Raw genomic sequence first — 109,998 nt, 5'->3', positions numbered from 1 at the left:
TTCCATCCTCGGGCGGCTGTCTGTGTGAAGTTTGCACATTCTTCGCATGGGTTTCCTCCCACAATCCAAAGATGTGCAGGTTAGGTGAATTGGCCATACTAAATTGCCCATTGTGTTCAGGGATGTGTAGTTTAGGTACATTAGTAAGGTGGGGTGTGGGTCTGGATAGGTTGCTCTTCGGCGGGTCGGTGTGGACTTGTTGGGCCGAAGGGCCTGTTTCCACACTGTGGGGATTCTATAATTCAAGTCTGTCCTCTGCCCATTTCACCATATCCTTTGTTTTCCTCTTCAGTTGTTTATACAGCCTCCTATTTTCAAATTCAACAAGGAATGAAAAAATTCTGGATTAGTGGTGCTGGAAGTGCCCGGCAGTTCAGGCAGCATCCGAGGAGCAGTGAAATCGACGTTTCGGGCAAAAGCCCTTCATTAGGAATGAAAAAAGCCTAGGGAAATAAGAACAGCCGGACCTGCTGAGGATATCCAATATCTTCTGTTTTCTTTTTAAGTGTAAATTTCACCATCCATTGTGCTGTGTTGAATCCTTGATAACTACGGGCTTGACTACCATCCTGCTTGTAATTGTAGACGCGTTGCGTTAAACCCATGTGACCTCCTCCGTGTAAGTTTGGGGCTGAGTTTTGTTGGAGGACTTGGTCGCTTTTTTTGGTTTCGAATTTGGCGCCTAAAGCAATGTTTCTCAGAGGCGTGCGGCTCTCGCGTTGTCGGATCCCGGCTCATATGACGGCGGTGGCGGCAGCAGCAGCAGCAGCAGAGACAGGGGAGGAGCGCAGCGTGAGTTTGGAATGTGGTGGTGGAGGAGGAAACAGCAGCAGCAGCGACAATGTAGCGGCTGGGAGCAGGGTTGAACTCGGATTGTATCCCTTAGGGCGTGAGAGCGGAGAGCCCGTACTCGACCAGACCCTAGCCCCTGCCGGAAAGCCGCCGCCGAGTCCTCGACCCAACCCCAAAACTCAGCAGCCGGAGGAAGAGGAGCGCCTTACAACGCTTCTAAAATGTGATAAAATGACACAGGAGAAAAAGAAAAGAACGAGCCGCCCTGTCATGCTAACCAAAAATATCATGAGAGATCCGAGTGCAGTAAGTCACCTAGATTTTGTTTCAAAAACCGATTGCGCAGTGCTGTTTTCTAATAATGCCGAAACAAAGACAAGGTTGGCTAGTTCACCTACTGCGGCCTGCTGCAGACAAGTTTTTTTTCGCGTAGTCTTTTCGGGAAATGAAGTATCTTGCAACAATTTCTGTTTCTTTAATGGCTGACGGGATGTCTCGCTTCAGTTTTCCCCATGCTCACCATTTGTTTGGCATTTCATTGCGAAAAATTGGCACAGTGAAGTATTCATATAGTGGATTATTTCTTTTAAGTTTTAGCGACTCGACATAGACGTTTCATTTTAAGAAAACGAAAACGAATTGCGTTTTATTTCGGCTGGATGTTTACAGGTTGTACCAGTATCCACTGGCTGTGCATCTATTTTACTACCATTTGAAGTACTTGTATAACAACAACTCTTGTGTGTACTCAAGATCTGTTATCTAATGGGAAACATTACTGTCATGTTACAATCAATATTTCGAAAATATATCGCTTCATTTTCAATGTACCTGTTGTCTGTCTATCGATTTTGGATTTTCGGGCAATTTTTGAAAACGCCAAGACAAATACAAGTAGACGATGTGTGGGATGAGGTTGGCAGCATCGTTTTACTTCAATAACAGACACCTATAAATGAAACCACTCGTGTTGTAATGTCCGGTGAAGCTGCCATCTTTTAAAGCGCACTGGACGTTTTGATGCTGATTTGTCTGCACTCGCAAATTATAAAGATAAAATGTGGTTAAATAAAAGTGCAACGAAGTTAGACCGTCTCTTGGATGTATTTTCGAATTAAGTTTCTTAATGATTCTTTAACTGATCAGCCATGATTTTGTTGAATGGCGGAGTGGGCTCGAAGGGCCAGATGGCCTACTCCTATTCCTTATGTTCTTCATAATGTTGAGGGAACTGTGCACTTCCATTACCGTGAGTTCAGGTTGTTTGTGGTTTTCTAAAAAGTTCCTTATTTTCCATGATTTCTGTAGTAGAGGTTTTTGGGCGTGGAGAGGGGAAATCTCCCGCTCCATGGGTAACTAACTGTTGTTTCTCAAAAATCTTGAAAGTGAGAAGAAAGTCGTATAACTCACTGATGATACAAATGATAACGTAGAAGGGGTGTGGTTTGTGAAACTGGAACAAACACTAGGAGGAGATTTTGGAGGTGTCTAATGGAACTACAGTTTTATTTTATTAACACTATCCTTATAGTGGACTGTTTATTAATTATAATACCATAAGATATAGAAGCAGAATTAGGCCATTCAGCCCATTGAGTCTGCTCTGCCATTTGATCATGGCTGATATATTTGTCAACCTCATTCTCCTCCCTTCTCCCTGTAGCCCTTAATCCCCATACCAATCAGGAACCTATTTATCTGTCTCTCTCAAATGACTTGGGCTTCACTGCTCTCTGCAACAATTCTGTCTATAGAGACATCCTGTGGCTGAAGAAATTCCTCCTCACTTCATCTCCTTTCTGAAAGGTCATCCCTTCACCTGAGCTGTGCCCCAGGTCCTGGTGTCTCCTCCGAGTGGAAACATCTTCTCCTCCTCCACTCAATCCAGGTCTCAATATGCTGTAAGTTTCAATCAAATTCACCCTCATCCTTGTAAACACCATTGTGTACAGGCCCAATGTCATCACTGCTGCTCATGTGACAAGCTCTTCATTCCTGTCATCATTCTTGAAAACCTTCCCCAGCACATTCTTCCTTTTGATACGCAGCCCAAAACTGCACACAGAAAGCAGTTTGACCAGAGCATTGTTCAGCCTCAGTAGTTCATGTGCTCTTATTTTCTATCTCCCTTGAAATAAATGCCAACATTGCTTTCAATTTCCCAATTGCCAACTGAATCTGCAACCTTAAGAGAATCCTGAACCAGGAGTTGCAAGCCCCTTTGTGTTTCAGATTTCTAATTCCTTTCCCCATTTAAGGAATAGTCTGCCATCTCTTCTTGCTAAAATATATACCTCACACTTTTCTACGTTGGGTTCCACTTGCCACTTTGCCCACTCACCCAGCATGTCCCAGTCCTTCTGCAGCCTTGCTGCTTCCTTAATGCTAACTACTGCTATTTTTGTGTCATCTGTAAACTTAGCAACAATGCCCTCAGTTCCTTCATCCATATTGTTAATGTGTAATGTGGTTGCAACACTGACCGTTGTGAAATTCCCCTAGTCACCGGCTGCCATCCTGAAATAGTCCTTCTAGCCCCCCCTTTTGCCAGTCAGCCAATCCTCTATCCATGCCAATTACCTTGTCCTTGAAGACCTCTATCTTATTTCAGAGCCTCCTGTGTGTCACCTTGTCAAAAGCCATTTGGAAAACTGATTAGATAACATACACTGGCTCTCCTTTGCCTAATTTGCCCATTACCACCCCAAAGAATTCTAACAGATTTGTCAAACATGACCTCTCCTTGATGAAGCCATGCTGACTCCATGTTACTTCATTATACGCTTCCAAGTTCACTGCAATCTAATCCTTAATAATGGACTCTCAAATCCTGTCAACAACCATGATCTGACTAACCAGGCTATTATTTTGTCTTCTGCACTTTTAAATAGTGGTGTTACAGTAGCCATTTCCCACTTGTCTGTGACCCTTTCTGATTCCAGTGAATCCTGAAAGATCACCATCAATGCCTCCATAAATCTCCTCAGCTATCTCCTTGAAAACTCTGGTGTGTAGTTCATCCAATCTGTGATTTGTCCACCTTCTGACTTTTCATCTTGCCTAACACCACCATCTTCGTGATGAGCTCTACAGTCACTGCAGCTGTTGACTCTTCATTGTAAAAACTGATGCAAAGTACCTGTTCAGTTTCACTGACATTTCTTTATTCTCTATTACGACTGTAGCCCCATTTTTTTAGTAGCCCGATGTCCACTCTTGCACCTCTTACTTTTTTTTTAGATATCCTTTCAACAACATCTGTGATACCCACAAAATCATACTCACAAATTTTAATCTGAGCTAGAAGCTCATTTACCTTGTTTTGTACACTGTGTACATTTTAAGTATGACCTCTTTAGTACTGCAATGATTGACCCCCCTTCTCACATCTGTCCTATTATCTGCTGTTCCTGATGTTAGATTCCTGAAGCTTTTCCATAATTTTCCTTGCAACTGAACCCACCATCCCAAAAAAAACTAAGGTGTTTTTGAATTGCAAATAATATTTTGGAATTTTTTTTAATTGCAAAGTAACAGCAACATGGCTAGTGTAATTTATTGAACGGAGTAAGACGAACTTGCTGACATTCTGCTTTGTTTTTAATTGTATTACAGAATGTTTACATGTTGTTACCAAGTTATAACTTGTGTAAAATTCCAAAGCCAGCATAATTTTGTATTTCTTTGAAAAGGCAGATGATTATTTTTTTTAGAAAAAGGACATTTCTTTCCAGGTGATTTAATTTCTGGGTTCAGATAATGCTGCAAGTTTCAGTATTGTAATTTAGCATCCAAATATTTTCCACGGTTATAATTATATTAAACCCCAAAATACCATCATTCTCTTTGTACTTAGTGCAACTGTGAACACACAACCCACCTGAGTCACTTTTTTAAAAAAAATAATTTTTACTGTTTAAATATAAAAGTTGTTACTGAAGTAGCAAGTCATAAATTGAGCCCATTATTCCAGTTGTGGTATCAAATGTTTTTAACGTACCTTAGTCTACCTGACTTTGAGACCATGGTTGATAGAAAACATAGACCAGGTGTCATACAGCATATAAATAGACCCTTCAGTCCAACCAGTCCATGCCAAACATGATCTCAAACTAAACTAGGAAGAGAAAGTGAGGACTGCAGATGCTGGAGATCAGAGCTGAAAATGTGTTGCTGGAAAAGCGCAGCAGGTCAGGCAGCATCCAATGATTCCTGAAGAAGGGCTTATGCCTGAAATGTCGATTCTCCTGCTCCTTGGATGCTGCCTGACCTGCTGCGCTTTTCCAGCAACACATTTTCAGCTCAAACTAAACTAGCCCCACCTGCCTACTCCTGGCCCATATCCCTCCAAGCCTTTGCTATTCATATACTTATTCAAATGTCCTTTAAACATTGGGAGAAAATGAGGACTGCAGATGCTGGAGATCAGAGTTGAGCGTGTAGTGCTGGAAAAGCACAGCAGGTCTGGCAGCATCCAAGAAGCAGGAGGATGAAGGGCTTATGCCCTAAACATAGGTTTTCCTGCTCCTCAGATGCTGCCTGACCTGCTGTGCTTTTCCAGCACCTCACACTCGGTTTTTAAACCTTGTAATTCTACCCAACACCACCACTTCCTCAGGAAGTTCGTTCCATACGTAAACCACATTCTGTCCAAAAGTAATTGCCCCTCTCATTTTTAAATCTCTCTCCTTTCACCTTTAAAAAATATGCCCCCAGTCTTGAAATCTCTGTCGGAAAAGACAATGACTAATACCTCCATCTGTGCCCCTCTTTATTTTATTAGCTTCTACCAGCTTGCCTCTCAATCTCCTGCGCTCTAGGGAAAAAAAGTCTCAGCCCATCCAGCCTTTCTTTATAACTCAAGCCTTCATATCCGTCACATCTTGGTAAATCTCTTCTGAACCTTTTCCAGCTTAATAATATCCTTCCTATAATTGGACAAGGGAATCGGTTCAGCTCTGTTGGCTGGATTGTTGGTTTACAGAGCAGTATGATGCCAACAGTGTGGGTTCAATTTCCATGACCAGTTTGAAGTCACCATGAAGGATTCTCAACCTCTTCCCTCGCCTGGTGGCCTTCAGGTTAAATCACCACCTGTCACTTCTCTCTGAGAGAGCAGCCCCTTTGGTCTGGTAAGACTATAGCGACACTCAAATATTGGGCAACCAGATTGGACACAATATTACAGAAGGGGCCTCACCAATGACCTGAAAGATCTCAACGTCACTTCCCAACTGTGATATTGAAAGAACAGCACTGAAGGCAAGCGCGCCAAACTCCTTTTTCACTACCCTGTCTGTATGTGACACAATTATGTACCTGAACTCCTAGGTCCCTCTATTCTACAACATTATCCAAGGCCCTACCATTAATTATATAAGTCCTGCCCGCTTTGTTGCACCAAGATACAATACCTTGTATTTATCCAGATTGAACTCTGCCATTTTTCAGCCCATTGACACATTTGATTAAGATCCTTTTGTAAATTTAATATAGAGTTAAGGCTTTCTATGCCACCAATTTTGGTGTCACCCATAAGCTTACTAACATGCTTTCTGTATTCATCCAAATCTTTGATTCAAATGACAAACAAAGAGGACACCAAACCGACCCCTATAGAACACCACTGATAACAGGACTCAAGTCCGAAAAACAGCCCTTCACGTTGTATCCTGCGGTTAAGCCAATTTTGTATCCAATTGACAAGGTCGCCCTGAATCCCATGTGACCTGTCTTTGCTAATTAGTCTACCACGTGGAACCTTTTCAAAGGCTTTACTAACAGCTAAGTAAACAATGTCTATTGCTCTGCCCTCATCAATCTTTTTGGTAACTTCCTCAAAAACTGAGTCAAGTTTGTGAGACATGATTTTCCTCTCAAAACCTCACTAACTATTCCTAATTAAATTTTGCTTCCCTAAATGCCCATAAATCCTTTCTTTTATAATCAGCTCCAACACCTTTACGAGAATAGTTGCAAGGACAGAAGAACCTCAATTATCCGAATTTCAGATTATCAGGAAAAGATCACACAGTCCCGATACTTGGCTAAACTGCATTATCTGAACAAAGGTTCTTTTGTAAACAGATATAAACTACTGGCAAATAACACTACTAACTAAAACTACAATTCTCTTATAAACCTCTCCTTATACACACAGACAAATACACAGTCAAAATAATTTATTAGTAGATGTAGGCAAATTGGAAAGTCAGTTCTGTGATCTTTGCTTCCTACTTTCAATGTTGAGCTGGTACTACGCGAGCCAGGTCTTTGGTGTTCAGTTGTCTTTCACAAAAGCTTTCTCTCATTTGTTAGAGGTGTAGAACAACTGACTCGGTCAGAAAATGTCTCTGACTTATTAATTCAACAATCACAGCTCACAGCATCTGAAGTAGATGAAATTAGTTTTCTTCAAATTTTGTTTTTTTTTTATTGCTGCAAACATGCAGCTTCTGGGGCAAACAGTAGCAAATCCTGTGCCATTTTTTTGTGTCTCTAACTTCCATTTCAACCTGCACAGTTAGCTGAGAACCAATCAACTTCACTTGAAAACAGCTTCTGATCAGCTTCACATCGCAGGAACCCTTAGGCACAATAGGTGTCAAATAACTTGCTGCAAAATTGCTGACTTCATGGTAAATTACTGTTTTTTGAAGTTATTTCTCCTTGCAGTCCAGCTTTTAAAGATATAATGAAAAAACATTATTGTGAAATACATTGATAAAATTTTATGCAATTGTAATAAATGTTTTTAAACAAATTACTTGTTATTGATTGCACATATTTTGTATATAATCTCATCAGTATGTCAACCTCCAGTTCAGCTCGGCAAAAGTTTGCATTATATCATGCAGCTTTTTGTATTGCAATGTGTTTTTTTTAAATTGCCCCAGCAATGCTCAAGTAATTGGAGTACAACAGTGTTAAAATGATGTACCTTTTCACTATGGGCTACCAAGTTGAGTATACAATTGCTGCTCTAGCTATATTCATATTTAGAGTAATAGAGATGTACAACATGGAAACAGACCCTTTTGTTCCAAACTGTCCATGCCGACTAGATATCCCAACCCAATTTACTCCCACCTGCCAGCATCCAGACCATATCCATCCAAATCCTTCCTATTCATATACCCATTCAAATGCCTCTTAAATATTGTAATTGTACCAGCCTCCACCACTTCCTCTGGCAGCTCATTCCATGCATGTATCACCCTTTGCGTGAAAAAGTTGCCTCTTAGATCCCTTTTATTTCTTTCTCCTCTCACCCTAAACCTATGCCCTCTAGTTCTGGACTCCCCAACCCCAGAGAAAAGACTTTGCCTATTTACCCTATCCATGCTCCTCATAATTTTGCAAACTTCTATAAAGTCTCCCCTCAACCTCCGCTCCATGGAAAACCGCCTCTGCCTGTTCAGCCTCTCCCTGTAGCTCAAATCTTCCGACCATGGCAACATCCTTATAAATCTTTTCTGAACCCTTTCAAGTTTCACAACATCTTTCCGATAGGAAAGAGACCAGAATTGCACGCAATATTCTAACAGTGGCCTAACCAATGTCCTGTACAGCTGCAACATGACGTCCCAACTCCTGTGCACTCAGTATTCTGACCAATAAAAGAAAGTATACCAAACGCCGCCTTCACTATCCTATCTACCTGCGACTGCACTTTCAAGGAGCTATGAACTTGTGCTCTAAAGTCTCTTAGTTCATCAACACTCCCTTGGACCTCACCATTAAGTGTCTAAGTCCTGCTACGATTTGTTTTCCCAAAATGCAGCACCGCGCATTTATCTGAATTAAACTCCATCTGCCACTTCTCTGCCCATTGTTCCATCTGATCAAGATCCTGTTGTAAGATTCTCTTCACTGTCCACAACACCTCCAATTTTGGTGTCATCTGCAAATTTACTAACTGTACCTCTTATGCTTGCATCCAAATCATTTATGTAAATGACAAAATGTAGAGGACCCAGCACCGATCCATATGGCACTCCACTGATCACAGGCCTCCAGTCTGAAAAGCAACCCTCCTCCACCACCACCCTCTGTCTTCTACCTTTGAGCCAGTTCTATATCCAAATGGTGTGTTCTCCCTGTATTCTGTGAGATCTAACCTTATTAACCAGTCTCCTGTGGGGAACCTTGTCGAACGCTTTACTGAAGTCCACATAGATCACATCTACCGCTCTGCCCTTATCAATCCTCTTTGTTACTTCTTCAAAAACCTCAATCAAGTTTGTGAGACATGATTTCTCATGCACAAAGCCATGTTGACTATCCCTAATCAGTCCTTGCCTTTCCAAACACGTGTACAACCTGACACTCAGAATTCCCTCCAACAATTTGCCCACCACCGACGTCAGGCTCACTGGTCTGTAGTTCCCTGGCTTGTCCTTACCACTCTTCTTAAACAGTGGCACCACGTTACCAACCTTCAGTCTTCCAGCACCTCATCTGTGACTATCGATGATACAAATATCTCAGCAAGAGGCCCAGCAATCACTTCTCTAGCTTCCCACAGAGATCTAGGGTACATCTAATTAGCTCCTTGGGATTTATCCACCTTTTATGTGTTTCAAGACATCCAGCACTTCCTCCGCTGTAATATGACATTTTACAAGTTGTCACCATCTATTTTGCTACTTTCTATATCTTCCATATACTTTCCATAGTAAATACTGATGCAAAATACTCGTTTGGTATCTTCCCCCATTTTCTACGGCTCCACACAAAGGCCGCCTTGCTGATCTTTGAGGGGCCCTATTCTCTCCCGAGTTGGCCTTTAATGTATTTGTAAAAAGCCTTTGGATTCTCCTTAACTCAATTTGCCAAAGCTATTTCATGTCCCCTTTTTGCCCTCCTGATTTCCCTCTTAAGTATACTCCTACTGCCTTTATACTCTTCGAAGGATTCACTCGATTTATCATGTCTATACCTTACATATGCTTCGTTCTTATTCTTAACCAAACCCTCAATTTCTTTAGTCATCCAGCATTCCCTATACCTACCAACCTTGCCTTTTCCTTTCCCCTAACAGGAATATACTTTCTCTGGATTCTCATTATCTCATTTCCAAAGGCTTCCCATTTTTCAGCTGTCCTTTGACCTATGACCATCTGGCCCCAATTAGCTTTTGCAAGTTCTTGCCTAATATCATCAAAATTGGCCTTTCTCCAATTTAGAACTTCAAATTTGGATCTGGTCTATCCTTTTCCATCACTTTTTAAAATCTAATAGAATTATGGTCGCTGGCCCCAAAGTGCTCCCTCACTGACACCCCAGTCACCTGCCCTGCCTTATTTCCCAACAGTAGATCAGGTTTTGCACCTTTTCTAGTAGGTACATCCGCACACTGAATCAGAAAATTTTCTTGTACACATTTAACAAATTCCACTCAATCATCACCCTTAATACAATTGCAGTCCCAGTCTGTTTGGAAAGTTAAAATCCCCTACCATAACCACCCTATTATTCTTACAGATAGCTGAGATCTCCTTACAAACTTGTTTCTCAATTTCCCTCTGACATTAGGGAGTCTATAATATAGTCCCTAGAAGGTGGTCATCCGTTTTTATTTCTCAGTTCCACCCAAATAACTTCCCTGGATGTATTTCCTCTAAGCTATCCCTTTTCAAAAATGCCACTCCCCCTCCCCTCTCGCCTCCCTTTCTATCCTCCCTGTAGCATTTGTATCCTGGAACATTAAGCTGCTAATCCTGCCCATCCCTGAGCCATGTCTCTCTAATTGCTATGATATCCCAAACCCATGTTCCTAACCATGCCCTGAGTTCATCTGCCTTCCCTGTTAGGTCCCTTGCATTGAAATAAATGCAGTTTAATTTATTAGTCTTACCTTGTCCCTGCCTGCCCTGACTATTTTTGACTCATTTCTGTTCTCAACTGTACCAGTTTCAGATTGATCTCTTTCCTCACTATCTCCCTGGGTCCCACCCCCCACCTTACGAGTTTAAATCCTCCTGAGCAGCTCTCGCAAATCTCCCTGGCAGTACATTTAGTCCCCTTTCAGTTTAGGTGCAATCCGTCCTTCTTGTACCGTTCACTTGTACCCCAAAAGAGATTCCAATAATCCAAAAATGTGAATCCTTCTTCCATACACCAGCTCCTCAGCCATGCATTCATCTGCTCTATCCTCCTATTCCTCCCCTCACTAGCTCGTAGCACTGGGAGTAATCCAGATATTACTACTCTCAAGGACCTCATTTTAAAATTTCTGCCTAACTCTCTCTAATCTCCCTTCACAATCTGAATCTTTTCCCTTCCTATGTCACTGGTTCCAATATGGACAATTACCTCTTGCTGGCCGCTCTTCCCCCTTGAAAAAATTCTGCACCTTGTCTGAGACATCCTTGATGCTGACACCAGGGAAGCAACACACCATTCTGCTTTTTCACTACTGGCCACAGAAATGTCGGTGTATTTCGGACTGGAGAATACCCTAACACAATTATCTCTTGGAACCCGACATATGGGCGGCACAGTGGTTAGCACTGCTGCCTCGCAGCGCCTGAGACCCGGGTTCAATTCCCGCCTCAGGCGACTGACTGTGTGGAGTTTGCACGTTCTCCCCGTGTCTGCGTGGGTTTCCTCCGGGTGCTCCGGTTTCCTCCCACAGTCCAAAGATGTGCAGGCCAGGTGAATTGGCCATGCTAAATTGCCCATAGTGTTAGGTAAGGGGTAAATGTAGATGTAGGGGTATGGGTGGGTTACGCTTCGGCGGGGCGGTGTGGACTTGTTGGGCCGAAGGGCCTGTTTCCACACTGTAAGTAATCTAATCTAATCTAATCTAATACCCCTCGTTGCATTAGAGCCAGTCTCATTACCAGAAACCTAACTCTTAGTGCTACATTCCCCTGAGAGTCCATCACCCCTTACATTATCCAAAACAGCATACTTGTTTGAAATGGGTATAGCCACAGAAGGCTCCTGCACCAGTTGCCTTACCTCTCTTACCTTTCCTGGAGTTATCCCATCTCTGTGACAGTATCTGAGACACACCCCTCCCCCTCTTTCCCCCATCCATCACTTACTGTTGCTGTTGCAAATTCCTCATTGCTTCTAACTGTCTCCAACCGATGCATTCGATCTGACCAGATTCGCAACCATCAGCATTTATTGCAGATATAATCCACAGTAACCCTTAAACTCTTTATACTCCCACATCTGACAAGAAGTATTTATCACTCTATTAAAGGCCATTTTTGCTCCTTCACAATCTACAGACCCAGAAAATAATACCGTCTTATTTCTCTTCAAAACACTGGCCCAGGTCAAATGAATAGTTATGGCTTATAGTTTAAGTTTAATCGAGACATATCTCAAAAAACATTTAATCAAGTAAGAACCCACTCTACTCACTACTGCAGACTTTCTGTAGGTTACACTTAAAAACAATACACTAATCTGCTTCTTTGCTGTGAACTTCACCTAAGCAGTTCCTCCAAGATCAGTTGTGAATATCCCTCTTAATTTTCCGAGGCACACTCCGATGTCCAGCGATATATGAATTCAAACAGCAAAGGCAGTAACTGTGCCGGTTTGTTGCTGTGGCACTCTTTCCCCCTTGCCCCTCCCGCACCTCACCATGTGCTTCCTTTGTGCTTCTCCCTTTTTAAAACTGCTGTTTTGACTTTTTTTTTCCAAAGTTCCAAAACAATGCAACAGCATATAAAACAGTCATTGCTGCTCCTGGAATTCGAGGAAATCCCCTCCAATGCCTAAAATACGTCAATAAAGGAGCAGCTATTATAGCCAGAAATTTTTCTTGTCCTCCACCTGGGAGGGGAGGGAACATGAAGTGAAAGGCATTTTTAGGTTAGGAGTGGTGAATTGGTTCTTTCTAGTTGTCCATGAGAGAGATTTGAGTACTTTTAGCAGAAGTACACTCTCTCTCTGGTTAAAATGTATTTATGTTCTGTAAGAAGCCAATTATCAAGCTTGAGTGAAAGAGCTGTTTTTATTGTCTGTTAACTCTGAAAAATAGTAAACCATGACTAAGCATTTATAAGCACAGGTACAAAGTTGAAAAGTTTAAAATAAAATGGATGATGACAAATAAACTGTTTACACTTCAGTTATACCTGATTGACATTAATATTTTAACCTGAGACCATGGTTGTTTAATTGGTTATTTTATTCAGGTTTTTAGAAGCAAATATTTTGTTTGCTGTTTGAGTTTTGATGTTTCTTTTAAATCTGATCTGTTACTAGTCACTTCTTTCTTGAGAGGCTTTTCATAGCCCGTTTCAGCTCTGTCGTCAAAAATCCAGCTCTCTGATCTGCCAATAGCAGACTGTCGATATTCAAGCTTATTTTTTGTTTTGATGTCTGAGTTAGTTGTTTTCAAGGTTGTTAATTATAGCTGTTTCATCTTCAATATTTGAAACTTATTGTAAAAGTGTAAATCAAAATGTGAAATTAGGGCTTTTGCTAGGCAAGATGACTGGTTCTAATGACCTCGACCTCTGATTTTAAAAAAAAGTTAATTTCAGTTCAGATAATTTTGTTCCATGTTGATTTTGTGAAGGTTGGCTACCCAATGTGGTCAGGTATTTGCTGTAGCCATTTTAAGTTTGTGCTTTTGATCCTCTAAAACCTGTTTGGCGCCTGAAAGTCCTATGCATTAAAAATTAAAAATTGAACTTGAAAAGTAGTAGTCCATACTTTATCATAGTCATGGCATTTGTACATATTGGTATGCACAGTGAACCTTATTTTAACCTTTTGAGCTATCAATTTTCTTTGTCCTCTATTTAGTATTTGAAGGAATGGAATGCAATTTACTGCTAACACTTGTGTACTACTTGCTCATAATACCTCGCCATTTATGCTACATAATTTATGTTTAACTTTAATTGTGCTGTGTGAATATTGTAAATGTACTTCAGTTTCCCATGCCAATAATACTATAACATTTGTGAAAAGAGATTACTCTTGTTTTTCTTACAAAACTTGTCCAAGAGCAGCTATTATTGAGTTCATTTCTTTCTCTCTTGTGCATTCATTCACAATCTTTTATCTGTAGTTTATCAGTAATCAGGAACTCATGGGAGATTGTGTGTGAAATGTGTTCTTGATTTTCTCATACAACTTGTTTACAATAATGTGAACTTTGAAGCAAAAATTTAAATTCTGCAAGTCTGGCAGCAACTGTGGAGTGAAAACAGAATTAACAGGGTGTGAGGTATGGAGGGAGGGGAGGTTGTGGGGTTTTGGGAGGGGAGAGCAGGAGTAGCTAAACCAGTGGAGACAGAGCCTAGAGAGAGACGAAGATGGGCAGAGAAAGGAACGGATAATGGTAAATACAGGAGAAGGAAAAGCTGATAATCGGGACCATAAGCAGGTGAAAATGGATTACCATTGCTGAGAATGACCCTTTGTCATGACAGGAGTGTGGGAATGGGTAAAAGACAGAGGAAGGTGTTCACGTTCTAAAATTATCAATCTTGATATTAGGTCCTGAATACTGGGAAATGAGGTGCTGTTCTTCCAGCTTGTGCAGAATCTCACTGGAGCACTGCAGTAGGCCTGCGCTATTAAGTCATAGAGATGTACTGCATGGAAATTGACCCTTTGGTCCAACTTGTGCATGTTGACCAGATATCCTAAATTAATCAATCTAATCCCATTTGCCTGCACTTGGCCCACATCCCTCTAGTGAAGTGAATGGGCTGACGTCACATTTCTTGCGATTGCAGGGCAATGTTCTTTAGGGGTGAGAGAAGGTGTTAGGACTAGAAGATCAGTGTGTCCAGGAGGGAACAGTCTCTGCAAAATGCTGAAAAGAGAGGGAAGGACAATATGTCTGATGATGACATCCTGCTTGAGGTGACGGAAATGGCATTTTATTATTCTTTTGGATGTGGATGCTGGGATGGAAGATGAGAACCAGGGAGATCCTATTGGTGTGAGGGCAGAATTGCAGAAATGGTTGGACATAGCTGAGGGGCATGTGAACAATTGTGGCAGAGAATCCTCTATTGTGGCCCCTACAGAAGGTGGCATCCACAGAATGGATGTGATGGTGCTAGAGAAACTGAAAATGGAATGAAATCTTGACAGGAAGCAGGGTGAGAGGATGTTAATAACCCCAGTAACTGTGGGAGGTAATGAGATTGTAATGATATCATTGGCCAGCCTATCCGTAGAAATGCAAACACCAATGTTTAGGAAGGTAAGGGAGGAGACAGATGCACTGGCTGAACATGAGGCTAGTGGAAATTAGAATTGAAGAGATTAACTTTCAAGTCCAAATGAGAGAGGGAAGAAGGACCCAAAATGTTATCCATGTATCCATGAAAGGGTTTTGGGGAGAGACTAAATAGTACTGGAAAAAGGAATGTTCCTCACTCCCCACAAAGATGTGGCATAACTGGTGCCCACATGAGTAACTGGCCATGTCTTTGATCTGAACAAAACAAGGTGAGTTAAAGGAGAAGTTGTTCTAAGTGAGGACAAGTTCAGCCAGATGGAGGAGGGTGGTGGTGGATCGGGATGGTTCAGGCCTTCTTTCCATAAAGAAAAGAGCCCTGAGGCCATCCTGATGGGAGATGGCTGTATAAAGGGATTGTCCATCCATGGTGAAGAGGAGGTGGCTGGTGCTGTGAGCTGGGAATTCTGAAATGGATGTAAAGCATCCAAAGAATCACAAAGCTTTGAAAACACTTCCTTCTATTTTGTGGTTACATGTACATGACCATCATGCAAGATACGTCCATCTCTCAAGTATTGCCTTTTTTGTTTGGAAGCAAGGAAATAAAGTGAAAACACTAAAAGAAACAAAAAGAATGTTGGAGGAACTCAGCAGATTTGACAGCTTCTGTGGAGAAGGAAACAGTTAATATTTCAAGTCCGGTATGATTTTTCAGAATTCTGAAGTCTGATCTAAAGATCTGAAGACTCTAATTCAGAAGAATCATCATACTGGACTGTAAACATTAGCTCTGTTTCTGTGTCCACAGATGCTGCCATATTTGCTGAGTTTCTTCAACATTCCGCGTATGTTTAAGTTTTTAGCATCCGCAACAATTTATCTTTAGTCAACTGAAAAGCATTGACGTTCAATTTGCATAACTACTCGTAGCAGTGTGCTTTCCCTTACAGAGTTACATAGTGATTGTTGTGGAAGTAGTACCATAGCTTTCCATCTGGTGAAGTGAATCTGCCAAATTTTGCAGGAGGCTGACTAAGGTTTCTTAAAAATGCTTCTGAATTAGGTTCTGTTTGGAAGGGAGTGCTTACAAAATTGGGTTGCGAGTGCCAACCTAAGCATCTAATTGTAGTTTTTTGCTGAGTTCCAAATTTTAAGGATTGAACTTTTCATCCAAGTCGAACCACTTTGATAGAAAGTTTGTTTCTCGTACTTTAGAGCTGAGAGTTACAAAGGTCTTTGACAAATCAACATAGGTTTTCAGGTTTACAGTGTTTGGAGCAGCTGCATTTCGGGGGTAAAGATGGTTTGCTTGTAAAAGCTGCTTGGAATTATTTTATCTTTTTTTAAGTTTTTCCTTTTTAAATGTTGCTTTGAATTTATAGGTCGTTTTCCTATAACCTCGTAATTGCATTCCAGTGAAACCTTGCTTAATAGAAAGTAGCTTAATTGGAGTAATGGGGCGTGTGGGAAAAGTGGAGTCGGGGTAGACCAAAACATATCACTTATGAACACTCAAAGATCACCCAAAAGTCTTAAGGCACAGCCTGAACGAATGAATCAAAAGTAAATTTAACACAATGCAATTAACAAATGTAATAAAGCTGCTGTCTGTGCAGTATCTCTCATAGAAAGCTGCACTGCCAGCAGCAGACACCATGCATGTGCAGAATGGCATGGATACCAGCATTGCAGTCGTGCAAGCACAGAGCATCACAGACATCAGCATATATGCCAAGCGAAGCACGCAAACTGATCCTGCTGGCATTGCACTTTTGGGACTGGAGGGCAGTGTTCTTGAAAATGCATCGCTGAAGAATTAGGGAATGGGAAAAGCCAAATTGCACTGCTGAAATGCATGTTATCCCAGAACTACCTGTATTTAAAGTATTGTGGCTCTACTCTCCTCAGTTTAGGAAGGATCTATTTACTGTCAGACGTGCAGTGCAAATTTAACAGAATAAACTGTGAATTAAAGGAGTCCTGTTTGCAAGGGCATGTCTCACAAATTAGGCTTGTACTCCTTTTACTGTAGGAGATTTGAGGTGACCTAATTGAGATATTTGATAGGTTTGATAGCTCAGTTAAAATAGAATTGTTCCCTCCAATGGATAGTGCAGAACAATGGGAGTTAGATCTTTAAAAATTATATTTAATCTTATACTGTAAATATTTTTAACATGGGAGCATCTCCTTAGAATTTGAGCTTGGCCTTTCAAGGAAAAATCAGGAAGTACTTCATGTAAAAAGTGATTTTTTAAAAAAAAAATGTTTGCTCTTGCATTTTTCCTGTTTTCCCAAAGATATTAAGGGTACGTACATTGAAAATTTAAAGACTGAGATTGATCGTAATTTGTCAAGCAAAGTGAGAACTGTGGAGCCTTAAGATACAAATCAACTTTGGTCTAAACTAGTGACTGAGGATTCACGGAGGCTGAATATTTGTCTGAATTTTGTGTTGTACTTGTTTTGCTTCCAGTCAGCATACAACATGGTTTATGAAGTATCTCCTATTCTTTCAAATCAATATGCGTCACCAGAGAGAGGGACCTTGTTGATAGTGAGAATGCCATCGACCAGGTTTGAACAAACAAAGGAAGGGGATGTGCAGGAAATTCTGGGAAGCATCAAGTTAGATAAGTCCTGAGGGCCAGACCAGATACATCCAAGGGTATTACAGGAAGCAAGGAAAGAGAGATTGCTGCGCCTCTGGCATCCTCACTCTCCACAGGGTTAGTACCAGATGACTAGAGAGAGACTAATGTTGTTCCTCTGTTAAAGAAAGGGATTAGGGAAATCCCTGGACCTTGTATACGAGTCAGTTTTATATCTGGCATAGAGTAGATAGCCAGAGACTCTGCCCCAGGGCAGAAATGGCAGTTCCGAGGGGTATTAATTTTAAGGTGATTTGAGGAAGGTTTAGGGGAGATATCAGAGGTAGGTCCTTTGCATAGAGTGTGGTGGGTGTGTGAAATGCACTGCCAGTGGTGGTAGCAGAGTCAGACACTAGGGAAATTTAAGCAACTGCTGGACAAGCATATGGATTGCAGTAAATTGAGGGGTGTGTAGGTTAGGTTGATTTTAGATCAAGATAAATGCTTGACACAACATCGTGGGCTGAAGGCCCTGGACTGTATTGTTCTATGTTCTGTCCCCAGATTCAGTGAAGTAATTAACCATTGCCCATGAAAGGCCATATGTTCCTCCCTTTGTCTCTCTCTCTCTTCAACAAACACAAGTGGTTATCTTGCTTTTGGAGCATCAATCTGCATCAACTGCACAACTGGTATGAAGATTGAACCCCCTCCATTAGTGTGCCATGCATGAGCTATGTAGCTGACCTAGCTAACTGACTGACTGACTCTGGGCTCAATGTCAGTGAACTATTCCATTTGTGGCGACAGTCTGCTCAGTCTTACAGAATGCATGGCAACAATTTGTAAAGCTTATTTTCAGAGAATCATGGGATAGAAGGATGCCATTTGACTCATTGTGCCTGAACTGGTTCCAAAAAGAGCTACCTAGCTAGTCCCATTCTGCAGCCCTATTTCTGTAGCTCTCAATCTCACTTTCAAAATATATCCAGCAAAATATATCCTATGGAGTTCACCACCACCACTCTCCTAGGCAGTGTATTTCAAATTCTGACACATCTGAGTAAAGAAGTTTCTCTATCTCACTCTTAGCTCTCTTGCTGACAGTTTTGAAGTGGGACCCCCTACTTAGTGACATATGAACTAGTGTCATAGAGTCAGAGATGTACAGCATGAAAACAGACCCTTTGATCCAACTCATCCATGCCAACATCCCAACCCAATCTAGTCCCACCTGCCAGCACCTGGCCCATATCCCTCCAAACCCTTCCTATTCATATACCCATCCAGATGCCTTTTAAATGTTACAATTCTACTAGCCTCCACCACTTCCTCTGGTAGCTCATTCCATGCACGTACCACCCTCTGCATGAAAAAGTTGCCCCTTAGGTCTCTTGTATATCTTTCCCCTCTCACCCTAAACCTTTGCCCTCGAGTTCTGGACTCCCCGACCCCAAGGGAAAAGACCTTGTCTATGTATCCTATCCATGTCCCTCATGATCTTATAAACCTCTATAATGTCACCCCTCAGTCTTCAATGCTCCAGGGAAAACAGCCTGAGCCTATTCAGCCTCTCACTATAACTCAAATCCTCCAACCCTGGCAACATCCTTGTAAATCTTTTCTGGACCTTTGCAAATTTCACCTCTTTCCAATAGGAAGGAGACCAGATTTGCATGCAATATTCCAACAGTGGCCGAACCAATGACCTGTACAGCCGCAACATGACCTCCCTACTCTGATCAATAAAGGAAAGCATACTATCCTATCTGCCTGCGGCACCACTTTCAAGGAGCTATGAACCTGCACTCCAAGGTCTCTTTGTTCAGCAACACTCCCTAGGACCTTACCATTAAGTGTATAAGTCCTGCTAAGATTTGCTTTCCCAAAATGCAGCACCTCACATTTATCTGAATTAAACTCCATCTGCCACTTCTCAGCCCATTGGCCCATCTGATCAAGATCCTGTTGTAATCTGAGGTAACCTCCTTTGCTGTCCACTACACCTCCAACTTGGTGTTATCTGCAAACTTACTAACTATACCTTGTATGCTCGCATCCAAATCGTGTATATAAATGATGAAAACAGTGGATCCAGCACCGATCCTTGTGGCACTCCAGTGGTCACAGGCCTCCCGTCTGAAAAACAACCCCCTTTGTCGTCTTCCTTTTGAGCCAGTTCTGTATTCAAATGGCAAGTTCTCCAAATGGGAGGATTTGACCGCAATGTAACTGTAATATTTTAACCGTTATTTTTTTGTGAAGTCTAATTGTTTACACAGCCTGCTTGCGAGCTCGTCAGTTTGTTTCTAAGATTGCTAATCTTATCGCACACCTACTGGGTACCTGCATGAATGAATTAAGACTTGGCTCATGGAAACATTCTATTTTATTCCTGCACTGCAAGTATAAGATCTGAAATTTTCAAATATCCAAGGATCAATTTAAAATGCTACCACACTAAATGTTTCTCCACCTGTAAAGTTAGAATTCTAGTCCAAAATGTTGGAAATTCTCATTGTATGTGATTGCTTATGCCTAGAAAGATAGGAAAGTTGAACTGATGAATAATATTAATGTAGACACATTTAAGTGAGCAAAGAAATGAGCTTTTGTGATAGTTGTGGGCTGCAGAATACAGGGAAGAAAAGAGCTACATTTTTTCTAATCGGTGTTCAGAGATGCTATGGACCCAGGTGTCCTCGCTCAGAGTTTGGGACACTGGCACAAGAATTTTACGAGTCTGCATCTACCGACTGTGCGTGCAACAGTTGTAAACTCGGAAAGTTGAGATTAGGGATATTTTGTCAGCAGGGTGGAGTGCAAATCTCAAGAGGTGGAAATGAGTCTGCATAAAGTATTGTGTACTGTCCTGGTGCAATAATACTGTACAATACTATCCAGATAATCTTAGCTACAAGGAGCAATAGGTGATTTTTGGATTCTTTATTTTGGGGGAAGGAGATGATCAGAGGACTGATTTTGTTCCATGATTTATGATTCTCAAACATGTGGATACATTTTATGTTCCAGTAGGCCACAGCTATTAGACATAAGGACTTGGGTGTTTGGGTTGAGTGTCACTGGCAAGGCCAATTTTCATTGATCATACTGAATTGCTCTTTACCAGATGGTGGTGTGATGCCTTCTTAAATCATGGCAGTCCATATTGTTAGGTACGTTCAGAGTGTTATTAGGGAGAGAATTCTAGGGTTTTAATGACAGTGGATGGATCGCAATCTTGTTCCAGGCTAGGACAGTGTGCGAGTGGAAGAGGGATACACAGATGATGGTTCATCTATGCATCTATTCTCTGACCTTCTGGGTGGCAATATTTGCAAATTTGGAAGGGGCCGTCGAAGGATCAGGCAAGTTGCTGCACTTACATCTTTGAAGGTGGTACAAATAAGAAGCTGCTTTGTCTTGGCTGATGTTGGACTACTTAGAGTCAGAGACGTACAGCACAGAAGCAAACCCTTCATTCCAACTTGTCCATGCTGACCAGATATCCTAAATAAATCTAGTCCCATTTGCCAGCATTTGGACAGAGCTGCACTTGACCAGGCTAAATGGAGAATTTTTCCATTGCCAATCTAAATTTTGAGCATTGTTAATGATCAGTGGTCAGGTAAGTTAATCATTGCAAAGCCCAACCTCTGTCCTACTCTTTTAGCCATTATTTATATACAGGGCCAGTTCTGTTTTTGGTCATTGGTAATCCTCAGGTTCATATTGTAATTTTGGTGATTGCAATGTCATTGCATATCAAGGGGAGATGTTTAGATTCTTTCTTGTTAGAGGTAGTCATTGCACGCCACTTGGTGATGATCATTCACATTACACATTTTTTAGTCCAAGCCTGACTGTTGTCTAGGTCTTGCTGCATGTTGGTACTACTTAATATTCATTCCCAGAATGTGGATGTTGCTGACTAGACTTTGATTAATAAATTCACATTCAACTATCAGCCATCGTGTGTTTTGAACCTTGGTGTCTCCATAAATGGGAGAAAGTGAGGACTGCAGATGCTGGAGATCAGACCTTAAAAATGTGTTGCTAGAAAAGTGCAGTAGGTCAGGCAGCAAAGGAACAGGAGAATTGACGTTTTGGGCATAAGCCCTTCCTGAAGAAGGGCTTATGCCCAAAATGTTGATTCTCCTGTTCCTTTGCTGCCTGATCTGCTGCGCTTTTCCAGCAACATATTTTTAAGCTTTGGGTCCATAAATGATCCCACACTAATACCACTAGGCCTCTTCCAAAGGTGAAATTGTCATAGTCCTGGAGAACAAGAGATAGCTGGTGGTGATGACACCTCAGGTGAGGGGAGTGGTTGAGAAGGAGAGCCCTTTGTGATCCCAAACAGAGCAGGAATTGAACCCTCACTGTTGACACCACTCTGCATCAGAAACCAGTTTCCAGCATCTGCAGTCATTGTTTTTACCATCAGAAACCAGCTGTCCAGCCAGCAGCTGCTGGATTGTTTCAGTACCTGTTTAGTTTTGAATGGTATACTTCTGGCCTTTATAATAGTGAAGTTCAGACTCCTGTTTGAATGTAAAAATGTTCATCCAATTTAGATAGTTTAATTTTTACAAAAAGGTGATAAATGTGAGAAATTAACTCTGGAAAACGGTGGATAACTTAGAAAATTAGATGGGTGCTTAAGTGTGTGGATGATTGACTTTTATTGGTTTTAATGCCTGCTGAGTTTAAATTCTCGTCTACTTCCCTAGTCTTCCAAAAATTATGGGTGCATGCCTCAATTATTAAATGCTATGCTTCTCTTGTACACCTCTTGTGTGTAGTCGACTTCTGTCACGGGTAAGCTGTTATGAGCATGAAATTATCTCTATTTGAGAGAGCATAGACTACATAGTTTTAACACAATTATTTAGGGTATTTTGAAGGGTATTTTTGGTTTAACTCTAGTTCCTGGGATAGCTTCTGCACAGCTAATTGCGATGGCAGATTTATGCTGCTATCAGTGCCTCTGCTGTTGTAGATAATGGAGTTGCTGCAGAACCAGCCTTTGTAGATCAGGAAATTTGTAAAAATATATTCAAGCCACATGTTCAGTGACCGAATCAACTTGATCATGTTTCTTGGTTGTAAAAAAGGAACACTAGTAAGATGCATAATAATCAAGGACTGGCTGTGATCAATATGTACTGAAGATAAGACTATGTAAATCCTATTACAGAGGAACCTCGATTATTTGAACGAGATGGGCGGGCACTATTTCATTTGGATAATTGATTATTCAGTTAATTGATTTCCTCTGGTGTTCTGAGTTTTCTGTGAAGTCCGTTCCCCGTTCAAGAGAGTAGGCAGCAGTACACTGCGTGCGATTTCCCCCACCCCATAACCCGGTTCTCCCCAACCCCATACGTTCCCACCTCCGACCCCAATTTTGAAGTGCACTTGCTAAAGCTGAAAATTTGACAAATTGTACTAAACAAAAATTCAACCTGGTACTCAAAAAAAAACAAATCAAAGCCAAAATTAGAATCAACTCACCCAGTAAACCTGTTTGGGAGCGGTCACCGCACAGAAATGGATAAGTAGATAGCTTTAAGTATAGCTTCACTATAAATTTACAGTTGAGTAGAGTGGGTTCTTTCTTTATATGTTTATATTGGGATTTGTCTCTTGGTTAAATTTGATAAACATAAGCCGTAAGTATTAGCCTGGAACGCTGTTTTGCAGACCAATAAGATGGCGCTATTTTCTGGTCTGGAAAGTGGAAGGAGCAAAATGGCCTTTAGTAGAGTGATATGCTACTCTTGTCGGATGTGGGAGTTTCGGGAGAAATTAAGGGTTACTGAGGATTACATCTGCAAAAAAAGGTCGGTTGCAAATCTGGTCAGACTGAATGGATCGGTTGGAGCGACAGTTAGAGGCCGTGAGGAATTTATAAGAGGTGGGGGTGTGATGGATGGCTGTTATAGGAAGGGAGAAAAGTCGCAGGCACAGTCAGGAAGATGGGTTAACTTAAAGGTAAGAGAGTTAGGCAGGTAGTACAGATGTCTTCTATTCCTATTGCAAACAAGTATGCTGTTTTGGAAAATGGAATGTAGCATGAACAGCCAAGTTTCTGGTACTGAGACTGGCTGTAAGGTAATGAGGGGTATGTTGTGTTCCAGGGCAGGTGATCGATTGTGTTCGGGGACTCTCTCTAGTCAGAGGCACAGACAGACGTTTCTGCGGCCAACAGCAAAAAAGCAGAATGGTGCGTTGCCTCTCTGGTGCCAGGATCAAGGATGTCTGAGGGTGCAGAATGTTCTCAAAAGGGAGGGACCAGCAGGAGGTCACTGTACACATTGGAACAAATGACATAGGAAGGCAAAAGGATGAGATTCTGAAGGGAGCATATTGAAAGTTATGCAGGCATTTAAAAAGGAGGTCCTAGAGGGTAGTAATATCGAGATTATTCCTGGTGCTATGTGCAAGTGAGGGGAGGAATAGGAGGATAGAACGGATGAATGTGTAGCTGAAGAGCTGGTGTGGGAGAAGGATTCACATTTTTGGATCATTTGAATCTCTCCTGAGGGAGAAGTGACCTGTATAAGAAGGATGGATTGCACTTGAATTTGAAGTGGGCTAATATACTGGCAAGGAGATTTGCCAGAGCTACTGGAGAGGATTTATACTAGTAAGGAGGGGGAGTGGGACCCATGGAGACAGTGAAGAAAGACTGGTACAGTTGAGAAAAGAAGCGAGTCAAACCGTCAGGGCAGGCAGGAACAAAGCAGAGAACGAAGTAGGACTGATAAATTAACCTGCATTTACTTCAATGCAAGAGGCCTAACAGGGAAGGCAGATGAATTCAGGGCATGCTAAGGAACATGGGACTGGGATATCACAGCAATTACAGAAACATGGCTCAGGGATGGATAGGACTGGTAGCTTAATATTCCAGCATCCAAATGCTACAGGAAGAATAGAAAGGGAAGCAAGAGAGGAGGGGGCTGTACTTAGGGAGAATATCCTGGGGAATATGTCCAGAGAAGTTATTTAGATGGAACTCACAAATAATAAAGGGATGATCACCTTATTGGAATTGTACTAAAAGTCCACCACAATAGTCAGAGGGAAATTTGAGAAACAAATTTGTAAGGAGATGTCAGTTAACTGTAATAACAATAGGGTGGTTATGGTAGGAGATCTTAACTTTCCAAGCATAGACTGGTACTGCCATAGTGTTAAGGGTTTAGATGGAGAGGAATTTCGTAAGTGTGTACAAGACCATTTTCTGAGTCAGTATGTGGATGTACCTACTAGAGAAGGTGCAAAACTTGACCTACTCTTGGGAAATAAGGCAGGGCAGATGACTGCGGTGTCAGTGGGGGAGCACTTTGGGGCCAGCAACCATAATTCTATTCGTTTTAAAATAGTGATGGAAAAGGTTAGACCAGATCTAAAAGTTGAATTTTGACAGTATTAAGCAAGAACTTTCAGAAGCTGATCGGTGGCAGATATTCGTAGGTAAAGGGACGGCTGGAAAATGTAAAGCCTTCAAGAATGAGATAACGAGAATCCAGAGAAAGTATATTCCTGTTAGTGAAAGGAAAGGCTGGTAGGTATAGGGAATGTTGAATGACTAAAGAAGTTGAGGGTTTGGTTAAGAAAAAGAAGAAAGCAAATGTCAGGTACAGACGGGAGAAATCAAGTGAATCCTTAGAGTATAAAGGCAGTAGGAATATACTTGAGGGAAGTCAGAAGGGTAAAAAGGGGATAAGAGATTAGCTTTGGCAAATTGGGTTAAGGAGATTCCAAAGTGTTTTTACAAATACATTTAAGGACAAAAGGGTAACGAGGGAGAGAATAGGGCCCCTCAAAGATCAGCAAGGCAACCTTTGTGTTGAACCACAGGGGATGCGGGAAATATTAAATGAGTATTTTGCATCGGCATTTAATGTGGAAAATGAAATGGAAGATATAAAATGTGTGGAAATAGGCGGTGACATCTTGAAAAATGTCCATATGACAGAGGAGGAAGTGCGGGCTATCTTGAAACACATAAGTGGATAAATCCCCAGGACCTGATCAGGTGTACCCTAGATCTGTGGGAAGCTAGGGAAGTGATGGCTGGACCCCTTGCTGAGATACTTGTATCATCGATTGTCACAGATGAGGTGCTGGAAGACAGGAGGTTGGCTAATGTGGTGCCACTGTTTAAGGAAGGTGGCAAGGACAAGACTGGGAACTATAGACTGATAAGGTGGTGGGCAGGTTGTTGGAGGGAATCCTGAGGGACTGGTTTTACACTTAATTGGAAAGGCAAGAACTGATTAGGAATAGTCAACATGGCTTTGTGCGTGGGAAATCCTGTCTCTCGAACTTAGTTGAATTTTTTTGAAATAGTAACAAAAAGGATTAATGAGGGCAGAGTGGTGGACGTGATCGATTTATAAGCTTCAGTAAGGCCATGGGAGACTGATTAGCAATGTTAAATCTCATGGAATGCAGGGAGAACTAGTCATTTGGATACAGAACTGGCTCAAAGGAAGAAGACAGAGGGTGGTGGTGGAGGGTTGTTTTTCAGACTGGATGCCTGTGATCAGTGGAGTGCCACAAGGATTGGTGCTGGGTCCACTTTTATATAAATGATTTGGATGTGAGCATAAGAGGTATAGTTAGTAAGTTTGCAGATGACACCAAAATTGGAGGTGTAGTTGACAGCGAAGAAGATTATCTCCGATTACAATGGGATCTTGATCAGATGGGCCAATGGGCTGAGAAGTGGCAGATGGAGTTTAATTCAGATAAATGTGAGGTGCTGCCTTTTGGGAAAGTAAATCTTGGCAGGACTTGTACACTTAATGGTAAGGTCCTAGGGAGTGTTGCTGAGCAAAGAGACCTTGGAGTGCAGGTTCATAGCTCCTTGAAAGTGGAGTCGCAGGTAGATAGAATAGTGAAGGAGGTGTTTGGTATGCTTTCCTTTATTGATCAGAGCATTGAGTATAGGAGTTGTGGGGTCATGTTGCGGCGATACAGGACACTGGTTTGGCCACTTTTTGAATATTACATGCAATTCTGGTCTCCTTCCTATTGAAAGGATGTTGTGAAACTTTGAAAGGGCTCAGAAAAAATTTACAAGGATATTGCCAGGATTTGAGCTATAGGGAGAGGCTGAATAGGCTGGGGTTATTTTCCCTGGAGCATCGGATGCTGAGGGGTAACCTTTATAGAGGCTTACAAAATCATGAGGGGAAGGGATCGGATAAAGACACAGTCTTTTCCCTGGGGTGGAGGAGTCCAGAACTAGAGGGGATAGGTTTAGGGTGAGAGGGGAAAGATATAAGAGACCTAAGGGGCTACTTTTTCACTCAGATGGTGGTACGTATATGGAATGAGCTACCAGAGGAAGTGGTGGAGGCTAGTACAGTTGCAGCAATTAAGGCATTCTGGGTGGGTAGATGCATAGGAAAGGTTTAGAGGGATATGGTTAAGTGCTGGCAAGTGGGTCTAGACGAGTTTGGGATATCTGTTTGGCATGGGCGTGTTGGATCAAAGGATCCGTTTCCACACTGTACATCTCTGACTCCAGAGTAATTGAGAGTGTGTGGAGCTTGGGGGTCAGTTGTATTACTGAACTAGTCAATTTGAAAGCATTCAAGTTGACCTAGAGATGACTATGGTGTGTATTTATTTTATCAAAAGATTATTAAAACATAATGGATAAAACTATCAAAAAATGGAAAAAATGTACCACACTCATTGAGTCCAAAACAAAACTGAATTTCTTTGGCAGACTTTCTGTTGGTAGCATCATAGATCATAGAATCCCTACAGTGTGGAAGCAGGCCATTTTACAGTATTAAAGTGGAGCAGAAATGTTTGTTTAGAAATCTAATTACAAGAGTTTTTTTTAAACTTGAGATGCAGCATGCTAATTTACAGAATTGGCTGATATTTACAGCTGTAACCATTCTTTGCTCTTGAAGCACACAGTCTAATTAAGAATTGAGTAGAGTTGCATCTGAAAATAAACATGGTTTATTGACATGTAAGGAAATAGATTGAATGAATAACATTGGTTTAAATTCTCAGAAATTTAAATGTTCATTAAGTGTTTTGGGCCTACTAGTTGTAAAATGTAAGGTCCTAAGAACATTGTTCTATGAATTTGCAGAATATGGATACCTCAGCAAGACCAGCCTTAATTGCCCTTGAGAAGGTGGTAGTGAGAACAGTTGTAGTCCATGTTATGGAACTAATCCTGCAGTGCTCAAATGTAAAGATTTAAATTTAAAATTGATGAAGGAGTAGCAATAGGTTTTCAAGTTAGTGGTCTATTGTTTGGAAGGGATCTTGCCTGACCAACCGCTATGCAGACGACAAAAGATTCTCAAGTGGTTTAATCAGGAACCGGAAAATAAGTACCTATTGTAAACAACCTTACTCCTTAACAAATAGCAAAGAAAAATAGAGTATGAGTATAATTTAAACCAAATAACAGATTAAATATCTAACCTCTTACACATGAATTCACAAAACAGATGTTTTGACAAAACTGTTATGGGCGGAAGAAAAGGATGGAAGAGTATTTTTAAAGTCATAAGTCCATTCATAAGATAGTGTTATTTTGTATAGTTCTTCTACTAATTGTAGCAATGATGGCACAACGGTGTCTAAAAAATGATAGTCGTTTCTTCGATTCAGAAGTTGTTCAAGTGGACTTGCGTCTTTTGAAAGTTCTGGGCTTTTTTTGTCCATTCACACACACACACTGAGAGAAGTGAAAGAGAATTTCCTCTGTTTGCTGCCCTCTACGTTGCTACCTATATTGTACTCTAGTTAAAGCGATTTGCTTTTTAAGAAGTGCATTAAAGAAGGAAAAAGCAAATTCAGAGTAGTTCCATCTTTCTTGGAACTCTTTGTTTGTATCTTGCCAATTACATTCTGCCTTGTTACATACTGATATGACACTTCAGGTGTCGCTAATAACTTTTCTAAGGGATTGCAATGAAGGTCCCCTTTCCCTCTAAATCCTCCTTTTGATCTTGTGGGCAACCATGTCATTGAAGACAGTGGTTCTGTTTTATCTATGTTTATCTACTATAAGAAGCTTTTTAGGTTTTTAAAAAAATCACTTTTACAACAAAAGGAGAGTGGCCAGTTCTCCCAGCTCAGCTTTTTTCTTGGGTTTGGCTTGGGTTGATCAGCCTGGCTGTTCAGAGCTGCTGGTCAGTTGTTAGATGGAAATCCAAAAGAAACAGTTACATGGAAAAAGGCGGATCTCTCTGTCATCTTTTTTTCTCTCTCCTGTAAGATTTTGGATTTGATTTTGCCTTTTTGCCATGGGGTATTTATGGGGGTTTGTTGCAGGAATTTAGAACATCATTAAATTGGGATAGACTGTTGGGTTTTTGGATAAATTGTTATTTTGTATTCTGTTTTCTTTCGTTTGTTTCATTCGGTAATCTTACAAATAAATTCTGTTTTGTTTTAAACAAGTGATTGTGTGATATTAAAGAGGTAACTTGCTCTGCTGACCTGCAGGAAATCTGATGTCCCGAGGCTAGAGTGGGATGCCTCTGATTTACAGATTGTAAGAAATTTACATTATTCAGAGCCATTTATGGCCATTTTCTTGCCATTCAGAGCTATTTACATTTTTATCCCCTATTCAGAAATCAATAAGGACATAATAGTTGGAATTCTGATGACTCCCTGTAATTAAAAAAAACACAATTCATACCAGATCTGGCCATTAAGGGATGATTTGTATTGCATTGTTTCTGAAGAAGACGTGGTCACTGCATTGTGTCTTGAGTGGCATGTGACTAGGCTGGCAATGGCTGGGGGGTTATCTTGTGGGCATCACTAACTATGATGTAAAGATTTTATATAAAGGAAGGACTGTTTCCTTTGTTCGGAGAGAGCTTTTGCCACGACTCCTTAAGTCCTGAGAGGTATGTGTTAAAGGTTCCTCCAGAAAGTTTGTGCTGTACTGTGCTGAATAAAATTTGGTTGTTGTTCATAGAAGTTGGTGTGTTGCAGTTACATTGTGTGTGAGCACCTCCGGATAAAGAAGTTAACAGTTGGGCCAGCTGCATCACTCCTGGAATATCCACTTCACACTTGCTTAAAACAATTGGCAAATGTTAGAATCCAGGCGACTTTCTTGAATTTTTTGAGGGAGTCTGGCATGGTCTATAACAACATTGATTTCTATAATGGTTTTTTGGAGAAAACCTCAAGGCATGTTTACGTTTTAGATTAAATAAAAATATTCCACTGTTTAAAATTGTGCTCACCTTTAATTTTACATTGGATTCCATTTTGAATGATTAGCATTCCACTGGAATGTAGCAGTGCTTTTTAATTCATATTTCTTTTAAAATAAATAATTTGGTTGCTGTGCATCATTTAGTCAAACAATCAGAAACTGCCAATTAAATTCTTCAATCTCTCTGACTTGTGTACCTCTAACATGGTAGTTAGAGTTTACTATTTTGGAAGTTATGGTATCCTCCATTTGAAAATCACTAGGTTGTGCACATGTGTGTTACATTCCTCTGTCTGAAGTTAGTTTCCGTTCAGGACTTGAGTGCTACTATATAAGCCATTGCATTGTATTGTTAAATGTGTACTGTGGATGAGCTATCATACTGAAATGCCCTCTATGTAAACATACTTGACATTGATCCTGGGTACAAAGTGGCTGCTACATTTACTGAAACATAGCTACCGTTGCAATTTACAGCCAATAGTATTTCATTGGAATGTAAAACATATAAATGCACATCTTTTAAATGTATATGTTGGCTGTCTTTTAAACACACCACTTCCCTATTTAAATTGCATGGGGCAGGAAGCATAAAGCTGTGTATGATCCTATCTCTTAAACGTTGCAATGGACTTTCTGGACTGATGATGTTAACAACATTAGAGTACTCTCTTCTACTGCAAGATGTGCAATGTGTAGTTTATGGAACATTATAGGAAATTATTTAAGAGTCAAATGACAAATGTGTTTTCACAAGTTAAAAGGAACTTCAGGAGTTGAATTCTTTGTGTCAATGACCAAGCAAAGAGCCGAACAAAACTAAATAAAATTTGTTTGATTTGACACTTGATGGAACAAGAGACTGGTGGGGGGGGGGAGAAAGAGTGGTAGCCTCAATTTTTGTTCCAAATTTTAAAAATTTATGCATAGAGGGCAGATGAGAGGAAGTTATGAATTTTTCAATGTAAAATGACTATACATCTCTTCAGGCACATGATGGAAATACAGAGCTATGATGCTAAAGTTCAGGATGCTGATTAAGACTGGGCATTGACCAGAAGACACTGGAGAAAAAGTAAACCATTTATTGGAATGGTGATAATCCTCAACTCTACTTTCCTGTCTTTTCACCATAACCCTTGATTCCCTGATTTTGAAAAAGAAATCTCTGCCTCATCCTTGAGTATGTTTAATGACTTGGCCTCTGCAACCATCTGTGGTTAAATACTCCACAAATTCACTACCATCTGAGAGGAAATTTCTCCTCATCTTTGACTTAAATGTCCAACCCGTTGTTCTGAGGTTATGCTGTCTAGTCTCAGACTGTCCTATGGGGGGAAAGAACATTTTCACATCTACTCTGATAAGTACGCAAGCATCTCTGTTCCAATAAGGTCACCTTTCATTCTTCTAAATCCAGAGAGGGAGAGGGTTCCCAACCTACTCAACTTGTCTTCTTAAGACAACCCCTTCATTTTCAGGATCAGCCTCGTGAACTTTCTCTGAGCTACCTCATATGCCAGTCTTTCTTACCTTTAGATAAAGGGCTGAAAATTGTCCAGTGTTCCAGCTGTCGTCTGACAAGTGCCTTGTATAATTTTAGCAAGACCTCCTTACTTTATACTCCATTCCATTTGAAGTAAAAACTCATAGTGCATTTGGCTTCCCAATTACCTGCTGACCTTGAGTGTTAACTTTTTTTGTAATTTTTGCTGAGAATTCCAAATTCCCCGATACTGTAGCTTTTTGCAGTCTTTCTCCATTTTGAGTAATGCTCAGCTCTTTTCTTTCTGTTTGCCAAAAGGCATAACCTCGTGTTTTCTTACATTGTATTCCAAGTTTTTGCTAACTTGTTTAACCTGTCTTTGCCCCACTGCAGACTGTTTGTTTGTGTTAACCTCAGTACTTGGATATGCTATGTGTGAGGAAAGTGAATAAGTGACCCAAGCACTGATGCCACTAGTCACAGGTTGCCATCCTGAAAATGCACTCCTTTATCTCAAATGTGCCAACTATTAGTTAGCGAGTTCTGGGTCTAATATTTCCAAAACCATGACACTCTCGGAAAAAGTGAATAGCCAAATGTATGATACCTTACCAAATGCCCTCTGCAAATCAACATCTTTTTCTTTCCCTTTTTTACTATCTGGCTGTTACATCCAAAAAGAATTTTAATAAATTTATTCAGCACAATTTCCCATTCAGGAAACCATGCTATCTCTGCTTGATCATATTAAACATTTCTAAATGCTTTACTATTACAGAGCTTATAATAGACTCTTACATTTTACCAGTAATATGTTAAGCTAATTGGTTTAAAGATACTTTTTTTTGTCTCCCTGGGATTCTTACTACTAGCGCATCATAATCTGTACAGCTATTTCTTTTACTGTCTAAGATGCATCTCATTAGGTCCAACTAATCAGGTTGATTAGTTACCATAGTTGTTTTTTTCTCTCCTCCTTTTACACCTTGAATATGTATCATTTTTGGAATGTGATGAGTGTCTTCTAATTGCAAGGACTCATGCGAAGTATTATTCAACTCTCCTGTCGTTTCCTGGTTCCCAATTATTTTCTTCCCTAAGGGACATATGCTCATTTTGACACTTCTAATCTCTTTCATATATTTAAACTCGTGCTGTCTATCTTGATATTACGTGCAGGTTTACCCTCAAAGTTTATCTTCTCCTTCTAAGTTTTTATTTCTCCATCTTTTGTTGGTTTTGAAAATTTTCCTGATGCTTTCATTATCACTAATCTTTGCCTCATTGTATTTTTTTTCTTCTTGCATGTGGGTGCTATCCTTAACTTCCCTGGTAAACCATGATTGGCTTAACCCCTTTCTTGCATTCTTTTTCACTGGCATAGATCTTTGTTTTAAACTGTAAGCTATTTTCATAAATGTCTGTCATTGTCCCTCAACTGTTCTTGTTGCTAAGCTTCTTTCACAGTCCACTCCAGCTAGCTTTGCCCTCGTTAAGTTTAATACTGTGGTTTCCAACCCAAGTTCCTCCCACTCAAACTGGATGCTAAATTCGAACATGTTGTGGTCACTGTTTCCTAGGGGATTTTTTTTATAGTCTGGCATCATTTCTTAAATCTGCCTCATTACACATCACGTGATTCCTAGCTGGATTTGCAGCGTTGTTCCGAGAAACTGTCCTGAATACACACTGAAGTCTTTCTCATGACGACCTGTACCAAACTGACTGTTGTTAGAAATGTGAAGATTAGAGTCAGCAATGATTAACCTTGGTTATATGACCGCATATCTCATTTATTCTGTGTTCCACCATGTAGCTGTTGTTAAGAGACCTACAGTCTCTTTTTCCTGGTTTCTTATGTTTGTGTGTGGATTCTACGTCATCTGATCCAAAATAATTTCCATATTTATTTCATTCTGTACTTGCTTGTCATCTTGCCTGTTATTTTGAAAAGTCCCATGCCTTTAAATATTTTAATTCCCAGTCATGGTTTCCTTGTAAATGTACCTCCAGAATGACCGTAAAGGGCTGCTCTCTCATTAGAGAGAGACAACTGCTCGTGGTTTCACACGAGGGCGAGGTTAGAGGTTGAGAAAGGGAATTCTTCATGATGACCTCAGCCGGTATGGGAATTGATGCTGTTGACATCACTCTGCATTGCAAACCAGCTGTCCAGCCTACCAAATTAACCAACTGTGTGCAGTATGATCATGCCCATTAAGCTGTATTTATGCAGTTAATTTGCTCTGAATACTATATACATTCAAGTAAAGAACCATTGATTGCCACTTTACAATTTTTTTTCTCTCTTTGACTCTATCAATTTGTTTTTCAATTAGTTTAAAGCCCTCTCTTTGACCCTAGTTTTCCAATTCACCAGTACATTGGTCCAAGAATAGTGCCCTCCAAATGAAACCCCTTTCACACACACTAGTTATTGAGCCAAGCATTACATAAAGTTAGTGTCATACAACATGGAAACAGACCCTTCAGTCCATGCTGAACATAATCCCAAACTAAACTGGTCCCACCTACGCATTCTTGGCCCATATCCCTCCGAACCTTTCCTATTTGTGTACTTATGTAAATGTCTTTTTAAATGTTGTAATTATGCCCTTATACTCTGCTTCCTCAGGAAGCTCATTCCACATTGAATTACCCTCTGTAAAATAAAAATTTTTAAATGTCCCCTTTATCCCTTTTTTAAATCTCTATCCTATCACCTTAAAAATATCCCCCCTAGTTTTGAAATCCTCCATACTAAAGAAAAGCCGCCTACTTTTATTTACTCTATGCCTGTGGCTTATTTTGTCATCCAGAGACTATTAGAGGTTCTGCTTTTTAATTTGGCTGCAACTGTTTAAAATCTCTCAGCAGAACTCCCTTTCTAGTCCTAATAATGTTGGTTGTACCAACGTGATTGATCACAAGTGAATATCTTCCCTCAGGTCCTTCAACCTAAGGAGAAGTTCTTAATCTTAGCACCTGGCAGGCAAAACGAGCCTCTGGGCCTGCTGACCAAGGCTGCAAAGAATGGTATCTAACTTGTACTTGTACTGCCCACTATCACCACTACATTCCCTGAATTGAATGACTCCCTATACCAAGATGGTGTGATCAATTTGCTCATCCTCCCAGCAGTCCCCATTATTGGCCTCACAGCTTGCAAGAACATAACCTTTTCGACCACTTTGTAGTCTGAGGCTCCTTGATTGTAATCCCCTGAGTCTTCAGTCCTGCTTCACTTGCAGTCACACCTCCTATCCCTGTTCACAGACCAGTTCTGAATTATCTAGCCTGAAGGGTTGTTAGGTTCTTTATCTTGAGATTCTTACTGACTTGATACAAATTCAGTAAGCAACTTCTGTGAACAGTCAAAATTTATTAAGCATGTACAAGCTTTAGAGGAACCTTTTAACACTCTTCACAATGCACCCTGAGCTGTGTTGCGATCTCTGAACAAGGGACCAGTTCTTCATTTATACAAAATTCACTGTCAGTAATGCCCACAAGACAACCCTCAGTCACTTCCCCCATAGTCACCTGCCACTCAAGGCACAATGCAGTGACTTGACCACTTCCAGAAACAATGTAATTTAGATCATTCCTTAATGGCAAGATCTGGTATAAATCATTTTTTCTTTACTGCGGGGTGTAGTCAGAATTTTAATTGTAATGTTCTTATTGATTCTGAATAGGTGGTGATAACGTAAATTGACTCTGAATACAGGGGAACCTTGATTATTTAAAGTGATTATCATTTCGGATAATCGATTATTCGATTAATTGATTAAATGCCTTTCCTCTGGGGCTCGGAGTTTTTAAAGTCTGTTCCCCATTCAGGAGACTACAGCAGCACACAGTGCGCGAGGCCCTGCCCCCAACACTGCTCACGCACCCCCCCCCCCCCCCCCCCCCCCCCCACCCCAAGCCCATCTACGTCCAGCACTGCCCCCACCCCTCTCCGGGGCAGCCGGACTGGACACCAACAATAAGGCTGCTGTCGCCACCGCCTTTGTGGGGTAAGTCTCCAAACAGCGCACGTGCACACACTGTTTACTACAACGTTTTGACAGGTTTCACCTCTGCTCTGTACAGGACAATGTTGGTCAGATTATCTGGGGAAGGGGGTGGGTGTGGGTTTAGGGTGCACTTCTTTCTAGAACACCATGGAAAGTGTGGGGTGAGAGAGGGCGGGAGGCCACTCATTTGAAGATTGTGTCTGTTTAATCACTGTAGACAAAAGACTCGATCACTGTTAGAAACGTGTCTTTGATGTTTCTATCGGAACCTCGAGTTCCCCTTCGGATGATCTGTTTTTCGGATAATTGGTATTCAGATAATTGAGATTCAACTGTAGATGACGGTGTAATTTTTTTTACATTCTACCTGCAAGACAGAGAAACATGCCACCCTAAACCCCCCCAGGGCATCCAATTTCTTACAGGTCAGCAGAGCAAATTAACCCATAACATATCCACGTGTGACTGCCTCTGGCTCAAAGCTTTGGGTAACTTTCCTTTCCTTGATGTGGTGCAGTGTCTGCAGCTCCTTAGCTTGGATGTGAAATTCCTTGAGCCACAAACATTTGTGACATGTTCACTCTGGATCATGTTTGTACTCAGCAGCTTCTACATAATGTAGCAACAACATCATCCTTCCTTCCTGCTGTCACTATCCTATTTGATTTAATTACGCAAGATTTCCTGCTGTTTACATTTTACAGTAATGATGCTTTGTTTGTCATTTTAAAGTAAAAAATCCTATTTTTTTTAAAAGCTAGAACAACAGCACTGGAGACCTAATCACAAACTGAATACCTTTTTCTTTTGCTTTAAGGACTAGAAATATTCACTGTTCTAACTCATCAACTTCTCTCCTTGCACTTGCATCAAGCTGTGGCTCATGACATCACTGTACAACTATTCTTAGCATTAGATAAGTTACAAAAATTATAAAAGCTTGGGTGAAAAATGTGACCTTCAAATTGACCATGGTAATTGTAGAATATCTGAGTTACTTTGAATCTTCTCTTAGTCTGTGCTGTGTATAAAATGTGGTCTGAGAATTATTGATAGTGCTTATCTTGTAACTATTGCAGTTACTTCAGGCAGCATTATGATCACTGCCCTCCTTTTTTTTCAAAACTTTTGAATGAACAAAGTTACAGTTGGATGAATATATGCTAGGAAAACCTGAATTTGATCAATATCATATTTTGTATATTTTTTGTAATAATTTAAAATTGGAAGAATTAAGTTCTTGTTTTAATAAGATAAGGAAAGTGTTCTAGAGTACAGCATCAAAATTAATTGTTCAAAAATAGTAATTGAACCTCAGCATGTAACAAAATGTTGTCTCTCTGGTATGTGAACGTTTGAGCTTTTAATTTAACATCTAAGTATACTGTCTCATTTCTGATCATAAAGTTTGCATAACAGTAAAGTAATTAGAATACAGAAATGAGAGTCCTTACCTTCATCTAATAAATGCTGTCAATCCTGAAATAAGAAATACATAATACAAGTTGTACTGGAATTGAACCTGGATTTTTAAAAATGCTTTTAGTACAATTAGGAACCTGGACTGGGGGTGTAATTTTTCTATAATGGCTCAGATTCCAGACCTCAGGCCATCTATTTCGACAATCTAAAAGATGGTGTGCTCATCCATCTGCGTTGGTCTTTAGGAGGATGATCCAATGCATGGAATGATGGGCCCTACCATTTTTGATAGTTGAAAACTTAATCAAAGCTCTGAAATAAAATTGGAGTGCTTCGTACGTTATACTTGATTGATGAAATGGTTTTTGGGGTATGCAAATTAATGCAGAAACGAGAATGCTGCATAGGATCTATTTGTATAGAAATGTAAAAGTTCAGGTGCTGCGAGATGTTAGATGCTGTAAATGTTTGATCCTTTTTATAACCCGGAAGGTGAGATGCGATTTTCTATTCTAATGGATAATTATTATTTGGTGATAATCAGTACAATATTCAATGGAACTTCAAGTATTTTGCTTTTTAAGGGCAACTTAAAAACTCTCCTTGCAATTTTAATACATTTCACACTGGACACTAATTGAATATAGTACTACAATGCTGAAAAAACAGGAAGACCAATGGAGGAAGTATGCAAAACCTTGTAAATTGTACCGAACCTTTTCAAGTCAAAAGCTTTTTTGTATTTTGAATATTTTTTGTTTTTTTTTCTTGTCTACAGTGTTTTGCTCCTGTAGACAGATAGTTAAAGACAAAGACAGGCAGCATTAGGCAATATAATTGCAGCTAGGAAATGTGATTTATCCTGGGATAGGAGGTGGGCTAGAGGAAATTGAGTAGGAATTTTGAAAGAGATAGCCATGGATACAAGAAACAAACTGAGCATAAAAGGAAGATGGGACAGCAGTCAGAAAACTGAAATAACAGAATATGTTTAAATGAAAGAATTCTAATTGCAAGAATCAGCTTCATAGCTGGATGTAGTGTCAGGTGTATGTATGTCATAATTCTTCATCTCCATTTCACATTTTACAGTATATTAGTTTGAGAATTGGAGAAATATTAAATACCATTGCTTTGAATGTTTAGTGTACTGAAAATGCTGAACTTTTATTGAATATTTAAAATAAATTACCTGTGAAACATTTGGTTGCTTTGTAAGTTGTTATAATTGATTTTGCTTTTATGTTAAACTGTCACTTTGTTTTTCAGCAACAAGGAATTGGTCGGCCTAGCGTTTATCATGCAGTAGTTGTCATCTTCTTAGAATTCTTTGCCTGGGGACTATTAACTACTCCAATGTTAACTGTAAGTACGGCCTGTTTCATGATCCATTTCTACAAATTCTTGCTCAGCTTAAACAGGCCTTTTTAGTTGTTAGAGTTTACTGTTCCACAAAGGGTATCCCATTGATCTACATTTTCAGTATAAGTTATATTTTCAGTATAACTTTTTTGGTTTTGAATATTGGAAGCCAATGCTATCAGTGTTTGTCATTAAACTTCATTAAGTTATGCATTATTTAAGAGACATGTTCCTGTTAGCTCATCCTTGTGAGGTGGAGACTGCACAGTTATCCTCATCCTGAATTCTAAGGGAGGCCAGCACATGAGTGTAAAAGGTAAAGTGGAAGCAATTGAAACAGTCTTCAGCTAGAAGTAGTGAGTGGATAATCCATTTTGGCCTCTTGAGGTCACTAGCATTACAGATGCTAGTTTTCAATAATTTCCTTTAATCTACATGATATCCAGAAATGGCTGAAGGCACTAGAAGATGCAAAGGGCTATTTCTTCTGACATTTCCCAGAAATAATGCTGAAGATTTGTGCTCTCGAACTAGCTGTGTCCATAGTCAAACTGTTTCAGTATAGCAGTACACTTGCATCTAGCTAACGATGTAGAAAATTGCCTGTTCATTCTGCACATAAAAAGCTGGACACTAGTTAGCTAGTTGTTATCCTTTCAGACTCTATCAGTGAAGTGATGGCAGTAGTTATTGACAATACTATCAAGCGGAACTTGCAAAGAAATCACTTGCTTACTGATGCTCAATTTGGGGCCTATCAGGGCCTCGTTAAGCCCTGTTCAATTGTGGACAAAAGGATTCCAGAGGGGAATTAAGGATGAATAAACAGTGCTGGGTCCACTATTTTTTGTCATTTTTATATAAATGATTTGAATGTGAATGTAGGCGGTATGGTTAGTAAGTTTGCAGATGACCCCAAAATTGTTGATATAGTGGACAGAAAAGAGGGTTCCCTTGGAGTGCACCAGAGACTTGATCAGATGGGCATATGGGCTGATGAGTGGCAGATAGAGCTTAATTTAAACAAATGTAAGGTGCTTTATTTTGGTAGGGTAAATTAGGGCAGGATTTGTACACTTAATGGTAAGCTCCTGGAGAGTGTTGCCAAACAAAGACACATTGGAGTGCAGGTTCATAGTTCCTTGATAGGATAGTGAAGAAGGCATTTGGTATGCTTGCCTTTTATTGGTCAGTGCATTGAGTAGAGGAGTTGGGAGATCATGTCCTGTACAACTGCAACATTGCTTAGTTTTCCAAATGTGGTCTATGTGCAATTCTGATCTCCATCTTATAGGAAGTATGGTGTGGAATTTGAAAAGGTTCAGAAAAGATTTGCAAGAATATTGCCAGGGTTCGAGAGTTTGAACTTTTGGGAGAGGTTGAATAGGCTGGGGCAATTTTCCCTGGAGCATCAGAGGCAGTGGGGTGACCTTCAAGAAGTTTAATAAAATCATGCAGGGCCTGGATAGGGTGAGTAGACAAGTTTTTTTTTCCCCAGGGTGAGGGAGTCCAAAACTAGAGGGGATAGATTTAAGGTGAGAGGGCTAAGATTTAAAAGGGATTTAAGGGGCAACTTTTTCATGTGGAGAGTGGTGCATGTAAGGAATGAGCTGCCAGAGGAAGTGGTGGAGGTGGTTACAACTATAATATTTAAAAGGTGTCTGAATGGGTATATGAATAGGAGAGGTTTAGAATGATATGGACCACATGCTAGTCAATTTAGGATATCTGGTCGGCATGGATGAGTTGGACCAATGGGTCTGTTTTTGTGCTGTACATCTCTCTGACTCTGACTGTCCTTGCACCGTGACAGCATTTAACACTCAAAACTGGAGTCAGTAGGAATTGAGGGTAACTCCTGGCCAGAATCCTACTTGGTACCAAAGAAGATGGTTGTATCTCCGTTGGAGATCCGTCATCTTTGCTTCATGATATTACTATGGAAGCTCCATAGTATAATGTCCTAGGCCCACACATCTTCAGCTTACCTCTATCATTGGGTCAGAAGTCAGGATATTCACTGATTGCACAATATTCTATATTTGCAACTCTGCTGATACTAAATCAGCCCAATCCACATGTGGCAAGGCCTGAGAACATCTCATCATGATAAGTGGCAAACTTTCCATGGCATTACCACCATGAATCCCCAACCATCATCATCATGCAAGGTACTAAGAATCTAGAAACTGAACTGGATTAGCCATAGCTGTAGGAGCAGGTTCAAAGTTAGATATTCTCTAAAAGTTGAAGTTCTAAATTGGAGAAAGGCCAATTTTGATGGTATTAGGCAAGAACTTTCAAAAGCTGATTGGAGGCAGATGTTCACAGGTAAAGGGATGGCTGGAAAATTGGAAGCCTTCAGAAACAAGATAACAAGAATCCAGAGAAAGTATATTCCTGTCAGGGAGAAAGGAAAGGCTGGTAGGTGTAGGGAATGCTGGATGACTAAAGAAATTGAGGGTTTGGTTAAGAAAAAGAAGGAAGCATATGTCAAGTATGTACAGGATAGATAGTGAATCCTTAGAGTATAAAGAAAGTAGGAGTATTCTTAAGAGGGAAATCTGGAGGGCAAAAAGGGGACATGAGATAGCTTTGGCAAACAGAATTAAGGAGAATCCAAAGGGTTTTAACAAATATATTAAGGGCAAAAGGGTAACTAGGGAGAGAATAGGGCCCCTCAAAGATCAGAAAGATGGCCTTTGTGTGTGGAACCACAGAAAATGGGGGAGATACTAAATGAATATTTTGCATCAGTATTTACTGTGGAAAAGGATATGGAAGATACAGACTGTAGGGAAATAGATGGTGACATCTTGCAAAATGTCCAGATTGCAGAGGAGGAAGTGCTGGATCTCTTGAAACAGTTAAAGGTGGATAAATCCCCAGGACCTGATCAGGTGTACCCAAGAACTCTGTGGGAAGACAAAGAAGTGATTGTTGGGCCTCTCGCTGAGATATTTGTATCATCGTTAGTCACAGGTGAGGTGCCAGAAGACTGGAGGTTGGCAAACATGATGCCACTGTTTAAGAAGGCCGGTAAAGATAAGCCAGGGAACTATAGACCGGTGAGCCTGTCCTCGGTGGTGGGCAAGTTGTTGGAGGGAATCCTGAGGGACAGGATGTACATGTATTTGGAAAGGCAAGGACTGATTAGGGATAGTCAACATGGCTTTGTGCGTGGGAAATCATGTCTCACCAACTTGATTGAATTTTTTGAAGAAGTAACAAAGATGATTGAGGGCAGAGCAGTAGGTGTGATCTATATGGACTTCAGTAAGGCGTTCGACAAGGTTCCCCATGAGAGACTGATTAGCAAGGTTAGATCTCATGGAATACCAGGAGAACTAGCCATTTGCATACAGAACTGGCTAAAAGGTAGAAGACAGAGGGTGGTGGTGGAGGGTTGTTTTCAGACTGGAGCCTGTGACCAGTGGAGTGCCACAAGGATCGGTGCTGGGCCCTCTATTTTTTGTCATTGACATAAATTTATTTTGATGCGAACATAAGAGGTATAGTTAGTAAGTTTGCAGATGACACCAAAATTGGAAGTGTAGTGGACAACAAAGAGGGTTACCTCAGATTACAACAGGATCTGGGCCAGATGGGCCAATGGGCTGAGAAGTGGCAGATGGAGTTTAATTCAGATAAATGGGAGGTGCTGCATTTTGGGAAAGCAAATCTTAGCAGGACTTATACACTTAATGGTAGGGTCCTAGGGAGTGTTGCTGAACAAAGAGACCTTGGAATGCAGGTTCATAGCTCCTTGAAAGTGGAGTCGCAGGTAGATAGGATAGTGAAGAAGGCGTTTGGTATGCTTTCCTTTATTGGTCAGAGTATTGAGTACCGGAATTGGGAGGTCATGTGGCTGTACAGGACATTGGTTAGGCCACTGTTGGACTATTGCATGCAGTTCTGGTCTCCTTCCTATTGGAAGGACGTTGTGAAACTTGAAAGGGTTCAGAGAAGATTTCCAAGGATGTTGCCAGGATTGGAGGATTTGAGCTACAGGGAGAGGCTGAACAGGCTGGGGCTGTTTTCCCTGGAGCGTTGGAGGCTGAGGGGTGACCTTACAGAGGTTTACAAAATTGAAGGGCATGGATAGGATAAATAGGCAAAGTCTTTTCCCTGGAGTCGGAAGTCTAGAACAAGAGGGCATAGATTTAGGGTGAGAGGGGAAAGATATAAAAGAGACCTAAGGGGCAACTTTTTCACGCAGAGGGTGGTACGTGTATGGAAGGAGCTGCCAGAGGATGTGGTGGAGGCTGGTACAATTGCAACATTTAAGAGGCATTTGGATAGGTATATGAATAGGAAGGGTTTGGAGGGATATGGGCTGGGTGCTGGCAGGTGGGACTAAATTGGGTTGGGATGTCTGGTCGGCATGGACAGGTTGGACTGAAGGGTCTGTTTCCATGCTGTACATCTCTATGACTTTAAGTAACTCCTTTCCTGTCTCCATAATGTCTGTTCACTATCTACAAGTCAGATATGTAAAAGAATACTCTCCGATGGCCTGGATGGGTGTGGCTGCATAAAATCTCAAGAAGCTCAACACCAAGCTGAAACATACAAAAAATATGCTTGCATAAAAACTGCAGGGTTGTAGAATAAATCCCAGTTGTTTATTCACAGTTTATAAATAGCCTTCATGTCAGAGAACCTGTCACTCCTTTCTTGTCTGACGTATATAGAATGACTCTCATGTCTCATTGTTATTTAAAACCTGTGAATGACAAAAGGAGTAAAATCATATTTTAAACTAAGGCTATGATGGTGTTTCTTGTTTTCTTAGTTTTGTTGAAGACTTGAATTGTCACCTGTGGTTCAGTGGCATTCTTGCCTCCACATGTTGTGTGTTCAAGTAACATTCTTGGACTTTAAGCCCAAAGCTCAAGGTTAAGTTTGTTGCTGCACTATTGAAGTTGTTTTCTTTTGGAAGAGTGGCTCTGTCTGTGCCTTCAGATGCAAGTGAAAGATCCCTTGGCACTACTTCAGAAAAGAGTGGGACTTATCCTAGTGTTTTAAAAAAACTTGATCCTTTTTATTGACGTCACAAAAATCGATTGTTGCCTTTTTATAGGAACTTGTTGTTTGAAAATTGGCTGCATGGATCTTAGATTGCAACTGAATGCATTTCATTTGAACTCCATTGACTCAACAGAACTTTGGGGGAGTTCTGAAGTCATGGAAAAATATAATGCAAAAATATGTAATAGGACTACGTATTTAAATAAATGACCTTTTGGGCTACAAAGGAAATAGAGCAGTTATTGACTTGTAAAATTTCTCAGCAAAACTAATTTAGTATTTTCAAACATTGTTAGAAATTTTGGTAAAAACATGGGTGCTGCCTAAGTAAGTTACAGTACCAAAATTTTGAAATTGCTGATAATTTTTTTTGGAAGTCTAAGTATTATTTGAGTTCTAATGATTGCATATCTAACATTTTTTTTTGGACAGGTTCTGCATGAAACCTTTCCCAAACATACATTTTTAATGAACGGCCTTATTCAGGGTGTGAAGGTAAGAATTGTGTATTTCAGTTTTTAGTTTCGCAGAATCAGTTAATGTCCAATTTAATTCTCAAAGTGAGAGATAGTAAGGAAGAATGTAGCAAATGATTTTGTAGTGTCAAAGCTTTTAAGATCACTACAATTGTCATATTTTAGTTAAAAATTTCGATCCGTATGCACAAGCTAGAAAAGTCTATCGGGTTGGCAGCACCTATTGAGAGAAACAGTTAATATTTCATCAGGTTTTATGTGCCTTGAGAGTTATATTTTTGCCTACTGTTTTCTGGAACCATTTTATGAAAAATCCCAATTGAATGGCAGAATATTAACCCTTTTTTAAAACTACAACTGTAGTCACTATCTCTGTAGTTGATACTTGTCGTTAATTCCCAGTAACTGTCCCATTTACTTCAGAATTTGGTTAAGCTGTATTTTGTTATTGCACTGCTGAGTGCATTCTACAATGATTTAGGCTCCCTTACGTTACACACTCTCAACCACTGGACAAGCTGTAAGGAAGGCCTGTATCTTTCCAGTTTACTCTGTACCTCCATACACTCTCCATCACTAACACCCAGGTTAGTAAGATAAATGAGCTGCTGAGAGATCCAACCAATAAGAAGAGGTTGCCAGCTGATTATTGGTGACAGGCTAAGCAAATGTGTGCAAAAATAAACCAACCTCTTTCCCTCCTCCCTCCCCCCCCCCCCCCCCCCCACCGCCCAACAAAATAATTTGGAGTGATGCGTTATTCAGGATATAGCCATGCCTATTGTATTTTAAAATTGCAGTGGTGGCTGACTTGCGATACAAGACTGCAAGTTCCATTGTACAATATTAGATTCTTTTCGCTTTAAGAAATGCAAGCAGAAGGAAAACAAAATTTCCTTGGCAATTAATTGTACAATCCTGTACTCTGTGTTCTGTCCTGGTGTGTTTGCCTTTGCAATTGGCAAGGACTATCACTTTCAAATAAATCATACTGTTCTAACAATCCAAATTTTCAGCAATTCTTGTACTGATCAATAAAGTCACTCTCAAATTATTAATGTAGGCACTGAAACAATGCAGCTTGTTAGTACACTGACATAGTTGGTAATCAAAACACATCAATGCAGACATTTTTAAGAATGTATGTTACATGTTCAAACTCACTTACAGAATTCAATAGACTTTTTTCACAGACTGAAAAAGGAACCTTGTGCATAAATCAAACCTACTGAGGTTTGCTATGTCTTCTGGTTCCGACAAATTTGCAGTATTCTAATTTGAAATTTGCACTTTGAAACTCTAGAATTTGATTTCTTTGCAACACTCCATGTGGTTGATAGGCTGATTCATCGCGACTCAGTACATGATTGCATTGCAGCAATAAAATGTGGCACCCCGAACCTGTATTCTCAACAATTCGCTCTGATTTACAAATAAAATAACAATATAATTTGATACGTGAGAAGTTTGGAAATGAATTTTGATTAGCACAGCTATTGCAATGGAGAATGCACTAGTTAGACAATGGAACAAAAAATAGTAGGTTAGCTATCTTCCGTCAAAGGCACATTTCTCATGGGATCTAACAGAAGTGGAGTTTACAGGTTATCCCCTGACAAATATATTTGGCATACTTGTTATTAATAGTCACTGTTTCCAAATGTAGGTGAAGCTGCATTTCCAAAATTTCCTTCTCGCCTTCATAAACTCCATCCTGGACTCCAATTTACTTTTAAATTGGAGCAGTTAAATGAGCTCCCTTTGATATCGTGGTTGGAAATAAATCAAATGGGCATTCTGTTACTGCAAGCCTACCTTTTTATGGTCAGTATGGGTGTTGGGAATCCTACAGTTCCACATGAGAGAAGATTCGGCAAATCGGCAGCATTGTCAATTAGGCAGAAAGAACATGTACCCTCTGTCAGTTTCAATTTGACAAAATATGTGGCTGCTGGACTTGAGGCATTGGTCCATTCCGGAGGATAATCAGTGTCAATATGCCCCAGGTAAATTTAAACAAAATGTGGAAGTTCCTATCAGGCATCCTTTTAATTGATATTCTAATGCAACAAGTAGAACAATTGCACTTGTCAACCAATCAGCACTGTCTTCCGTTCAATTTAATTTGATATTCTTGTGAATGTTCTGAAGGTTGCAAGAAGAAAGCTTTTCATGAAAGCTTAATTTTTTTTCTCATTATATAAATAGGAAGGATTAAGAAGGATAAAGGCCAAATGCTGGCAAATGGAACTAGGTTAGGATAGGATATCTGGTCAGCATGGATGAGTTCGACCGAAGGGTCTGTTTCTGTGCTGTACATCTGATTCGATATTTGACCTTTGAAATAAATAAATCAAGCACCTTATTCACTTTATTTTCTTTTCTAAATATATTGGCCAGGATTTTCCAGTGGCCAGATTATATTTTCTGATGCATAGATGGAAGTTGCATATGGGAACCCTGTGGAATCCCCAGTGCACCAAATCCCAAAGGAGCTGCCTAGGAATTTGTGTATTCCACTGGGTAGTTCCTCACCACCTGGAGCTTTCAAAAGTTATCGATTTAAATCGGAGTCTGGAGAGTTCTGAAGTGAAGTAAGTAGTTACTTAGTTTTTCAGGAAATACACTACATTAGACTATTGAACTGACCTCCAGCTACTTCCAAAAAACCTCTTAACACTGCTTCCATGTGCTTTCACATGCATCCTGACTCTGCAGCGTATGTAGATCTCTTATTTATTTTCATGATTTTATATAATAGTTTAAGGTGTGAATTGTAATCCTGCTTTGTCTACAAATTTATGCTATTGCTGGTCATCGGAGTTGGTACTAAATTTTAAGAAAATCTACACTTTGGATCTCATTAAGTCATTGTGAAAATCTTTTCTCTGTCAGTACTGACTCCATTCCTTCTGCACTGACCACAGAGTTATGGCTTTTTCAGATATAGTACTCAGCTAAATGGGGTGCTGCATTCAGTTTAAGCTTTGTGCTGAGTTAGGTAATGGCAGTAGGGTCATTTTTTGTAACATTAAAACTATCCGATGCTGCATTCTTCAGTTTTAAATGTGATGAAATGGATGTAAACGCCACTTAGGTTCCCTTCAGTGTCCATCTTTGAAAATTTACTTCCAGCGCTTAAAATTTAAGAATTTTAATTTGTTTTTCAGCCAGGATTGAAGGCTTTATCATATCTGATGCTGATATCAACCTAATACCTGCATTTATTTAAGTAATGCAGTTTAATTTTGTTTCTTTTTTTTCCTTTTTAGGGTTTTTTATCATTTATGAGTGCTCCACTGATTGGTGCTTTGTCTGATGTGTGGGGGAGGAGATCGTTTCTTTTACTGACAGTGTTTTTCACATGTGTCCCAATTCCTTTAATGAGGATAAGTCCATGGTAAGGATTGTTTGTTAGAATGATGGAATCAGAGTTTTCACATGTGTTCAGATGGCACTTGAGAGATAATGGTGTGAAAAAGTGCATTTTCTCAATACATTTTGACGACCTTTCCATGTGCTTAAAAAAGGGGGATGGTAATGGGTTTTTAACCATCCTGGAAGTGGACTACATCTCTAGACACTTTGCATTTTGTTATAGATTGCCTTGTAACAAAATGTAATGAGTAGCAGATGATAATTCAGTGGTGAGATTTTTTTTTTAAGATGAAACTAGAATTTGTGGTCAAATTGAAGATAGGACTGTATAAAAGCTTAGAGCTCAGCTTTTAAATAGCTTTTAACTTTTCCCTCAAATAAAATATAATACAGTCCACTTGGACATTTTCTTTCCTTTGTAGAATGTCATAACCCCAAAATATAAGCCTTCATTTGCTCCTTCCGAAATTGTTCAGAAAGTAATCAACACACTCTCTTCTGTCTCTGAAAAATTTATGCTTAAAAAAAGTACATCCTCAGTTGCAACATTAGTGCCTCATATGCACTGAATTGCTGTACTTTCAAAATATTGTATGATTCCTGTATGAAAGGAAAAACCAAAAGGACTGTAGAATTTTTATTTTGCTTCTTAATGGGTTGAGGGCAGCACTGTCTAGGTCTGCATTTCTTGCCCATCTGTAAATGCCCAAAAAGCAGTTAGGAGTCAGCCATATTGTTATGGGTCTGGAGTGACATCCAGACCAGATGAGAATGGCAGATTTCTTTCCCTAGAAGGATAGTCATGAACCAGATGGATTTTTGCAACAGTCAACAATTTTGACACTCTTTCCATTCGTGTCATTCTAAGTTTTGATTTGGTTCAAATTTCAGAGTCTGATTTGAACCCACTTTGCAGGAGCATTAACTTGGGCCTTTTACTGGTTCACTGGCACGACCACTATGCTACCATATCCCCTTGTGAATATCTCCAGTTTCTGGGCTCAATTCTAATCTTCAAATTTGTTTTTCAAGAGTGAAATTTCGATTTGAACCTTTTTAATGTCAAAAGTCTCACTTGCAAATATAAGTATTCATGTTTAAAATAAAATATAAATTTTAATTAATTTAGAAGCTAATTTCTTGTGCTCCTTATCTTACTCTTGCCTGTACTTCTTTTATAGGTGGTATTTTGCCGTTATCTCAGTGTCTGGTGTTTTTGCAGTCACTTTTTCAGTAATATTTGCATATGTAGCTGACATTACTCAAGAACACGAGAGAAGTACAGCATATGGGCTGGTAGGATATACTTTTTATACTTTTTGCAAGTAAAACTTTGGTTCTGCATTTTTTTTTCGCATTTCCTTTTAAGTCATTTTTATTGTTGCCATCCTGTCTTCACTGTTTTTCGATTCCTGACCCCAATCCTGGTTAAGAATCTGAGTTGTAACTATCTGTGACTAAGTGTCTAGGTGGTACACTATAACACGGCTGAGATAGATTTTCATCTTTTCCCATGACGGTCCCACCTGAGCATGTAATCTTGTCCCTCTGGAAGATTAACAGCAGACACTTGATTCTAAAACGCATCTCAAGTTGTGCGGCTCAGTGCATGTAACTTTCTCACCTGACTCAAAAGGCAGCGAATTATAGTGTAGGCTAATATATTAGTGTTGTACTGAGAGTCGTACGCTGTCAAGAGACAACATATTTTATATAACTTTGCAACTGAGTGTAACAGACTCTGCACACTCTTGAATAGGAGAGTTTTTTTCCCCAATGACATGGTCAATATTTATTCTTCGGTCAACACTAAAACAGATTCTGTGGTTGTCATATTGTTAGGACACTACTTATTACATTTTCTACAGCATTAACAGTGGCTATACTTGAAAAGGCAGCAAAGCACCTCGGAATATCTTCAGGTTGCGAAAGCTGCCCTATGAATGTGAGTCCTTTTCTTCATCAGTCAAGTTTTTTTTTCTTCAGACCCACATTTAAGTATAAACAAGTATGATATATGGTTTAAACAAATTGGGATTTTACTGCTATTTCATTCTTGTACCTTCACTAAAGTGTTTCCATTTTAAATGGTTGCAAATATTGCAGGAATATATGTACATTTCATGCAGTTGTACAGCAGGATGCAGTGTTTCTTTTCCCTGCAATGTTTTATTCTAGATAATCACGCTTTGGACTGGTGGTGAAAAGAACAGGAGTTCTTACTATTGTATCCATAATGTTGATAATCTGAAAACACATTGCTGTGTTTGACATTGAGAAATTTCAAAGTTTTCACATGAAAAAGAATCCAAACATGCCCAATCACATTTGAGCAGTCACAGTTAGTGAAACTATGCTGTTCTTGGGAATATTGCACTCGGCAGAAGCGTAGTTCCATTTTATAGATGTACTCTATTATGCTCAATCCAAAGGGTAATTTCCACTTGGTGGTTCTTCTAGAAATATGACCTGCACTAGGTATCTGGGAGCAGTGTGCAACCTACCCCAAATTACTGCTGCATGTACTAGCACTGGAACATTTTTGAAGACAATGAATGTCTGCTTTTTCCTGGGTTTATCAGGAAATAAACATAATTAAAGGTAAACAATATTTGGCCTCTGACAAAACAAAAATAATAATCTAAGTACTCTACAGTTGTTACATTTTCTTGGGGAAAACACTTAGAATTGAGAACATCTTTGCCTCATTGCCATACAGTTGTCGGGAAGTAGTGATTATTTTACCAAAAATAATTGCTTTCTTACTTTTCCTTTGTCTCAGTTCAGCATTCAAAGAAAGTTTAGGCATCTAAGGCCATAAAATATATGAGCAGTATTTTATGTTTATAAATTGGAGATTTAAAATCAAGGAGCAAAAAATGGCAACAGGTTGGTAGAAAATATTGTTGGGTCACAAAACTGTATAACATTTTGGATGAATCATTATAGAAAGAACTTCTAAACCTATAGAGTTTCTCTAGAATATTGCAAGGGATTCCGTGGAACTATAGATTCTGGAACAGTTTCCAATATGCAGAGTTTCATTGATTTTAAATTGAGAGTAGTTTAGGTACCTGAAGAAATCTGTCGTGTTTTGCTAATCACAACCATAGACTGGAATACATGCATGCCATTGTTCTATGGGAGGCAATGGCCTAGTGCTATTATCACTTGATTATTAATCCAGAGACCCAGGTAATGTTCTAGGGGTATGCATTCAACTTGCATGTGACTTGTACATTCAACTTGGTCTGACCCTCCCTATGACTCCAGATGAATAGCAATATTGCTGACTCCCAACTGCTCTCTGGGCAGTTAAAGATGGGCATTAAATGCCAGCCTCACAAGTAATGCTCTCACCCTGTGGATTGATTTTAAAAAAACAAATTAAGTGTCAGTGCTTAAGAGGGAGGGAAGTAGCTGAAGAGGAAATGACAACTACACAGAGGTCAGTGGCAAGGGCAGTGACATTCATTTCATTTATTTGTTCTAAACAACAAGAAACTAAATAAAGTTTCTTGGCTGGGGATAGTTGTTGGGGCATGGAACCGAGTGATTGAGAGAAACCATTAAATACTCAAAGGAAAAAAATGCATGTTTAATGCACACATGCTTGAAGCAGAAGAAGGTACTCTGAAGGATCAAGGGCAGCTTAGTGTTGATTTATTGTAGCAAATGACCAGCATAAGAGCCTGTTCAGCTTTCAGTAGGATCGTGGATGATCTGATTTGTGGCCTTAAATCCACTTTTGGATTCCAATAACCTTCTACTGTAAATTGATATCAATTCCACATAAAACTGTCCATTTATAAATGTTTCAAAGTTACCTATAAACTGCAGACAATTCTTGAAAATATCTTCACCTGTGAAATAAGACAACTTCACAACTGAGAAATGAAGATCATGGACCATGTGTATTCAATTAATTTTTCCGTGATTCAGTATTAGCTGCATTTAACATCTAGATGAAATTTGCATCTTGACATCCATTAAGTTTCTACAGGTGAGTTGCCCTCCCATATTAGATGAAGTCTTATTGCACATTCATTGAGGTAAACTATTCCCAGAAATCGATCAAGTGACCCGTAAGCTGACCACAACAAATTTCAAGGAATCTTAGAATCGGTAGAGAATGTAAGGAGACCACTTGGGCTGTCACGTTCATGTTTGTTGTGTGCAAAAGTAAATCGTGTGTTCAACTCTAATCCTTTCTGCCTAGCCTTGAATTTTTTTACTTAGCCAGTTCACTTTCAAAAGTTACAGTTGAATCTGCATCCACCATATACTCTATCATTATGATGCCTTCAATTCTTTTTACCATTTACTTAAGTAGGTGTCTTGTGCTGCTTGAGCCTTACACCAATGGCCACCTCTTGGTGTCCTCCCTCTACTGGTGATTCAGTTCTTCTGTGTGAATTAAAACTTGACGAACAAACACCAAAAGTAGATCAGCGGAAGGGTATACTCTCGAGGTGGGAGGGTCCTTTTAATGCTTGTTAGCATTGTTACTGACCAAACTGATCTTGTGAAGAGGTTATTGCCAAATTGAATTTGCGAAAGGTGGTGTGAGAACCAACAAAAGGGGCAAACCTACTTCATTTTTGTCAATCTACATGTCTCGGGTGTTACTGCTTGTGGAGTCCTCAAGTCCTGTTGTCTTGATTAGGATCCCCTCCATTGTGTTGTGGGCACTACCATGACACTAAACTGTATTGATTGAAAAACTGGACCGCCATAAATTTTATTCTGCCACATTCCAAGCTAGTAGTCAAATATGTTTCTCATTTTAATTAGTCTAGGAGAACAACAGTTGGTGTGAAATGCACCTGAAAATGAACACCATTCTGATGAAGCGACAATATAGAACTGCATGCTGTAGAGTTTAGCAATCAGGGCTAACATCAGACTGCCATATCCAATTGTAATTAGTGATGGGCAATTAAACGACTTACAGGAGACTCCATGGACATATCTGACTTCTGGTGGATCCCTGCACTTGATTACAAAAGACACAGTTGAATCTTTTGGCAACTATTTTCACTCTGAAGTACTGACTGGATGACCCAATTCAGCCTCTTAGCTTTGAACCCAGTATCACAGATTCTATTATCCATCTCGTTGAGAACATTCTACATGATTCTGAGAAATGGCTGAGTGCTTTGCTTACAATCAAGGCTTGTAAATTTCAGGCAGTACTGCCTACTGAACTTCTGGGCAAATAGTTCCAGTAACACTGGCATATACCTGTCAATGTGGAAAATTTTGCATGTCATAATAGTTTTAAATATATGGCAGTATTGGTTTAATAATATTTATAAAATTGTTAGCACTAAATAAGTTAACACATTAAGTAAAATTCAAAGAGGTTGTTCCACATGCTCCCAATTTTGCATCAGTTTCATTTCATGCTAGTGCTATGACTTTTTGCTCTGAAGCAGAATTGGATTCTGTTGAAAAGACGCATTTTGTTGAAGCTTTTCATACAGTTATAGAGATGTACAGCAGGGAAACAGACCCTTTGGTCCAACTCGTCCGTACTGACCAGGTATCCTAAATAAATCTAGTCCCATTTGCCAGCACTAGGCCCAGAACTATCTAGACCTGTTCTATTGATATACCCATTCAGATGCCTTTTAAATCTTGTAAGTGTACCAGCCTCCTCCACTTCCTCTGGCAGCTCATTCCATACTCTTATCATCCTCTGTGTGAAAAGAATGTCCGTTGGGTCCCTTTTTAAACTTTTTCCCCCCTCCCTCTTATTTTGGATCTCCCCACCCATCCCAGGGAAAATACCTTGTCTGTTTAACCTATCCATGCCCCTCATGATTTTATAAACCTCAACGTCGCCTCAGCTTCTGATAGGGCTATTTTCGCTGGAGCAATCTAGTCAGCCTCTCCCTATAGTTCAAACCCTGCAACCCTGACAACATTCTTGTAAACTTTTACTGAACCCTTTCAAGTTTCACAATATCCTTCCAATAGAGGAAGACCAGAATTGCATGCAATGTCCTGTACAGTTGCAACATGACCTACTAACTCTTGTACTCAGTGTACTGACCAAATGCTGCCTTGACTATCCTGTCTACTACTTTCAAGGAGCTATGAACCTGCACTCCAATGTCTGATTGTTCAGCAACACTCTCCAGGACCTTACCATTAAGTGTAAACGTCCTGCCCTGATTTGCCTTTCCAAAATGCGACACCTTGCATTTATCTAAATGTAAGCTCCATCTGCCACTCCTTAGCCCATTGGCCCATCTGATCATGATTCAGTTGTACTGAGGTAACCTCCTTCACTGTCTGCCCCCAATTTTGATGTCATCTGCAAGCTTACTAGCTATACCTCATATGTTCACATCCAAATCTTTTTTGGAAATGACTAAATGTAGTGTACTTAGTACCGATCCTTGTGACACACTGCTGGTCACAGGCCTCCAGTCTGAAAAGCAACTCTTCACTTCTATCCTGTGTCTTCTATCTTTGAGCCAGTTATGTGTCCAAGTGGATAGTTCTCCCTGTATTCCATGTGATCCACCCTTGCTAACCAGTCTACCATGAAGAACCTTGTTGTACTGCCTTACTGAAGTCCGTATAAATCATGTTCACTGCTCTGCCCTCATCAATTCTCTTCGTTACCACTTCAGAAGACTCCATTAAGTTAGTGTGACATGATTTCCCACACACAAAGCCATGTTGACAATCCCTAGGTCCTTCCCTTCCAAGTGCATGTGAATCCTGTCCCTCATGATCCCCTCTAACATGCCCACCACCAATGGCTGGCTCACTGGCCAAGATTGCCAATGAATTCCAAGAAGCTTGGCACTCATCCATGGACTCCATCAACAAACACATTGACCTAGACCCAATATATTAACCACAGCAATGAACAACCGAAAGCAATGGCAGTGAAACCAAATAAATTCCAACCAACACAGTGCAGCGGCTCATCACAGGAGGTTCCACAGCACTAAGGATGTCACATAGAAATGGCATGAATCGTCTCCAAACCAAATTCACAGTTCGACGAACATGCCCACAACAACTGCAATCGGTCTATAGTTCTCCAGCTTTTCCTTACCACCCTTCATAAATATTAGCACCACATTAGCCAACCTCCACTCTTCTGGCACCTTCCCTGTTAACAAATTGTTACAAATAACTCAGCAAGATGTCCAACAATCACTTCCCTAAATTCCCAAACAGTTCTAGGGTACTCCTGATTAGATCCTTCAGATTTGTCCACCTTAATGCATTTTAAGCCATCCAGCAGAAATATGGACATTTTTCAAGATGTCACTATTTATTTCTTCGCCTTCTAATATTTCTTATTCTTCACACTAAACGCTAATGCACAATACTTGTATAGTATCTCCCCCATGTCCTGCAGTTCCACACATAGGTAACCTTGCTGATCTTTAAGGGGTCCTATTCTCTCCCTAGTTATTCTTTTGTCCTTGGGGTTAAGGAGAATCCAAAGGGATTCTACAAATACACTATTTATCAAAGCTATCTCCATCCCTCCTGATCTCCCCCCTTTATATTTTTCAGTCGATCTGTACTGTCTATACCTGACATGTGCATCCTCCTTTTTCTTGACTAAAACCTCAGTTTCTCTATAGTTGTCCAGTATTCCCTACCAGCATTGTCCTTCACCCTAACAGGAACATTTGTCTCTGGACTCTCCTCTCATTTTGAGGGCTTCCAGCAGTCCCGTTACCTGCAAACATCCTCCACCAGTCAACTTTTGAAAGTTCTTGCCTAATACTGTCAAAATTGGCCTTCCTCCAGTTTAGAACTTCAACTTTTAGATCCAGTCTATCCTTTTCCATGATTACTTTAAAATTACAGTCTGTTCTGATATAACTGACAGTTCTGTTCCCATGCGATCCTACTTTATAAGAAAATCGCACAAAAGCAGGACCATTTAAACAAATTGCCCTGGAATCAGGTTATAGCCAATATAGGTAAGGGAAGTTTCCATTCTATAAATTCTTCATTCGTGTTATAGACAATTGGCATTAAAGAAACACTAGTTATAACCGACTGTACTAGAATTATGGCCACTGGTCCCAAAGTACTCTCTATCGACACCTCAGTTACCTGCCCTACCTTCCCAAGTGTAGATCTTCAGTTAGATTTTATGGTTTTACGGACCCTAACTTAATTGTACATTAAAGATAAATGTCGGTCTGTGTTCCAGATGTAATTTCAGTGGTCAAACTACTTGACATTAGGCAAATCACTGTAGTTAAAATATAACAGAAGAAAAAAGAATTTGGAGTAACTTACCTCTGTTGGAAAAATAATAGAATAATAGATTATTTTACTACTAAACATTAACTATTCCAATGTCATAACATCCCATTTAAAAATACCCTTGGCAAAAGGCAAGTTCATAAAAAAACATGTCGTCACATGCAGTTCTCCGATCCAGGAGGTGAAAACCTTAAAAGGCAAATCTGAGAGAGTGGGTTAGCAGTTAGGAGAGGTTCACTGCCTTCTAACCCTGCTGAGACCCCAGCAACGACTACTAAAAGCAATTAAAGATCTTGGATCTGTAAGAGCTTAATCACACCTATTCAGGCTGCTTCTATTGTTCCAAGTTTTTCTAAAAAGCCCCAAGGCTTCACAATTTGTTTAGCTTCTCAGACTGCTCAGCGCCTGTTCCTCAATCTCACTCTAAAAGAAACCAGGTCAAAACATACACCTTAAATTCACAGTGGATGAATCTGTGTTGCTCCATGAGATAGTTTTTTCTGTTCAGTACCGGCTGTTGTATTTTAAACAGAAACTTATTTAAGTATATGACAGATAAACAAATGCAAATAAGCAATGTTTAAGATCTGACATTCAATTCCTATTAATTGACGGTTTTATTGCATAATTAGATGATTTATCAATGATGTGTAGAAGAGTGATGATTCAACTTTGATACTAAGTATGATACAAATTCTGCTGAGCATCATTTATCCATAAAATAAATAGAACTTCTGTTCACTAAATATGGACCTAAACCTGGTGTGTGATGCTGGCAACCCAACAAATGATGTGGATTCGACAAGTGCAGATTTACGTAATATAATAAATTCTGATCACTACAAGCAGCAGACTGTTGCCAGTTGATTGAATGCTGCTGCTTGTGGGGAAAAAGGAGTCGATGCAAACTCCCGGCCTTGCGCTCTCATTGGCTGCTCAATGTACCATTCCTAAAGGATTTGGAAGCATGTGCCCACATGTTGACCAGATTAAGGTGATTACTGATGAAAAGCAGTGAGTTAGAGGGGTTGTCTACCCAGTTAAGGACAGTTTAAGGAATGTATCCTACTTTTTTAATCCATGAATGCTTCACTTGCGTTCATGTGACTTCTTTCTTTTGCCTTTAAAGTACAAAGAAAATTACAGCCCAGAACAGACAGTCTGCCCCTCCAAACCTGCACCGACCCAGATCCTCTATGCAAACTTGTCACCTATTTTCTAAAGATCTGAATCCCTCTGCTTCCTGCCCATTCATGTATCATCTTAAATGACACTATTGCTTCCGCCCCTACCACATCAGCTGGCACCGTGACCCAGGCACCCACCACCCTCTGCGTAAAGAGCTTTCTCTCTCAAACTCACCCCACCTTGAACTCATGACCCCTAGAAATTGAGTCCTCCACTTTGGGGGAGAAAAACATTCTTGCTGTCAATCTTTTCAAACTTGTCATGATTTTGTAGACCTCAACCACCACCTTTCTAATGAAAATAATCTTAATCTATTCAACCTGTCTTCATAGCTAGTGCCCTCCATACCAGGCAACATTCTGGTTAACGTCCTCTGTACCCTCTTGAAAGAATCCAAATCTTTTTGGTAATGTGGCAACCAGAACTGTTACGCAGTACTCTAAATGTATCTGAACCAAAGTCCTACACAACTGTAACATGACCTCCCAACTCTTGTACTCCATACCCATCCAATGAAGGAAAGCATGCCGTATGTCTTTTTGATCCTGCTATTGACGTGCATTGCCACCTTCAGGGTACAATGGAACTGAAGACCCAGATCTCCTTTACATCAGTTTTCTCCAGGGCTTTTCCTTTAATGTATAGTTCACTCTTGAATTGGATCTTCCAAAATGCATCACCTTGCATTTGCCCAGATTGAACTCCACCTGCCATTTCTCTGCCCAACTTTCCCATCTATCTATATTCTGCTGCATTCTGTGATAGTCCTCTTCACTATCTGCTACTCCACCAATCTTAAGGTCATCTGCAAACTTACTAATCAGACCACCTATGCTGCCTTCCAGACCATTTATGTACATCACAAACAACAGTGGACCCAGCCTAGATCCTTGTGGAATACCACTGGTCTCCATTTTGAGAAACTCCCTTCCACTACTACACTGTCTCCTGTTGCCCAGCCAGTTCTTTATCCATCTAGCCAGTACACCCTGGACCCCATGCGACTTCACTTTCTTCTTCAGCCTACTATGGAGAACCTTATGAAATGCCTTATTGAAGTCCATGTATGTGACATCTCCAGCACTTCCCTTTATCAATCAACTTTGTCACTTCCTGAAAAGATTCTATTAAGTTGCTAAGACATGACCTTCCCTGCACAAAACCATGCTGCCTATCACTGATAAGCCCATTTTCTTCCAAATGTAAATAGTTACTATCCCTCAGTATCTTCTCCAACAGCTTCCTGACCACTAACATCAGGCTCACTGGTCTATAATTAGCTGGATTATCCTTGCTACCCTACTTAAGCAAGGGGACAAGATTGGCAATTCTCCAGTCCTCCGGCACTTCACCCGTGTTCAAGGAAGATGCAAAGATATCAGTTAAGGCCTCAGCTATTTCCTCTATCACTTCCCTCAGTAACCTGGGATGGATCCCATCTGGACCTGGGACTTCTCCACCTTTAATGCCTTTTACAATACCCAACACTTCCTTTCTCCTTATGCTGACTTGACCTAGAGTAATCAAACATCTATCCCTAACCTCCACATCCATCATGTCACTCTCCTCAGTGAATACCGATGCAAAGTACTCATTATGAATCTCACCCATTTTCTCTGACTCCATGCCTAACTTCCCTCCTTTGTCCTTGAGTGGGCCAACCCTTTCTCTAGTTACCATCGTGCTCTTTTTATCCGAATAAAAGGCTTTGGGATTCTCCTTCACCCTGTTTGCTAAAGATATTTTGTGACCCCTTTTAGCCATCTTAATTTCTAATTTCAGATTGGTCCTACTTTCCTGATATTCTTCCAAAGCTTTGTCTGTTTTCAGTTGCCTACACATTATGTATGCGCTCTTTTTTTTTCCTCCTGGGCTAGTCTCTCAATTTCACCTGTCATCAATGGCTCCCTAATCTTGCCATTTCTATCCCTAATTTTCTCAGGGACATGTCTATCCTGCACTCTAACAACATGTTTGAAAGCCTCCCACATATCAAATGTAGATTTACCCTCAAACAGCTGCTCCCAATCTACATTGCTCAGTTCCTGCTGAATTTTGCTACAGTTAGACTTGCCCCAATTTAGCGCACTCATCTTTGTCCATGAGTATTCTAATACTTGTGGAATTGTGATTGCTATTTCCAAAGTAATCTCCTACTAAAACTTAAACTCATTTTCCCAACACCAGATCCAGTATGGCCCCTTCCCGAATTGGACTGTTTACATACTGCTCTATAAACCCCTCCTGGATGCTCCTTGCTCCCCCTCCCCCTCTCTCTTTCCCCCCCTCTCTTTTTTTTTCTCTGTCTGTCTCTCTCGCGCGCTCTCTTCCTTCCCCCCCCTCCCTCCCCCCACGCATGCAGTCTGTCTGTCTCTCTTGTATATGCACACACAAGTACAAGTCTATGGGGTGAATTTGCATTGCAGAATTATCTTTGCTGATACATCCTATTTTGCTCAAAAACTGCATGACCTGCAGGCAGTCAATCCCTGTAATATTTTATAAGTTCCATGTTGGAAATAGAATCAGTCTGACTCAAAATTGGGATACAAGCATGCATTGTCTGAGCTGAGATGTCATTTATTTTATATAAAACCTTAAGCTATCTCAAGAATGTGACTTAAAAGTTCTGGGGTTTCTTGTTAGTGAGCCAAGACCTGCGACCCATTATAAAAGATGAAAGACTTAAACAGCAATCTAGGTTTCTTCAATATAGCATTTCAGTTGTGTAACACTAATCTTTTGCTATAAATTCTGTGTCTGAAGGAGCAGCGCTCAGAAAGCTCCTGCTTCCAAATAAACCTGTTGGACTGTAATCTGGTGTTACGAATTTTTAAGTTTGTCCACCCCAGTCCCACACCGCCGCCTCTACATAATGTTCCCTTGGTGAGCCATTCCCCCAACAGTATCCAAAAGAGTATACTTGTTTTGGAGGGAGATGACCACAGGGGACACCTGCACTGCCTTCCTACTCTTTCTCTGCCTTTTGGACACCCAATCCCTTTCTCCCTCAGCAATCCTAATCTGCAATGTAACCAATTCAGTAAACGTACTATCCATGGCATCACAGATGCTCCAAAGTCAACCCACCCACAGATCGAGAGCCATCATGCAGTCTAACAACACACCAGAGTTGTCTTTTTGTTTTGTTTAGATGGGTGGGGTGGGTGAGAGATACTCATTTGCTCATTAGTTTGCTCATTATTTGGAGGCACTGGATTAATCAACCTTGTCAAGAAATATTTCTGCTTCCTGATAAGATCCAAAACAAATTAAACAAGGGAAAAGGACCATCTGATGTGTTCAGCCCGTTCTGTCTTGTGTATGTACTGGTCTCCTGTGTGACAAAAGGTCAGAAACCTGTTTCTGCCTCCACAGATGCTGTCAGGCTGGTTAAGTGTGTGCAGCACTTTACCTCCAATTTCCAGTGTGTATTTTTTTTTTTGTTTTTATGTTAACCTACTCATATTTACAATTTCCTATGGGAAACCCAAGTGAATTAATCGACTAAAACCAAACAGAAGCTCAACACCACAAGGACATCTATGAATGGATAATAAATGATGGACTATGGAATTGCTTGGGTACAGTGCAGATAATAACACCAAACCAGAAAGTGCACATTGCTTTTAAGAATGCCTGGCTATTTTTCCATCATTTTTATTCCGGGTAGGAAAATTGGACGGGTTAGTGCATGTCTGCACTGAACAGATCACAAGAAACATTGCTTTGTTGCAGTGCTGTTTACAGCATGTGCTTTCTTAGAACATAGAACAATACAGCACAGAACAGGCCCTTCGGCCCACGATGTTGTGCCGAACATTTGTCCTAAAGCACCCATCCATGTACCTATCCAATTGCCGCTTAAAGGTCACCAATGATTCTGACTCTGCCACTCCCACAGGCAGCGCATTCCATGCCCCCACCACACTCATCAGATGCCTTACTAAATTCTTCTATTTGCAATTCATGATGTAAATGTAACTAAAATTGAACTTGGAAATTCTTCTTTGAAGTAAAGTCTAGTTGCCACTGAGACATATTTTACTCCTTTTTGCAGTTTCTTAGGTGGATGAGTTTGAAGTAACTTTGCTTTTCCCCATTTGACTCTATTAGTTTGCAAAACAATTTCCAAATAGGGGAGAAGATAGCCAAGCTCATCTGCTTTGAAATAGAACTGTAATTTGTTAAAATTTAATTGCAGACAATTCCTGATGAAGCCAGATTAATTCTGGATTACATTAGTTTTAATATGTAAAAGTTTAATTTTGTAGCTCAAAAATGCAACCTAATAAGGCCATACTGTTCCAAAAAAATTGTAACTGCCAAATTTGATGGGAAAAAGTGAAGATTACTGATATTCAAAAAAGTCTATATTTAATATTTTTACACCTTTGGTACTAATACTGTTAGAATAAGCTAATGTCTGACAAAAAAAAGCAAGTTGTGTTTTGTTTCATTGTGAAGTAATTAGCAGATGACAGCTTTCCTTCCTGTTGCTGTTGGTTTTACGACAGACATACTAAATGGTGCATGTATAGAACCATCAGTCTGAAGAGAAAAAGTGATTGTTTGTGCATTCCCAGAATACTACTGCTAACTATGATCATCTAAAGAGTCATCACTAAGTTTAGTGGCAATAAATGATGTATTGATTTTGTTCTAAATGATATTGATCTGTCAGAGTTGAGTTAGTTAAACAAGGTAAGTAACAATCCCTTTATCTGTTCACTGTCTGTGTTTTGTTAGCTGCTGCTTTTTAAGCTATTTAATTGAGACAACCGTGTTTTCTCTCAATAAGGGACCTTGATCAGATGAGCTGATGGGCCGAGTTTGGCAGATGGAGTTTAATTTAGATAATTGAGGTGCTGCATTTTGGAAAGGCAAATCAGGGCAGGATTAATGGTAAGGTCTTGAGAGTTGCTGAACAAAGAGACTTGAGTACAGCTCCATAGTCCCTTGAAAGTGGAGTCTTGAGTAGATAGGATAGTGAAGAAGGCATTTGGTATGCTTGCCTTTCTTGGTCACTGCGTTGTGTAGGAGTTGGGAGGTCGTATTGCGGCTGTACAGGATGGTGGTTAGGCGGATTTTGGAATACTGCATGCAATTCTAGTCATCTTGCTATAAGGAAGGATGTTGTGAAATTTGAAAAGGTTCAGAAAAGATTTACAACGATGTTGCCAGGGTTGGAGAGCTTGAGCTATAGGGAGAGGCTGAGTAGGTTGGGGCTTTTTTCCCTCCAGCATCAGAGGCTGAGAAGTTGATAAAGTCATGAGTAATATCTGGCGAATAGCCAAGGTCTCTTCTCCAGGATGGGGGAGTCTAAAACTAGAGGGCGTAGGTTTAAAGTGAGAGGGGAAAGATTTAGTAAGGAGCTAAGCGCCAACTTCTTCATGGAGTGTGATGTGTGTATAGAATGAAATGCCAGAGGAAGTGGAGCTGGCACAATTACAGCATTTAAAAGGCATCTGGGTGGGTATATGGATAGGAAGGGTTTAGAGGGATATGGGCCAAATGCTAACAAATGGGATTAGATTAATTTAGGATATTTGATTGTAAAGAAGAGTTGAATTGAAGGATCTGTTTCCATGCTTTACAGCTTTGACTCTAAATGAAAATCTCCATTTGGTATCTGTGGTGTCAGCAAATTTTTATTGTATCTATGAATTCTTAGAGATACTGCTTTTCATTGCAAGTCTGGCAGTGCATTTGCTGAATTGTTTTCACTGTACTATCGTTAAACTTTGACTTTTGTTTCAATCCTCTCTTCCTCCAGTGCCAGAGAAATGAAATTGGTCAAGGTTTTAGATTGGTTTCACTTTTCTGTTAGAATACCATACATGAGTTAGTTAGAATTCCTGTAACGACCAGACACTTTTTACTGGTCAATATACTATAGTGGGTTGGATGACACATTTGTATGTGCAATGGTGTTCCTTATTACATGTGGGTTCTTCTCTTCTGCCCCTCCAGTGAAATAACTGAAGGACAATACTTCAGAAGCTCAAAAATACCATGGATGGGAAAATTGGTCTATGCTAGTAATGTGGTAGCTGGTAGTAGATTAGACTGTAATAATGTACCTGATTTTCGTAAAAACCGGAAGAACTGCGGAAGCTATAAATCAGAAACTAAAACAGAAATTGCTGGAAAAGCACAGCAGGTCTGGCTGCATCTGTGGAGAGAAATCAGTTCTAAGGAAGGGTCTCGCACATGCCGCCAGACCTGCTGAGCTTTACCAGCAATTTCTGTTTTTGTACCTTTTTTTTTTGTCTATTGAAGTTTGTTGAAAAGAAATATGCATAAATAGATTTCATCCCCACTATGCGTTATCCCAAGTTGTGTTTTATTTTGAGATGTTCACGTTTCAGTTGCACCTTAATGATCCTGCAAGTAAAACCTTTCTTGGCTTCTTCTCTAGGTATCAGCAACTTTTGCAGCAAGCTTGGTAACCAGTCCTGCCATTGGTGCTTATCTTTCAAATAAATATGGTGATAACCTTGTGGTACTCGTAGCGACTGTGATTGCTGCATTGGACATTTGCTTTATCTTGGTAGCTGTCCCTGAATCTCTCCCTGAGAAGATTCGATCAGCTTCACGGGGATCACCTTTCTCATGGGACCAAGCAGACCCTTTTTCTGTAAGTATTTGATTATCTTTGTATGAGCTAAACTTCTCCATCTATAGAACCCTATGAGCTATCTGAATTTCTCCAATTCTGGCATCTTGAGCATTCCCAATTCTTACTGATCCATTAATGTTTGCTGTGTCTTCAGCTGCGAAGGCCCGAAGCTCAGGAACTCCACCAAATCTACTTGCCTCTTTCAAGATGTCCTTTAAAACCTGTCTTTGACCAAGATTTTGGTCGTTGTCCTAATACCTTCTTTGGTATGGCTGTCATTTTTTTTTGTTTTATCATGCTCCTGTGAAGTACTTCAGGATGTTTTAGCGTCAAAGGCACTATATGAATGCAAATTATTCTTGTTTTGATATCTATTTTTATTTTCTTAAAGTGCACCGACATAGTTTCACAATCTTGTACGCTGGCTGATGTCTGCATTAAGTTACTTTGAGGCAGAACTTCATTGTTCATTTATGCATGAATTCATTTCACAATATGGGTTTGACTTTTCCAGAATATCTCAAATTTTTGACAACATCAGTATTTTAGCAGATTTATAGAACTTAAAACTGTAAGCAGTATTGTTTTAAAAAAAAATTCTTAAACTGCTGCTTGTTGAAGCTCATCATGAAAGCACTTGATTAAAAATGACATTTTTCATACAAAAAGATAATCTCTGGATTGCTACCTGAGCCACAAGCAAATTAGCACAGCATTAACAAGATTAAAGAGGTAAACACGTGGCTCAAAGATTTGCTATGGGAGAAACTAGTTCAAATTGATTCAACATTGACACCTGTACTGGAGAAGGACGGAGCTGTTCCAACCTATCAGGTTCCATCTGAATCAAAACCAGTGCCAGAGTCCTTGTGGCCCACGTAACTAAGGCCGTGAATAGCGGATTTTAACCAAAATAGTGGGGAGGTGGGTTCAGTTGCTTGGAAAAAAGGTAAAGTTAAGGAGAGCTCAAAGAGGTTATTAAAGTTTGCTGAACACCTAATAAGACAGAATATATAGAGAGTCAGGAAATTTAACTTCAGGCAAAATAGATAAGGGGCCATCTATGACAAGGGGAGCAGTCAACACAGGACTCTTGAGGGTGTCGTACTTAAATGCATACAGTAGATAAAACGGGGTAAATGAACTTGTAATCCAGATTGAAATTGGCAAGTACGATGTTGTGCTTCTCAGAAGGACTTGACTTCAAGGTGATCAGTGCTGGGGACTAAACATCCAACAATATTATTGAAAGAGTTGGTAGAAGGAGTGGGGTTGTCTTGCTAAGAAATTAGATTAAATCCATAACAAGAAGTGTTACAGAGTCAAAAGGCTTAGAATTTGTGGGTGGAGTTGAGGAACCACAAAGGATAAAGACCTTGATAGGAGTTATATACAGGCTATTAACAGTAGTCAGAATGTGAGGAAGAAAATAGATCGAAAGATAGAAAAGGCATGTGAGAGAATCACTATAACAGTAATAGTAGGGACTGCAGTATGCAAATAGACTGAAAAAAAAATCAGGTTGGTAGTAATCTCCTAAAAGGGAAATCATGTAATGGCTACTAGGTTTTATTGGGAGCTGATTGTGATACAGCTCATGAATGAACAGGCAATTCTGGATTTAACGAGGTAAAAACTGCAGATGCTGGAAACCAGATTCTGGATTAGTGGTGCTGGAAGAGCACAGCAGTTCAGGCAGCATCCAAAGAGCAACAAAATTGACGTTTCGGCCAAAAGCCCTTCATCAGGAATAAAGGCAGTGAGCCTGAAGCGTGGAGAGATAAGCTAGAGGAGGGTGGGGGTGGGGAGAAAGTAGCATAGAGTACAGTGGGTGAGTGTGGGACGGGATGAAGGTGATAGGTCAGGGCGGAGAGGGTGGAGTGGATAGGTGGAAAAGGAGATAGGCAGGTAGGACAAGTCATGGGGACACTGCTGAGCTGGAAGTTTAGAACTAGGGTGAGGTGGGGGAAGGGGAAATGAGGAAACTGTTGAAGTCCACATTGATGCCCTGGGGTTGAAGTGTTCCAACGAGGAAGATGAGGTGTTCTTCCTCCAGGCGTCTGGTGAGGGAGCGGTGGTGAAGGAGGCCCAGGACCTCCATGTCCTCGGCAGAGTGGGAGGGGGAATTGAAATGTTGGGCCATGGGGTGGTGTGGTTGATTGGTGTGGGTGTCCTGGAGATGTTCCCTAAAGCGCTCTGCTAGGAGGCGCCCAGTCTCCCCAACGTAGAGGAGACCGCATCGGGAGCAATGGATACAATAAATGATATTAGTGGATGTGCAAGTAAAATTTTAGATGTGGAAGGCTCCTTTAGGGCCTTGGATAGAGGTGAGGGAGGAGGTGTGGGTGCAGGTTTTACAGTTGCTGCAGTGGCAGGGGAAAGTGCCAGGATGGGAGAGTGGGTTGTAGGGGGACGTGGACCTGACCAGGTAGTCACGGAGGGAACGGTCTTTGCGGAAGGCGGAAAGGGGTGGGGAGGGAAATATATCCCTGGTGGTGGGGTCTTTTTGGAGGTGGCGGAAATGTTGGAGGATGATTTAGTGTATGCGAAGGTTGGTAGGGTGGAAGGTGAGCACCAAGGGCGTTCTGTCCTTGTTACGGTTGGGGGGGGGGGGGGGGGGGGGCGGGGGGAGGTTCTGAGAGCGGAGGTGCAGGATGTGGACGCGATGCGTTGGAGGGCATCTTTAACCACGTGGGAAGGGAAATTGTGGTCTCTAAAGAAGGAGGCCGTCTGGTGTGTTCTGTGGTGGAACTGATCCTCCTGGGAGCAGATCCCCATGACTTGTCCGGACTTGTCCTACCTGCCTATCTCCTTTTCCACCTATCCACTCCACCCTCTCCTCCCTGACCTATCACCTTCATCCCCTCCCCCACTCACCCATTGTACTCTATGCTACTTTCTCCCCACCCCCACCCTCCTCTAGCTTATCTTTCCACGCTTCAGGCTCATTGCCTTTATTCCTGGTGAAGGGCTTTTGCCCGAAACATCGATTTTGCTGCTCTTTGGATGCTGCCTGAACTGCTGTGCTCTTCTAGCACCATTAATCCAGAATTCTGGATTTAGTAATATGTAATGAAGTAGACTGAATTAGGAAGCCTAAGATGAAGGAACCCCAAGGGTACAGTGATCATAATGTGGTAGAATTCATCCTGCGGTTTGAGGGAAAAGTTGTAAACAGGTGTAATAGTATAATAATTGAGTAAACATAACCACAAAGACATGAGGGAGAAACTGGCCAGACTTGATTTGGAAGGGGGAGCCTAACAGGGGAGATGGTAGAGCAGCAATGGTAGGAGTTTCTGGGGATAATTTGAGAAGTACCGCAGAAACTCATCCCAAGGAAGAAGTAACATACCAAGGGGAGAATGAGGCAATTATGGTTCACAAGGGAGATCGGGGACAGCATAAAAGCAAATGAAAAAGCACACAATATGATGCAGGTTAGTAGGAAGTTAGAGGGTTGAGAAGCCTTTAAAACAAGGGATAGCATTTTGTTTAAAAAAAGCAGTGGCGTGGAGGTGGAAAGGGGCATTTATAGATCGTGGTGATAATGGGGTCTTTTTCAGAATGACAGCCAGTAACTAGTGGAGTTCCACAGGAGTCAGTTTTGGGACCACAATTATACATGTCATACATTAATGATCTAACAAAGGAACAGGGAGAACTGTTGCTAAGTTTACAGATGAGACAAAGATTTGTGGTGGGACAGGTAGTGTTGAGCAATTGAGGCTACAGAAGGACATAAACAGGCTGGGAGAGTGGGCAAATAAGTGTCCGGTAGAATGCAATATGGAGTAAGTGTGATGTTATGCACTTTGGTACGAAGAATAGAGGCTTGGACTATTTCTAAATGGCGAAAGACTTCAGAAATCTGAAGCCCAGACGGGCTTGGGAGCCCTGTTCAGGATCGTCGTAAGGTTAAAATGGAGGTGCGATTGGCAATTAGGAAGGCAAGTGTAATGTAAGGATTCAGTTCTGGAGGGTGAGAATATAAGAGGAGAGATGTACTGTTGAAGCTGTATCAGGCTCTGGTCAGATTGAATTTGGAACATAGTGAGCAGTTTTGGGCCCCATACCTCAGGAAAGATGTGCCAGCATTTGAGGGGCTCCAAAGGATGTGTAAAAGAATGATTTCTGAGATAAAGAGTTTGTCTTGTGAGGAGCCATTGAGGTCTATAGTTCTGTACTGATGGAGTTTAGAAGGATGAGGGGGATCTGATTGAAACACAGTACAGAGAGGCTTGGATAGAGCGGACACAGAAGATATTTCCACTGCAGGAGGGAAACAAGGACCCAAGGGCACAGCCTCAGAGTGAAGAGACGACTCTTTAGAACTGAGATGAGGGGGAATTTCTTCATCCAGAGGGTGGTTAATCTGTGGAACTCATTACCGCAGACAGCAGTGCCGGACAGATCATTGAGAGTCTTTGACATACGTAGGCAGGATTGGTAAGGGAATCAAGGATTATGGGGAATAGGAAGAATCCTATCAGCTGTGATCTACTGATGAAGCATATTTTGTCATAGAGGTGGCCAGCACAGAAACAGACCCTTCAGTATAACTCATCCACATTGACCAGATATCCTAAATTAATATAGTCCGATTTGTCAGCGTTTGGCCCGTATCCCTCTAAATCTTTCTATTCCTATATCTTTTAAATGTTGTAATTCTACCAGCCTGCACCACTTCCTCGGGCAGCTTATTGCGCACATGCACCACACTGTGAAAAAGTTGCCTCTTGTGTTCTTTTTTAAATCTTGCCCCTCTCACCTTTTAAACCTATGCCCTCTAGTTTTGGATTCCCCTACCCTTGGCTACTCACTCTGTCCATGCCCTTCTTGATTTTATAAACTTCTATAAATTCATCCCTCAGCCTCCACTCAAGGGAAAATAGCCCCAGCCTATTCAGCCTCTCCCTATGGCCCAAACCCTCCAACCCTGGCAGCATCCTTGTAAATCTTTTCTGAACACTTCGAAGTTTCAGAACTCCCTTCCTGTTGCAGGGAGACCAGAATTGAATGCAGTATTCCAAAAGTTGCCTAACCAATATGCTGTGCAGTTACAACATGACCTCCCAACTCCTATGTTCAATGCACTGACCAATAAAGGCAAGCATACCAACGCTCACCTTCACTATCCTATCTACCTGTGACTCTGAATTCATATGAACCTGCACTCCAAGATCTTTGTTCAGCAACATTCCCAAGGACCTTATCATTAAGTGTATAAGTTTCCCCTGATTTGCCTTCCTAAAATGCAGCACCTCTCATTTATTTAAATTAAACTCCATCTGCCACCCCTTGGCCCATCTGATCAAGATCCAGTTGTATTCTGAGGTAGCCACCTTTTGTTGTCCATTACACCTCCAATTTGTGTCACCTGCAAATTTACTGACTACACCTCCTTTGTTCACATCCAAGTCATTTAGTTAAATGATGAAAAACAGTGGACCCAGCACCGATCCTTGTGGTACACTGCTGGTCACAAGGCTTCAGTCTAAAATGCAACTTTCCACCACCACACACTCTTCTGCCTTTGACCCAGTTGTATATCCAAATGGCTGATTCTCCCAGTATTCTATATGATCTAACCCTTGCTAACCAGTCTACCATGAGGAACCTTATCAAACACTTTACTGAAGTCCACGCGGATCACGTCCACTGCTCTGTCCTCATCAACCTTCTCAAAAAAAATCAATCAAGTTAATGAGACACTGTTTCCCCCGCACAAAGCTATGTTGACAATCCCTAATCAGTCCTTGCCTTTCCAAATACATGTAAATCCTGTCCCTCATGATTCCTTCCAACAACTTGCCCATCCCCGTGTCAGTCTCACTGATCTATAGTTCCTTGGCTTTTCCTTACCACCTTGCGTAAATATTGGCACCACGTTAGCCAACCTCCAGTCTTCTCAGACCTTGCCTATGGCAATCGATGATAGAAATATCTCAGCAAAGGGCCCAGCAATCACTTCCCTAGCTTTCCACAGAGTTGTAGAGTACACTCATTCAGGGACTTATTCACGTTTATGCATTTTAAGCTGTCCACCGCCTCTGTAATATGGACGTTGTTCAAGATTTGGTATTTATTTCCCCACGTTATATATCTTTCATATCCTTCTTACCGTAAACACTGATGCAAAATACTTGTTTAGTAAACCCCCCACCAATCTCCTGCAGTTGCACACAGTCAGCCTTGCTGATCTTTTAAGGGGACCTCTGCTCTTTTTTAAAAAAAATCACTGTTTCAGGCTAACTAGGTACCTATGTTTGATATCTTTAAATTTTAATCTAGAGGCTGATCTCAAAGCATATAATAAAACACAAGTCCACGCTACTCACTATTATAGATTTACAAAAGCAAAACAGTAAGGTTATGCTTTAAAAAGCCATTTAGCTGCTCCTGTACTATGAGCTCTCCCACACAAACTTCTCCCAAGGTCAGCTGGAAATTTTGCTGTTAATTTTTTCTTAGATGAACTCCAATTTCCAGGGATACTTAAAATCAAACAGCAGAACGGTCAGCTGTGCAGGTTCACTGCTGGGTTAGACAGGCAGTGCAGGGTTATTTCTCCATTTGATTAGTTTCCCCGTGGTCACTGCCTTTGTCTTCCTCCCTTTTAAAGTGCTTATTTGATTTTTTTTTCCCCAAATCTGAAACAATGCAACTGCTTATAAATCAGTAATTACTGCTCCTGGGATTTGAGGAAATCAGCTCCACACTGAATATACCTCCTAAAAAGAGCAGATCTTATAGCCATAATTTTTTTCCATCCTCCATCTTTGATTACCCAGCATCCTTGATGGACAGAACAGCATAATTTTGCTCCTATATCTTATGGTTGTCTTGTCTTAATTGGATATTTAAGTCAGTTATATAAGATCTTTTAAAAAGTACATATTTCTTTATTAGGGGCAGCATGGTGGCTCAGTGTTTACCACTGCTGCCTCTCAGCGCGAGGGACCCGAGTTCGATTCCTGCCTTGGGTGACTGTGTGGAGTTTGCATGTTCTCCCCGTGTCCATGTAGGATTCCTCCCAGTGCTTTGATTTCCTCCCACAATCCAAAGATGTGCAAGTCGGGTGAATTGGCCATGCTAGATTGCCCTTATTATTAGTCAGGGGTAAATATAGGGTAGGGGAATGGGTCTAAGTAGGTTACTGTTCAGAGGGTCGGTGTGGACTTGTTGGGCCGAAAGGCCTGTTTCCATACTGTAAGGAATCTAATCTAACATTCCATTCTGTTCATTCTTTACAAACACTCCATTTCTGGCGCTTATTGAAACTGGAATTTGGTAACTTGGCTCAGGAATTGGCTTGAAGCTTTAAATATACTAATATCACAGTTTAGTGGTCTGCCAAATGGTGTACAAAGAAAATTTACATCCCAGGAACAGGCCCTTCGGCCTTCCAAGCCTGAGTCGAATCAAATCTACTGTCTAAACCTGTCTCCCAATTCCTAACCATCTGTATCCCTCTGCTCCCCAACTACTCATGCATCTGTCCAGAAACATCTTAAATGAATCTACCATGCTTGTCTCTACTCGCTCTGCTGGCAACGCGTTCCAGGCACCTACCGCCCCCTGTGAAGTTCTTGCCGAGTGTATCCCCCTTAAACATTTCACCTCCCATTTATTTGAAAGAGTGACCATTCATTATTGAATCTTTCACCCTGGGATAAAGCTTATCTCTATCCATCCTGTCTATACCCTTCATGATTTTGTAAACCTTTTATCAAGTTCCCCCTCCATCTCCTTTTGTCTAACGAAAACAATCCTAACCTACTCAACCTCTCTTCATAGCTAGCACCTTCCATGCCAGGCAACATCCTCGTAAACCTTCTCTGCACCCTCTCCAAAGCGACCAGAACTGTACACAGTATTCTAAATGCGGCCGAACCAATGTCGTGTACAATTTTAACATGACTTGCCAGCTCTTATACACAATACCCCGTCCGATGAAGGCAAGCATAGTCTCTGCCTTCTTGACCACTCTATCCACCTGTGCAGCAACCTTCAGGGTACAATGGACCTGCACTCCCAGATCTCTCTGCTGATCAACTTTTCCCAAGGCTTTTCCATTCAATGTATAATTCGCTCTAGAATTAGTCTTGCCCAAATGCATTACCTCACATTTGTCTGGATTGAACTCCATCTGCCACTTTCCACCCAACTCTCCAGTATATCTATATCCTCCTGTAATCTTTGACAGTCCCTTATGCTTTCTGCTACTCCACCAAATGGTGTATACTCCATTCCTGTTCATGTTTAGGAATTTCTAGTTAACTGTTACTCCCGGTCTTTTTTAGTATTTTTCCATCAATTCTGTTACTTCCTTAACAGCTGTATTACTTTCCACTTATGGTGTTCTGTGCAGTGCTATTAAATTTCAGGGTGGTGGACCAAGAATTTTAACATGTATGTTTATGATCAGTTTTCCAGTATAATGTAAACAAGTAGTTTAAAGATGACAGAATTGTTTAAGGTAGCATCCTTTTCTTTGTTACAGTCCTTGAGGAAGGTTGGAAAAGACATCACTGTGCTGCTCATCTGCATAACTGTATTTCTCTCATACCTGCCTGAGGCTGGACAGTACTCTAGTTTTTTTCTTTACCTTAAACAGGTGAGTCTCATGCATTTTTCATTGCATTTATTGCTGTCGTGTGCATTCTCACAGTTGCTATTCAGTTCACCTTCAGTGTGCTGAAGCTGTTAAACTTAGGATATAGGCTGAAACACTTATTTTATCAAGCACGTTGTCACCTCCTTGCGATGTTTTTTTTAAATGATAGAAGTCTAGTAATTATGTAATTGAATCCTTTTAGCTAAACTTGATGTTTAGAAGGACTTTTTCCCATATGTCCACTTCCTAACTGCAGTTCCTTCATTGAAGCTGTTTATCATTTTCAGGGATGTGGTTTCAGTTGCTCACTGATATTTTGCCTAAGTAACCCATTAATATTATATGAAGCTTAGTGAAGGTGGTGTTTGGTATGCATTCCATTATTGGTCAGAGTACGGAGTACAGGAATTAGGAGGTCATGTTGTGCTGTACAAGACTTTTGGAATATTGTGTGCAAATCTGGTCTCCTTCCTATCAGAAGGATGTTGTGAAACTTGAAAGGGTTCAGAAAAGATTTACAAGGATGTTGTCAGGGCTGGAGGATTTGAGTTATAGGGAGAGGTTGAATAGGCTGGGGATGTTTTTCCTGGAGTGTCGGAGGCTGAGGGGTGACCTTATAGAGGTTTATAAAATTGAGGGGCATGGATAGAATAAATAGATGACAAAGTATTTTCCCTGAGGTGGGGGAGTTCCGAACTAGAGGGCATAGGTTTAGGGTGAGAGGGAAAAGATATAAAAGAGACCTAAGGGGCAATGTTTTCATACAGAGGGTGGTATGTGTATGGAATGAGCTGCCAGAGGAAGTGGTGGAGGTTAGTACGATTGCAACATTTAAAAGGCATTTGGATGGGTATATGAATAGGAGGGGTTTGGGGGGGATATGGGCCAGGTGCTGGCAGGTGGGACGAGACTGGTTTGGGATATCTGGTCGGCATGGATAGGTTGGACTGAAGGTTCTAATTCTGTGCTGTACATCTATGTGACTCTGACTTTGGATCAGGGTTACATTTTCAGTATTACTGTAGAATCGTAGAAAATAGGAGCAAGAGTAGATTACTCAGTACTTTTAAGCCTGCTGTGCCATTTAGTATAACCATGGTTGATCATCCAATTCAGTACCCTGTTCCTGCGTTCTTCCTATACTCTTTGATCCCTTCACACCCCTGAAAGGACAACATTCAATGTTTTCATCTCGACTGCTTTCAGTGGCAGAGTGTTCTATTTGCCCGCCATTCATTGAGTGAAGAAATTTCTCATCTCAGTCATAAATGGCCTATCACATTTCCTTAATTCATGGACCCATGGTTCTGAACTCCCTAGTCATCAGGAACATCCTTCCTGCGTTTGTGCTGTCTAACTCTGTTAGAATTTTAGGTCTCTGTGAGATCCCTCCTCATTCATCTAACCGATGTAGACTCTCTTCCATACCTCAGTTATACTATACTAGCAATCAGTCTGGTAAACCTTGGTTGCACTCACTCCACGCCAACACACTCATTCAATTGGCGAAACTGGTCTTCACCCTCAACAGCTTCTCCTTCAAATCCTCCTTCAGACCAAAGTAGTCATGGGCCTCCACGTGGGCCCCAGCTATGCTTTTTGTAGGATACATGGAACTGTCCAACTTCTGCAGTTACGCTGGTCGTCTTCTGCTACATTAATGACTCTATTGACACCACCTCGTGCTCCCACATGGAGGTTGAATAATTCATCACTGACATCTTCAGGCCTTAGATTCACCTGTATCGTCACAGTCACCTCCCTCCCCTTCCTGGACCTCTCCATCTCTGTCAACCGACTCAATACGGACATTTATTTCAAACGCACCGACTCCCACAGTTACTTGGACTACACCTCCCACCCCCACCCCTCCTGTAAAAACACAGCCCCTTACTCCCAATTTCTCTGCCTCTGCTGTATCTGTTCCCAGGAGGAGCAGTTCCACTCCAGGACATCCCAGATGGCCTCCTATTTCCCGGACTGCAATTTCCACTCCCACAACTCTTCCATTTCCTGCACCTCTTCCCTTGAATCCCACCCCTCCAACTGTAGCAAGGATAGAACCCCCCCCCCCCCCCCGACCCCACCACCAGAGACTTATTTCCCTCCCCACCCCTATCAGCATTCTGCAGAGACCATTACCTCCCTGACTCCCACATTAGGTCCGCATTCACCCACCAACCTACTGTTCGCACCAGGCACCTTCCCTTCCCACTGCAAGAGATGTAAAACCTGTACTCGCACCTTCCCCACCACATCCATTCAAGGTCTCAAAGGATCTTTTCACATCTGTTAAAGATCTTTCTGTGCATTCAGTCATCTCATCTGCTATGTCTGTTGCTCCCGATGTAGTTCCTCTACATCGGGGAGACAGGGCACCAACTTGTGGAGCATTTCAGGGAGTATCTCTGGGATGTATACTTCCAACAACCCCACCACCCTGTGGCCGACCACTTCAACTCTTGTCTCTCTAACCCCCCCCCCCCCCCCCCCCCCCCCCCCCCCCCACCTCTCCAACTCCACCAAGGACATGCATTGGCCACCTCCAAATCCAAGCTATCTGACAGCTGGAGGAAGAACATCTCATTGTCTGCATTGGAACTCTTCAACCACGTGCACCAACATCAACTTCACTAGTTTTCAAACCTCCCCTTTCCCCATCTCCTCCCAGATCCAACTGCCCCTTTGACTTATCCTACCTGCCCATTTTCCTTCACACCTATCCACTCCACCCTCCCCACTGACACTAACAACAAGACTGCTGCTACTTTTGTGGGGTAAATCACACCCACATCGCCACAGCCACACAACTTGTTACTGCAACGTTTTGACAGGTTCTACCTCTGCCCTGTACAGGGCAATGTTGGTCAGATTATCTGGGGAAGGGGGGGTGGTTTACAGTACACACTTCTGTAGAACTCCAGGGCAAGTGTGGGGAGAGAGAGGGTGCCAATTTGGAGACACTGTCTGTTTAATCACTGTAAGCAAAAGACGCGATCACTGTTGGACACTCATCTTTGATGATTCTATCCGGCCTGAAGATCTCCTTTGGATAATCCAATTTTTGGATAATTGATATTCGGATAATTGAGGTTCCTCTGTATTCCTCCTTTCATAGGTCATCGACTTTTCTTCTGGCAATCTGGCTGCCTTTATAGCTGTCGTGGGAATCCTCTCTATAATAGCACAGGTGGGTGTTGAGTAATTTGGTTCTTCTACCTGCATTATCACCGGATATGTTTTGACTGTTTTAGAACAAGGGAATTATAAGCATTTAATGGTTTAAAAGCTACAAATTCAGGTTCTAAATGAATCTATTTGTAATCCCTCTTCAATGGAATGGTATCAATGACATCAAAGATACTTTTGAACAAAAATTTCTGAAAGAATGTTGAAACAACATTGAAGTAGTGAAGGTAATTCAGGACATGACAGTGACATTATGGTGCTGCCACTGGGTTTCAACTTAGGGCCATGCAAAATGTGATACTCTGTTTGGTTCACTGACATTCTTATGGAAGGTAAACTGATAACGTTACGTGGTTTGGCCTGCATGTGACTCCAGATCCACAGAATTGTGGTTGACTCTTCGCTGCCCTCTGAAATCGCTTTGGAAGTCACTCAGTTCAAGGACCGTTGTTAATGGGCAATGAGTGCTGAACTTGCCAGTGATGCTCAAGTCACAAGAAAAGCTAAATCTTGATTTTAAAAAAATTACAATGAAAAGCAAACTTTGTGTTCTATCACATAATGAACACAATTTTTTTATTAATGATTGTATTGAATTTTTTCTTGCTGGTCTACATGGACAGCACAGTGATTAGCACTGCTGCGGTTTGGTGCCAGGAACCAGAGTTCAATTCCAGACTCTGTGGAGTTTACACATTCTCCCTGTTTGTGTGGATTTCTGATGGGTGTTCCATTTTCCTCCCAAAAGATGTGCAAGTTAGTTAGATTGGCCACAATAAATTATGCTGTTGTGTCCAGGGGTATGCGAGATAGGTGGATTAGCCCTGGTAGATGTGAGGTTAGGTGTGGGTGGAATGCCCTTCAAAAATGGTCAGCATACTCAATGGGTTAAATGGCCTCTATTCTACACTATAGGAATTCTATGTTGGTTACTGTTATGACTCCAGCCTATTACTGGACAAGTCAGATCCTAGTCTGAAATCTGACTGAATTGATCATATTATTTTTGTTTTTTGTTTTCGTTCATGCACCTAAGTTTTAAGCTGAGAAAGTTTAAACTCAATTTACTCTCTCCGTCACTTGTAAGCAATGGTAGCAATGTGCACCATCTGTATTGCAGTACTTTGCCTTCAATTGTATTTTCTAAATATGCAGTCTCTACCACTGGAAGAACAAAGGCAACAGACGCATGAGAACACCACTGGTAGTTCCTGACAAATTGCACACCATCCCTATCTTTGAACTATTATCATTGTTCCTCACTGGCACTAGGATAAAACCTTGGAACTCTCTCCAACACCACGTGAACTGTGCCAGTTAAAGAAGGTGGTTCACCATCAGTTTCTCAAAAACAGTTAGCAAAGGCAGAAAATGATGACTCTGCACTGTTTTCATTTGAGGAATAGATTTCTTTTCTGAAAGATTGTTAATCTAGAAATCCAGATACTGTTCTGGGTACCGGAGTTTGAATGGGCCATAGCAGATGGGGGTATTTAAATTCACTAAATATCTGCAATTAAGAATCTAATGATGACCATGAATTCATTGTCAATTGTCAGAAAAACCAATCTGGTTCACTAATGTCATTTTAGGGAGGGAAACTGCCATCCTTCCCTTGTCTGGCCTACATGTGACTCCAGACCCACAGCAATGTGGTTGACACTTAACTGCCCTCTTGGGGATGGGCAATAAATGCCCATGAATAAAGAAAACAAATATACTCGAGACTTCGTATCAAATGCAACTGTGTTGGAATTCAATTTTTTTTTGTATTTATTTCCTTCAAATTAGATCCATTATTTTTACTGCCAATTATTTTGGCAGGAGTAATTTCAATGCCTGATGCTTTTAACATTCATTATCAGACCAACATGATGATCTTTTTATTTCTACTCTAATTACAGTAAGCAAAGTCTGCATTTAGCATAACCATTTTTTAGAAATTACTGTTCAGAATGTGAAGAAAGTTGATAACTTAAGCAAAACATTCACTGTAGCATTAATTCTTATATTTTTTTTACTGTAGAAGTTGTCCTGGCTGCTTTATATCACTGACAATGATCTTAATTTATTAACATTCATGTAGTGCATATCCAATTTCGGCCCTCCTGTCTCAAATCTCCATCAGTTCCATATGTGTCAACAATGTAAAACAAAACCCTACAACCCTTTTCAACAATTGGTTTTTCAGTTTGTAGTTAATTTGTTGAAGAGGAAAGCTTATTTCTGAATTCACATTTGTACGTTACATACCTCACCTTTTTAATGTTTGCAGATGAATTGGACATGAAAGGTGTCACAACATACCTAGTGCCTTTTCCCAACACTCTAGTTTTAGTAAGGTTAAATGAATGCTCACCATGAGTGCAAGTCATGATGTTTTTTCTTGTTCTCTTCTCTTTCATCTCTCATCCTCAGTCTGAGGCAAATTGTAAACAAACTGAGAACAGCTGACTCTGGAATGTTCTGATTTATGATTTAATCTCAGTTGATATGAGCATTTATTCATTGAACCTTAAATGTGAATTTTCCTTATTGTTAGTGGTTTGCAATTTCTTAGTAAGAAATTGCAGTAAATTTGAATTGTATTTGTAAATCTGTTATTACGCAATAGAATTGAACATCTATCCAAGAAATTATGAAGAAGGATTGCTATTAAAAATTGGAACCAATTAAAGTTTGATCTGAACAGTAGGTTTTAAGTAACGATATTGCTGCTTTTCAGAATGTTCAGATATCCGTTAATGTATCATTTAAAATATTGACATTTTTCCTGCAGGAATGTAGCATTTCAGCCCACTCAATCAGTCCATTCATATTTGTTAATAGTCAGAGATACACTAATTTTTTTTGTCTATAATTTGTTTTCACAGACTGTATTTCTTAGTATCCTAATGAGATCCATAGGTAATAAGAACACTGTTCTCCTTGGCCTTGGATTTCAGATGTTACAGCTGACTTGGTATGGATTTGGATCCCAGCCCTGGTGAGCATGCATGCATCATTGAGTCACCGGAATGTATTCTGTAAAATGCAGTTCTGCAAATTCAGTGATTGAAGCAGTGGTTCAAATTCTCTGTCCTCTTCATTCACCCCAATGTTCAGTCTTGTTTTTTGAGAATGAGATATTTTGAAGTAAGTGTGCTAGTACACTTTTTTAATTTGCTATTTGTTTTCTTAGGATGATGTGGGCAGCTGGAGCTGTGGCAGCAATGTCTAGTATTACTTTTCCAGCAGTCAGTGCTCTGGTTTCAAAAAATGCGGATTCTGATCAACAAGGTGAGCAACTTAGCACCTCAATTTTTGTTGCAATTAAACCACTTTCATAGTTTGTCAGTATTCAACTTGCAATCGCTCTCTTGTTCTCACTCGACTCCACAATTTGCAGTGTACATACACTACCTCTACATTTGGGACCACGTCAACTGGAATGGTTAAGATGCTTCTCTAGTTCCAATATGACTAATTCTGTAAGGTTTTAATAACTTAATTGGCCTGCTGAATCAGGAGGTTATCGGCTCAACTTGCATTGGAATAGGATATCTTAGCTGACATTTCAATGCAGTTTGGCTTGAAAGGATATTGGAGCAGGAGGGAGAGGATCCAGTTGTTATGGTCCATGTTGACACTAATAACATCGGCAAGACTAGGAAGGAGGAATATCAAGCACTAGGAAGGAAATTGAAGGACAGGTCCTTGAGGTCATAATCTCTGGATTACTGCCCGAGCCATGTGCTAATTGGCATGGGGATAAGAAAATTCGGGAAGTAAACACATGGCTAAGAGATTGGTGTGGGAAAGAGGGATTCCATTTCATGGGACATTGGCATCAGTTTTGGAACCGGGGCGATCTGTACCGATGGGACGGTCTGGAACCAGTGTTCTGGTGAAAAGGAAAGATAGGGTGGTCACTAGGATTTTAAACTTGAGTCAGGAGGAAGGGAAAGGAAAAGCACCAGGGAGTATGGCGTCAAGTAGAAAGGTAAGCAGCAGGATAGCATGTGTGCAGGGTTTAGGTTCAAGGCAGACTAGGAATGAAGCAAAAAAGGAAGGCTAACTTAGGACATATTACTAGAGATGTTGGAAATCATGAGGATAAGAAAATTAGCATTAAGGTGCTTTACCTCAATGTTCGTAGTATTCGTAACAAAAAGTAGATGAATTAACAGCACAAATCATCATGAATGATTATGATGTGGTAGGCATCTCAGACGTGGTTGCAGGGGGTTCAGGACTGGCAGTTAAATAATTTATTGAAAAGACAGGGAGATGGGCAGAGGGGACAGGGTTGCCTTGTTAGTTAAGAATGAAATTAAATCTATGGCACTCCACAGATGATGTGCAGTCTGTGTGGGTGGAGTTGAGGAACCACAAAGGCAAAAAAAAATAATGGGAGTTACGTAAAGACCTCCCAACAGTGATCAGGACCAGGGGCACAACATGTACCAGGAAATAGGGCATGTCAGAAAGGTAAGGTCACGGTGATCATGGAGGGCTTCAATATGCAAATGGACTAGGTGAATAATGTTGCCAGTGGATCCAAAGAAAGGGAATTCTTGGAATGCTTAGAGGATGGCTTTTTGGTACAGGTTGTGATGGAGCCCACAAGGGAGCAGGCTATTCTGGACTTAGTGCAATGTAATGAGCCAGACTTTATATAAGTTCTTAAAGTAAGGGAAGGCTTAGGAGGCAACGATCATAATATGGTAGAGTTCAGTCTGCAGTTTGAAAGTGAAGGCAAAATCTGATGTAATGGTGTTACAGTTAAATAAAGGTAATTACAGGGGCATGAGAGAGGAACTGACAAAAATCGACTGGAAGCAGAGCCTAGTTGGGAAGAGCAACAATGGCAAGAACTTCTGCGTGTAATTGAGGGGACAGTACAGAAGTTCATCCTAAAGAAAAGAAAGATTATCAGGGGTGAGGATTAGGCAGCCATGGCTGACAAAGGAGGTCAGGAAATGTATCGCAGAAAAAGAGCGCCTATAAAGTGGCCAAGAGCACTGGGAAATCAGAAGATTGGGAAGACTTCGAGAACAAACAGAGGATAACAAAGAAAAATAAGGAAGGAGAGGATCAAATATTACTGGCTAGCTTACCTTAACATTAGAAATGATAATAAAAGTTTCTTTCAATACATAAGAAACAAACGAGGGCCAAAAGTAGAAATTGGGCCGCTCAATTGATGCAGAAAGGTTAGTGATGGAAGATAAGAAAATAGCTGAAGAACTTAATAAGTACTTTGTGTCAGTCTTTACAGTGGAAGACATGAGTAATATCCCAGCAATTAAGGAGAGTCGGGGGCAGTGTTGAGTATGGTAGCCATTATGAAAGAGAGAGTGCTAAAAAGCTAAAAGATCTAAAAACTTTATAAATCTCCTGGCCCCGATGGGCTGCATCCTGGAGTTCTGAGGGAAGTGGCTGAGGAAATAGCGGAGGCATTGGTTGTGATCTTTCAAAAATCACTGGAGTTAGGGAAAGTCCCAGATGATTGGAAAATCGCTGTTGTAACCCCCTTGTTAAAGAGAGGATCAAGACTAAAGATGGAAAATTATAGGCCGATTAACCTGACCTCGGTTATAGGTAAAATTCTAGAATCCATGTTAAGGACGAGATTTCTAAATTCTTGGACGTGCAGGGTCGGATTCAAACAAGTCCGCATGGATTTAGTAAGGAGCGGTCATGCCTGACAAACCTGTTAGAATTCTTTGAAGAGGTAACTAGTAGGTTAGATCAGGGGAGCCCTGTGGATATTATCTATCCAGACTTCCAAAAGGCCTTTGATAAGGTGCCCCATGAGAGGCTGCTGAGTAAGGTGAGGGCCCATGGTGTTCGTGGTGAGCTACTGGCATGGATTAAGGATTGGCTGTTTGACAGAAGGCAGAGAGTTGGGATAAAAAGTTCTTTTTCAGAATGGCAGCTGGTGACAAGTGGTGCCCCGCAGGGTTCACTTTATATGTTAACAATCTGGATGAAGGGACTGGGGCATTCTGGCGCAGTTCTGGGATCTGGGTGTGCTAGTCCAGGATTCTCTAAAGGTTGATTTCCTTGATTAAGAAAGCAAATGTAATGTCCTCATTTATGTTGAGGGTTGGAATACAAAAGCAGCGATGTGCTTTTGAGACTTTTTAAAATCTCTAGTTCAGCCCCATTTAGAATACTGTGTCCAATTTTGGGCCCCACACCTCAGGAAGGACATATTGGCACTGGAGCCTGTCCAATGGAGATTCCCACAGATGATCCCTGGAATTTTAGGCCTAACATACGATGAATGGCTAAGGATCCTGGGATTGTATTCATTAGAGTTTAGAAGGTCAAGGGGAATTCTAATAGAAGCTTACAAGATAATGCATGACTTAAAAAGGGTGGACCATGGGAATTTGTTTCCATTAGATGGGGAGACTAGGACCTGTAGGCACAGCTGTAGAATTAGAGGGGGTCAATTTAGAATGGAAATGAGGAGATGTTTCACTGAGACTGGTGGGCCTATGGAATTCATTGCCACGGAGCACAGTGGAGGCCGGAATGTTAATGTCTTCAAGGCAGAGGTTGATAAATTCTTGATCGTGCAAGGAATTAGGGGCTGCTGGAAAAGCGTGGGTAAATGGAGTTGAAATGCCCATCAGCCATGGCGAAGTGAACTCGATAGGCCGAATGGCCTTACATCCATTCCTATATCTTGTGTTCTAACAATTCATTGTTGCTGTAAAGACTTAGGGGAGATATTAAACTGAGATCCAGCCTAGCCTAGCCTCCCAGGTGAATGCAAAAGACTGTTTGAAGAGATGGGGAATTCCTTCTGATGTAGCTGATATCTGTTCCTCAATTGACATCACACGTTTGGGCTGTAGTCCTATTTCTTTATGGTATTCTATATGTGTATTTAGGCTATTTCTCTATAGTGTAACTTCGTGATATTTGTGGAGTGACCGTTCTTGCTCATCCTTTTGAGGTGCATATGATCTGGTTGGTAGGGCCTCAATGGTTATGTAAGTGACTACCAAGGCTAATATGATCAGTGAAGGTTCTGCAACTGACAGTTTATCCCAGATTGTATTTTGAACAAGTGGCTGGCTTTTTCCTTGTTTTTTTTTTCTCTCTCCCTTTTGATATGTGCTTTTGAGTGAATCTGGCCCATTTCTTCTTTGATTGCACTAGATGTAGTGCTCCTTGTTGAACTACTTCCTGGATTTGATGCCCCTGTCACATTGTCCTTGTAATGCTCTCTTTGAACTTCATGAGGACATAGGCTAGAGTGAAGCTCAGCATAAAAGATTCTGTTTTTGATAAGTGTTAGAAATTCTGGCTACATGATCAACCCAAGTCAGTTGTGAATCAGCTGAATTCATTGACTGTAAACTGCTTTGGGGCAGTTTTAAAATTGTGAAAGATACCAGGTACATAAGCTAAGAATGTGAAAAACAGGAATAGACCAAACAATCCCTCAAGTGTGTTATGCCATTTAGTCGATCAAGTTTGATCTCCTCTCCCCTTCATTGTCAGATTCCCATATTATTGATTCCCTCAGACACCAAATACCTGCCTGTCAATAAAAGCCAAAAACTGCGAATGCTAGAAGTTGGAAATGAAAATAGAAATGCTGGAAAAACTCAGCCGGTCTTGCAAATCTGTGCAGAGAAATCTGTTATTGTTTTGGGTCTGGTGACCCTTCCTCAGAATGATTGTCTATCTCAGTCTGAAATATATTTAACAGTGGAGTATCCACAACTCTGTGGCCGTGATTGTTGAGGATTTGCATTATTTTTATGTGCATTTTTTCCCCCTTGTCAATTTTAGGTGATCTGCTCCTGTGTTCTAGATTCTAGGAGCTAATAGTAACACAGTCTATGGAGTGAAGCCCTTTCAGAATCCTTGTTTTTGAGATCACCACTTATTCTCTTAAATTCCAGGGAATGTAGGTCCAATTTATTTGCATGATGATGACCAAATATTTCAACCCAGGAAGCAGTCTAGTGAATCCTCACTAATGTAAAGTATTATCAGTATGTTGATGCAATATGTTTCCAATGTAAATCTATCCTTAAATATGGAAACCAAAGTATTGTTGAGTATTCTGTGTGGTGTCATTAAAGGCCTTTGCAAGTGTAGCAAATCTTGTACCTTAACTACCTTGCCAGAAAAGTGTACCTGCTGTACAAATACAGCTACCCAAGTCTCCCAGAATATTTACATTTACAAGTTTTATACCTTTAAAAACATTCTCCTTTTTATTTTTATGGCCATGATAAATAAGGTCACAATTCCAACATTATACTTCTCCCAACTTGTTGCCCATACACTCAACCTATCTATATTTCTTGTAGTCTTTTCGTGTGCTCCTCACAACTTGCATTGCCGTCTAGCCTTAAGTCTGAAATTGCCCACAGAAGATTGTGTCCTGTCACCAAGTCACCCTTTAATTTACACCTGGAGAATGTTGACACTGAGCCAGTGCTGAGTGACAGGATGTCTGACACTCCTGTTCTTATCTGCCAGTCAGGGCTCCCTGATTGGGGCTGTTAATCTGGTCCAATTAGGGAGCTCATTCTATGAGATCTACCTGGCTGGCCTAGTTACCATCATTGAGGTAAAAACAATGACTGCAGATGCTGGAAAGCAAATACTGGATTAGTGGTGCTGGAAGAGCACAGCAGTTCAGGCAGCATCCAACGAGCAGCGAAATCGACGTTTCGGGCACATCACTACAGATTCATCAGCGAACATCAATGTGTAATTCTGTCTCTTTGTCTATATTAAATACAGATTAATAAATATTCAACACTGACTATTGTGGCATTTTTAAATGGCATCTAGTGGAATGCCATATCTATTCTTACTGTGTGCTTCCTGTCAATTAGTCACTTTTTAAAAAATATTCTTTAGTGTGTTGCTGGCAAGGCCAGCATTTGTTGCCTATCGCAAATTGAAAAGGTGGTGGTGAGCTGCCTTCTTGAAATGATGCCGTCTATGGTAATTAGTTGCGGCTCAACTCTCTTAGCCTTCATCTTGTGTGGTACCTTTATGAGCAACATCAGCCATCAATAAAGAAAAAACATATGAAAATACAGTCTGAAATAGATATGTTTGTGCACCCAGCACCTTTCATAGCTAAATGGTGACAAATGATATCTTGCTGAATTGAAGTCCAAGAATACCATATTTGCTGGCTATTTATCAACCCTATCAGTTACATCTTTAGAATTCTAATAAATTTGTAAATCTGTCTCCTTTTTGTAAAATTCATTTGATTTTGTTTGATGATTATTATTTTCGAAGTGGTTTGTGTCTTGGAATACAGGCATCCTCTGTAGATTCCTCTTTATTTCTACTGCCAGTGCTGAGCTGACCGGCCTTCGATTCCCAGTTTCCTTTTCCCTCCTTTCTTGATGTATATAACAATGGCAATTAGCAAATCTTCCAGGTCAATTCTAAAATCTAAGGTTTATTTGAAAATCAGAACCTCCAACATATTCAACATTCCTGAGTCTGTTCTTTCTAAACCAACAATCCAAAGCTGCTTGCCTTAGCTACTCCTGAAACATAAACAGATTATTTTTCAGAAGGAGATGATTTACATTTAACTGAAATATTTTGTCATCTTCCAAATTGTCTGTTTTTTTTATCATTGGTGCGATTTATATTTAAGATTTGGTGATGCATTTTAAAGTGTAACTGCACAATTCCATCCATATTCATTAAAATTCACATTGACTAATGGAAAATAGATCATAATGAAAAGATACAAGATTCACAGGCAAAGGTGTTGACATTTTGCAAGGTTGAAATCCCTATGGTTTTTAGACTTTGCAACTCTAATTTTGAGAGTGAGGATTTGTTAGTTTTCCTTTGTCTATCAATACATTTCCTTTGTGATCTTTGAGGTAACAGAGTAATCTTATTTGGGTAATACATTATTGGAAAACATTGATACTTTGGCTGTTCTTAACATTTATTGGTTTTGGAAAGATATTCTGAGGAATTTGACCATGACTTGTGTCACTTTTCAGGAGTTAGGGTCAATCCATCTGTCCTGGTCTAAATAGCTTTTGTGTGCTACTGAGTAACAAAAGTATACCAAAGCAAGATAGATTTGGTCTCGCACTTAAAAATAGCTTCACTAACAGCTACTGCTTTTTAATTGTGATATTAGAACCCAGTAGTTATCTTACTGTTGATAAAGTATTGTTGTTGTCTATTGGTGAGTCGATTTTTGGTTTGCTTTTTGATTGTCTAAACTTCTGTTTTCGTTTCCTGTCATTGAAAGTTAAATTCTTTTGTAGTTTCTTCGCCTCCACTCAGTGGTGACTGAAAGAAACCTAAAATAGGGCCTATGAGGTCAGAAGTAGCTATCATTTTTCTGCTTTATCAATATGTATTGGAGTTCTTAACTTTAACATTTCTCTGAGTGAGTTTAGTAGAATAGTTTCATTAAAAAAAGTTGTTAATTATGTCTCTACTTTATGCATATACTACATTGGAGATAAATCATTTTGCGTTGACTATTTTGTCAAAATTGAAACTGAAATAGACTACTTTTTTTCCAACAAAAACTTCCACATATTGATTAATTTTGTGCCTTGTCCCATTTTGCCAAAGTAGATGTCCTGACAATTTTTAAATTCTGCTTGATTCATTCAATCGTCAAATGACGCAGTACTTGTCTGAAATCCTCCTAGAACAGAAGTCTATGAACGATGACTGCCAACTTCTCAATGGCACAACTAGTTGACTGCAAATGTTTCTGTAACTCATCAGAGTGTGAAGTCTCAGGTTTTAACATTCCACAGAAAATCTGGATCGAGCACAATTACCTGAGCATTAACTAGAGAAAGGCATGTCCACTTGCACACAGGTGGAACATGTGGGAGTCAATATCATGGTAATTTCACTGGATTAGTAATCCAGAGCTTGAGGCTAACATTCTGGGAGCATGGGTTTGAGTCCCACTATATGGTGAAATTTCAATTCTTTAGAATTTGGAATTTAATTCTAGCCTAATGGTGACCACATGAAAACTGTTGATCTATAAAAATCCATCTATTTCACAAGCCTACTTTCAGGAAGGAAATCTGCACGTCAACTCTTAACTGCTCTGTGGGGATATTAGGGATGGGCTACATCACCTGAACAATTTTTTTTTAAAAAGGATAGCTCAGGATGTGACTGCAGCCAATACATTGTGAACTTCCATTTGGAGAGATCTATTCCTGGTGGCATAGCAATCATCCGAACTCTCAGCTGAAAACATTGAGGGGATTGTTAATGTACATCCAAACTACAGCTGCTTCCCTGGTCAGGTGATTAAAAGGAATTACAGAAGAAGACTATTTGACCTATCTTTGTTAGAACTGTCCAGTCAGTCTCATTGCCCTGATTTGTATTGTCCTGTGATTATCTGCTTCTCTTTGGAATGTTATCATTCAATTAGCCTCTACTATCTATTTTTGTGTACTGCATCTGGATCGCAAAAATTTGGTGCATTTCTTTTTAAACCATTGGTTGCCTCTGGTTGTTCTAATTATTTTGGAGCTGTCTGTTCTGGTTTCTGATGTTCTACCATTGAAACAGTAAATGAAGAAAAGCTCTGAATACAATTCAGGATTTTTATCACCTCTATCAAATCTCTTGATTGCTGTCTGCTTAAGGAGAGTAATACCAGTATAACCGCATATCTGACATTTCTTGTCTCTGGAACCATTGTAATACATCTCTTCTGCACCCTCTAAGGCCTTGAAGTATAATAGCTAGAATTGGACACAATACTTTAGTGGAGACCTAACTCCTGTTTTATAAAAGTTTAAGATCACTTGGACATATTGGCTTGTTCACCATTTATTGATCATCTCCAGCTGCCCTGTTTCGTTGAGTCGCTGCACTCCTTGGTGGGTAGGGATACCACGGTATTTACATGGTTGGCCCAGTTCACTTTCTAGTCAGTGGCAGCCTCAAGGATGTTGATTAGTGGGAGAATTCAGTGAAGGTATTGCTGTTGAACACTAGTGATGTATAGATTCTCTCGCTTTAGAGATATTAATTGACTGATTCACTGGCTTTATTAATAGCAGGAATGTGGTCTTCTCTATTTGTCTGCTACCAAAGATTTTTATGCATATACAACCAGCTTTCTCTCTTCCCTTGGCCTCTTTAAAATTGTATCATTTTACATTGTATTACATATATTGTCTCATTCCTCCTGTCTCTTTCCATTAAGTTTCATCTGTTGTGTGTTTAGTCTTTCTGAAATTCATTGTCCACTTCACTGTTTACAATTGTGTTTTCTAGAGTCAGCATGGTTTTTTTAGTTATGACCTGTGTAAGATCATTTAATATATCAAAAGCAATATCAGTAACAACTCTTCCCTACTCTCTGCACTTTTTACCTTAGCTAATTTTATGTTCATGTTACCTCCTGTTCAATAGTTCTGTGGACTTCAATTTTGCTTAAGTCTACTTTGTAGATTTGTCAAATATCTTTTGCAAGTGAAACCCAAATCAAAAGCTCTGTCTTTAATAATCATCTTCATTACTTCAGAAAAGAGCTTATGTTAGTAAAATGTAACTTACCTTTAGCAAGTTTGTGTTGACTTTCATTTATTAGCCCATAGTCAAAATGCCATGTAATGTTCTGGATTATCACCTATTGAAGTTCTCAACTGCCGTGTCAAGCTAGCTAGCCTATCGTTGTCAGACTTCTAGCCCTGCTTAAATAAAGAGTGGGTGATAACGTGCAAACCTCCAGCCATCTAACCAGACACTTGAATCACTGATAAATTGTGACCCTTGCCTGTGCAATTTCCACCTTTCCCTCTGCAACTGAGGATGAATTCCATTCAGGTTAACAACTTAAGTACCCCTCTCTTTCAGTTCTTGTCCAGGCCAATTGTATTACAATTTCCACCTCTATAAAGTTGCTTAGATGGGGATGAAGGCAGGTATGAATTATTCAATTGTTCGGTGTGACATGGCTGTTGACTCCTTGAAAAGATCTCTTTTCGACCCAAATCAAACATGGACCTTCCCTTGACTATCATTTTTGTTTGTGTTTTTAAAATATTTTTGGGTTTTCTTTTTGTGCTAACCTTAAACCTGTTCTTGTGCTGTCTATTTGGCCTTATTATTGCCTTTTCTATAATTTCTTTGTACATAGTATTTTTAATTTGGTTCCTTTCATTCCTAAGCCACCTTTCTGTCATACTTCATTTTTAAGTGGTGTGAAATTGAAATTGGCAGTGTCTGTGTGTTGGGTGCCAATTGGTGATGTTTGAGAACCAAAATGGCACCTGTATTATGCTCTCATGGTTTTAATGCAGTGAGTGGCTTCCAGAAAATTGCAAAACAAGCTCTTTGTCATTTATCATGCAACATTCTGTGTCCCTGATGGTACAACTTTGGAGCTCAATGCATCAGAAGTGCCCCTTTGACCCCTCCCAGCTGAACCTACATTTAGCAGCAAGGAGGACATACCCCACCATGATTGCTTTATAAAGGAATCATCAGTCACATACAGGTTAAATATTGATTTCTTCAGGCCACTGCTTCAGTTGTACAAGTAATTTTCACTAGTTTAAAGCTGCAGAAAATATACAAGGACAAAATGACATCCTATTTATCATTCAACATTATGTGCTGGCCAACCAGAATTGGTGTGGAAGGTTATTTAGGTTTTTTGACTTCAGGATAATTCCATAAGCCATTATGAGTGCCACTAGCAGCTGTTTCCCTTGTAACACACTAAATGATTTTTTGAGAATAAATGCAGTAGGATAAACTACTGTGGTTGGAAGAAAAGCTCTCTGCGGATCAGTGTCTTCATGAGACAATTCTGTTCTCTGTATTGTAGATTTTAAGAGGAGCTGGTATAATGGTAATGTCACTGGACTCTCAATGCAAAGTTCCAGGCTAATGATTTGGACACCCGAGTTTAAGTCCTACCAAATCATTTAAATTCAATGAATAAATGTGCAAATATAAACTAGTTTTGGTAATTGCACCTGTGAAATCAATATTGATTATTATAAAGCTGTATTTGATAAACTAATGTCCTTTAATAAAAGAAGATTGACGTCCTTGTCTGAACTGGCTATGTATAATTTGCGACCCACAGAAATATGTTGGTTAGAGGGTAGGGCATGAAGCAAATAATCTACACACACAAGACCAGAAACCCTTGTAGCTATTGTACCTGAGAAAAAAGCATACAGTCGGAGCTTTTTGTCTTGCTGTCATCAACACCGATGCAAACTGCGAGTTGTCAAAATGAGTAGCAATTTATTCAACATGAGATCATAGGTCCATAAGAAATAGAAACAAGCTGTTCACCCCTTGAGTCTGCTTCAGCAATCAATCGGATCATCTGACTCCTCACATGTCCACTTTCCTGTCCTTGCCCCATAATCCTTGATTCCCCTACCGATCACAAATCTAATTATCACAGACTTAAATATATACAAATACTCTGTCCCCATAGCTGCCTCTGGCAAGGAGCTCCAAAGACCCTGAACCCCCGTGGGAAGAAATTCATGCTCATTTCAATCTTAAATTGGCATCTCTCGATATGGAGACTGCACCCTCTGGTCCTAGACACTCAAATGAGGGGAAATGTCCTCAACATTTACCTTGTCAAACCTCTTAAGAAATCTATATGTTTCAATGAGTTCACTTTCGATTCATCTAAATTCCAGTGAGTAGAATCCCACCTGTTTAATCTTTGCTCATAACCCTGTATGCCAGAAGTCATTCATATAAACCCTCTCTGAACTGCTTTCAATAAAATAATATCTTCCCTTAAATAAGGAGTCTAAAACTGCTCACAGTACTTCGGATGCAGTCTTGCCAGCGCCTTGTGCAATTATGGTAAAATTTCTCTACTCTTATACTCCAACCTCCTCGAAATAAAGGCCAACATTTAATTGGCCTTCCTGATTACCTGCTATACATATTAGCTTTGTGTTTCATGCTCAAGTACCCCCAAGTCCATCAGTGTTGCAGCTTTCTGCTGTTTTTCTCAATTTAAATGATATCCTGTTCTTCTATTCTTCCTTCCAATCTGAACAACTTCACATTGTACCGCTTTACACTCAATTTGCCAACTTTTTGCATGCTCACTTAATCTATCAGTATCCCTCTGTAAACTGTATCCATCTTGCAGTCTGCCTTTCCACCAATTTTTCAGTTTCAAAATTGGTTACGCTACATTTGTTTCCTTCCTCCAAGTCCTTAATATATACTGTAAACAGTTGCGATCCCAGCAGTGATCCCTCTTGAGCCCAACTTTCCACCAACCTAAAGAAAACCCTTTTCCCTTCTTATTTCCTGTCCATTAGTCAATTCTCTATCCACATGAATATACCACCTTGTGTCTATTGTCTATAGACTCTTGTGTTTTAACCTTTGAGATACCTTGTTGAATACCTAGAAGTCCAAATACAACTCATCTAATGGTTCCTCTGTACCCAGTCTAGATGAGACGTCCTTGAAAAACTTTTAATAAATTAGTCAGATACACCTTCCCTTCCATGAAGCCATGTTGACTCAGCTTGATTAAATAATGATTTGCCAAATGTTCTGCTATTACTTCCTTCCTATTCGATTCCAACACTTTTCCACGATAGGTGTTAGGCTAATCAGTCTGTAGTTAGTTGCTTTTTGCCTCCCTCCTTTTTGTTGAATATGCATATTGCATTAGAAAGATTTTTAGTCCTCTAGTACTCCTTCAGAATCTAAGGATTTTTTGGAAAATTGCAAGCAGTGCATCCACTATCTCTTAAATAAGTCTTTTGTGATCCTGGAAAGCATGTCATCAGGGTCGGGGACTTGTCTAACCTTCAGTCCTATTATTTCATTTAATTTCATTTCTGTCGTGATGATGGTACTTGATTCATCCCCAGTATTCTTTCGTATTAATTGAGATGTTCAAAGTATCTTCCTCTGTAAAGTGATACAAAATATGTATTTATTTCCTCTGCTGTTTCCTTCTTTCCCATAACTTTTTCCAGATTCATTCTCTTAGGGGTCTTTGTTCACTTTTGATCTTTTCCTTCTTATAGATTTAAAGCACTCTCTTGCTAGTTTGCATTGTAGTTTACTTTCTCAGTATTTATTATCTTTTTAGTACTCCTTTGCTGAATCCTGAATTTATCCCAGTCTTCAGGGCTATCATTGGCCTTTTCTACCTCATGTATTTTTTTTCTTTCAACTTTATAGTCTCCTTAACTTCCTTGGTTAGCTCTGGTTGTTTTTACCCCCTCTTAGAATCATTAGTCTTTACTATGATGTATTTTTGCTAAGAGTCATCAAATATTTGCCACAGCTTGCTTACTGTAATTCCTACTAATCTATCTGCTTAGTTTATTTCAGCTAACTCTATCCTCATTTCATTGTAATGGTCTTCGTTTAAGTTAAACAGTTATTTCCAACCCAAGTTACTTTCTTTTGATCTGAATATTAAGTTTATGATGTTATGGTCACTACTACATAAGGGTTCGTTTACTCTGAAGAAATTTATTAAACCTGCCTCATTTCCCATGAGCACATCCAAGGTAGTCTGTTGCCTCCATGACACAATGTTGTAGAAAACCATCCCTAATGCAGTATATTAATTCATTCTCATGCTACACTTTCCAATTTGATTAACACATTCCATATGAACATTAAAGTCACCCATAATTATTGGTCTATTCTATTTACGTGCAGATGAGGAAAGCAACTTGATCAGTTGGAAAATGGATGCTGCTTGAGGCACTACTATGGAAAATACATCAGAATTGTGTTGTTATAAGCACTTTAATCCAAAAAAAGGCTCAAAGCCTGGACATGCTCCTCTTGTTTTTACAAAGGGCAGGCCCTTATATGTGAATGTATGTGACTTGCAGCCAGTGTAAGTGAGCCACATTGCGAATGGTAATTTGGAATTTTTCAGCAAGTACTGTTCAATCACAGAATCACACCTAACATTTGGAGGATCCCTACAGTGTGGAAACAGGCCATTGGGCCGAACAAGTCCATATCCACCCTCTGAAGAGCAACCCATCCAGACCCATTTCCCTACTTTATTATTCTACAAATACCCTGACTAATGCAAATAACTTGCACATTCCTGAACACTACGGGCAACTTAGCATGGCCAATTCACCTAACCTGCACATCTTTGGATTGTGGGAGGAAATCCACACCGACATGGGGAGAATGTACAAACTCCATACAGACAGTCACCCAAGACTAGAATAAAACCTGGGTCCCTGGTGCTGAGAGGCAGTAGTGCTAATCACTGAGCCACAACATTGTATGTTCTGAGTTTTGTAAGTCTGGTCTGAGTGATTCTATATGTCTGTGTAGCAGATACGACTCCAATCGCTCATGTCAATTAGAGGCAATTTTTTTTTTGTTTTTGCAGTAACTTTCCCTTAACTTTATGAATGTCTTTCCTCTTCATCCTGTTTTTATTTTACTTGTCTGAGAAGCAAAGCTCTGCTCTGCACCTTTTTAATGGTTTCCGATGAGCAATTCTGCGAGAGCCAGATTGCAGTTCTTAGGTTTGTATTTCTGGATATGCAAAACATTAAAATCCATCTGTAATGCTTCTTGGGTTTTATTTTTGTTGGTACTGTTGCTGTGGCCACCTAAACATCTATAAGTAATTAACATATGAACTCAAAATCATTAAGTATGAGAGAGCCTGATGACCCCTAAGCCAGCTGCACCATATGATTGTGGCCTCAACTCTACTTTGCCTAACAAAGGGTCATTGGATCTGAATCATCAAGGTTTTCTTTCTACAGACACTACCAGACCTGTGTTTCTTCAGTATACTTTGTTTTTCCTTCTATTTATTTGCTTGTTTCACATAACCCTTAACCCTTAACTCTTCATAATTCAAAAGTATTGGCCTTGACTGCATTTCGATCTCCACAACTCTTGGTGCATAGAGAATTCTGAGGTGCACAGATTTTATTTAAAAGCCTCAGTATCTTCTGAATTAATTATCTTTAAAATTATCTTTTGGATATTTTAGGTGTTGTGCAAGGAATGATCACAGGAATCAGAGGGTTGTGCAATGGCCTTGGGCCTGCTCTGTATGGTTTTATTTTCTATATATTTCACGTGGAGCTGGAGGCAATCTCGGACAAGAAGGTCGATGTACAAAACTCCAAAGTGGAGGTAAAATTACATTTGATATGTTAGTTTCTCATTCATTTTCCTTCACTTATTTTTGCACTAATCGTAGCAAATACAGTGTTTATCTCTTTTTCCTATGTCGAAAATAGGAATGGAATCGAAAGGAATTGTATGCTATTTTTAGCAACAAATCTTCAAAAACAAAACCCTTTGGTTTCCATTGAATTTTTCTACCATTTAATAAATCTGACTTTTATTCATATTTCAACTTTGGATTTGGATTGATCACAATGCTATTAAAGTTATCCTTGGATTTCACTTAGAAATTTAAAAGCAATGGTGTCAGTTTCTGCCTGCCTACTAATGACACTAATGAATGATCGTGTGGATTTTAGAGAATAAATGATCTTAAGCTAATTGTAAAACTTTTGTATGCTTGAGAGATAATGACTGATGATTAAAATGTTCTTCAAGAATGGAACAGATCATAGTGTTAAATTAAATATTTTACCTTATCTCTAAATATACCATCTTTGTGATTATGGGAAGGAAAATAACCTGTTCCCATTTCTTAAATTAGAATTGCTGCATCTGTGTTGCAAAATGTGAAAATTATGGCACTCTAAGAGTTGCTTAACACAATCATGGAGTGGTTTGTATCCAAACCTCCAACCAATGTACCAAATTGCTATAGAGTCAGAATGTTTGGTAAATAATTGATATTATATAAAAAGAAGCAACAATAGATCATTGAACATTACACCACAGTACAGGCCCTTCGGCCTTCACGTTGCTTCGACCTGTGAAACCAATCTGAAGCCCATCTAACTTTCACTATTTCATTTTCGTCCATATGTCTATCCAATGACCATTTAAATACCCTTAAATTTGGCGAGTTTACTACTATTGTAGGCAGTGTGTTACGTGCCCCTATAACTCTGAGTAAAGAAACTACCTCTAACATTGTCCTATATCTATCACCCCTCAATTTAAAGCTATGCGCCCTCGTGCTAGCCATCACCATCTGAGGAAAAAGCCTCTCAATATTTGCATTCAAGTACAGATAATATTAGATATGAAACTTATTTTATTGCAGAAGTTTGCATTGTCTACATGAATTCATGCAGGTTATTCCTCTTGCAAAGAATACAGAATTTTGCTTCTTAATAACTCTAGCAGTACAAAGTTGCTATTTTTGCACTAAGTGCATCAAACCATGGCCTTATTAAAAGGGAATTTTCTGCATTTCTCTTTGCTTGTTTTGATTGTATATTGCATAACCTTTTATTGCTTCAAAATTGTGTCCTCTTTAATGTCGGTCATAAGGATTGAACAGACTTAGATCCACTTTTTGAATTGTTTGAAGCTATCCTGGAATTCAAATCAAATTTTATAAAAACAAGCAATTTCATGAACGAAATAAATACCTTCTTTTAATGGCCTTTCATCTCACCTCCACAACAGTTGTATGCTTGGGCCAGTTTTTTTGAACAAGTAAACTGATTTTTTTCTCTGTATCTCACCAAGAAAGATGTTTTCTAAGTAGCTTTCAATCAAAACTAACCATAAAGGCAATAAGGCCAAACTGCTGTAAAGTACATTCGGTTAGCTCCATAATTGCTTGTCCTTCTTTAGCAGGTTTATTCCAGTCCATGTGTCATCCTGTTTTTGAATATCCAAAGACTCTGTCCTTTACTCTTCCTTCTTGGAATATTGTTCTGTACTAACCTCATCAGATATGTGCTCAACCTCCCTGAGCCCTGAGGAGAAAGTGAGGACTACAGATGCTGGAGATCAGAGCTGAAAAATGTGTTGCTGGAAAAGCGCAGCAGATCAGACAGCATCAAAGGAGCAAGAGAATCGACGTTTCGGGAATGAAGAAGGGCTTATGCCCGAAACATCGATTCTCCTGCTCCTTTGATGCTGCCTGACCTGCTGCACTTTTCCAGCAACACATTTTTCACCTTCCTCCCTGAACCCTGCCATGGTTTCTAAATTGTCAGTTTATTTATCCAATATCTAATCTTGGGAGCCACAAGTCTCCATCTGAACATCAAAAAAATTCAAGTCATTAGATTGTATTTCATTCATAGAGTCATAGTCGTACAGCATAGTTGCTTCAGTCCAACTCATCCAGGCTGACCAGGTATCCTAAATTAATTTAGTCCCATTTTCTAGTATTTGACTCATATCCTTCTTAAACCCTTTTTATTCATTAATCCATCCAGCTGCCTTTCCAATGTTGTAATTGTACTAGCCTCCACCACTTTATCTGCCATCTCATTCAACACATGCATCACCCTCAGCATAAAAACATTGTCCTTTACATCCTTTTTAAATCTTTCCCTCTCAGCTTAAACCTATGCCCTCCATTTCTGGACTCCCCTACCCTAGGGAAAAGACTTTGGCGACTCACTGTATCCATACCCTCTATAAAGTCATCCCTCAGCCTCCAGTGCTTCAGGGGAGAAAAAGCCCCAGCCTGTTCAGCATCTCCCTATAATGCAATCCCTCCAAGTCCAATATACTTGTAAATCTTTTCTGCATTCTTTCAAATTTCACAACCTCTTTCATTTAGCAGGGAAACCAGAATTGAGCGCAGTATTCCAAAAGTGGCCTAGTAAATGTCCCAACTCCTGTACTCAATGCATTGACTAATGAAGGTCAATGCCTCTACATTATCCTGTCTACCTGTGACTCCACTTTCAAGGAACTATGATCCTGCACCCCAAGATCTCTTCGTTTGGCAACACTCCCCTGGGCCCTTCCATTAAGAGTATAACTCCTGCCCTGATTTGCCCTACCAAAATGCAAATCTTATATCTAAATTAAACTCTATCTCCCAATGCTTGGCCTATCTGATCTAGATCCCACCTTCTTTACTGTCCACTACACCATCAATTTTGATGTTGTCTGCAAAGTTGCTAACCATTTCTTCTATATTCACATCCAAATCATTTGTATAAATGGCAAAAAGCAGATCACTGGTCACAGGCCTCAGTCCGAAAAACAACGCTCCACCACCACCCTTTGTCTCCTACCTTCAAGCCAATTTTGAATCCGTGTGGCTAGTTCCTCCCAGATTCTATGCGATGTAACCTTGCTAATCAGCCTACCATGTGGAACCATGTCAAATGCTTTGCTGAAGCCACTATCTATGAATTCCACCACCAACCCCCCCCCCCCCCCCCCCCTCCCTCAACCCCAGCCACTGTCTCCGGCTGTACCAGAGCGCTGCTCATATAAGCAATTATTATGTTCATAATTTCAGCATCACATCTGACCCCATATCTTGTGCATCATGAAGACTGGCTAGAAACACTTCCATGATGTCATGCCTTTGAGTCTGCTGCCACTGAAACCCTCACCCCTAGAACTTGTATTGTTTCAGAATTGATAATACAATGCTATAAATTGGGTTTACATCCACCGCCCTGTGTAAAGTCTGTCTCATCCAAAAATGTATCTTTGTGCTGAACTACTTCATTACTGTTCCCCCCAATTTCTTTATTTTAAAGTTCTTATTCTTTTAAATGTCTCCATGGCCTCATTTCACCCTACCTTTTGATACCTCTAAGCTCTAAAACTCCCACCTCCAAATTCTCTCCAAGCGTCTTTGCATCTTGGTCACCCTTTGTCCCATTACTAACAGCTATGTTTTCAATATGTTGAGCCAACTGCGGGAATTCTCTCTCTGTCTCTCCACTTCCCCCTCTTCTTTTAAGGTCCTTTTAAAAAGCTCCTTGATGTAAATTGCTTCTCCCAATATTCTGAGGGGAAATTTGTTTGACTGTTATAAAGTAGCTATATAAAAGTAAAGAGTTCACAGCTGTTGATTCCTTCATTCATTTCTTGTTGATTTCAGGATTCCATTATTCCTGGACCACCTTTCTTATTTGGAGCCATTACAGTCTTGGTAGCTTTTTTGGTTGCCTTATTTATTCCGGAGCATAGCATCTCTGGAAAAGCTAGTAATGGAAAGAAGCATAGTAGCAATCTTGGCAACAATCCCACCACTCCACCCATTAGCAGTGATGAGGACAATGAGCCACTGCTGCAGGACAGCAGTGTGTGAGCTTTGAAGAAAAGTAGCAGCTCTAAACAAAAACACCAAGTGTTGACTCCAGTGAATCTCTTGGACATTGAACGATTGAATGGTTTGGAAAAATTGGAAATAATTTTGAAGGGCTACTTTGAAGACTGCAGAAGTGGATGTAACTGTGTGTTTATGGTTGCTTCATTTCTATTGCAAGCTACTTACATCCAATGTTCAGCACTGCCAGTTCAAGTACTAAAAGTGTCATCCTGATCAAAGTAGTTCCATACAGTGCTGCTGACCAGCGCTCAGACTATTTTGGAGAACGACACATTCAGAGCCACGTCTCAGGGTTGTAACTTACACACCAGTTGAAAGGGGAAAGGAACGTTATTTGTGAAAATTCAGTCTGATATACTCAATATGTAATAAGCTGCTTCCCAATTTAATTTCATACTATGACCCCTTGGCTGTAATAGTTTCATAATATGACCTTTGAAACCCAAAAATGATCAAATCTACCAAGTCCGTAAACATTTCAGTCTTTTTTTTTCTTTTTGTTGAATCCCTGAAACTCCATAGAATGCAAAGAGTGGGGACAAGGGACTCAAATGATTTGCGTAGAAATGTGTATAAATGTTTAAAGATAGCTATGCAAATCGAAATGGTCATTTGACTTTGCAAAGTATTGTGAAAGGCAGTCTATAAAACTACAGTCTGAACTTCCCTCAGCCGCCTTGCAAATTTGAACCAAATACATGGTGGACATATTTGCTTGTTTGTAGATGAATAAAGCAGCATTTATTCAATCACTGAAGTTATAACAAGTGTAGATCTTTATGAAAACATCTCAGACAGTTGAGTTTCTAAGAGTAAAAGATACTTTTTTTAATTTGCAAGGTTAATTGAAAGTCTGATGCATACCTCATGACTTTTTCATTTTGTTAGAAGGCTGTGGTTGAAGTATCTCTGCTAAAGATTATTTTCTGACAACTTTTAGCTAAGCATAAAATTGACCTGTGAAAATACACAGTGGTTTTCTAAAGAAAAGCATAACTTGGATTATCTAATACTATTTTTGACATGAATTTTATATTTAATGTATGAGGCAAATGTGGTGATTGAATGAAAAGCTGCTTTTGATTTGGAGTTAAAAAGGTTTCACTAAAACTGTAGAAAGTTGTCCAGTTCGGCAGATTAACCATGTTTCCTGTTCTTTCCTTGCACTTGGCCTTGCTAACTATGCAAAGGCTCAAATACTTAATCTGCTACCTCAGCTTTAGCCTATGTGCAAGCAGCTTTTGTAGGTCTGCTACCTTTAATTCCAGTCTCTTCTCTGCTACTCTGTGCATTAAGGCATAAGCTAATTGGATTGAGTTCACTTTTGAACCTGAGATGCTGCTTTTATGCAATTCTTTTGGCACTTAATATCAAGAAAGAAGCTTTCTAATGAACTGCTTGCCAGTTCATTCTGTTTTGAAGAAGCACATTCCCATGAACCATCTTTGAACTGAGTGTACTTGGATAAGCTGACTGATGAAATTGTTCCATTGAATATAATTTTGCAATTAAAAAGCTTAATTCGGTAGAAATTAATAGAATTATGATTTATAATTATTCTGCTCTCATTCTGGCATTTATTTTTAAAACTTTGGAGAATAATTTTCCCTTTGTATTGGTTTTTAAACTGTCTAATATAATTGAAGATCATGTTTTCCCAGACCTTCCAAAATGTATTTTCATGAATAAGATTTTCCTAATCATCTGCTTTAATGCTCACATGACAGGATAACAAACTGATTATTCCCCCCTCCATTTTTTTTCTGATGTTAAAGCTATTTTGCCATCAGATATTAAGAGATGCACTGAACAAGGTCATTTTGAGAGTACTTTATGCCTTATAATGTGACCACTTTCTTGGTAATTTCAGTTGTTAAAAGAATTTTAACTTCAATATCAGGTTGGAAACAACATCAGTTTTATTTTACAGGGATATGTTTCATGGAGGAAGTAGCAAAAACCTAGACTTGGACTCTCAGAATCTTTGCTTATCAGTTAAGCATTGTGTTTGGAGAAGTGTGATGTTTACTGACATTGAGCATTAATAAAATGTACCCTCCGATCAGTCTTACAGGGTGTAGTTAGATCACTGTTAGCACAACTTTAATAGTGATCCTTATGTAACAAAGATTCCAAGAACCCTGTTTTAATTGTTTTTCTCAGTCCATCACAGTCTAAAATGAATTTTTCATTACAGAATTCAACTGTTTCTTTGTTCTTCAGATATGCTAAAGATAACATTTAAATCATGTTTCTAATTTAAAATTTCTACAGTTATTTCAGAGTAATTTAAAATGTGGCCCACCTTGTTTCTCAATACTCTGGAGTTTGGTAGTGATCTGCATCCTCACAGATTGTTCTCATGTGCAATGTGTTGTATATTGTGAAGAGAATTCAGAAAAAAAAGTCATCTTCAGTTTTTTAAGAAAAGTTGTATATTATAAAAATATATTTTTCTGAACTGAAATTCACAAAAGCAGAGATTTTCGGGCATCTTGGCACTGATATTGTTCATATCCTATTGGTCATATTACCACTTTATTCAAATGTGCCTCATTGGAACTGTAAAAATGTAAAAAAAACCTTTAAAATAATTTATTAAAATAAGTAAACTCAACAAACTGGTCATAGTGCTGTGTCTTCCATTGTTCCCATGATATTTATAATTAGTTGCCTTTGTTTGTCACTTTTATTTTGGCTACTTGAAAAATTGTGGTGTTTACTTTGCATATGATCTAGGTAATAATCCTACATAAAAGTTGAATTTGCTCCCTTGTATTTGAACTATTTCACTTTGGGACGATGATTAGGCTTTATGAATTGCATGTATTGTGAATAAAATGTCCATGCCAGGTTGTTCTTAGAATTCAGGGTTTGGGATAAGAAATCTGAGTAGCAGAATACCATATGTGTGGAATGCTCTGCCCCAGAGGGCAGTGGAGGCCCAGTCTCTGGATTCACTTAAGAAAGAATTGGATAGAGCTCTTAAAGATAGTGGAGTCAAGGGTTATGGAGATAAGGCTGGAACAGGATACTGATTGGGAATGATCAACCATGATCATATTGAATGGCGGTGCAGGCTCGAAGGGCTGAATGGCCTACTCCTGCATCTATTGTCTATTGTCTCATATACAGTAGCTAGTTGTGTACTCCACCATTCTGTATGATTATGGCTAACCTTCAGTTTTAACTCTACTTTCCTGCCCATTCCGCATTAAGGGTATAAGTCTTAAAAGGGTTCAGAAAATATTTACAAGGATGTTGCCAGTGTTGGAGGATTTGAGCTATAGGTGGGACTAGATTGGGTTGGAATATCTGGTCGGCATGGACAGGTTGGACCGAAGGGTCTGTCTGTTTCCATGCTGTACATCTCTATGACTCTGCTCCAGAGAAAACAACCCCAGCCCATTCAGCCTCTCCCTATAGTTCAAACCCTCTAACCCTGGCAACATCCTTATAAATCTTTTCTAAACACTTTCAAATTTCACAACATTGTTCCAATAGGAGGGAGACCAAAATTGCGCACACAATTCCAAAAGTGGCCTAACTAATATCCTGTACAGCTGCAACATGACATCCCAACTCCTATACTCCATGCACTGACCAGTAAATGCAAGAATACCAAATCTGTGTTCACTATCCTACCTACCTGGGACTCTACGTTCAAGGAAATATGAACCTGCACTCCAAGGTTTCTTTTGTCCAGCAACACTCCCCAGGACCTTACCATTAAGTATATAAAGTCCTGCCCTGATTTGTATTTCCAAATTGCAGCACCTCATATTTATCTAAATTAAACTGTACCTCCCATTCCTCAGTCCATTGGCCCATCTGATCAAGATCCCATTGTACCCCGAGGTAACCTTCTTCGCTGTCCACTACACCTCCAAATTTATTGTCATCTATAAACTTACTAAGTATACTTCGTATGTTCACATCCAAATCATTTATATCCCACAGCACCATTCTAGCAAGCCTTAACTGTATAGCCTGCAATAGAAGGATCACCTTAGATATGGTGACCAGAACGGCATCGAATATTTTATACAAGATAATGGCTCTGAAAGAGGATTGGATCAATCTCTGCAATCTGATGTCACAAGAAAAAGGCAGAATGTCTTGGGTTCTCTATTTGGGAGACAGGTCAATTATCTTAATGTTAATAATGCCCATCGTACAAATGTGACTTGTATCTGGTTGCAGTCATACAATTAACTGCACTTAAGACCAAACTTCTTGTTTGGTTACCTTTTGATTTTTGTCTCCTACTTTAGACTAAGTGAAACCTACAGACCAGATCAGAAACCCAGTCATTTTCATGCAACAACCTCAACAAAATCCTGTAAATTTGTAGCAAGGCTAACTTATTGTTCTAATGCAATTCCCTTGCATTCAAGACCAACATGCGATATGTCTTCCTAATTGTTTGGTGCACCTGCAAGTAATTTTGTGTTCTTTGTATGAGCATATTCCTAATCACTCTGAATAGCAACATTTCCTAATAACAATCTTGCTATACCCAATGTATGACTCATTTACTATTCACTTAATGTGCCTGGGTATTTTTATTTGCTCATGGCTGAGCCATCATTTATTGCCTGTCCCTTGTGGTGGTGGTGAGCTGCACCTTTGACCTTCTGCAGTCCATGTGCTGTATGTCCACTCATCATGCCTTTAGCGAGGAATTTTCCTGTCATAGAATCCTTAGTGTGAAAGCAGGCCATTCAGCCCATCAAGTCCACACCAACTCACCTGGCCTGCACATCCCTGAACACAATGGGCAATTATCCATACAAAGATATTACCCCCAAATCTAAGTTCTCTGATATATTAATTTTTTGCAGTGACTCTTGATGCTCTTTTTCAAATCAAGTACTGTTACAATTCTATTGACCTCAGTAATTAAATCTTTTTTAAAAAAACTTATGAATTTATTTCATTAGAACAAGTTGACTTTAAAAATCAAAGTATGATCTGACAAAAGATTTCCAGCAACAGACTCCAAAATTTCCATGATTAATAATGTCAGGCTAACTGATCGGTAGTTTTTTTTTTGAATAGTGGTATATTTGTAAACTTCGAATTGCTGGGATTATTCAATGACCTGAAGTTTAGAAAGGCTCTACAGCTACCTCCATTTTTAGCCACTTAAGTTTTTTCCTTGCTTTTTCTGATTTTTGGTGACCTCTAATTCTGTGCTGTATTAACCCCTATAATTTATTTTTTAAGTATGCAGCAGCACATGCTCTTTCTTGCACAATACATCTGATCTACAAAACACAAACCAAAATTGTTGGAAAATCTCAGCAGGTCTGGTAGCATCTGTGGGGGTGAAGAAAAGCAGAGTTAACATTTTGGGTCCAAATAAATAAGGTTCACTGAACAAATCAGCCTTTCCTCTCCATTTATTCTCAACACAGTAAATTTAAACCTTATTAGACCCTTAAAATTGATCCCAATGGTTCCTAGCCAGAATTTTGAATTAACAGTCCCAGATTCCCTGAATGATCAAGTTTAGGCACCAGTAACAAATGCACATAAAATTAAACAAAATAATCAAATTGGTCTGTGCTCTAAACGTGTAAACTTTTGTTTACAGCCCAATGTACACAAAAGACAGACACTTAAACACAGTTAAGAGATAAGTAGTATGGCCAGTTTTGTTATTAACGTGTGATTTTCATGACATCTTGTTCCACAGGCAGAGATAATGGTACCTTGGTTGATTTTCTGAAAATAACAATCGGGGTTACTTTTAAGTTCACTCAGATAAACACAGTAATACTTTGGTTTTCTATTCTCTGAAGTTCCAAAAGCTGATAAAGGTGGTTAGTCAGGAAGTTTTCAAATTTTCACATTGTAGCCAATATCCAAATTTGTTTTTACAGAATACGTTTTCCGAACCCCAAATCGAACTCTGACCATTCCCTGCCATCTGCTGGAGCAATAAAGTCTTACCAGAATTGCTGGAACCAATTCCCAAGTACTGCAGTCATTAATTGCCAACTTTTGTGACCTGTTTAAATATCATGCTCTTCCCTAATGATCCATCTGCAGAACATTTTGATCTGGAACCAAACTAACCAACCTCCTGACCTGGCCTCATGAATAAACAAAGGCATGTTTGGCTGTTTTGCTTTTAACATGAGTTATTACCCACAGTTCAAAAGTCAACTTTAGCTCCCAGTTCACAGCTCCAGCCAAAAAAATTGGTAAATGCAGATAGTGGAAAAACCAGCATGGGCTATAACAGAACATTAACAGATTTTTTTTCCTAGCTCTAAATTTTGGAGGATTTCTGTGTTGCAGGGAAATATATCCTAAAACTAATAAGATTCTGTTTAATCCTCTACAGATTGCACCTGTGTGTTCTGATAAATAGCTGCTACAGGAAACTGGCTACTTCTAGCTTCAATCTGTGTTTATGTTTGCCAGTTCAGACACCTGTGTTAAACTTTGTGATACTGCAGCAAAAATAATATGCAAAAATCACAAACTTCTGCTTCAGAATTCTGTATTTTTGTACTTAACATCTGAAAAAAATGAATATTTTTGGTTTATTGGGAAGGAGGTTGTGGCTACATATTAAAGTAAAATACTCCAGTTCATTTCAGGTAGCACTCGCCCCTCTCAAACCTTGTGAATATTTTTACTGATCGTGAATGCAATGTAGGATTTTCTGCCAGGTTTAACTTGAGCTGTAACAGTTCTTAGAAGAAACTACATTTAATCTTCTCATACACCAGCCCTTTCTGCCATTATCCCTTCCTCCCTGTTCCTTCTCCCACCTGCCTGTAATGTTCTGTTTTATGGATTATTTTCATCCATACAGCTAAGTGACCTCTAACACACCTTGTGCAATGCAGATTTCTACTGACCAGTTACCCGCAATGCAGCAAATGTATGAAAATATTTCTATAAAAGCCTCAACTAATTGTGAATGATAATTGTTGGATTTACATAATACTGCTACTCTGGGGTTGTGTGTGATGACTCTAACAATGAATAGCACAATGCCATCAAATAAGTCACAAATTTATGGAGAATGTTCTTGAGTATTAAAATTGGGCTTACAAATAAAATATTTGGTTCTGGACCTCAAATTATTAATTATCTGAAATGTTAAGAAAGAAATGTAAAATTAAATTTCCTTTGAATATACAGTGGGTGTCAACTTGAAAGATTAAGAACTTTTAGATAGTCCCATTAGCATTGAAATGTTTAAATAGACATGTACCTTAAAACATTTATTTCTGAAGTATGATTTTAAGCATGGTTCATTGACAATCTCATGTTTAGAAAGACATTATGGGATTCTCTGTTTAATTTTCAAATCTAACTTCTCCCCCATTTTAATTTGCAGTTCAGAAACTCTATTAGTAATGCAGTTGCCTGTGATTTCTACACCTCAAACAAAACAATACTGACCTCTAGTGACAATATATACAGTGTTTTAATGTATATCCTGGCTGTAGTTTATTTAGTTTGCATTGTGTTCTTTTTAACTACAGCTATATTTCTTTTAAATCTATTGCTTTACTTGAATGGAGTTCCAAATGGCTCTTAAAATAATTCTAGAGTTTCCTCCAACAGAACAAACTTCTCACATGATTTTGGCCAACCTAGCAATTTCAAAGCCACAGCAAATTTCCTCATTGTTTGCAATAGTATGTAATCCAGAATGAAGCTACTAGAATTACCAGACATCACTAAAGCTATTACCAAGAATTAACAAAGTTTTTACAATGAAGTAGGATAATTATCAAATTAGTAACCTTTGACACCTACATATAATCTCTCAATATTGAATTGTTGGAATGTTATAAATAGGTGGCTCAATAAAATGTTGACATATTTACTTGATTTTCTGCTCTGTGTTCAGCTGTCCTGCTCACCTGGATGTTTTGCATATCCCTTTTTTTTAGTTTTATTCACTCTGATTGTTACCCATGTGTTATTTTGCCCTGACTGTCTTAGTCAGTTTCTCCATCAAAATTAAATCAAAAAGTGTTGATACAAAATGTTGTCTCTTTCTATGCTCAACATAAACTGCTATTACTCTGTTCTCAAGTTACCGAATGTCTTTGTCTTTGGGATCTGTTCTTCAGTTATTGATATAATAAATCACATCAGTACTGAGTTTTCCGATGCTATGCCACACAAACGAAGACCTTTGGATGTGGGAGGATAGTAGAGCACCTGACAGAAACCCATGCAAATATGTGGAGAATGCACATCCCAAGATTTAAATCCAACCCAGGTCCCTGGTAATGTATTGCAGCAGTGCTAACCACTATGTTATAGACCAGATCAGACCCTCCCCAAAATATAGTAAGGAGATAGTCTAGGCCCTAACTTTTATTTGTTTTAAAGGAAAGTATAAGATGCTGTGCTCCACATGTAATTCAATTGGTTCATCACTAGGCTTGAAGCAAAACACAATTTTATTTCCTTTACAAATGAAAAGAACTGGCATAAGTTTAACTCTAACTCTACTGAAATATTAAGACAATATGAGTCAACCATTAATCATCCAACTGTTCCAACATATGCAGCATCCCATAACACAGCATCAGTGAGACAATTCAGCAAAACAACTATGATTCTCATACTCTGTCTCACTCCAGTCCTGAAGAGATGAACAATCTGCCTCTTGAATTTTAAAAGGAAGCCTTGTTATTGCTTCAGCAGATAATTCAGCTTTTAATCTTGCAGCAGCAGAAACCCTCATGTAAAGCAAAACTTTCCTGTGTCAGTGTGAACCCTGAAGTTAGCTCTGTTAATGGAGTTCTATGGTTTATTAATTTTCTTTTTTAAAAAATATAAAGGTCAATGCCCTTATTAAGCACATCTGTTAAAAAGCTGAAAATATAATTGCATGCTTGGCAATTCTGTAAATCCTGTTTACAACCTGAAGTGCAAGGGGAATCTACCTTGCCAATAGCCAGTTGACTGATAAATGAATAAGTGGATTATGTTACAAAAATTGAAGCTATGTAGTAAATGATATCTGAACTTGCAAAATCCATGTAATAGAGATTTGTACATTGTGGCCATTTTACAATTTAACTGCTGTTTTTATGACTAATTTAAATTCTCAACTTTTTCCCATTCTAATGAGAGCCATCTGGCTGTTTGGCAACAGTATTTTTTCTTTTTTTTAAAAAAAAACTTTCTTGGAAAGGCATTTGTGATTGGGAGCTGAATCTTTCAAAGGATTGTTTTGAATATACTAAAATTTATGTATTACCAAATAAATGTAACTTTTTTTTAAAAAAAGTGAGCATCAGTGAGGGCTGAAGGGGATGTAATGCGCTATAATGTTCTACATCTCTCAAAGGCACAGTACTGTCACATATGCCACCCTAGTTAGCATGCAGATGTGAAATTTTCAAAATATAAATCACTAACAGAAGCCATGTCCAGCTGTATCATGTTAAGGTAACTTTGGAAAAAAAAGTGGGACAAGGGTCAAAAACTGCAGTTCAGTTACAGAATTAATAAGGCTAATATACATAGAGGTTAATAGTTTACAGGAGGTATCTTTGAAAGAAAAGCCAACAGACTGTGGTATATATTGACATGGTGGAGATGTGATTGGCCTCTTTCTCCACTGTGGAGAATTCTGTGATTCTGTAATTAAACTGCAGATGAATCTTCAAAGACACCACGAGCATCAGGTTAGTAAACTCTGGACGCAACCGGTTCAGCTATTCAGAAGCAGCATATCAAAACGCTCAGCTTTATTGTCTATGATTAAACCTGATAAAAGTTGAGCAAGAAGACAGGTCAAAAACAAATATCTCATTTACAGTATCAAAAGCAGATCAATTCTTTCAGAAGCATAACATTGCTCTCTGACATAACTTAGGAAAATAAAATAATCAAACAAAACAATCGTTCAATAGTGATGTTGATGTAGCCACTTTATAGGTTTACCACCACCAAATAGACTCACGATTCAAGGCGGACAACGGTGAAAAATCACAACACCAGGTTATAGTCCAACAGGTTTATTTGGAAGTACATTTCAGAGTGCTGATAACTGATGAAAGAGCAGCACTCTGAAAGCTTGTACTTTCAGATAAACCCGTTGGAGTAAGACCTGCTGTTGTGATTTTCAATTTTGTCCACCTCTGTTCAACACCAGCACTTGGTGATGGACAATGAATGCTAGTCCAGGCAGTAATGCCTACATCCTATGAATGCTGAGAACTTTTTTGTTAAAAAAATCAGAGTATCCATGAAATCTAAGAGCTGCCAAGATTCCAGTGTGAAACAAAGTGTACCTGAACACTTCAGCCTAATGTATATCCTGGCTGTAGTCTCTGCCATATTTAGTTTTGCATTGAACTTCTTTAAAAGTTCAACCCAATCAAGCCATTGGTCATTTATAAAATAAGAGCCTTTGAGGGAGATAGGGCTATGATAAATCTATTTATTTGAAATAATGGTACGAGGAATTTAACAAGGAAGATTTGGAGTAGAAGTTGTACAAGACCAGTTTACCTGAAAGGATTAACTGATATCAGAAAATAAATGCTACTCAGCAAGGTGTAAAGAACTGCTCCTGCGAGGAGTGAGTCACTTCTATATCAACTCTCCCAACCTCCAGTGTGGGTTTCATTGGATGGAATATTAAGAACAATCAAAGGACTGCACTTCAACAAGGGCAGCACACCAATATTGTATTGGGACATCATTAAATTGAGTTCAATCTCCTGACCAGGATTTGAAAGCCACAACATTCTGATTCAGATACTCTTGTTACCAGTGGAGCTAAACACTCTCTAAGAAATGTTTCTCTTAGTCTGGATAATGCAGTCAATGAGACAGCACATGTTCCTGGCCTCAAAGAAAATTGCTCCTGATTATCTAGTAGTTTCTGGAGGTGACTTATCCATTGCCAGTTTGAATCTAGCATTAAGTCAAGGCAATCAGTAATATCTATTGAGCATGATTCTCACACACATTAAACCAGGAAGGAAAGTGCATTGATTATCCTTCATTTTAAATTTTATTTTATGGAGTGAAGTCAAATTATTGATAGGAACTTGGAATAAAGCTGGAGGCTGAAACATCAAGAAATCCTTTTTTAAAAATAGGGAAATTTATAATGGAGAAATTTGGCACTCCAGAAATAAAAATTTACATTCCAGGGTCAGAAAAGACTTTACCAGCAACTGTGAACATAGCTTGTTTTTAAATCCTGTTTCAGCTCAGTTTACAAGGCATAGTTATTTCCAGAAAGAATATAGGGACACATTTTCCTTGGTTTCTACTTGACTGCATTCAACAGGTTTGCCTTTGGGTAGTCTCTGCATAATCTCACTGACACTAATTTCTCCGCTTCCACATACAACAGCATATGTGCACAATCTGGGAGTTGCTGCAGTTTCACATAAGTGCTGATGTCAAAGATCATCAGTTTTGATGTCATCAAAGATAATTTGAGATACAAGATCATTAAGCTTATCATATCCTTGCCTAACATACTACCACAAAGTGGAGACCAACCTCCATAAAAGCAAGTGTCTTTTTGGAATTATCATTTAGGTAGTTAAATGCAACTTATGTACACAACACTCAACTTATAAAAAACATCATAAGTCAACTGTATTTCATTGGGAACTAAAAGGTTCTCAACATTAGATGCACACGCTATTGTTGCTTATTCATTTTTAAATCAACTTAAAGCTTTTCTCTTTTTAAATTGTCACTGAATATTTTCAGCAATAGCAAGTTTACATTTTAGTGAATTGAAATTTTATATAAATATTCAATTTCTTTTGCATTAAGCTGAAAGAGTCCTGAATGAATTCTGGCAAAAATTGCAATTGGAGCAAACCAAATTTCTGCAAGGTATGTTTGGAATGCCTGCAAAACTAAGGAAAATAACCCTTAAGTAGAGAAAATTGATACCTCTAAAATCTTTGTGTTGTCCTAAAGTGTATGGAACCAAAAAAACTGAAGATGAGTTAATTAACCTTTTCTAGTTTGGGTAGCCTTCAGTGTACTGCCATTTACCTCTAATGTTCAAGACAAATATAAAGTAACGTACTGAACACAAAACCATTCTTCTGAGGGAAAGGAATAGTATTATTTTATTTTGATACAGTCTGTCTATCCACACTCCCACTTCCTCCTCAGCTGCTAGCTTCAAAGTAAAACAATTCCATGTAAGGGTCCAGTGACTAACTAAATTCATTACTCACCTAAAAAAGTAAATGTAGCTAAAGTCAAATAAAAGGTCTGCTTGCAATTGTGTTGGCTGGCTAGCTCCGTCAACAATGATCCTAGGATGGAAAGAAAAATCTGCCTCCTATAATTAATTCTAGGAAGCAGCCTGGTTAAAAATATGTCAAGTCACATTCAAGCAATGGTTGGTGAGACTGGAGTAATGGCAGAAATCAGGCAGCTCATTTGTAAAACGAATGAATCCTTTGTAGAAATTACTGCAAAAAACCACATACTGCAACAGCTGCTCATTCTGGTTGCAAAATTCTGAGATCAGAAGTCGTTACGACAGCACGAGATAAATTGTTTAACAGCTAGCAAACAAACAGATTGATCTATACTCTTCAACTGCCTTTACGACCTGAGACGGTCAAACTGGCAGCAATAAATTGAAATATTTACTATTTGCTGCTACTGCAACATCAAGCTGCCTTTACAAATGTAATGGCATAATTTCCATGAACTAAATGTTAAAAGATTTACGAAAGACAGCATTTTGTTTAAATTAAGCTGGGATAACATGGCTAAGCTCAATCAATTACTTCAGCCCTTCAAAATAAAGAAATCATAAGGCTTTCATGGATTTAGTAACTAAACACTGAAACATATTAACAATGATGTCCACATACTGCCCTAGTCAATCTTCAATTTCAACTCTTGAGGCAAATGCAAATAAAAATATTAAAATGTAATTGGTGAATGAAT

At 39.7% G+C, this 109,998-nt stretch overlaps 1 protein-coding gene across 1 annotated transcript; it reads left to right on the top strand.

Annotated features, from left to right (window-relative positions):
- The first annotated feature begins 636 nt into the window (after positions 1-636).
- LOC140486962 (hippocampus abundant transcript 1 protein-like) lies at positions 637-99,682 on the top strand. The gene is made up of 12 exons (XM_072586224.1): positions 637-1,098; positions 37,994-38,089; positions 43,550-43,612; positions 46,866-46,993; positions 48,153-48,267; positions 62,837-63,055; positions 71,544-71,657; positions 74,776-74,847; positions 77,720-77,832; positions 78,028-78,125; positions 92,857-93,002; positions 96,826-99,682. The coding sequence occupies exons 1-12, from the start codon at positions 691-693 to the stop codon at positions 97,033-97,035; spliced, it is 1,782 nt and encodes a 593-aa protein (XP_072442325.1). The 5' UTR covers positions 637-690; the 3' UTR covers positions 97,036-99,682.
- The last annotated feature ends 10,316 nt before the right edge of the window (positions 99,683-109,998 follow it).

This window comes from Chiloscyllium punctatum, chromosome 2, assembly GCF_047496795.1.
Source record: "Chiloscyllium punctatum isolate Juve2018m chromosome 2, sChiPun1.3, whole genome shotgun sequence".
NCBI lineage: Eukaryota > Metazoa > Chordata > Chondrichthyes > Orectolobiformes > Hemiscylliidae > Chiloscyllium > Chiloscyllium punctatum.
Note: the sequence above shows the minus strand (reverse complement) of the source record. Positions and strands in the feature narration are given on the sequence as shown.

Bases quoted from the DNA above. Each gene is read 5' to 3' on its own strand.
- LOC140486962 (XM_072586224.1), top strand. From the start codon at position 691: ATGTTTCTCAGAGGCGTGCGGCTCTCGCGTTGTCGGATCCCGGCTCAT. The intron at 43,613-46,865 runs GTAAGAATTGTG...TTTCCTTTTTAG, and splicing joins GCCTTATTCAGGGTGTGAAG to GGTTTTTTATCATTTATGAG. The intron at 77,833-78,027 runs GTGAGCATGCAT...TTGTTTTCTTAG, and splicing joins GGATTTGGATCCCAGCCCTG to GATGATGTGGGCAGCTGGAG.